This window comes from Phoca vitulina, unplaced genomic scaffold (genome assembly GCF_004348235.1).
Source record: "Phoca vitulina isolate PV1807 unplaced genomic scaffold, GSC_HSeal_1.0 scaffold2, whole genome shotgun sequence".
Taxonomy (NCBI): domain Eukaryota; kingdom Metazoa; phylum Chordata; class Mammalia; order Carnivora; family Phocidae; genus Phoca; species Phoca vitulina.
In genome coordinates this window covers 81,225,119-81,349,009 of record NW_022589705.1, presented here as the reverse complement: position 1 = coordinate 81,349,009, position 123,891 = coordinate 81,225,119, and the positions used below count along the sequence as shown (strand labels likewise).

At 46.0% G+C, this 123,891-nt stretch overlaps 3 protein-coding genes across 11 annotated transcripts in view; all 3 read left to right on the top strand.

The window, feature by feature from the left end:
- The first annotated feature begins 27,356 nt into the window (after nt 1-27,356).
- ARID1A (AT-rich interaction domain 1A) lies at nt 27,357-95,816 on the top strand. 2 transcript variants are annotated; one of them, XM_032390580.1, is made up of 20 exons: nt 27,357-28,541; nt 52,774-52,986; nt 54,325-54,777; nt 56,073-56,189; nt 78,477-78,717; nt 79,003-79,092; nt 79,624-79,791; nt 80,432-80,744; nt 81,898-82,043; nt 82,138-82,247; nt 83,472-83,681; nt 86,158-86,365; nt 87,698-87,830; nt 88,006-88,178; nt 88,523-88,673; nt 88,755-88,883; nt 88,968-89,064; nt 89,520-90,411; nt 90,759-90,889; nt 92,720-95,816. In XM_032390580.1, the coding sequence occupies exons 1-20, from the start codon at nt 27,402-27,404 to the stop codon at nt 94,448-94,450; spliced, it is 6,846 nt and encodes a 2,281-aa protein (XP_032246471.1). In that variant the 5' UTR covers nt 27,357-27,401; the 3' UTR covers nt 94,451-95,816. The 2 variants fall into 2 exon arrangements, with proteins under 2 accessions (XP_032246471.1, XP_032246461.1); XM_032390570.1 differs by having other exon boundaries at nt 27,402-28,541; nt 88,003-88,178.
- A 6,477-nt stretch (nt 95,817-102,293) lies between these two features.
- PIGV (phosphatidylinositol glycan anchor biosynthesis class V) lies at nt 102,294-111,488 on the top strand. 8 transcript variants are annotated; one of them, XM_032390520.1, is made up of 5 exons: nt 102,294-102,342; nt 103,352-103,446; nt 105,253-105,388; nt 108,240-109,361; nt 110,682-111,488. In XM_032390520.1, the coding sequence occupies exons 3-5, from the start codon at nt 105,311-105,313 to the stop codon at nt 110,961-110,963; spliced, it is 1,482 nt and encodes a 493-aa protein (XP_032246411.1). In that variant the 5' UTR covers nt 102,294-102,342; nt 103,352-103,446; nt 105,253-105,310; the 3' UTR covers nt 110,964-111,488. The 8 variants fall into 8 exon arrangements, with proteins under 8 accessions (XP_032246411.1, XP_032246384.1, XP_032246438.1 ...); XM_032390493.1 differs by having other exon boundaries at nt 102,313-102,883; XM_032390547.1 differs by adding an exon at nt 105,480-105,526 and having other exon boundaries at nt 102,313-103,446; nt 109,241-109,361.
- The window catches only part of ZDHHC18 (zinc finger DHHC-type palmitoyltransferase 18), a 41,621-nt gene continuing 23,051 nt past the window's right edge, over nt 105,322-123,891 (top strand). The window contains exon 1 of the mRNA XM_032390560.1: nt 105,322-105,388. The gene's annotated coding sequence lies outside the window, so the exon portion shown is untranslated. The remainder of the gene's footprint in view (nt 105,389-123,891) is intronic.

Sequence of the window (123,891 nt, the reverse complement as noted above, 5' to 3'; positions counted from 1 at the left end):
CGTCTGCCTTCGGCTCAGGTCATGATCCCAGGGTCCTGGGATCAAGTTCCAAGTGGGGCTCCCTGCTCTGCAGGGAGCCTGCTTCTCCTTCTGCCCCTCCCCGCATTCGTCCTCACTCTCTCTCTCTCTCAAATAAATAAATAAAATCTTTAAAAATTTTTATCTGAAAAATAATTAGATTATTTTAATACTTAAAGTAATCTCTACACCCAATGTGGGGCTCAAACTCACAACCTCAAGATCTAGAGCCTCAGGCTCCTGTGACTGAACCAGCCAGGTTCCCAGTCTTTTCATTCTCTTGATGGTATCTATCATTTGCAGTAAAATGTTTAAAATCTTGATAAAGTCCAATTTGTCTACTTTTTCTTTTGTTGCTTTTCTTTTTCTTTTTTTTTTTTTATTAAAGATTTTATTTATTTATTTGACAGAGAGACACAGCGAGAGAGGGAACACAAGCAGGGGGAGTGGGAGAGGGAGAAGGAGGCTTCCCGCGGAGCAGGGAGCCCGATGTGGGGCTCGATTCCAGGACCCTGGGATCATGACCTGAGCCGAAGGCAGACGCTTAACGACTGAGCCACCCAGGTGCCCCATCTTTTGTTGCTTTTCTACTCAATGTTTTAAATTCCTCTTCACTCAGTCTCTCTTGATTCTCCTCCAACCAGGCTTTTACCCATAACACTGCATCAAAATTGTTCCTGATCAAGTCACCAGTAACCTCCATGTTATTGATCTAATGGCCAGGACTCAGCCCTCATTTTTATTTGACATAGCTCTCACCCCTTCCTTCTTGAAATACTATGCTTTTTTCATTAGGCTTCCAGGATACTACACCCTCCTGGTTTTCAACTACCTCACTGGCTGCTCCATCTCAGTCTCCTTTGCTGCTTCTTCCTCATCTCTCTGACCTTTAAAGGTTGGAGTGCAGCAGGATGCAGACCTTGGATTTGTTATCTCTTCTCAACAGTCACTCTGTTGGCGATTTCATCTAGCCTGATGGCTTTATTTTTTTCTTCTAAGATTTTATTTATTTATTTGAGAGAGAGAGAAAGAGCACAAGTAGGGGGAGGGGCAGAGGCAGAGGGAGAAGCAGGCTCCCCATGGAGCAGGGAGCCTGATGTGGGGATCGATCCCAGGGCCTTGGGATCATGACCTGAGCCAAAGGCAGATGCTTAACCCACTGAGCCACCCAGTCGCCCCTAGCCTGATGGCTTTATTTTATTTATTTATTTTTTTAAAGATTTTATTTATTTATTTGACAGAGAGAGAGAGACAGCAAGAGAGGGAACACAAGCAGGGGGAGTGGGAAAGGGAGAAGCAGGCTTCCCGCGGAGCAGGGAGCCGGATGCGGGGCTTGATCCCAGGACCCTGAGCTCATGACCTGAGCCGAAGGCAGATGCTGAACGACTGAGCCACCCAGGTGCCCCTAGCCTGATGGCTTTAAATATCATCTGTATGGGATGCCTGGGTGGCTCAGTCAGTAACGCATCTGCCTTTGGGTCCTGGGATCAAGTCCCCACATTGAACTCCTTGCTCAGCGGGAAGCCTGCTTCTCCCTCTGCCTGCCATTCCCCCTGCTTGTGCGCTCTCTCTCTCTGACAAATAAATAAAATCTTAAAAAATATATATTATCTGTGTGCTAATAAATCCCTAACTTATATCTCTGGCCCAAACTCTCTGCCTAAAACATTCTTCCCCCAGATATGTGCACTGCTCACTCCCTACTATGGACTGAATTGTGTCCCCCACCCAAATTCATATGTTGAAGCCCTAACCCCCAGTGTAACTATTTGGAGATAGGGCCTTTATGAAGGTAATTAAGGTTGAATGAGGTCATGAGGGTGGTGTTCTGATCTAATAGGATCAGTGTCCATGTAAGAAGAGACGACAGAGAGCTCTCTCTCGCTCTCTCTCTCTCCATGTGCACTCACTCAGGAAAGGACATGTGAGAACACAACAAGAAGGCAACCGTCTGCAAGCCAGGGAGAGAGCTCTTATGAGAACCCAGCTATGCTGACACCCTGATCTCAGATTTCCAGCCTCCAGAACTGTTAGAAAATAAATGTCTGTTGTTTAAGCCCCACAATCTATAGTATTATGTTATGGCGGCCTGAGCCGATTTATAAAGTCCCACACTCACTTCAGATTTTTGCTTGATGTTTCCTTTTCACTGAGGTATTTCCTCATTGTCTTGTTTAAAGTTGCAACCTTGCCTAACCCTGGCATTCTCTTTCCCCCATTCCTGTTCTATTTTTCTTTTGAATCATCGGACACATATACTACCTAGATTTTAATTATTTTTTTAAAGATTTTTTATTTATTCATTTGAGAGAGAGAGAGAGAGAAAGCAAGAGCATGAGCGGGGGGAGGGGCAGAGGGAGAAGCAGGCTCCCTGCTCAGCAGGGAGCCCAATGCAGGACTCAATCGTAGGACCCTGGGATCATGACCTGAGCTGAAGGCAGACGCTTAACTGACTGAGCAACCCAGGTGCCCCTATTTTAATTATTTTTTAATTATCTGTCTTCCACCACTAAAATGTAAGTTTTTAAGGGTAGAGTCTTTCGTTCACTTTGTTTACCTCTGTAACCCCCCTAACACCTAAAACAGTACCAGGAAAATCATCGGCCTTTTTTTTTTAAGATTTATTTACTTATTTGAGGGAGAGAGAGTGCATGCACATAAGCAGCTGGAGGGGCAGAGGGAGAGGGAGACAGAATCTCAAGTAGACTCCCCACTGAGCATGGAGCCCGCTGTGGGGCTCAATCTCATAACCCTGAGATCATGACCTGAGACGAAATCAAGAGTTGGATGCTTAACTGACTGAGCCACCCAGTTGCCCCAATTGTAGGCCTTTAAAAAATATATGTTGAATGAATGATTGCCATTGTAGCTTGAGAATATATGATGAAATTCGATATATTAAATTGGAACATAATGAAGTTGGCTACTTCTGTGAAAATTATAATTCAGGCCTTCATGGTTACTTCTTAGGAATTGTTCATTAACAGCTTTGTCATCTTTATCTGTTAACAAAGCTCCTTCCCTCATGACCATTGCAATGAACAGCTCTTGGTGAGCAGGCCACAACTGGGGCTGAGATGCTCTTTATATCAACATCATATAAACAGAGCCCAGTCCTAAAGCATCATGCTTGAATGTTCCATTTGAACATCAGCTATACGTTGGTGGCTCCTTCGACACTGTTAGGAGGTCCTCTTCAAAGCTGTGTGGTCTGGGGCGCCTGATGGCTCAGTCGTTAAGCATCTGCCTTTGGCTCAGGTCATGATCCCAGGGTCCTGGCATCGAGCCCCGCATTGCATCAGGCTCCCTGCTTGGCGGGAAGCCTGCTTCTCCCTCTCCCACTCCCCCTGCTTGTGTTCCTTCTCTCGCTGTTTCTCTCTCTCTCAAATAAATAAATAAAATCTTTTAAAAAGAAAAAAAAAAAAGACCTAAAAAAAAAAAAAAGCTGTGGTCCTTCGCTGGCATTACTGTGCTCTCCCCTTTGTGGCAATCTAAATGAAAATGTTTCGGCACAGGAATACCCTCGAAGAATCAGCTTAAATGTCTTTGGTTCTTTACTAGGATCTCTGTTTCACGGTCATTATACTTTGGCCATTTAAGATAGATTTGTTTTTGTTATTGTTTTGTAGCAATTCTTTGTATATGGCATGAGAAGGCATCAACAGAAGGATCTCTAGTGAAAGATATGACTTCATTATTTTAATGATGGAACTCTATAGATACATTAATATAAATAAGTTATGTAGTAGCCACTGCAATAGGAACTGTAAGTAACAGGAGAAAGTTAACTGATTCAACTCTCAGTCATCCCTAAATCAACTGATACTCTTGCTAGTTTTAATTAGTGTGTATACTTATTATATAATTTGTATAAGCAGCTTAGTTGAAGTCAGGACAGATCATTGATATGTTCTGGTACAACATGTACTTTAGATGTACTTTTCCACTAAGAATGACTTTAATAGTTCTTTATAAATTTTCACAATAACATAAAATAAAAATTAATTTAATTTTAATTAAGTTTTTTTTTAAATAAGCTCTATGCTCCACATGGAGTTGAACTCACAACCCTGAGTAGCATGTTCTACTGACAGAGCCAGCCAGGTGCCCCAAAAGAAAAATTAATTTTAAAAGTATCTGCTAACTTGTTGACACCCATAATAATGGTATTTATACCCATGACCATTCGTAAGTATTACTGTAAATACTATACAGTCTCAAGACATTGTGCTCTGGGCTTTACTATTGCATGTATCATGAATTATCCAAGTCCTATTACCACTTGAACTTTCTAGTATTTTGAATGGCATTGTCTTTCAAGAGAGCCCTTCTAATTGCAGAATCTTGGTATCCTTGGATTTGCTGATTCAGCATAAACAGGGGTGGACTAGGCTGTAGATCCACATGTCTTATGAAATATCTATTTCCTGTGTTCTCCACCTGCTGAACTGGAACAGCATTTGAAATAAAAGATGCTACTATCTTTGCTCTGATTTACTGTCTGAGTAGGACCTCTTATTTAAATCTGGTTTGGTCAAGAGGAATTATTTACAGGGTTTTATTTTTTAATTCAATATAACTGGTAATACTACAACAAAGCAAAGAATTCCCCAAAGTGCAATACTGAGTGATATGGCACAATTTCAAGTCTTGTACAGTATCATGGGAAGTCCAGCTTTAGTCATTCCACAAACTGATCACTTAATTTATCACTCAGCAAGCATTTATTGAATACCTTTATAGGGGGCACTTGCAAATATTGGAAATATAATGTGATAACCTAAGGTCCTTGCCCTCCTGGAGCTCATAGACAGCCAACTCCTATTTGGTGTTAGAGGCATGTAAATGTTTTAATCCTATGTGAAGGATGATTTTTGGAAAGGCACCATAATAATATGTTTTAGGGACACAAAACATTGGGAGCAAATCACTCTTGGTTTTAAGATTCTTTATTTTGTTTGTTACTAGATATTTACAACAACAACAACAACAACAACAACAGCAACAAGCATATTTGAATGCCTCCTGAATGCTGGGAATTATACTTAATGAAAAATTAGATGTGGTCTCTGCCCCAAAGAAAGAGACAGACAGACATTAAACAAGTATAGAGTTAGATATTTTAAATGCTAGAAGAAATGCTAACAAGGTGTTCTGAAAGACTATAGGGATTTTAGATAGAATGAAAGCCACTTAGCATATTGTATGTTATCTATTGCTGTATAACAAATAATTTTCCAAAACTAGCAGCTTAAGACAATAATAAACATTATCTCATAGGATTTCAGGAGAGTCTAAGTAGTATAGCTCAGAATCTCTCATCAGTTTATAGTCAAAATGTCAATTGAAACAGCAGTCATCTGAGGCTTAACGGAGGAAGGAAAGATCCAATTTCAGGATGGCTCACTCACATGGCTGTTGGCAAGAAGCTTCATTTCTTTGTTCCATGGACCACTCCATACAGTTGCTTGTTCTCAAGACATAGTAGCTAGTTTCCTCCAGAGAGAGTGATCCAAGAGAGAGCAAGGCAGAAGCCGCATGTCTTTTATGACTTGCCCCAGAAGTCATACACCTTTATTTCCACAGTATTTTATTGGTTACTAGATCGTCATGGTTCAGCATGGGAGGAGGTATCAGTACCAGGATGTAAGGATTACTAAGGGCGATCTCGGAGGCTGGCTACCACATATATAAATCTCCAAATGCAAACTTGCTGAAGAGCCTAACACAGCCATTTTATAAACAACATCTGTTCGTGTTACTAGGAGAAGTTCATATTCAATTGCCTATATCAGTAGAGGATTTGCAGGATCCTGTTTCCTACTTAATTAAGAACCCCACCACTTCCTACCTTTCTGCCCCACTTTTCCCATAAATGTTTACAGAGTACCTGTAATCATTAGGAGTTCCATTTTGCTCAGTTCAGAGAGATGTAAAGACAGAATACTTGCTCTCAAGGTGCTCATAGTCTGATGGAGGTAAACTTACAGTACAAATGTGATAATGGAGGCGTGAACAATTAGGTTGGAAAAGAAATATCTAAGTAAAGTAGGGGGTCAATAAATCATAGATCATGGGCCAAATCTAGCTCACTGCCTGTTTTTATAAATAAAGTTTTATTGCTGTACAGCCACTCCCATTTGTCTATTGTCTATGACTGCTTTTGCACTACAATGGTAGAGCGAAATCATTAAGACTGAGGCATTAAGTGGCACTCTCATTGCTCTTGGCTTGTATAGCATAAAATATTTACTCTCTGATTCTTTACTGAAAATGTTTGCCAACCCCAGGCTAGAGGAATTAAAGACGGCTTCCCACACAGGTGACATTGGAGATGAGACTTGGAGGAGCCATAAAAGTACTTTTGCTGAAGGGAGCATCATGAGATAAAGTATGAAGAGATATACCATAATACACTGGAGAGGAGTCTTTAATGGAGTAAGACTATACTAGGTTAACCCTCAATCCCTGCAGCTTACAACTATAGGAACTGAAGGAACAAGATGCTAACAGGAAAACATGAGACATAACATTAACATGGCACCAGAGCTCCCAGCCCACATCCTTACTTTCCCCTCCTCCTCACACAAAGATCCAAAGCAAAGCTTTGAAGGCTGAATTATTGACCTTAGTTAACTTTTAGTTCAACTGAGTTTTGACCACAAATGCATTTTGGCCCCAACTTTGATGGGGTAGAGCATCTGCAGAAAGGAGAAACCCTAGAATCCCGACCCTGTTTACCACATCGAAGATGAGATGTTTCACATCTTCTAGGCAAAAAGTCGTAGGTGTATGGAAGACCAAGTAACAGACAAAACTATAAATGTGAAAATCTGAAGGAAAAAAAAAGTCAAGGAAAAGAAACAAAACCCAACCTAAGGATGGAGTTGGCTAAAGAATCACGGAATAGGGGCGCCTGGGTGGCTCAGTCATTAAGTGTCTGCCTTCAGCTCAGGTCATGATCCCAGGGTCCTGGTATCAAGCCCCGCATCGGGCTCCTTGCCCAGCGGGAAGCCTGCTTCTCCTTCTCCCACTCCCCCTGCTTGTGTTCCCTCTCTCGCTGTGTCTCTCTCTGTCAAATAAATAAATAAAAAATCTTTAAAAAATTAATAATAATATATATAGGGACACCAGGGTGGCTCAGTCGTTAAGCGTCTGCCTTCGGCTCAGGTCATGATCCCAGGGTCCTGGGATCGAGCCCCGCATCAGGCTTCCTGCTCCGCGGGAAGCCTGCCTGTCCCTCTCCCGCTCCTCCTGCTTGTGTTTGCTCTCTTGCTGCGTCTCTCTCTGTCAAATAAATAAATTAAAAAAATCTTTAAAAAAAGAAAGAATCATGGAATAGTATAGCTAACTGGGTAGAAGCAGTTTGCGTAGAAAATCTAATACAGTAATATATATGTCATATATTACATAGCATAAACTAACCTAAAGCAGAAGCAGAAAATGGGAGAAAACATGAATTAACTGAGGCAAACCGGAATTGGTGTTTGTCACAATTAATGGAATAAGGAAGAAAAACTAAAGAATTAAAAGCTTCAAAAAGCTGCTGTAAATATTAAATAAGAACTCAGAAAAGCACAATTCTTATTGTCATTTATTCATTAGAGGCCCAAGCCATCAGCTGATGGAACTTGTGAGCAGCTCCTATGATTTAAGTCATCTCATATATCTGCATGGAAGACCCTGTCCCCGTTAAGCCAGATTGACCCGTCTACATATCTTCCAGAAACAGGTATTTTAGAAAATTGCCCAAGATTTCTTCTTCTTCTTTTTTTAAGATTTACTTATTTATTTAAGTAATCTCCACACCCAAAGTGGGGCCTTGGACTCACAATCCTGAGATTGAGTCGTGTGTTCTTCCGACTGAACCAGCCAGGCACTCCGCCTAAGATTTCTTCTTATTGAACTACTTCTGTACTTATTCTCACCAAAATCTCCACTCTATATTCCATCAACCCAATATTTGCCTTTGCACTCTGGATGGGGTGTTCATATCCCTGATAGCCTAATATTCAACCATTTGGCTTTCCTCAGGTGGCTTTAGATCTGCTCTTATGAAACCCAATAATGGCCTTTAAAAGATACGGCCTTTGGGGGCACCTGGGTGGCTCGGTTGTTAAGCATCTGCCTTCGGCTCAGGTCATGATTCCAGGGTCCTGGGATCAAGCCCCACATTGGGCTCCCTGCTCAGCAGGAAGCCTGCTTCTCCCTCTCCCACTCCCTCTGCTTGTGTTCCCTCTCTCGCTGTCTCTCTCTCTGTCAAATAAGTAAATAAAATATTTTTTAAAAAAATAAAAAAGATACGGCCTTTGGCTCAAGCTGGGCTAGTCCAAGTCATCCCCAACCCCTCCTTCAGGGGGAGATTCTAGCGGCTGAAAAGAACCACTTCTACTTTATCTTCAAATAATTATTGCTGATTACAGACACAGCTGGTTGGTTACATTTATTACCAATAGGTCCGTGGTCAAGTTGACCACAATTACCAGAATATGTGCTGAATACCCTCTTACTACCTCACAAGCAATAGTATAAGGAAGGCAATTTGGCTTAATAGAAAAGATGCAGACTTTGAGACTAACTTTCTAGATCTGGGAATGAGGAGGGAGGTAGGTGAAGGTAGGGAGATGGGCATCCCTAGTCTTTTTTTTTTTTTTTTAAGATTTTATTTATTTATTTGAGAGAGAGAATGAGATAGAGAGAGAGAGCATGAGAAGAGGGAGGGTCAGAGGGAGAAGCAGACTCCCCGCTGAGCAGGGAGCCCGATGCGGGACTCGATCCCGGGACTCTAGGATCGTGACCTGAGCCGAAGGCAGTGGCTTAACCAATTGAGCCACCCAGGCGCCCGGGCGTCCCTAGTCTTTAACCCTCATTCATCCAGGGGCATCCAGATCCCCTATTTCTCTTTTCCCTCAACACATGGGCATTTGAAGTTTTACTTGCCTGCTCCTGTTTGGCCACTGCTGATCCGGAGCAAGTTGGAACAGATGTGCCTGAGACTGAGTTTTGACCATGCAATGGAGGTGAAATCCCCATAAGAGAGGGCAAAGCAACAATATGAAAAGAACCCAAGTCCTTGATTGACCAGGTGGAACAGAGCTGCCTGTAGTCCAGAATCTTCCAGACTGTTATTTGACAAATAAATTTCTATTTTCTGTTTTTAAAAAGAAAAAAAAAAGAGAATCCAGACTTTTGATTCAGGATTGGATTTGAATCTCAGCTCTTATACTTATTATTCCTATAACCCTGTTTAAGTTACTTAACGTCTATTAGCTTTAGCATCCCACAAATGTAAATTAGGGTTGTTAACATATTTTGCAGAGATGTTCTAAGTAGAGGGAAAAAAATATGTACACCTGGCATATATTGGACACTCAATGTAAAATGGTAGTTGTAGTATTTTTTAAATTGAGTATGTTGGTTTTATTTTTTTATTTTTAAAGATTTTATTTATTTATTTGAGAGAGAGAGAGAGTGCACAAGCAGGGGGAGCAGCAGAGGGAAAGGGAGAAGCAGGCTCTCTGCTGAGCAGTGAGCCCAATGTGCGGCTCGATCCCGGGACTCTGGGATCATGACCTGAGTCAAAGGCAGAGGCTTAACAACTGAGCCACCTGGTGCCTGAGGACATTGGTTTTAACTTAAAACTACAACTCAGACATTTTTCCTATCAGAAAAAAGTATTGCATTTCGAAATCTCTCTGTAATCTGTAAGAAGATCTTGAAATTTTACCAGGTTTCTAAGTTATTTAGGTTTTCTTTATCCCCGTATCAGAAGGACTAATGGTTTCTACATCAGAAATAAGGAGGAACTAAAAAGAACAGTTCAGAAACAAAAATAACTTTTTTTTTTAAAGATTTTATTTATTTATTATTTGAGAGAGCAGGAGCAGGGGGAGGGACAGAGGGAGGAGCAGACTCTCTGCTGAGCAGAGAGCCCAACATGGCACTCGATCCCAGGACTCTGGGATCGTGACCTGAGCTGAAGGCAGACGCCTAACCAACTGAGCCACCCAGGTGCCCCACAAAGAACTTTTGATGAAAAAAATCGTATTTGGCTGAATTGTGTTAGCAGAAAAGTATTGTGATAATACCTCAGTTTTCTACAGAAAGTAATTTATCTAACAATGTAGGGTATCTGTAGGGGAATTGAGAATATTGGAGCAAGTAAAAAGGAATATTGAACTGCCTTTGAAAAGCCAGTACTACTCACTTTTAGGAAAGACTCTCAGATTCAAAATCTATTTGCTCTCACTTTACACACAATGCTAATAAACTTGGTTATCTGGTTTCCTAGGACACAGATTAGGTAGAGGACTGTCAAAGCCAGGCACCCAGGAAGTAGTAAGAGGTACTATCTAATACCTTAACAAAATAGGGAGCAAAAAGCCAGAGAGAAAATTATTAGTATGGAAGGAGCCTAAGTGTCCATCGATAGATGAATGGATAAAGATAAAGAAGATGTGGGGTGTGTGTGTGTGTGTGTGTGTGTAATGGAATACTACTCAGCCATAAAAAGGAATGAAATCTTGCCATTTTCAACAATGGGTAGATCTACAGAGTATAATGCTAAGTGAAATAAGTCAGTCAGAGAAAGACAAAACCGTATGATTTCACTCGTATGTGGAATTTAAGAAACAAAACAAATGAACAAAGAAAAAGATAAACCAAAAGCAGACTCTTTTTTTTTTATTAAAGATTTTGTTTATTTGACAGAGAGAGACAACACAAGCAGAGAGAGTGGGAGAGGGAGAAGCAGGCTTCCCACTGAGCGGGGAGCCTGATGTAGGGCTTGATCCCAGGACCCTGGGACCATGATCTGAGCCGAAGGCAGACGCTTAATGACTGAGCCACCCAGGCATCCCCGAAAGCTGACTCTTAACTATAGAGGACAAACAGATGGTTACCAGAGGGGAGGGGTGGAGGATGGGTGAAACAGGTGAAGTGGATTAAGAGTACACTAATCATGATGAATGTATGGAATTGTTGAATCACTACGTTGTACACCTGAAACTAATATAACACTGTATGTTAACTACTGGAATTAAAATTTTATTTTATTTTATTTTATTTTTAATTTTATTTATTTATTTGAGAGAGAGAGTATGAGCAGGGGAGAGGGAGAGGCAGAGGGAGAAACAGATTCTCCACTGAGCAGGGAGCCTGATGAGGGACTCAATCCCAGCACCCCGGGATCATGATCCAAGCCAAAGGCAGACGCTCAACTGACTGAGCCACCCTGGAATTAAAATTCTTAAATAAATAAATAAAATAAAATGAAGATTAAGAATGCAAAAAAAAAAAAAAAGAAAATTATTAGAAGGACATAAAAGAACACAAAACACATCAACCTTGGATCATTTGGGGTAGAGCAAAAAGCCTAGAATATTTCTGCCTTGCTTGAAGATGCATCACTTTGCACTCTAGTTCTTTTTTTTTTTTAAGATTTTATTTATTTATTTGAGAGAGAGAGTTAGTGTGAGAGAGAGCATGAGAGAGAGAGAGAGAGAGAACAAGCAGAGGGGAGGGGCAGAGGGAGAAGCAAACTCCCTACTGAGCAGGGAGCCTGACATGGGGTTAGATCCCAGGACTCTGGGATCATGACCTGAGCTGAAGGCAGACGCTTAACCAACTGAGCCACCCAGGCACCCACACTCTAGTTCTGAATGCTAATAATGACCAAGAAAATAAGAAGTTAAATTACATTTGCTATATGTTTCAAGAATGCAGAAATCTATTTTATGTAAAATAATATTTCACTAAAGCCAGATTTTTAAGCATTTTATACTTAAAGGGATTACTTCCAATTATTTAGAAAATGGATTCACTTTTCACATTTTTCAAAAATGTAGATAAATGGAGCTTTTCTGGATTGTAATAGCAAGGACAGAGTAAACACACACCAGTTTATGTTGACAGGTCTTCTAAATGCGTCTTTAGATCTGGTTGGTTGCTTTGACCCCCAAGCAAGAGAAAATAAATAATGCATTCCACTACAAGCTGACTAACAGTAAAAGTTTAACAAGCTCCCATTGGCATGCCCAGCTCTGTGGAAGACAAAAAGTAGAAAATAGAAAAGGTATGCAACACCTTTTCTAAGTTCCCAAGAATTAAAGGATGATTATACAAACAAACCCACAATGTAAATTATTTATGCTGCTAAATAATATGAAACTATATAAATTAACAAAGATGATATATAAGAATAATTTCTAAGCAATGCCTAATACATATAAGCTATTATTTAAGAATTCAGTAATATCATGAAATCCATTAATACTATGGTTCTTAGGCTTGTGATACCTCTATGGCTCTCAGGGGGTTATTCAAGTGTCAGAGTAAGCTGAAGGCAGAAGGTTCTGCAAGGCTACCAGCCAGGACCACACGAGTCCATCTGCTTTTCTTCCTTGATGTCTAAGACAGCAAGGTCTTTCTTGCCTGCTTTCACTCAGAGAGAGCAGGATTCATTAAGACACACTGAGGGAATCCGCCAAACACATGACAGGTCTATTAGGGTTGCAGTGTACCATTATATATCCTCCTCCACATCCCCTTGCACAAAACGAGAGAGAGCTGGATCCTTGTCTGCCTTGTGCACAGCACAGGGCTGGTGTGGAGTAGTATCCAAAGATTTCTTGAACAACTATGATAGAGTGACAATGAGGGCTTGAGGTACCTGAAGCCTTAGTTTGGAAAGCCTTTCCCAGGACTAAGGGCATGACCTGGGGACATATGGGTTACTCAGGGAGTACAGGGTAGCGTACAACAATCTGCAGTCAAGCTACATACCCCAAAATGAACTCAGGCAAGGTTCCAAATCCAGCCACCAGCAACGAGGGGAAGAGTTTTTGTTATTATGCTGGTTTTCCTTTGGGACTGATAATTTTACCAAGAATTCATTTATTAAAGAAGAACATCTTGATTTTGGAGAACAAACAAAACAAAACAAAACAAAACCAACCTTTTCCTTGATCTGCTGTTCAGTAGGGCAGAATGTTGAGACCGACTCTCCTTTTTAAGAAGTAACTTAGCATACCCAAATGTCCAAGCACCCAAGCGTTGTGCTGCTGGAAGCACAAGAGAAAACGATCCAGGTAGGAAGGAAAGGGGAGAGATGTTTAGGTTCCCTATTCTGCGAAGAATAGCATAGGGAAATGAAAGTGAGCTGAAGAGAGGAAGAGAAATGGTAGCTGAAGAAACAGCCGAGAGGATCAGGAAGAGAGATTGCAAAATCATGTCCCCTTTAGCCCCAAGTGCGTTTGCACTTGTTTCTTTCTCTGCCTCTTGGCTGTTTGAAGGTACCAGGCACGTGTTCCCACACAGCACACCCTCGACCTCTCCTGGTCACACTCTGTCATGAGTCACAACCTTATTGCTGTAGAAACAGCAAAGAGCAGGGCTCTGGGGAGGAAGAGAGTGCCTGGCCCAGTGTCCACTACTGCAAGAAATGGGCATAAGGTGGCAGCACTTGTAGTGTCTGCAGGTGTTGGGGAGAGAGACTTGGCCAAGGGCCAGCTGTACTTGAGCTGCTAAATCCCAGGGAGAAGATGGGGAAAAGGGAACTCTGTTAAAGACCTCCTTATTAGGGTAGTTAGTAATGGGAAGAGCAAGGCTCCTCCTAGGGGAGCAGTGGCACTCAGGAGTGGCACAGGGAGGAGTGGCTGATGGGTCCCATTGCCTGGCACCGACACCTCTGTTGAAGGAATAACTACCACTTACGAGGAAGGATTAAGACGGATTGATGAACAACATGGATGAAGTCTGAGAACATGCTAAGTGAAAGAAGCCAATCACAAAAGACCATATATTGTTTTGTACTGTATTGTAGGAAAGGTCCAGAATAGGCAAATCTTTAGAGACAGAAAGATTAGTAATTGCCTAGGGTTGGCACTGGGGAGACTGGGGGTGACTGCTAACGAGTATGGGGTTTCATTTGGGGGCGATTGAATCATTCTAAAATTGATTGTGGTGACAGTTGCACAACTCTGAGTAAGCTAAAAACAATTGAATTGTGCACTTTAATGCGTGAGGTTTTTTTTTTTTTAAGATTTTATTTATTTATTTGACGGAGAGAGACACAGCGAGAGAAGGAACACAAGCAGGGGGAGCGGGAGAGGGAGAAGCAGGCTTTCCGTGGAGCAGGGAGCCTGATGCGGGGCTCGATCCCAGGACTCTGGGATCATGACCTGAGCCAAAGGCAGACACTTAATGACTGAGCCACCCAGGCGCCCCTAATGGGTGAGTTGTAATATATCTCAATAAAGTTGTTACTAAAAAAAAAAAAAAAAAAAAAAAAAAAGAATGACTGATGAACATTTAGTTAAAAAACAGAGAGGAAAGGTAATAATGTGAGTGCATTCTTACCATTCTCTCCCTCCCTGGTCTTAGGAATAAGAACAGCCTCAGTATGGGGGAGAGGCATCCCTTTTTCTGGAATCACCCATCTCTAAGACAGTGCCACTTAAACTTTAAGTTGCATACAAAGCACCTAAGGATCTTGTCAGAATGCAGATTATGTTTCAGAAGGTCTGAAATGGAACCTGACATTGCGCATTTCTAAGAAGCTCCTAGGTGATCCTGAAACTTCTAGTCTTAGAACCACATTTTGAATAGAGAGACTCTAAGACGCCCAATGAAATTATGTTTATTGTCTGATTGGGATCAATATTATGTCAGCTCTGAACTCAAAAGTTAGAGATCGGGGGCTCCTGGGTGGCGCAGCTGGTTAAAGTGTCTCACTCTTGGTTTCAGCTCAGGTCTAATCTCAGGGTTGTGAGATCGAGCCCCACGTCAGGCTCCACGCTCAGTGTGGAATCTGCTTGAGTTTCTCTCTCCCTCTCCCTCTGCCAGTTCTCCCCCCATCCCCCTCCCCTGCTAGCGCTCTCTCCCTTTGAAATAAGTAAATAAATCTTTAAAAATAATAATAAAGTTAAAGGACCAACTAAATAGTTTTATTTTGACCTCGTACTTGATAGTGGCATTTATATGTATATGCCACTATACATACACTATATATATACTATATATATATATAACTCAGGCATGATCCCAGGGTCCTGGGGTCAAGCCCCGCATTCAGCTACCATTTCTCTTCCTCTCTTCAGCTCACTTTCATTTCCCTATATATATACTATACACTATATATATATATGATGCTTCTAATAACAGTTAATACTAGTATCTTAAAAAAGCACATTACTAAAGTACACTATGGAATTTATTATCTATTTTTATTGAAAAGTTAGGATTTGGAATTTGTAAGAGAGCTAAATTTGAATCCTGACTCTGTCATTTACCAGTGTCATGGCCTTGGATTACTTTATCTGAGCTTCAGTATCTTCGTTTATAGATTGGAGATAATACTATCTATCTTAGTGGATTTTTTTTTTAAGATTTTATTTATTTATTTGACAGAGAGAGACACAGTGAGAGAGGGAACATGAGTAGGGGGAGTGGGAGAGGGAGAAGCATGCCTCCCGTGGAGCAGGGAGCCCGATGCGGGGCTCGACCCCAGGACCCTGGGATCATGACCTGAGCTGAAAAGGCAGACGCTTAATGACTGAGCCACCCAGGTGCCCCTCTTAGTGGATTTTTGTGAGTACTAGAGACTATATGGCATGCACATAGTGGTCATTCATAAGATTACTATTATTTTTCTTCAAGATTTTATTTATTTATTTATTTGAGAGAGAGAACTAGCAGGGGGAGGGGCAGAGGGAGAAGCTTAATCCCAGGACCCCAGGATCATGGCCTGAGCTGAAGGTGGACGCTTAACCAACTGAGCCACCCAGGCACCCCAGGAGATGCTTCTTTAAGTTTATTTTTCTTTATCCGTTTGAATAAGGCATTGTTGTGTAGAGCTCTAGTAAAATACATATGAAATAAAATTTTTCATACATAGAAGTTATGGGTTTTTTTGGATTGGTTCTGATATTAAGGAATTCAAAGTAAAAGTTCAGATAGTCAACAAGGAATTTTGGTCTCCTTGATTCTTTTTTTTTTTTTTTTAACATTTTATTTATTTAGATAATCTCTACACCCAACATGGGGCTTGAATTCATGACTCCAAGATCAAGAGTCACATGCTCTTCCAACTGAGCCAGCCAGGCGCCCCGGTCTCCTTGGTTCTTAAGTGTGAAGCTGAAATAATTCAACAACAATGATCTTTACTTTTGTTGAAAAAATTTTCAAACTGAGTTGCTTAATTTCATTTTAGGGCCTCTGTTATTTTCCTGTTCCTATACAGGTACAACAGGCAAGTTCTCCTAATGCCTGGCCCTCGGGGAAGCCTACAGAGAGAGGCAATTTGGAAAACCCTGTTTTGGAACAGAGCTGCTCCTTAATAGCTCCCCATGGAAGAGGGATTCCTGCTGCAAATGACATGACATCACAGGCACACGGCTTGGGCTGGAGCAAGGACTCCTGCTTCTTCTTTCTTGAGGCTCTCTGACCTAGGAGGTCCATGGCCTGCACCACTAGGTGAGTCCCCAGGTGCCTTGTTCCTCCATGTTACGGTTGGGCTATTCTCTTGAAGTTACAGAGATGCAGAGGCTGCCCAATGTGTCTGTTTACTTTTCATATGCTTTTGACTTTTAGGCTAACTTCATCTCCTTGGTTTTCCTGGTTTCTGGAAGAAAATGTGGCAGACATTATCACTGGCAAGTTCCTGCCATGCAGCATTAGTAAAATTTATTTCTTCCCATTTTTTACACTTTTATAAATTTAACCTCTTGCCAACACATATCTGTCACCATGTACTCTTCATTACCTATATGAAGGCCTAAGCAGTACGGAGACAAGAATTTGTTTTCTTCTCTATTTGATTTTTAAATTATAGAAGACTCTAATGCTGTCAACTGGTAAATGTTTAGAGTTTAAGGTAAACATCACTCCAACTTTTATAATGTTTAGAGTTTAAGGTAAATATCACTCCAACAGAAACTGGTTTTGAAGATGCCCTTTTTTAAAAACCTATTTTATAAAGAATTCTCTTGAACATTATTTTCAAATTTGAAAAAGAAAACAAGGGGTTCTACCTGTTCAATGCAGCATTGAATATTTAGGCTTTCTTTTGTTAACTGTTCTGCTTTGTGTCACTGCTGCATGAGGTGCTCAAAAAGACTGAACTGGAGACACCAGCCCCCTGAAAGGAGTAGCCACATGTTCATGGAGTGAGGAAGTGCTAGCTGCTGGCTGGGGACTTCCCAGGTCACTAATTTTGAAACCCTCCAAACACTGACCTAAAGATCAAATTCTTGTCCTCAATAGCAAGGATCAAAAGGTTGGAAGGCTCTATTCTGTTTCCTCATCTAGCACCAGGATTCTGTTGGAATTAAATGGACGCTAAGTCCTGCTTGTTCTTTTCTTCCTCATCTGTCCAATTCAGGACATTATTTGATTTGGTGCATCTTAGCCATTTGTTTTGGTGGACAGTTGTTTCTCTTGTTAAAAAGACCAAAGACCATTCTAAACTTGGAGCCAGCCAGGTAGGTAGAACAAGTATCTCATCATTCCACGTAGCTGCCTTAGGAGCACTGGGTTCCAATCTCTGCAGGAGTCCCTGTTACGAGCGTCATTATGTACAGGAGCCTGAACTTTGAGAGCAGCCATGTGGCAAAAATTGTACCTCGTGGACATTTTTGTACTGTTTAGTCCAAGTACAATTACCCAACGTGAGAGCCTATGTGACACTGAGACAAAAAAAGAGAGAAGAGAGAAAAGAGGGAGGAACAGGAGAAGTTATCTTAATTCACTTCTCTTAATTCTCACAAAGGGAAAAGAATGACTAAAATATAACCTGCATGTAAGAGCATTAGTATTATTAATAATACTACCTTTGATAACTAGGTCAGTGATCTCACAGCACTTTTATCATCCATTATTTTCCTGTACTCACCCAAATCTCAAGGACCTATAGAATGGGTATTGCCAAGTCTTTTTTTTTTTTTTAAAGATTTTGTTTATTTATTTGACAGAGAGAGACAGCGAGAGAGGGAACACAAGCAGGGGGAGTGGGAGAGGGAGAAGCAGGCTTCCCGCGGAGCAGGGAGCCCGATGCGGGGCTCGATCCCAGGACCCTGAGATCATGACCTGAGCCGAAGGCAGTCGCTTAACCAACTGAGCAACCCAGGCGCCCAGGGTATTGCCAAGTCTTAAGTTTTTCTTTGTTTCTCTTTTCTCTTTCTTCATCAACTTTCTTAGAAAATGAGGGACCTTGACCTGAGTGCTAAGACCTTATAAATTTTGAATGAAAAAAGCCTCTACTATTTTTGGAGGCATTGTCTTTCCTCTTAGGTAGACGTCAGCCTACAATGTACTTTATAGGAGGTACAAAGGTAGTGTATATACAATATTGTACATTACAGCAGAGTGATGTCAAAGGGCCTCCCATTTAAAAGTAAACTCAATGAGAGAATTTATATCCAAAATCAAAAAGTGGAAAATTCTAGACTGGTTTCAAAGCATCATAGTGCAGAGATAGTCAGTTGACTCATGGAGAGCCTCTGCTCTGATGCATCTGAGCATACATAGTTCATATGATTAGATTTTGTGAGTCTATTTAAAATCTTGGGGGCGCGTGGGTGGCTCAGTCGGTTGAGTGTCTGCATTGGACTCAGGTCATGATCCCAAGGTCCTGGGATTGAGGCCCCCGCATCAGGCTCCTTGCACAGAGGGAGCCTGCTTCTCCCTCTCCCTCTGCCCTTCCCCCTTCTCATGCTCTGTCTCAAATAAATAAATAAAATATTAAAAAAAAATCTTGATCGTTACAGTTTATAAACAAATACAGCCATTTGGAAATCTGACTTAAAATGAAAGTCTGGACATTTGTCTCAAATGTTGATATAGCTCTCAAATGGTAGACTCTTTGCCTTGAATATTAGGTAGGTCATCCTGTTTAAATCTTGTCTTTCCCTAACTAATCCCCACCCACCCTCATCTCCCAAAAGAAGACCTCTAAACAGAGTTTTCACATTTTTGTAGTACTCCATTCCTGTAAATTCCTCCTCCATGTTTTTGTTCTGTTTCACTTAGTTTGGAAAATGGCAGTATAGAATATGTTTGGTAATGTTTGGTATAACCCTAATCCTGGCTGGCATCTGTGATTCCTTAAAAAGATATATATATATATTTGAAGATGCCCTTTTTTAAAAACTTGTTTTGAATTCTTTATGTATGTATAATATGTATATTCATGTATATTTGTGTATATTCGTGTGTGTGTGTGTGTGTGTGTGTGTGTGTTCTGGGGTTTAAGTATAGAAGTAAAAACCTTAAAGTAGAAAACAAGCGTCCCTTATTATCCAGTTCCCTTCATATTTTTAGTTGTTTAGAAAATGTTTCTCCTGTTGTTCCTATTAAATATTTCTCATACACCAAAACGTGATGTCAGAGTGTGTGTGTGTATGTGTGCACATGTGGGGTAGAGGTAAGGGAGAGACTAGGTCCGATCCTATGATGTGCAATGGTGAAGAACCTACTAAATTAATTAATCTTCAATTAGCAGATCATTGAGAATATAAATCACTCACAGGCAATCAAAAGGTGATGTCAGTGAACGGTTATGGCTCTCCATGACTGTTCCTGTTTGTTATTGCATTTAGTCCTAGCACTCTTGTTATCACAAGGCCATCCTGTGAGTTTTACTGTGAGACTTTAGAAACGTCTATGCCAAAGGGGCACCTGGGTGGCATCCAACTCTTGGCTTCAGCTCTGGAAATCTCAGGGTGGTGAGATTGATCCCTGCATCGGCCTCCGCACTCAGCATGGAGTCAGCTTGAGATTCTCTTTCCCTTTCCCTCTTGCTCGTGCCCTCTCTCTAAAAATAAGTAAATAAGGGGCGCCTGGGTGGCTCAGTCAGTTAAGCGTCTGCCTTTGGCTCAGTCCATGATCCCAGTGTCCTGGGATCAAGCCCCGCATCAGGCTCCCTGTTCAGCAGGAAACCTGCTTCTCCCTCTCCTACTCCCCCTGCTTGTGTTCCCTCTCTCGCTGTGTCTCTCTCTGTCAAATAAATAAATAAAATATTTAAAAAATAAAAAAATAAAAAAAAATAATGTCTATGCCAAACATAGCATTAATAAGTATTCTAGGAGATAGTTAAAGCAAGGAACAAGAGGGATATCTGGGTGGATCAGTTAAGCATCTGCCTTCAGCTCAGGTCATGATCTCAGGGTCCTGGGATCAAGCCCTGCATCGGGCTCCTTGTTCAGCAAGGAGTCTGCTTCTCCCTCTGCCTCTGTGTCCCCCTCCCCAACTTGTGCTCTCTTTCTCAAATAAGTAAATAAAATCCTAAAAAAAAAAAAAAAAAAGGCAAGGAACAAGGTACTGAATGAAGTATATAAATATGGCTTTGGAATGATCTTGTTATTAGCAAATGTCATGCTATTAACTTCTAGTTGAAAGAATAATATGCTCACAAGATTTCTGAGCCCCAGAAGACCCATTTTGGTGTGAATTGGGTCAGAATAGCACACGCAACTCAAGGATTGCTGATGAAGGTCAGATGCATAGGGTAAAGCTGCCTCATCATGAAAGGGGAGTATTCAAGGGGGAAACTGAGTGCCCTTGATCTATAGTATTTGGTTAAGTTTATAAAAATGGTTTCTTTTTTTTTTTAAGATTTTATTTATTTATTTGACAGAGAGATAGTGAGAGCAGGAACACAAGCAGGGAGAGTGGGAGAAGGAGAAGTGGGCTTCCTGCCGAGCAGGGAGCCCCATGTGGGACTCAATCCCAGGACCCTGGGATCATGACCTGAGCCGAAGGCAGACGCTTAACGACTGAGCCACCCAGGCGCCCTATAAAAATGGTTTCTATCTAACCTCTCCACGATCAGTTACAAATTGTGCTAATGACGGATTACTAAAAATCCTCAGTAGCCAATCAGGGTTACCTCCTTACCTCTAAGTTTTTTCCTAGAGAAGATCTTTTTGAAGGCCATGTAGTACTCCAACTCTCCTATGATTCCATCTTAGAAACACTGGCTGCTAGTTCATAAAAAAACAGAGAGTAGGTGTGGAGTCAACTATAATACTCCTTTTCTAGAATACTTTGGACTTCTAACTCTAGCTGGGCTAAAGGGGAAACACAATATTAGCCATCCACTCTTTTTTGCTGGACAGAATATCCATATTTTTAGGTAGCTTTGGTTGGTTGGGGAAAAAAAATAAATGAGCTCTTGGACTGTTCTGAGTCAAAAGGGACCTCACATTTAAGAAATGTATAATCTACATCCTGGTCTTGGTGTTGGGGGCAAAAATAGTGCCTAATGTTGTATGGCATTGTGTATTCTTTTGTTTGAGTGTAGTGTGTGGATGGACTCTATTAATGAAAACACACTGTGGTAGAGAGGAGTATGTATATGTGTGTGTGGTGGGAGGTTCAGTGCTGTTTTTCAGTGGCCTGTCGGATAGGCTCGATGAAGTGTGGTGGGTTGTTTCTCCTTTGTCTCCTGTTTTCTCCCTCCGCAGCAAGACTGGCAGAACAACAACACATTTGTACACAGGTTTCCAGTAGCATCTTTGGAGGGGTAGGCCAATGAGCACTAACCTGCCGGTCCCTACCCTCTAGCCCCTCTGGTGGCTTCTGAATCCAATGTTGTTAAATATCCAGGCAGAAAGTGATAATTTGGAAAAGTGCCAAAACCCACTGTAGTTTTTCCTGGCAGCTTTCCTCTGGTGTCATCGGTAAGTTCTGCATTTCACTGGAGCGCCATAACACTACCACTACGGTAGCTCACAGCTCACTTTTTTGTTTGGTCCACTTTTCTTTTATCTTTGGAAGAAGCCCTTTTCTTTCTGTAGGGATAGTTGGGTTTCAATTCTATTAAAGCTAGTCAGAATGCTTTCCCTTAGGGGCCATTCACTTCCTGTCTTATGCCTAATAGGTTCCTTTGGATTTTCTTTGATTCTTACATAAAAAGCCCGGATGATCATGCTGGAGTATTCTCTTGAGGTAGCTGTGTTGCAGAGAACAGGAGGCACATTTGCTGTTTCAGCCTCCCATCCTGGTTTACAGGACTGCCTGCCTGCCTGCCTCCCTCCATTTTGTCAGTGCTCACACAATTTTTCCTTCTCTTTCCCACTCTCTTCTACAGAACTTGTGTTGGAGCAAAAGACTCCATTCCAGATCCATTCCAGAGTTGCTACGAGAAACTTCCCCACTCACTGACTCTTCTTCCTATCTCAGTAAAATGGCAGTGCAAGAAAGCTTTATGCAATCAGGGCTGAAATAAACACCCACTTAGAATATTTGATTTTCCTTCGGATTTTCTCCTCTACCCTCAACCTTCAAAAATTTCCCTTACAATCGTTTTACATGTGTGAAATTTTCCTAGATTGGTTTTAAAGTAAAGCAAAACAAAAGCAGCCTACATTGGCTTAATATGGGAAGTCAAAGATAACAGACTTTTCCTGTTCCTGAGCAATAGCCTTCAATATTAAGATTGCTGACCTTATCTTTCCTTGGTAATATTGGTGGTACTTAGCTCTCCAAATCTAAAAACAACTTAGTGTAGTAAGTCCCAAATACAAAATCATTCAGTTTCTCTTCTGGTGGACTGTAATGTGGCTTTCAAGCTTTTTGGCAAGTAGATTTTTCATATACTATTTTTGTATCAGTTGATGAATATAAACCTTCAGTGAGGCTCAGCAGAAATGTCCAAATTCCTGATCTGCCCAGTGGTTTTATAAAACTCCAGTTCAGGTATGTTTGTTTGTCTTTAAAATATTGTTAGTAGTTTTACTCTGTCTTCTCCAAAAGAATAGTCAGCAAGCTTGCCAATGAAATTGGTGGATAAGGAAAAGGTACATATTACAGTGTGAGACTTGGTACCTATTTCCTCATGTTAGATTGAACCTGGGTTGTTAGGTTTTGTTTGAAATCTGCCACAAACCGGACCAGCCTGGATCTTTATTTTATTTCTGATTTTAGTTTTTGGGGAGGTGATGGTGAGGGTAATTCTTATTTTATGTTGGTACCAAAAAAGCAAGTTGATTTACACCCTAAGGTATTTTTTGCAGAGCTACTCTTCTGGTAGGGGAAAAAAAGAAAGCCTCATTCAGAAATGAACATTTCTCAAAATGTGTTCCTTATTATTCTAAATGTAAACTCCTCCAAATTATTTTAAAACTTTGAGATGAGTGGAAGAAAGCATCTACACAAGCATCTGTTGAGCGCCCGCCAAGCTCGATGCCTCTGGAGTTGCTGCTTCAGGATTCTAGGTGCTGGGCAGGCACAATTTTACCGCTAAGAGCTGCTGAGCGCCATTTAGACTCCATTCCATTTTTCTCCGTGGCGATCCAGTTCGTATCTTACAGCTCCCGTCTGGGAGCCGATAATATAATGAATTGCCTTGACTCTCGCTTCAATCCACTTTCCTCGCTTAATATGCAGCCCAAAGTTTTGCTGCTTGCTGTCAGATGGCAGTGCTAGACTTTCACACTGCTCCCAAAGCCTCCGCTGGGGCTGTTTCTGAACACGGAGTTACAAACTTTAAGAAGCAGGCAGTTCCAGACGGAAATCCACGCCAGGATTTGAACTCTGCTTCTGGCTTCCGTCAACTGACATAGTTGCCCTTTTGCTCAAACTCGCAGCTCCGGTTCGCACTTGGGAGAGCTCCGCTGGGTGTCTGCTGCTTTGCCGCGGCGGGGACGCGTGTGGGGGCCAGAGCCCGGCGCTCCACCGGTTCCCCGCGCCTTATTCAGAACAGAGGCAAACCCTCACTAGGATCCCGGGGCTTAAAACGTCTTCCCCCAAAAGAAGTGGGGAAAGGAGGGAGCCGAGCCCGATCTTTTGTTTGTTTGTTGAGTTTTATATTTCGGACACTTTGGAGAAGCAAATTGCGAGAAAGGAAGGGCTGTCCTCCCAGCAAACGTTTCCCTCTCTTAGCAAGCCCTCCAGGCCTCGGTTCCACATTTTGCAGTTGACTGCGTGGATTTTAATAGGTTGTTCCCTTATTTTCGGGCCCAATCCATGCACACTGTACAAGCCGGATAAAATGAGAGCACATCCTCTGCCATTTTCAGTCGGTTTGTCCTGGCAGCCCTGCCCCCCTCCTTGGCTGCCGCAGCCGCTGGAGTTAAAGCTGAGCGCAGAAACTCCGCCTGATCCGCTGGGCGGGAGATCCAGTCCACGTTTGCCAAGTGCTGTGCGGTCGGGGATGGCGATAAGAACTCTCTTGTGAGGGAGCGAGCAAGACTTTAGTCCGGTTTCCATGTCAACGATTCAGTCCATATTTGCCATCAAGCTGTTGGTGGCTGAGGCGCTTTCGTGAGGGTAGCGCTGTCCTAGTCCTAGTTCTCCAGTCTGCGCCGGGATTCCTGAGCTGCCTGGGTGTGGGGTTAAAACAGTGGGGCTGTGGGGGAGAAAACTCCACGGGGAGAACCCGCAGCCCCAAACCTGGGTCTTGGAGCTCCGGCCAGCCACGTGCCCAGCTCCTCCCCTCCCCCCCCTTTCCCGCTGCCATTGCCCCTAGGGAAAGCTGTTGGGCCAGTTTCTAAGAAAGTTCCCTTCAACTCGGCAGTCCCTGGGCTAGTGGTATGGGGTTCTAAAGGTAGGGGTGGAAGAGGACCCTAAAGGATCTGAAATTTTTAAAATAATGGTAAAGGAGAAATCCCACATTACCTCCTCCAGCCCAAGTGGATAGATTTTTGTGCACTTTACCTTATTGCTAGATAAAAATGGTGGCTGTTTTCAAAACAGCGTGCCCACGTGTAGGAAAGGGATTTTGGCACTTTCTAAATTTCACAGCCATTGAAAAAAAGGGGATGAGGGCTTTCTCTGGAGACAAATCCATTCTGGCTTCCAGATTTTCACTGGGCTCCAGGTTTCCCATTACACTCCAGCTCTGAGGAAAATGGCAGGGTAATTGCATGTAAAAAGTCCTCATTTGTGTGCAGGACTCAGGACTGTTTGCCAGCTCAGAAGCAGTTGATTAAATAGCCAAGCTCCATTTATGAGGCAGCCTATAATTTTGTTTCTAGGACCTAATGCACTGGGAGAGTAGTTGCCCCTGAGGACTGTGAGTGAAATGAGGGCACTGGCCCATTCCAGTCAGTCAGAGCCTAGTAGTTTGGTTCTTGGCTTGAGGGGAAAAAAACCCCACCAGGCTTAGATTAACAGGAGGGTTTTGCCTTTTTAGTGTAAGATGATATTAAGTTTTCTTCAGAGTAGGAATGACTTCAGGTTTTTGGAATTATTCACGGTGACCAGTGGCATGACCAGAACTTGTCCAAAGGGCCTGCAGGATCTGGAAGTTCTAAGATAATGGATCTGTGGCTATGAAGTCTCCATTTATAAAATCTGAGGGGAAAAGAGGCCCTGGTGTCTAGTGACTACACTGGCCTGAACCTCTCCCAAGGCAGCCTTGTGCCTGGTGAGGAGCTGGAATCCCCTCTGGCTTTTGTAGCTTGTCACGTCAGAGCATTCCAAGTCAGCTTGAGGAGGAAAAGGCTGCTGGGATTTGGTAGGGCTGTAGATCTAGTGTTTTCTATGTATGCCTCTAGCTCAACTGGCATCTTTTGGAATATAATAGTAAACTTTGAAGAATCTTTACACTGGAGGATAGAAAACAAATTTGGTTACATCCGTTTTTTTAAGTGGCCTGTGAGACTGCCCTTTTTCTCTCTTTAAGTTAAGGAGAAAATGGTTTCTCTCCATGTGGCCATCCCTCTTCTGCACTGGTTCCTTTGAACACTCAGTTTCCTCCAGTCCCTGGAGCCTCTCCTGTCGACTATTCACAGTCTTACAGGTGTTGTCTTTGGAGACTGGGACTATATGATTATTGTGCTCTAAGTTCTCTTACGAGGAAAAGATTGGGCTTGGGTTCTCCTGCTAGAAGGCTGTCATACGCCCCCAAAGTAGCTTCAGTGGTGAACATTTTATGTTAGTGTCGAGATAGTCCAAGGCTGAGATGATCAGCTTTGATCTCAAACCCATTATTATATTCTGATCCCATTGTTGGATATGGCATGACTTGATCGCCTTTTTTTTTTTTTTTTTAAGGCTAAGTAGATGGGGAGGCAGGGTACTTTTTAAAATCACCCTCCTCTGCCCTCTGACAGGGCAGTCCCTTCCCCTCTGTCTTCCAATTCTATAAAATGGGGATAATCGGGCCTCATGCCCCCAGGGCCTTATGAGGTCCGGCTAATGAGGGAGAGGAGTGGGAAAACGGAAAGTCTGAACAATGACCCGTCATTCCGTTGGGCTTTGCAAAGGGGGGTAAAATGTAAGGCCCTGCTCGCTCACTCAGCTGGGTCTTTAAGAGCGGGTTTGTAAAAGGCTTTGAAAAAAAGTGCTGTAGAGGTGCTAAGTAGCAGCCAAGAGACCAGGCCCGCTGCCAGAGGGTCAGGCCTGGGCCGAGGCGGCCGCGGTCTCGGGCTCAGGCCAATTTTACAGCCGCGAGTAAAGTTCACGCTGCCCGCTCCCCTCGGTGCGGCCTGGAGGGGACCGACCCGGATAGGAACGCCAGGAGGGAGGCGGCGCAGGCTCCGGAGAGGCGCAGGCTCCGGGCCGGGTTTTCCCCGAAGCCTTCGGCGGCGGCGCTGCCGAGCGAAAGCGGCAGAGGGCCTGCCGCCGCCGCGGCTCGTTCTCTCCCCTCCTCCTTTGTGAGGGGAAGGGAGCGAGTCCGTTCCATGGCCTGCGCCCGCTCCGCGCTCCGTTCCGGGTTTGCTAGGCGGCCGCGACGGCGCTGGGTAAAATGGCAGTGCTGAGCCTCGTGTCGGAGTGAGGGGGACTCGGAGGAGAGTGGGGCGCTCTAGCCGCTCAGTCCGGCCGCCCGCCCGCTCGCCAGCCCGCTGCCGCGCAGCAGCCTCGGCCCGCGCCGCGGCCGGGGAGGGGAGGCAGGGCGCCCGGCCCGGTCCGCGCTCCGACTCTGCCTCCCGGCGCCCGGGCTGCTGCCGCGCGCCCTCCAGCCCGCCCGTCCCGGGTCCCCCTCCCCCCGCTCCCTCCCTCCCTCCCTCCCCGCCCCCTCCCCCTCGCCTCCCTCCCTCCCTCCCTCCTCCTTTCTCCGGCAGCAGAAAGCGGAGAGTCACAGCGGGGCCAGGCCCTGGGGAGCGGAGCCTCCACCGCCCCCCTCATTCCCAGGCAAGGGCTTGGGGGGAATGAGCCGGGAGAGCCGGGTCCCGAGCCTAGAGAGCCGGGAGCAGCTGAGCCGCCGGCGCCTCGGCCGCCGCCGCCTCCTCCTCCTCCGCCGCCGCCAGCCCGGAGCCTGAGCCGGCGGGGCGGGGGGGAGAGGAGCGAGCGAGCGAGCGCCGCGCAGCAGCGGAGCCCCGCGAGGCCCGCCCGGGCGGGTGGGGAGGGCAGCCCGGGGGACTCGGCCCCGGGGCGGGGTGGGAGGGGGGGAGAAGACGAAGACAGGGCCGGGTCTCTCCGCGGACGAGACAGCGGGGATCATGGCCGCGCAGGTCGCCCCCGCCGCCGCCAGCAGCCTGGGCAACCCGCCGCCGCCGCCCTCGGAGCTGAAGAAAGCGGAGCAGCAGCAGCGGGAGGAGGCGGGGGGCGAGGCGGCGGCGGCGGCAGCGGCCGAGCGCGGGGAAATGAAGGCAGCCGCCGGGCAGGAAAGCGAGGGCCCCGCCGTGGGGCCGCCGCAGCCGCTGGGAAAGGAGCTGCAGGACGGGGCCGAGAGCAATGGGGGTGGCGGCGGCGGTGGAGCCGGCGCCGGCGTCGGGCCCGGCGCGGAGCCGGACCTGAAGAACTCGAACGGGAACGCGGGCCCTAGGCCCGCCCTGAACAATAACCTCACGGAGCCGCCCGGCGGCGGCGGCGGCGGCAGCAGCGATGGGGTGGGGGCGCCTCCTCACTCAGCCGCGGCCGCCTTGCCGCCCCCAGCCTACGGCTTCGGGCAACCCTACGGCCGGAGCCCGTCTGCCGTCGCCGCCGCGGCGGCCGCCGTCTTCCACCAACAACATGGCGGACAACAAAGCCCTGGCCTGGCAGCGCTGCAGAGCGGCGGCGGCGGCGGGGGCCTGGAGCCCTACGCGGGGCCCCAGCAGAACTCGCACGACCACGGCTTCCCCAACCACCAGTACAACTCCTACTACCCCAACCGCAGCGCCTACCCCCCGCCCCCCCAGGCCTACGCGCTGAGCTCCCCGAGAGGTGGCACTCCGGGCTCCGGCGCGGCGGCGGCCGCCGGCTCCAAGCCGCCTCCCTCCTCCAGCGCCTCCGCCTCCTCGTCGTCTTCGTCCTTCGCTCAGCAGCGCTTCGGGGCCATGGGGGGAGGCGGCCCCTCAGCGGCCGGCGGGGGAACCCCCCAGCCCACCGCCACCCCCACCCTCAACCAACTGCTCACGTCGCCCAGCTCGGCCCGGGGCTACCAGGGCTACCCCGGGGGCGACTACGGCGGCGGGCCCCAGGACGGGGGCGCCGGCAAGGGCCCGGCGGACATGGCTTCGCAGTGCTGGGGGGCTGCTGCGGCGGCGGCGGCGGCGGCAGCAGCCGCCTCGGGAGGGGCCCAACAAAGGAGCCACCACGCGCCCATGAGCCCCGGGAGCAGCGGCGGCGGGGGGCAGCCGCTCGCCCGGACCCCGCAGGTACACAGCTGAGTGGGGAGGGGGCTGGGGCGAGCGGGGTCCTGGGAGTGGGTGGCGGCTGCGGGGAGCAGGCCACAGCCTTGGGCTACCCCCAGTCCGGGGCCCCCACTGCTGGGGAGCTGCCATTGTCTGGCTCTTCTCTTAAAATGGCTGCCTGTCTGCCTTCCTCTCCTTCCCTCCTTCAGCCTTTGTGTGGGGCTTTCCCTGAGGTGTATGCTCCCCTTCTCCCTCTCCCCTGGTCCCTTCGAACTCCTGGGGTCTTCAAGGGGGTGCGGGGCAGAATGTGCGGGGAAGGGCCTGGCCCGGGGTGTGGGGGGTGCTGGGGGCTCAGGTTAGGGGTGTGCAGTGCTAGGAGCTCGGGAGTTGAGTGAACAATTCTTTGCTCACCTGCCGCTCCTCTCTGCCCGCCCTCCTGCCTTCCTCTAGGCCGTTCCCCATTTGTGCTTTCAAGGAGGGGCCCCTCGGGCTCTGGGGTACCTCGGGGGAGGGCAGGGGCCTGCTTGGGGGCAGCTAGAGGCCGGCTGCGGTTCACCCAGGGCAGCCCGGGCCATCTCCTGTCTTAGTCTCCGTCGGCCCAGTGGCCTGGGCTTCTCCCTGGAAGTGCTGGTAAACAGCTGAGTGATTGGAGTAGTAAGTGCAGATTGCTTTGGTTTGGGATTTGAATTATGGAGGTAAAATCCTTCTGTCAAAGCCAGGAGACAGTTGGTCTTAGGTTGACATCCTATCTGTGATCTGATTGGCTCCCCATCTCCTGCTCTTGGCCATTTATAATTGCCTCTGATGTAATGGTACAACAATCCTGATGAGCTCATAAACTTTTACACTCTGCTTTTCTGCCAGTGATAACCCAAACCATCGCTGCCACTATCTGCCTTTTATTCCAGAGCTGAAATTGGCTGTGACCTTGAGGAGGGAGGTTTAAGCAGCAGTACTGTATCAGCAGGAGCAGAGCCCCAGACAGGCTGCCCTTGTTACATTGTGCCGAAACAAAAGAAGAGGCAGTGGCATTTTGCTTGTACCTTGGATTTATTTTGCTTGTTATGTTTTATGCAGCCTGAAATAGATTCTGTGTTGTCAGAACAGTAGCCGAGTTTTTCTCTACAATGGGTTTGCTGTTTGTTTTGGTTTTGTGACTTTCCTGATGGTATAAATGACTTCTTTGATGGCTCTGAAGATGCATTTGTCTTGAGTAATTTTGACCCTGTTCGCTTTGCAGAATTGAAATTATTTTACTGGGCTTTTTATTGAGTGACAAATGTGGGATCTTTATGGGAGGGGGTAAGAGAAAACTTTTTTTTTTTTTAAAGAACTGGAAGCTTTCTGAGAGAATTTCATATTAGGTTCAAGTATTCTGTTTTAAGGAAGACTGGCCTCATTTCTTTGTTTACATGTTGAATCTTGTTTACATTTTCTTTTGTTAATTGAACTTTGGGAGAGCAGCTCAATTTAAAGAGAAGCTGACATCTTTAATGATCTTGTGAGGGACTTTCTTCTAAAGGCCTGGTTTGGTGAAATTTATCATTTGTTCCCGGAATATCAGAAAGGCGAGTTTTCTGTTTTGTCATCAGTCATTTTAGAGCTTTGAAATAGAGGTCATCTAATTTTTTTCTTTGCATTTTAAGATATGTTCCACTTTTTTTTTTTCTATCTTCCAAGATAATAAAGATAGCACCTATAATGGTACTTGATATTTGCTTAGAAATGACACCTTTTAGGGACATTTTTATGCATTCTATTTTATTTTTATTTTGCTCTTAGTGCCTCTTCATGTTCTTTCTTAAGTGTTTTAGTCAGGAATATTGGGTATTCTGTGGAGTCATGTATCTTTTGAAAGAGGGGAAAAGCTCTTCATGCCCCCAGCCCCCAGCAGTACCCAGTTGTACCTTCCTGCTATGAGATTTTGTTCACTGATTAGCTGTGTTCCTTCCTCATCCTAGAACTGCTTTTCTCTTCTCTTGAGCTGGGAATTTTGAAAATAGCTGTGTTAAATGGCAGATTTAGAGCTCTGTGCCTTGACTCCACATTGCCTATAATGTTCTGTGTTTGGACAAGAAACGGGAATTTTAAATGGAACTTCTGGTGCAGGAGGATAAGTTTTGTCTTAGAAAAGAGAACATTCTCTTGTCTCTGGATAAGAGACATATTACATTTCTTTCCCCTTGCGGGGAGGGAGTCTGAGCCATTTACCTTTCTTAAATTATTAGAAGAAATAATTTGGGGTAAGTCAAGACTCATTTAAAAGCAAAAATTAATTTGAATTCTGCTGGTTTGGGGATATTCAGGCAAACACTTTGTTTTTTTTGGGGGGGGGGGGATAAAACCAACTTTTGCCATAGAGTGATTTCTGTTTTTCAGTCATTAAATATTTGAGCACTTTTATGTGCTAGGTGCTATGCTCTGTGCTGAGTAAATGGTAGAAAAATAGATGTAGTCCTGTCTGGAAGCTTGTGTGTGCTGCCTGTGGGTGAATTTTTTGGATTCACTTTTAACATCACCATACCTAACACTTACTACAACATAGGTTCCTGTTCAATTTCAGTTCAATTGCCTACTCCCCTATGCCCAGAGAATGGGGTAGTGAGCATTCACTTGTGGAAGAGACAGTACAACTTTCAGTTTTTGTGGTAGTCCACGAAGGTTGTAGGTGGATAGATTTTGATATGAATTCCTCTTTGCTACTTAAGGGTAAAGCTCTTGTCAGACCATGAAGCCTTATTCTTAAGCATTCTTAAATAACAGGGTCTTGCTGTGTCCCTTTCTCAGTCTTGGATTAAGACTGTTTTGCAGAGAATTGATTGACACAGCTAAGGTGGTAATGTTCTCATTTGACTCTGCCTTTATGAAATAAAGATTAGCTAAGTGTTTGTATTGTGGCTCTGTCTTTTTCACAGGAGCGGGAAGATCCTAGCAGGCAAACTCTTCCTTTATTGCTTTCCATAAGTAATACTGTGTCTCAAGGTGTTGAATCCTTCTACCGATGAAATACTTTTTGGTCACCTATGCACTTGAACCTCATGTAAAGTTTTTTATTTGGGATGCTTTTAGCTGTAGTACCTTGAGAGTAGTATCAGCTCATCAAAGTAAAAAATGAAATAGAATATGTAGTCCAGGATCAAGATGGATTTGATTGTAGAAGTTTGGCTGTTAGTTCTTGCTATGGAAATATCAAATGATATTTCCGACTCCTGGGAAACAAATACAGGAATCTTGGGCTTATTATGGGAATGCCTACTGGCAGAAATTCTAGCCTGGCTAAAATACAGGACTCTTGGAGCTCTCTCAAGTAGGAGGGACTGGGAAAACCACCCTGAGATGGCACTTAGTTTTGAGCCTTCATGTTTCTCTACTGTCCATGAGAGAGCTAAGGGTGATGGGGGTTGGGATGGTGGCAAGAGAAGAGAAAGCAGCAGAACCAAGGTCGGCTTCTTTGTATTGGGCCCTATAAGGACTTTGCAAGGTACCTTCCTTTGTGTGTGACACAGAGTAACTGTGACAAGTGGCACCTGCTGTAATAAGATGTCTTGGATTGCATTAAACATTCATCTGTTGGATTGATTCCTGTAGGGTGTGATGTCTACAGTAGGCTTTAGCAACCAGGTTAGTGACCTTTTTTTAAAATGTGGAAATAGGCTAACAAAGTATGGTTAGGGCCCTTTCCCAACCCCCCCCCTCCTCCAGGGTTGTATTGATTGGCTTCAAATCCCAAAATTCTAGAAGCCACTGAACCAAGCAGAATATATGTTAAAATATGGTATTCAAAATAAATTGGCACTGAATTGTTCTTTCCTGCCGGTGAGCTGGGATACCTCAGTCTCTAAAATGGAGTCCTGATTCCCATGGCTTTCTCCTTGTTTGGATTGGCCATTATCATTATTGATGCACACTGAGCTGTGTGTGACATAGTGGTGAGGGGTAAAGAGCACAAGACTCAGGAGCAAGAGGCTTTGGTTCCACATGCAGCTCTAGATTAAGCTGTGTGATTTGGGGCAAGCCACTGACCTTCTCGGTTTTATTTTCTCTTCATCAGTAAAGTGAAGTTGGTGGACTGCATGGTCTTCTTCCTCTCTGATGCTACACATTGGGCTGTGCTTCCATACCTGACTTATGAGGGCAACTTCTTCCTGTACATGTACCGGTAGGGGTCTTGAGACCATCTTTCTTCCCTTGGGCCTGAAGAACTCAAGGCTGTTTTCTTCTGAGGATTTACAGGAACAAGCTCTGAACAGTTGGGTACCACAATGATCTGTGGCCCTTTACAGAAAAAGCCCTACCAGACTATTTTGCTTTGAAACTGTTTATGTTTGTCATTAATCATTCCACCTGGCTGGTGGTTAAAACACTAAACATTAATTGAAAAATTGGGCAGACGTCATTAAAGCAAGACTTGAAAAATAGTTGCTTCAAAATCTCCAAGAGGGGGTTTGGGGAGTAGGGTCAGGGTGGGGTAGGGAGTAGATATTCATAACATTAACACTCTGCTTCTCTCAGGGGGGATAGGAAGGTGGGGAGAGGTAGCTTTAAGTTCTTCAGACTCTTTAGGTGTTTGGGCAGGTCTAGGTCTGGTTTGGGCAGTTGGTTGTAATCTGAGTGCCTGAACTTGCCCTGTAAGTTTTGCTGAGAGAGGAGCAAAAGTTCCTGAGACTGGAACAGGAAAAGCTAAGCATTACAGGGTCAATTTCATAGGCCTATTGCCTTTTCTCATACCTTTGGTTTTTTAAACTACGTGGTGTGATTTGCAAGTGCTCCTGGAAATGGCTATTCTTTCTCTTCTCCAGCACACTTGAATTTCCATTTTTTCTCCTCCTGGCTTAGTAGTTTAGAAGTGTAATTTAGGCATCTTAGAAGTATGCTAGAAGGAAGCTTCCCTTTATAAAAGAGAGGAAAAGGTGTTTGATAATTCTCTGCTTGACACAGCAGCTTCTTCCTCTGTGAAGGAACCAAATGTTTCAGAGCTTTGTGTAAATACTTGCTGAGCTGTCAATATGTACCCAGGAGGTTTCTGTAGTAAGATGTAAACGGCTCTTTAGAATGTTTGACAGGCAAATTAATAAACAGTTTTCAAGCAAAGATAATGCTAGTCTGTTCTCATGTGGTGGAATAAAATAACATTGGAGACAAAGAAATGTAGATAGAAAAGGGGGTAGTATGGGGGTGTGGAGACTTGGAGATAAGGAGAGATGATCTAAAAGAGATTGGAAGTGAAAAGATGGCAGCGAAGCCTCCATGGTCCTGGCTCCAGGCTAAGTTCAGGGCACATGGAGCCCCTGTTTAAAATGAATTGCAGTTTCAGAGTGAAAATAAACAGAAGTTTGGGAAGAAGATCCTAAGTTTCAGTAGTGAGGTAAGTGTGCGCCAAAAGCTTGGTTTATGAGACTTTGAGTTTTAAAGCCTTGTTCTTTTGGAAAGGTTTTGTAGTTTGGTGAGATGTTTTTAGGGTTGGGTTTGCATTTTTGGAATACCAGAAAGGAGGGGGAAAAAAAGATACTGCAACTTCAGCGTCGTCCTCAGCCTCTGTTTTGCTGTGGCTCTCAGGATTATAAGCCCACTTTATGGGCTGGGTTTATTTGTATAGTTTTTACTGGACTCCTTCTGTGCATCATACATATATATGTTAAAATTAATGCTCCCAGGTTCCTGGGTTAGTACAAAGTCCAAATGTTTTGGGGACTCACTAAATCCTGCCTGAAGGGTTATATGGGTAGATTCAGTCTTTGTTTTTGAAATTGCCATTTTAGGATTAAAAACATTTCTGGGTTCCTTCAGTGAAACATTCTTTTTATAGAGGAAGAAATATTTTAGAAGTATTTTAGCTGTGTGCCTGTGGTACTTGCTTTGGTAGCCTTGTGAGATAACCAGATTTATCTTCTCAAAGTTTCTTTTTAAAAACAAAATCCACTGACTCTGACACCAGTTTTCTTCACAAGAAGTGTTTTTATAGACCAGAGTCCTGGAAGTGCCTGTTTGACTCAGCATAGTAGTAGGGAATATGAATGTCATTATGGCCCTGACCGTAATTTTTTGGTTCCGCTAACTTACCAAAAGCTATCAGCTTGTTTTAAAACAAAATACAAAAACTTGGGTTGACACAGACATTGGTTGCCCAGGCCTTTCTCATTGTCATGGTGGTAAGAGTAGTAGAACATCAGGCTCATTGCTGAGAGTATGATTTCTAGCTCAGGGGGTTTGGAGATTCAGATGGGAGTAGGAAATAGCCGTATGTGAACACACCAGTTAGATACTAGGAAGGGACTTAAAAGAGACAGTATCTGCTTCAGAGGAATTTCGTTTTCTTGGCAAAGCATGCTTATGTGCACACATCTGGAAAACTTGCAAAGCTTATAAATGGGTATAGACCAAACTAAGAGGATGAGCTGAAGGAATTCAAGAATAAGGAGCAATCAGAGTTGGGCAGGGTTAACCTGGGACAGCTTTTCAGAGGCAGTGATTCGTGAAGCTTAATGTTCAAGAGGGGGAAAGTTAAAATATTAATTTGCTTTTTCATAATGCTACCCTGAGTGCTATGGGCTTTATAGGATCCACATTACACAACCATCTCCAGACCTGTAGTTGCTTCATTCTGGTGACTTTGAGAATTTGGACTGTAACCGTAAAATTCCATGAAAGAGAGTGGCTCCAGGGTCTTAGTGGTTCTTGTGGTTATGTGGGGCCTTTAGTACAACCTGCCAAGTTCTTGGCCAGTTTCAGGGGCTCTTTTGTAGTAATTTTGGGTTTGGAAGGTTGTGTCACCTTCAGAGTTGTGTGCCCTGGACAACTCTGCAGTGACGGTGGTTCAACTTTGGTTGGAGAGCTTAGGTTTTTTTCTTTTTTTGGCAGAGTTAATTGATTTTTCTTAAACAAAATAAGAGCCGTGAGGTACCTGTCCAGACACTTAGGCTGTTGCTATTTCTGAAGAGTTGGTAGCTGTGCTGAAGCTGAGTTGCTTGGATCAGACCTTATACTGAGGGTGGATGGGTGGGTAAGCCTGCACATACGCAGTTTGCCCATCTGTTCACAGAAATGGCCTTTCATATTGTTGTTGATAGGTTGGCTGTGGCCAAGAAGCTCATAAATGCTGCAAACACATGCTTATTCCTTACGGGAACCTTTGAAATGGCAGTGATTTTGGTTTCTCTTTACCCGCTGGTCCATGTGCAATGGGACCACACATGATTTCTGGCACTTTTCAAGGACTGTAAGTGGATGCTTAACAGCTGAAGATGCATGGAGAGTCCAGTGCCAGGCTACTAGAGTGCCTTCACCTGGAAGAGAAGGCTAGGTTACACTGTTCCAGTGTACAAGTATGGAGTCTTGAATACAGATTCTAGTTTAGAAATCTCTCTTCCAACTTCTTTAGCCTTGTCATTCTGGCATTTTGCAAAGCGAGTTTCCAGTAACTCAGAATTGAGGCACAATGGCTCATCTGCCATGGATAGCAGGTGAGTAGGGGCCCGAGATGAACTCCTTAGTCTGTCTAGGTTTTAGAGGAATCCAAGTTAGGGTGAATGTTGACTTAACTACCTTGAGTATTCCCCGAAATTGTTCCTCCCCTCATTCAAATGGGATAGAATTAGTTTTTATTGAATGTTAAAGGACATCTGAGTGAACTTTCATTTGTTTTTGTTAGTCATTTATGCATACCAGAAGACGGTCTTGGGACAGGTTGAGTCTTTGCAGTGGCTTCTGCATTTTCCAGGGGTGTACTGCAATGAGAGGTCTAATGCCAAGAATGCATTCCAACACGCTGCAGAGTAGGAAATTTGATCCCTAAAATGTTGACTTAGTGTTGGTTATGGTACATATTAGAAATCACCCAGTAATCCAGGACAGATTTTTGTCGCCCTCCAGGAAGCTAATGTTGATATGAAATACTAAGGGGCTTTGGGCACCGGGGCTATGTGCTCTGCAGGCCCAGAGTGCTGCTTAAATTGCCACCCATATGAAGAGGAAATGTGCCATGTGCTTTTTTTCCTCTTTTGCATTTGGGCTTCCTTATGGCTTCGTTGCTTCTGGGTTCCCAAGTCTGCAATGTTAGATATTAGACTTCCTCCTCCCTTGGCACAGGCACATTCATGATTTTCTGTGGCTCATCACCAGCAGCCAAGATTTTTGTATGCTTTTTCCCTCTTAAACTTGTTAGCTTTCAGCTTGCTTGTTTATAGACATCTCTGTTAAAAGGAACTCCCTGCTCAAGATCTCGCACCAGCATGACGGCAGCAGGGGAGTTTAGGGGTTGGTGTGATATCAGTCATTTAAAAACCCATTTGCTGTGTGCTTGGTGTTTTTTATTTTGCCTCCTGTTTTCCTTGAGGTCACAACTTGCTTGCCGGGCATGAGTGCATCTGGGTCCAGCTGTTTACTCTCAATGACTGATGCCTGGTATACTTTGACTTTAAGCGGAGTGTGAGTTCAGCCACGTGGTAGATGATAAAAGGCTACATATTGCTGGGCCCTTCCTTTTAGAGGAAGTGAATGTGTCTTTGGGCTCTTCTTACACAATGATTTCCCCCTTTCTCTGGGTGGACCTTATTATGGCTTTCGCTTGTCCTTAGTGAACAAGTCACCTGAGCAGAAATGCTGGGAATTAGTTGCTGTTTGTTACTGTGTCTGGTCTGCTGCGTACAGATTGCTTTCTCTCTTTTCTCATCATCAGGTGGTGGAGTTCTTGGGTTGGTCCAGCAGTAGTAGACATCTAACTTTTTACCTGTTGAGGAATCTGGCTGCCAAAGATAGCTCTATTATAAAGGATTTGGGGAACAGTTCTACAGGTAGTTGATCCATCACTTTGTCCTGGGCTGGGGATAGGCTTAGAATCTCATTGAGATCCCAATTTTCAAATGATGGCATACTGAGGGTGAATATTAATAGTAATAACCATGCATTTGCACACTTACAATGTGCCAATCTCTATGCTGGGTCTGTCCATGAATTTACTTATTTAATCTTCAAAACCATGAGAGGTGGGTTCTATTGTTACTCCTCCCACTTTACAGATGAGGAAGTAGAGTAAAAATGAGAAATTTGCCCTAGGGTAAAAAGCTAGTAAAAGGTAGAGTTCTGATATGAATCAAGGTTTGTCTGATTCTCTATAGAGCTGTAACATTATAAAATACTAAATTTGCTTCTTCAAAATAAATTATTTAAGCACTAAGGCTTATTGGGACATTATTTTTGCAATAGCCTGGAACTCTTAAATGGGGTGAAAGACTAAAAGCCTTTAGTTACAGTTTTACATTATGCCTAGATTTCTGTCCATCTAGAATTTTATTTAAGTTTCTGGTGAATGGCCATGTGATCCCAGTGGTAAGAATTGGCAGCATTTGGTCGTCAGGCCACTTTTCTTTTTGGGAGGGATTTTTGAGAAGAGTGAGGGGTAGGGGTGGATTGAGGCTCAAAGATAGACTCCTTCACTTTGATCTAAGTGAGAGTAACTTGTATTATGAGAGTATTTGCAGATTGAGTTTACTTTCTATGACTTGGAGCACTTGCAGGAGAGGCAAGGATTATTGTCTTAATTTCCACTTGGGGAGAGTGAACACATAAAGATTAAGTACCTCACACAAAGTTTCATAGTAGAGTCAGCTCTAAAACCAAGGTTTAAAGTTCCCTTAGGCTGTGTGACTTTAGGCAAGTCACTTCTCTGAATTTATATCCTCAACTATATAATGAGGAAAAATATCTACCTTGCAGGTTTCAATAAATATTAATAATGGGGTGCCTGGGTGGCTCAGTTGTTAAGGGTCTGCCTTCGGCTCAGGTCATGGTCTCAGGGTCCTGGGATCGAGCCCCGTGTCGGGCTCCCTGCTCAGTGGGGAGCCTGCCTCTCCCTCTGCTGCTCCCCCTGCTTGTGCTCTCTGTCTTTCCCTCTCTCTGTCAAATAAATAAAGAAAATGTTAAAATAAATAAATATTAATAATATATGTGAAAGTACTATTATCAAATAAAATTTGAACATGACTCCTAGTTGGTAGAGGCCCCTGCTTGAGAGGGGGATAGTACTGAGTGGTGTGGTTAAGGACAGTTGGTCTTCACTGAATTAAAAGCTATCCCATAGTTCTTAGCTACATGTAAGATATATTAATGCTTAAAAAAAACCAACAAATTTTATTAAGCACCTGTTGTTCTAGTTTGAGAGATAGATTAGTGCAGTGGTTCTCCGTGGGATCCCTAACCGTTAGGGATCAGCATTCCCTGGGCCCTGTTTAGAAACGTAAAGGGGCGCCTGGGTGGCTCAGTCGGTTGCAGCTCTTGATTTCAGCTCAGGTCTTGATCTCGGGGTCATGAGTTCAAGCCCCACGTTGGGCTCCATGCTGGGTGTGGAGCTACTTAAAAGAAAGAAAGAAAGAAATGCAAATACTCATCCAGACCTACTGAATCCAGAATTCTAGCAGGGTGTTTTAACAAGCCCTCCAGGCCATTGTGAGGCACACCCAAATTAGAACTACCAGATTTATGCATTTACAGAGTATATCTGAATTACCTGAGGGACTTCTTCCAGATTACACCATAGGCTAATATTTCAGATGTATCTGCTCTTCCCATGATGTGAGAGAGTTACTGGATAGAGAAAAGGTTAAAAATGCTTGGGGAGAAGAAAAGAAATACTTTTGAGATGGGATCTTCTACTATGCAATAATTGTAAACTCCAGTCACCAAACAGGTCTCTTTTTTTATAGGGCTTGGGGACTCCCTGCCTTCCATTTCTCTTTCTCTTAGCTCTTTGGTGACATGCAGCATGAAGATAATCTGAATCCGTGGTACTGGTTGTTCGGTGAAGGTGGAAAAGTTCATTTTAGGATTGTGACTGTGTGGTCAGCAGGTATGACCAGCCAAGTAAATTGCCTAAGAAAGTGATTCTTGAAAACGCTACTTAGGCCAGTTTGGGAGCTTCAGTTAAACGCCATGATTTCCCTTCTGCTCGTGATGACCAACTGATCTGTGAACAGGGCCTTTGGTGATCTGGTGGTCTCTTAGTAGGTCATCCTTAATGACTTCCCTCCCACTCTCACCCCTTAGCCCCTAGTGGCTAGCCAGAGTTTTGCTCTGATTCCTTTCCTTGTGTCCCTTGTTGTGAAGTCCTAGCTTCTCTAAGTCAGTTCCTGACAAGCTGCCCCTCTTTGAAGTGGATGAGGTCTCTCTGAGGAGTGGACATTTGAGCCAAGACCTGTCCCCAGTTGTATAAGTTAATAAATAATGATTGTGCTTGGCACAGAAATGGAAGTTTGAGAAATGTCTGGTAATAAACAGTAACAATGCAAAGACCTAGCAGAGAACCAGTGTTTTAGTACACCTGCGCTTTCTGAAAACCTGATATGGTTTCTGTATCGTTCCCATTAAAAACAAGTTTCCTTGTACCAGGCCTCTTTTCCCTCCTGCCTGAGGAGTGAAGCTGTGATGACTGTGACCCGGCTCTGATGAAGGCCAAGGCTTCTAGGAGGCCGTGTGCTGACAGTTTGATCTGTGATTTGACATTTGTAGATACAGACAAATAATTCTAGTAGGGAGTCATACGTTCTTTGTGTGTGCTTGTGTGTTTTAATCTCACTTTAGCATCCCTCTGCTTTCTAGCTTGATTTTCTCTGTTTCTTGTTTTTCCCTTTTTCATTCTCTCTTTTGATGTCTAACTCTGTTGGTAGAATGCAGAGCACATGGAGGCCTAGTAACTTCACCATACTAGAGCTGGTAAAATGTCTTTAAAGTACTGGAGATGCAACTTAACACCACTTGCAGATCAACTGGTATCTGTGTGCCTCTGTTGGAGGTACCTGCCCTAAGTAGAGGCAGGAAGTGCCTTTGTCTAATTAACTAATAAACAGAAGTTTTCCTAAATGATCTGTATCTCTTCTACTCTCTTTCCCACTTTATTGCCTTTGGCCTGGAGACTGTTTCTTAGCCCTCCTTAATCTGTTTTTGGGGTTGTGTTGGTACAGGACAGATTGTAACATTTTTGTTTTTCTTTCTAGTCTGTGATTTGAATCCTCTGCTCTCTCAATGCAGCTTTGAATCGGCTTCTTTAAAACCCCTACATAAAACCTCAAGTGACCAATATATGGTCTCATTATGGTATTTTGGGTTAAAATAAAATGACATTGAGATAGCTGGGTTCATCCACCCAGACGCATTTCACCAAAAAGAAATTCCGTGTGCCTTGAGTAAGACAATCTCCAACGAGTGTATGAGCTAAAACTAAAACAGACTCGGGGGTGGGGGGTGAGGAAAAGATAAATTTCAGCTCGATTTGCATAATTTAGCATGCCAGGTATCCATCTCAATTTGATTATACTGGCCACAGATAGGAAATAAAGAGGAGAGACAAACTTCAGAAAAGATAGCTAGTAACTTTGGTCTGGTCCAGGTATATTTCTGGTATAAATGATGAAGCCAGTCAGGGTCTCCTGTACACATTTGTGTAAACAGTGGTGTAGAGGAGGTTGGTACTAATGTACTTTTGGAGCTTTAAAAAGAACTGGAGAATTTATAGGACCGTATGGCTCTTCATTCAGCGAATTGCTGACCTTAAAAAGCCTGAGGATTTGGAGGCACCTATAATCTTAATAAGGTTGACTGTGCCCTGGGCCATTCTTTAACTTATTTGATTGTGCCTGTTATAGTTCAGAGTGGAGTTAGGGGGACCAGGTGAAAGACTGGCATTTTTGGAAAGTGGTCCAAGGCAGCCCTAGGAATTGAATAAACAACAGTGGCATTGCTGCTTCTCAGCGTCTTTACAGGACTTGATTGGATTGATGACAAACGGAATCTCCGACTGCATGTAAATCAAGTTCCTACAGCTCAGTGATGTGTCACAGATACCTTTTTTAGTACAGAAGGAGAAATTTTGGCAGGATGTAGAACTGTGCACTTAGAGAAATTTAGGATCTTTTTATATAACCCATGCAAGACCAGTCCAAGTTTGGAATTATAGATAAAAGGAGTGGGGGAAACGAGAGCTTTTTAAAGAGAAAGCAAATGAGGCCTTAAAGTTTTGCGACTAGGAGCAGTTTTTGCCTTTGCCTTTTTTGTTTGTTTTTGAGCAGTTATCTGCGAAGCAATTTAATATGGAAGAAGGAGGAGTATTTTAGAAACTAGGTCAGAAGAAGTAGGTGTGATTTAGAAGTGTTGTCTTTATTAAAAAGTTGCTATGTACCCTCCTGGGTGAAGCTCTGTTTATAAGGTTACATGACCCTTGGCTCTCTGTGTATTCCTTAAGTGTACCGTATCACTTAATGTTAAGGGACAAGTAAGCAGGGCAGAAAATGTCTAAAAAACTGTGCCACTCAGTTGGGCTTGTGGTCCATCCACACTAAGGTCCTTTCCCTAATAGAAACACCAAAGAATGGTTTGTGGGAGGAAGTACCTTTTCCTGGTGTCAACCCATACCACCTCATGTGGGTAGCAAGGTCTGTACATTGTTTTTAATTATTGAGCACTACTGGGATGCAGTATCCCAACCTATCTTTCTTGTATACCATCAAGATTTCCTAGACTTTGATCATATTCCCCATTTCTCAGGAATTTTTGGGATAATAACTTTTTAGCTCACTTAATTGCCCAATCCTGTTACTGACTTACTTGCCAATATAAGAAGTCTTATGGCAGAACTTTTTTTGGAAAACCTGTGAGTACCTACCTTCCATTTGCAGGTTGCTTACAGTAATGCAACAAATACTTACTGAACTTCTACAATGTATCAGTCACTGTGTTGGGAACATAGGATTCATAATTTCTGCTTCCATGGAGTACTTTCTAGTGGGGAAAGATGTAAGTAAATAATTACAAATAACCATAATTAAATTTTAATAAATGTGCTGGAGGAGAAGTACCACCTTCAGTAAATTATCTTCCAACTATTTTTTAAAGTAAATTTTTATTTGTGATTACCTTGGCTACTGGGGGGCTTTATAATGTTGGGCTCTTGGGATGGGTACTGGTCAGTTCTGATTCCCTTTCCCTTCACTGCTCCAGGGTCAAGTGTTACAGGAAATTCTCCATCTAAGATTGGACTTGTAATGGGCTAGAGTCCATTGTTTCTCACCGAGGCTCTTCTTTGTGTGGAGATGCATTGCAGGACATTTGGCATCCTGCTCCCCAGGTAATAAATGCCAGTAGCACCACAGAGTTGATGTGATAACCAAAAAAAAAAAAAAAAGGCACTTTCATACATTTATTTCCAAACACTTCTCAGGGGTTTAGTATTGTTCTGGTTGAAAACTATTGGGCTTTACTGTCAGGATTCTTGGGAGGAGATGCCTTGGGATTCCTTTGGGAGAACGGACTGAAAGTAGGTAGAGCTTGAAAACTGGACTGATCAACCCTTTTGATGTCCGACTTGTGTGTTCTTGATTTTTAAGCAGGTATTTTGAAACTGCTTTCAACCCATTTTGCTTTTTCTCTCATTGAGGGTAAAGGGAAGTAATGTCTGTTGTATGTGTAGTTTATGAACTGGTACGTTAACAAGCATTTCACATATTTAATCATTTCAACTATCTTTTATCTTTGTTAGACAGTTTTTAATCCCCATTTTACAGATGGTTCTGGTGCCAAGGGAAGTGACTTGCTCAGTATAGTATCAAAGCCTGTGCTTTTTTCTCTTTTTTAAAAAGCATAACTTCAATTTGTTAGCTAACCTCTAATTGACCACTTTGGGTTTCTGGTCTTGAGTATATGGGACCAGACCTTAAGTGTTCTGCTTTGCTTCTAGAAATTTGGGACTTGTGTAGGATGATAATAGCTAACATTTTGGGCGCTAGAGGATATAGCAGTCAGTTAAACACACATCCACCTCTAGTACCTCTAGACACATACCCACTAGCTTATATATTTTAGTCTAGGATATAGACATTAAACAAGATAAATAGTAAACCATAGAGTATTCTAGTGATACATGCTCGGGAGAAAGGTTAATCATGAACCAGGTCTAAGAGGTGTGCGGGATTGAAATTTTGGATGGGTTTACCAGGGAAGGCCAAGTGAAAGTGTTATTTGATGTGGAAGAGAGCTATACTAATACCTGAAGAAAGTGTATTCCTGGTGGAGAGATGGGTGAGGCCAGAGCATGTCCAGCTGGTTTGAAGAAGAGGGTTTTGTTTTAATGTATTAACTCATTCATTCAGCCCGGAGGGCGCTACTACTATTGTCTCTATTCTGTTGATGCAGAAACCGAGGGACAAGAGAAGTTGAAGGCCTTGCAAGGGCAGAGCTCTTAACCATTGTGTAGGACTGGCCACCCAGGGCCAAAGCATTTCCTCTGCATGAACGAGGTTAGGAATTGCAAGGCCTCTAGAATTTCACTTTCTCTTCCACAGTCCCCTTTCCTTTCCTACTTTTAAAGGAGGAAAGTTTGCTTTACACACACATCTTCACCGTCCTGGAGCTTATATTCTAGCCTAGGATACAGATCATGAGCAGGATAAGTAAAGTATATAATATGTTAGTGATACGTGTTTAGGTGAACAAGACAACGCAGGGACTCGGTATAGGAATTTGGGAAAGCTTGGCTTAAACTGAGAATGCTGCTTATTTAGGAATCTGGGAATCTGAGGTGCATTCCTGGTGGTTTCTCTGTTGTCCAGGCACTGCCCTCTTCAGACCATTGTTTGGCTAAGGAAACTGAACGTGCATCTGAATTCTAGAGTCACTTGGTACTGGAGATGGGAGGAGTTTTGGAAAGAGGGCACATGGCCCAAATGCTCCCAGACTGGACATGAGAATTGCCTAAGGAGATTCCTGGCCCTGTCCCAGAGTTGCTGATTCAAAATCTGGAGGGCAGGATTCCATTGTGTTGCTGAGGAGGTTAAGGTACAACCTGGCTAGTGCTTCGCTGCCACCCTTCCCCGCCCCCCCAGCCCACCCCAGGGAATTGGTCAGAGAACTGGGATGGGGACCCAGGTGTCCTCTCAGTCTAGTACTTTTCACCATGTTGTGCTGCTGCCTTACTCTTGAGATTAAAAAGTTGTAAAGAAGGGGATGTTTAATTTTATCAAATGGCATTTCAGTTCCTGTTTAATCATCTTCTTGGGGCCTTACTGTTTTTAAAACCTGGGATTGAAGCAGTACCTAAAGAGGAATTCTTTCTCAAGAAGTTGTGTGGTTTCCTCAGAGGCTTTTGTAAGTCATTGGAAATGGGAGAGATTGGTTAGCTAAATTTGGTCTTCCAAAAAAGTGATCTTCATCATTTCCAGAAGAGCATTTTCTCTATGAAAGTGCTCTGGATGAGAGGACTTTATCATTTGTTGAGTTCATTAGTTTGGTGCTGTTGCTGCACTATTTGAAGGGCTCTTTCTGGAACCAAAGAAGAAATAAAATACCAGCCACCTGGTTGTGGTTTTTCTGGCATGCCTCTTTTGGGTGGACAGCTGTGAGGTGGTTATTACAGTTGGCTCTCATAATCTGTTTGAGTTTTGCTAGATGATTTAATGACTGTTACCCCATTGGTCTCTTTTTTTCTACCCTTAGTAGGTTTTCTCTGATCATCTGATCTGGAAGGATGGAGCACAGTAGCCTAAATATCTCTGAGCCAGGGAGAGAAGCCCCTTGTTCTCTGTCAGTTTTAGAGACAGAGTATGGGTTGGAAGATCAAGTCTGATGTCTGGTTGCAGCCCCTCCTAAGGGTTTGGTCAGGCTGGTGCTTCAGGTGGTGGCTTTGAAATGAGTTCTTTGTCTGCAAAGAGGAACATGCCCTAATCTAGAATTATTTCTGTGGACAGAATAGGGTTGATAGAACTTTTCATTGAGTTTGGATTCTTTTTTAAGATTTTATGTATTTATTTATTTATTTCTTTGAGAGCACAAGTGGACAGAGAGGAGAAATAGACTCCCCGATGAGCAGGGAGCCCAATGGGGGATTCGATCCCAGGACCTCAGGATCATGACCCAAGCTGAAGGCAGACACTTAACTGACTGAGCCACCCAGGCGCCCCTGAATTTGGATTTTAAAATTTATATTCAATTTTGAAAGATTTTTTTTTAATCTCCAGGAGTGGTAGTTGTTAATTTCTCTCTCACCATAGGCAGATGACCAGTTTATTTAGAACTTGAATGAACTAGAACTAGAATGAATTGTTTTCCATCTCTTGTAAAGTAGAAAATGTGGGGTGTGATTCTCAGGTTAAGAAGGCTAAGAATCTTAGGCTGAGTGGGTTTGATTTCCTAGGTCAGGTGTTGGTATGTCTGAAGAGGTATTTTTCTTTTCCTGTCATCAACTTAGCTTCAGAAAATCTTAAATAATGTCTCGTGAGGCAAAATAGGAGGTTAAGGAATGTCTTATTGTCGTCCTAGGTCACAGACAGGGAAACCTGACTGTTTAAAATGCAAAACAAAATGAAGGAAGTCTCTTTATTTTAAGAGGCAGAGTCTGGGGATGGAACTAAACCAGCAGCTTTCTGGGCAGTTTCTCCTCAGTTCAGGTAGGGGTCCTTGACCAGTTTTCAAAAGCATGAAATACTGGAAGAGTAAGAAAAGGATGAGGAGGCTTTGGATACAGATGTCTGTGTGGCTAGGGAAGAGGGCACAATGAGAATGATTTATTCTGACTAGCTAATGTGTACCAGGGTATAAAGGGTGATTCCTTTTAGGGGAGTCTACTCTGTCCATCCTAGGATCCCAGTGGAGCCACGTGGAGCTTGGGGGAAGCTGAAAGCGTTGATTGGGAGAGGCCTTACCTTTTATATTTGTCCCTGCCTGGACTGCCCCTCCACAGGGGAGGGTCCCAAACGGGAACTGGATCAACAGCTGCCGCCTGTCCCTGTAATCACAGGAAGCTGAGGCCGGGTGCCTTTGTATGGGAGCTCCGCAGCCAGACAATAGTTTGTGCTGGCGGGGCCATGTGGCGAGTCACGTGACCCGGGGCTGTTTTCTGCCGGGGTCCTTACCCATCTGTTCTCTCGGCTCTTTCTGGGTTATCAGGCGCCAGTCCAAGTCCTCCCAGGCAGCCAGCTTCATGGCCAGAGATTACGAGCACTAACCTTCCTGGCAGGGGCGGTGTGGCTTCGCGTTTATGCAGATTAGCCATGTGTTTCTCACTTCAAGGCGTTCCACAGGAAAAGCCTTTTCCTGTGTTTGGCTCTCAGTGGGCGGTTCCCAGCTTACTGTACTGGGACTCAGCAAGCAGCAGGCGTGCACGAGAGGGATCACAGTACACTGGCCCCCTCCCATTCCACCTCCAGTGCTACGTCACCACAACACAACCGCTCGCGCTCTCATACTGTTGGTGTCATTCATTCGGTGCCAAGATTGCTTTAAAAAATTCCCTTGGCCCCAGTTCAAACAGGAGTACAGCTGGGATGTGTTAGATTTTAGGCAGTCTGCCCTCAATTTGAGATGAGTTATAAATAGCAGTGCCGACTTCCTTAACTACCGCTCTCTGAGGTAAAATGCAGGTTAATTACTGTGGGAATCAATTAGGGGGTTCTTTCAGTTAAAGAGCCAGGGATGCTTTTTTTTATTGTTATTATTAAAAGTCATACAACAAATCTGGCCAGGAATGAATTGAAAGCACAATGAGTAAGAAATAATATTTAGATGTCCAAATTCCAGGTTATGGCACTAAGTTTATTCTGGCCCCAACTAGTTGGCATTTAGGATGACAGAAAAGTGGTAGTCAAGGCTTCTGCTTTCTGATGGACAACTTTTCCTCAGCCCTGGCCCATCCCTCTCTACTCCTGTTCTTGCCAGTCTTTGGGTACCAAATCTGGCTCCTTAGGTTTGCTGCCTGGGCACTTCCTTTCTGTATCTTTGGATTGAGACTGAAGCCTGGAGCTTTCCTCAGTTGGACTTTTTTTTTCAAGAAAATTAAGCTGATCTTTCTTGGTGCCACAGGAACATGGTGTGATACATTTTGGTGAATAGTATCTTTCTGCTTGGAAGTTTGAAGGAGGGGGCATTGGGGGCGGTGTTCTCTGCTCTCTTCACAATCAGTCATGGTCAGAAGTTGGAGAATTTGAAGTCCAGTTTGTTATATCTCAACAACCCTGAGAGTTGTTATGGCTTTCCTTGGTGCAATAAGAAGTTGTCAGGGATTCCGTTAGCCCACTGGTCTGGAGGGGCGTGTAATTCCTTCTGCTTGGAATAGGGGGACTCTGTGCAAATGGTTAGTCTACAAGCTGTTCTGAATATATTCAGAGGGTCCAGCCCACTAGGCATCCCTGCCTTTGATGCCCCTAAACTGCATCTTTTGATGCATTTTACTTGGCAGGCGGTTTGTAACATGGCCAGTGATCTGGAAAGAGATAATTGGTGGATGGAGATGGATTTTTTTTTCCCTTATGGCTCCTCCCCCGCTTTTAAAAATTTTTTTATGAATTCAGGAGAGTATATAGCAAGGGGCCCAACTTCCCTGATCAAGGGGGCATCATTTTCCTCTCATTTATGTGTCTTTGTGGCAGAGCCTTTGCTTTTGAAGTATAATCACAGTAATCTACTCCTGTGGTTTCCCATTGAAAGAATTTCCTCTCCATCATTCCCAGAGTGGAATCTCTGGCTCTTTGCAGCCAGAGTTTGGTGTTTCCCATTCCCTGCCTCTTCCTTGGTGCCTGCAGACTGCTGATACTGGCTTTTCTGTCTTGCATGTAGTAGGGATTTTTCTGGCTTGAAATTGCTATTTTCCAATAAAACTGATTAGCGATGATTTAAGTCCCCTTCTCTGTTATGAGAGATTGTAAGATGGCATTTCATCTATAACTGCAAATCACAAATCTTTCACAATGGTTTTAAATGTCAGAAGTGTGAGTTAGGTCTCTGCTTACCTCCCCTTCTAATATGAGCAGATGTTTAACTTTGACATGAGACCAGAGTAGTCAGATTATTTGACTTGAATATGTTTTAGTTTGCAAAGCTGCATACTCTGTTGATTATAAACCTTTGGTGAAGGGAGGGGGTCAGAAATCTGATGTCCAGGAAGGGGAAATGTCTTAATTTTATTTTTAGAATTAGAATTTCTTTGACTTGCATTTATTTTTTGGTCTGCAAAGATTTCCTGAAGTTGATGAAGGAATCCTTGAAACCTTTATTAACTAGCCCCCCTAAGTAACTGTCCTCCCCTGGTAGTACAGGACCCTGGATATGACGGAGGAAAAGGTAACTTGCTTTTAGCCTTTTGTTTCTAAGCTGTGTTTGGGGATGCCTTTGCAGTTTGAAGACCTCTCTGGAATAGCATGGCACATAAGATTCTTCTCAAAAGTGTGCTTGTTCTCCCTCGGCTGTTTGTTCTACCCTGCCCTCTTTTTTTCTTTCAGTTCAGTCCACACTTTTTTTCTTCCCTCAAAGTCATAACCTGGTTTAGGGTATGCCCCTGACCCTATGGCTAGATGGTTTGATCTGGGCTTTCTCCCCATAGTATCCCCTACCTACTTCTTACAGTAGGGCAGCCTAGCACATTGACATTACTAAGCCCTAGCTCTGCACTTGGGGTCTGTGGCGGGGCTGGAGGGGGTGATTTTGAAGGTAAAACACCCGATCTCTGGCTTCCTAGAACATAATCTTGAGAGATGCACTCAGTTAACTAGACAACTAAATGCCAATCTTACAATTCTGACTGAATTTACTATAGGAGATTTAGAAATGTGAGAGATCAGTGTGCTGAAGAATGGCAAGTGCCTTCATGTTGAAGGGTTGGGTTTCTGCTAGTGGAAGCCATTGTGGACAGGAGGGCAGGGCAGGATACCATTGTATAGAGCTGAGCACTGACAAATGTGTAGAACTGGAGCACACTGGAGGGCTCTAGAGCCAGGCAGAAGCGCTATTTATCATTATCGGTAATAGCTACTATTTATTGGGCATTTATTTTTATTTTTATTTTTATTTTTTTTAAAGATTTTATTTATTTATTCATGAGAGACAGAGAGAGAGAGAGACAGAGGCAGAGGGAGAAGCAGGCTCCCTGCGGAGCAGGGAGCCCGATGCGGGACTCGATCCCAGGACCCTGGGATCACGACCCGAGCCGAAGGCAGACGCCTAACCGACTGAGCCACCCAGGCGTCCCTTTATTGGGCATTTAAATGGCACTGTGTGTAGTGTGTTATGTGCATTTTATTTTTTAAAATATTTATTTATTGAGAGAGAGAGAGAGATTGCGGCGGAGGGGCAGAAGGAGAGGGAGAGAATCCCAGACTCCCCGCTGAGCGCAGAACCCAATGCTGGGCTGGATCTCACAACCCTGAGATCATGACCTGAGCTGAAACCAAGAGTCGGATGCCTAACCAGCTGAGCCACCCAGGCGCTCCAAGTTATGTGTATTTTAGGTGAAAAACTTTTCACTGTTTAGATGGACTTATGCTCAAGATCAGACAGTGATAGAGTTAGGATTTGAACCCAAATCTATAGATTTACTACATTCTTTGTGCTTTCTATGCAATACTGTACAGGATGTAGACAGGAATTTTGGAGCTATTGGTGAACAGGGAAAGATGAAAATGATCTGTGAGCACTGCTCTAGAACTGTGCAGTCCAGTATGATAGTCACTAGCTACATGTGGTTATTTGAATTTAATTAAAAGTAAATAAAAATAATTCAGGTCCGGGGCGCCTGGGTGGCTCAGTCGGTTAAGTGTCTGCCTTTGGCTCAGGTCTTAATCCCGGGGCCCTGGGATCCAGCCCAGCGTTGGGCTCCCTGCTCAGCTGGAGTCTGCTTCTGCCTCTGTACTGCGCCCCGCCCCCCCCCCTTGTGCTCCAGCTGGCTCTCTCTCTCACTCTCAAATGAATAAATAAAAAACCTTAAAAAAAATAATAATTCAGTTCCTCAGTCACACTAGCCATATTTCAAGTACCTAATAGTCACATGTCACAGAAAATTTTATTGGACAGTGTGTCTCTAGATCTCACTTAGTAGTATACGTTAGAATCATTCAAGGATCTTAAGGGGTGAGGGGGTCAGGGAGCCCAAGCCCTTCCAGACTCACTAAATTGGAATCTATGGGGAGACACCCAGGCATTTGTGCAGCCTCACAGAAAATTCTGATCTGTAGCCCTGGTTGATAGCTACTGCTCTGGAAGCTCCACAGTAACCACGGTAATGACTGCCCCTCTTGTGTTGTGGGGAGACCTGGATTGACAGAGATACCTAGAGTGGGCTGGTCTTTCTGTTGAGCAAATGTAGTCTCTTCACCTGGGGGCCATGTGGACAGCAGCTGCCCTTGGGGATGAGCTGAGGATCTGGTGTTGTAATGTGGCTGTGTAAGCCCCTGAGCTCTTCATGGGAGAGACTGGTGATGTTTTGGCTTCATTGCCAGGTGTATCTGGGGAAGATCACATGCTGTTCATTACTTAGTAGTCCAGTTGTTAAATTTGAATTTCCTAAAGAGTCCCAAAAGAATTCATGTAGCTCCAAAATTAATGACTGAGATTTTATTGGAGCTTCTGATACAGAGGCAGGACTTGGGCCAAAATTTGTAGGTATGATTGTTGGAAACAGCACTTTTTTTTTTTTTTTTTTTTTTTTTAAGATTTTATTTATTTATTTGAGACAGAGAGAATGAGAGAGAGAGAGCACATGAGAGGGGGGAGGGTCAGAGGGAGAAGCAGGCTCCCTGCTGAGCAGGGAGCCCGATGCGGGACTCGATCCAGGGACTCCAGGATCATGACCTGAGCCGAAGGCAGTCGCTTAACCAACTGAGCCACCCAGGCGCCCTGGAAACAGCACTTTAATAATATTGACATGTAGTAGTGATTTGGGATACAGTTTTACTGTGGTTCACTATAGTTTAGAAACTTAAAGGGTGCTTCCATCCTCACTGTTACCTCTTTAGCTGACTTTGCTGCAGCCCAAGAATTTTGCCTCTGCTTTTTTTCCTTTTGGTGTTTAAAAGGATAGTTTCTGTGGCTTTTTGTCTTATCTATTTTCCTCATGACAGCTCAACTTTCCCTCTATTATAAAACACTTAGGTAGTACTCTGCCCCCCAAAAAAGACATGTACAGAGAACCAGTTATCTGAATGTGCCTCCCTCCCCTTGTCTTTGAGGGCTTTTGTTGTTTTTTAAGATCTTATCCACCTTAAATTATAGAATATTAATTACAGAAAAGCAGAACAGGAAGGGACCCTAGGTATAATCTAGACCAGTGGTTCTTAAAAGTGTGGCCCCTGGACCAGCAGCATCAACCTCACTGGGGAACTATTACAAGTGCGTAGCCTAGGCCCGACCCTGAACCTATAGAATCAGACACCCTGGGGGTGGGTCTTATCAGTCTGTGTTTTACAAAGCCCTCTAGGTGATTTTGATGCATGCTAAAGTTCAAGAACCACTGAACTCATTAATTTGAGAGCTAATGATATTCAGGCCCAGAGTGTTAATATCTATTCCCCATTCCCAATTTAAGGTTCAGTTTTCAAGTTTTGTGTCAAGTCCAGGCCTACTCTTCAACTCGGGTGTATCTGTTTAAGGTTTTTAGAGGACCCCCCCCCCAATCAATATAGGTAGGCATCTCTGACTGGAAAACATGCTGGGCTCTGTCATATATAGCTCCAATAGGATAGAGTTATGTCAAAGTGAATGAGCTGATTGAACCTGTTGTCCCACAAAGAGCTGAAAGAAAGCTATGTTTGTAGCCAAATACTTGTGAATTATACTTTGAGTTTCCATTACTGGTGTACCTCTATATCTTGTCCTTTAAGGAGACAAAAGTTCTATCCTCCTTACACATTCAAACTCTTAGGAGATGAACTTTGCAGTTGAGATGCCCAAGGCTCTAAATTCAGAGTCAACAACTATAACTTAGCCATGTTACCCATTTAAAAGAAAGCATAAATTTAAGTGCTTGTGCCATAGTGTAAACAAGCTACAGATACGCAAGAAAAAAGATTCCACTTTTGAAAGAATGGAAGCATCTGGATGCTTATGTATTTGAATCCCCAACCACGGTATTGAAGTATTACTAGTTTTGGTGGTGTTGAACAAGATCATGACAGCACCGTCCTTTCCCAACTGAAGGGCCTTTGTTCTGATTTTCTGCACCAGAGAGTACATATATTCATTATTCCACACCTGGCCTGTCCCTTGGATCTCAAATAGTACCACACTTACAAAGTAGTACATAGCTTTCATAGTGGTATTTTCATTTCACATATGGTAAAATCAAGGTTATGAGGAAGGTTAAATGACTTGCCCAAGGATTACTGGGTCTGTACCACTACTTTTTCACAGTAACTGTTTTCCTATGTGGCATACAGACCTGTACGCTTGGGTTTATGTTCATACTGGCCAGAGGCTATCAAAGCTTCAGGTTAATGAAATGCTTTTTATTTTGTAGCCATCCAGTCCAATGGATCAGATGGGCAAGATGAGACCTCAGCCATATGGCGGGACTAACCCATACTCGCAACAACAGGGACCTTCATCAGGACCGCAGCAAGGACATGGGTACCCAGGGCAGCCATATGGGTCCCAGACCCCGCAGCGGTACCCGATGGCCATGCAGGGCCGGGCGCAGAGTGCCATGGGCAGCCTCTCTTATGCACAGCAGGTAGATGGTGACTCCAATTACCTTAACCCTTGTTGCTGTCCATGATCTGGTCTTGAGCTATAGAATCAGAATGAGTCTTTGGCATCTAAACCTCTCGAAAGGAGCACAGGCCAATGGGCTCAGTTGTCTACAGTATGCTGCTTACAAGGCCGAGGTTGTGGGCATCATCCCATGTGTGCTCGAAGAAAAACTGTTCCCTGGCCTTAGGCTGTACATATCTGTGTCCTTTGACCTGGCTGGCCTGCTTGTACCTACTGAGTAGTGATCTCCAAAGGAGGTGGGGGAAAAAAGGCAGGGGCCGGGCACCTATCCACTGCAATCAAGAAAAGCCCTTCGTGCCATGTGCCCTGGGGATGGAAAAGGCCCTTCATGTTTCCCAAGGCCTTCGACATATAGCTGTCTGATTTAAAATGAAAGATTAGGAGGGACTGGGAATAGAAGAAAAGGGGAAGATTGAACGGTAGCGATGCTAACAGTGCTGTTATAAATGTTAAGATTTCTCTCATCTCCTTTTGTCTGGCCATCTGCACCATTATCTTTTTATTGTCATTTTTTGTTTTGACAGCACTTTCTATCATTTATATTTGAGTAATACTCATACTGAAAATGGTGATGGACAGAATATAAAACCTAACTTTACTTCTAAGACTTTAAAACAAAGTATGCCCTTAAATATGGAAAATAGGATACTGTCATTCTGGGGGGTTTTTTTGGGCTTGTTTGTTTGTTTATTTTTCCAGTGAGCAGATGGAGGAGAGATGGGTGGATATTACTGGGTTGGTTGTTTTTTGTTTTTGCCTACTTACCAGATATACCCCCAGTGTCTAGAATTGAGCCTGGTACAAGTAAGCAAGTAGGCTCTTAGATATTTTTTGAATGAAAACTGAATGAAAAAGAGAACCAGAGTAGCTTAGTGATTTGCACACTGTCTGGGTTGCTAAACCCAACGTTTTTAGTCGGCTAAGCCAGGCTGCTGTTGACCATTCGTTGTGGCTAGGATACAGATTCCTAGCACTTACAAAAACAGTCTAGGCCATGATAAAGAGGAGGTTCACTGATGGAAACGGCTGCTCTCGAACTCTTGTAAATTGCCCAAATATTAAACAGTGTAAATTTTCTGTGGATGAATGCAGTCCACTTGTAAACAAACCAACTAGTAACCCAGCTGCGCTGTCCTTCCTGGCTCAGTGTAGAGAGGGATGGTAGGAAAGACTATGGGCCTTCTAATTAGGAGGCTTGGCTTGCCTGCTTCCTATACCCATCCTCAGGCTGTAGCTTCTGACAGAATACCTTCGTCCAGAAGAGTCTGTGCTAAAAGTATCCTTTCCTTCCCTACAGATTCCTCCTTACGGACAACAAGGCCCCAGTGGGTATGGTCAGCAGGGCCAGACTCCATATTACAACCAGCAAAGTCCTCACCCCCAGCAGCAGCAGCCGCCCTACTCCCAGCAGCCGCCGTCCCAGAACCCTCACGCCCAGCCTTCCTATCAGCAGCAGCCGCAGTCTCAGCCCCCACAGCTCCAGGCTTCTCAGCCTCCCTATTCCCAGCAGCCATCCCAGCCTCCACATCAGCAGTCCCCAACTCCATACCCCTCCCAGCAGTCCACCCCCCAACAGCACCCCCAGAGCCAGCCCCCTTACTCACAGCCGCAGGCACAGTCTCCCTACCAGCAGCAGCAACCTCAGCAGCCAGCCTCCTCGACGCTTTCCCAGCAGGCTGCGTACCCTCAGCCCCAGTCTCAGCAGCCACAGCAAACTGCCTATTCCCAGCAGCGCTTCCCTCCACCACAGGTAAGGTGCCTCCTGCCTCCCGCCCTTCCCTGCTTGTGACCACAGACAGCTTGGGGCATGGTGTCAGGAGAACTTTGCCATACAAATTGGGTCTCTAATGTGCACTTAAAAACCAATTAAATAAACTCTGGGTAAACATGCTAACTGGATTGATTGAACTAATAAAGCCATAACCTTCTTAACGGCATAAAAACCTGTGGCTCTTCTTACTGATGAAGAAATAGGGCAGTGGAAGGTTGCATAGACTGGTAAGAAATTAAAGATAATGGGACTGGTTTTGTTTTTGTTTTTGTTTTTGTTTTTATAAACTAGCATTCAGAACTAGAGCATCCAAGTGAGTTTGGTTTTTTTAAAAAGTTACTTTGGGAGGCTATACTATACATTCATTCCAACTGCCATTACGTTCTGCTATTGTTCAAAATATTTTGGACCCCTTCATTTGAAATTGCCATCAGAGCTGACGTCACATTCTTTAGAATATTCTCAGTGGTGGCAAGTCCCTTCATTTGTTGAAGGTGGATTTGATTTTAGGAAATAGCTAAAATTCATTTGTAGTCATGTCTGTGAACAAGGTCAGTGATAAAGCCTAAAAATAACAATTTGGGCTTTATTCTTTAAAGAACAAAAAAGGAGAAATGGCCAAGTGATGACAGGTCCACTAAAGATTCTGTGCATTGGTGGCATTATTAGAATAAATATCTCATCCCAAGGCAATGTCTTTGAAGGAAGCAATACTCATTTTAATGCATAGGTTCTAACATGAGGTTTTTTTTTTAATTAATTGGTTTCATTCCTTGATAAGCCAATGGGCTCAGTTGTGTACTGAGCCCCAGTGGGTATGGTCAGCAGGGCCAGACTCCATATTACAACCAGCAAACTTGTCATACTTTAGCATTTAACCCCAAGGAATAGCTGTCTGTGGCGATAAATGCTCAGCAGTGCTGTTCAGGGTCTTAAATCCACTACTGACATTCTTTTTTTTTCTTTTAATTAAACCAACAACTTTATTTTTAAGTTTTTATTTTAATTCCAGTTAGTTAACGTACAGTGTCATATTAGTTTCAGGTGTACAATATAGTGATTCAACCCTTTATGTCACCTGGTGCTCATTGACCTTCTTGTCTTAAGAGCCACACCTTGTGTTTTTCTGCCTTCGGATTATATTGTGCACAATTGGGCAGTTTCTTGCTCCCACCTGCCCTCTGTGAGATAGTCCTGTAGCCCTTTCACCATGAAGCAAACTTGCCTGGTTTATCAATACCAGGCCTTCACAGCATTTGTTTTTCTTATTTTAGGAGTTATCTCAAGATTCATTTGGGTCTCAGGCATCCTCAGCCCCCTCAATGACCTCCAGTAAGGGAGGGCAAGAAGATATGAACCTGAGTCTTCAGTCAAGACCCTCAAGCTTGCCTGTGAGTATTCTTGCCAACCTCTAAAAGATGATGGGGCAGAGAGGAAAGCAAAGAAAACTGGTTTCTGGTTGGATGTTTTGGTGATATGACCTAAATAAACAATGAGCTATTCCTTGAATTCAGGTTGAAAATTCTAAATATGAATTTATGGACTGACCTTGTGGAATGTCTGTTTTGGCTGGCTGCCTGGGGAATAGGTTTGGTGATCTCTATTTAGAGTTTTTTGGTTTTGTGTTTTGTTTTATTTTTTACATCTTGGGCTCGGAGGCGTGGACCCAGGTAAGGGACAGAGAAGATGAAGATATTGTAAGCACTGTCTGCTCTCCATCAAAGTTGAGAGAAGTTTCAGGGTTGTTTTGACCTTACTTTCGAGGGTTTAATTTCTAGGTTTTTGTCTTAGTATTTAGCTAGGAGGTACGATGTGGGGTGCATTCAGCATGGATTTTCCCATTGGGCATGGGCTGAGTAAAAGCAGTTTTTCTGGTCATTTTGTGTGAATAGGAGCTTTTGTCTAGTAGAGTGCTTGGTGCCCAGATGCTTGATTGCTGTTTATGGATGGACTGTATCCTGAGAAAGGCAGTACAGTCTGCTGATGAAGAGCTAGGGCTCTAGAGCCAGAGTTCCTGGGTCTGCATTTTGACTCAGCCACTAACTCTGTAGCCTTGGGCAAGTCACTTAACCTTCCCCTGCCTTCGTTTTTGCATCCGTAAAATGAACCTAAAAGTACCCACTTCACTGAGTGGTTATTAACATGAGATAGGTTAAAATAGATTGCTCATGCATTGTGGGCACTCCATAAATGTCAGAGATTCTCATCATCATCTCAGAGGGCATAGGGACTCTACTTGATACCTGAGAGACAGCACCAACTAGTTAATAGACTGGTTCTGGGAACATTTACCCCTAGTCTTAGCTCTGGTTATATGTGAGCAAGTCAGGCTCTGAAAATTAATCTGCTGGGCACAGGAATAAAATGGGCTGCTCTAAAATCTAGTAAGACCGTTGGTAGCAAACCCTCCATTACAAATCCTGCTTCAGTTAGTAAATAGAAATAGAAATTCAGCCATACATGTCTAGATAAAAAAGTCTTTTGAAAAAAAAAAATTTTTTTTTTAAATTTAATTTATTTATTTGACAGAGAGAGACACAGCGAGAGAGGGAACACAAGCAGGGGGAGTGGGAGTGGGAGGGGGAGAAGCAGGCTGCTTGCGGAGCAGGGAGCCCAGTACGGGGCTTGATCCCAGGACCCTGGGATCATGACCTGAGCTGAAGGCAGACGCTTAATGACTGACCCACCCAGGGACCCCTCTTTTGAAATTTTTATTCTCTGATTTGAAGGCTATCTCTTCAGTTATTTTGACTTGGGAGAAAATCGTCTCTGGATCTTTAAGGAATAGGTAGGAGGCAGGAACTCTCTTCATCACGAAGCCTCTCCTGGCTTCCCCTGAAGATCTCTGAGCCATGACCTGCGTAGGGCAAGGTTTCCAGAGTCCCTCAGTACCATTGTGCAGGCATCCCAGGCCAGAATGAATAGCCACTGTCAGATAGGACCCCCGAGACTGTTGACTTTCTCAGTTGAGGAACTGGGTGAGGATGTGTCTGAATAAGGCAATCCTTCTTTGTTCCCTTTTCATTAATGACTGTTGCAATCCTTTTCTGCATCCCAAACTTCACTGGGATGTGGTTTTTTTTTTAAGATTTTATTTATTTATTTGACAGAGAGAGACACAGTGAGAGAGGCAACACAAGCAGGGGGAGTGGGAGAGGGAGAAGCAGGCTCCCCGCGGAGCAGGGAGCCCGATGCGGGGCTCGATCCCAGGACCCTGGGATCATGACCTGAGCCGAAGGCAGACGCTTAACCGACTGAGCCACCCAGGCGCCCCTGGGATGTGTTTTTTAACTTGATTCAGCCAGAGATGTAGAACTACTCCCTCGTCATCTGTGGTCTGTCGCTAAATCTGGGTGAGGTGCTGCCGTGGCAAGAAACCAGATTAGCGGATTTGTGCCGGTGCTTTAAGTTGCTCCCCATCACAAAGTGTCTGCTTGCTCCTGGTAGTCTTCCAGCAGAACTGTATTTGTTATTTTTCAGTCCTGAGAAGCCTAGCATACAAACACATTGCATGTCTTCTAAGGGTTGAGAGCCTTGTGCTGTCAAATCCAGAGCTTCTGACTTGACCCGCCGAAGTGAAGGGCCTGGCACCCTCGTGGGCCCAGGGCGGGATTGTTCCTGGGCAGCCTGTCACAGGGAGCGTCCCCAAGCTCAGGCTTCTACTATAGATTCGTCCAAATGGGGCATTTGCTCTGTGGTAGAAGCTCTATGTGGGAGGTAAGCTGGCTGGGTTACTGGCATCTTGTTTGTTGAATTGCTTTTTATCCCTCTGCTATTTGGACTAAGAAACAAAAAGTGGTTATTCTTTGAAATTTTGGTTTGATGCCAGATTTGCCTAGCCAGGCTGGGAAATGGTCACATTTGAAGAAAGGAAAAGTCGGGATTCCCTAGGAGGGGCCCACTCTTCTGAAGCAGTTGTGTCAAGGGATCCTAGGTTTGCTGGTGTATTCCTTCACTCAGCAGATGTTTATGGGGCACCTCTTCGTGTTTGGCTCCAGAACAGAAGCTAGGCTGACTGGAGGACAGCCTCCAGTTTTCCACATCCTCCTCTTCGCTCATTCACCTTACCCACTTAGCCCTAAGGGCTTTATGATTGTGACCCTTGATTTATTTATTTATTTATTTATTTTTTTTTTTTTTTTTTAAAGATTTTATTTATTTATTTGAGAGAGAGAGAACACATGAGAGGGGATAGGGTCAGAGGACGAAGCAGACTCCCTGCCGAGCAGGGAGCCCGATGCGGGACTCGATCCAGGGACTCCAGGGTCATGACCTGAGCTGAAGGCAGCCGCTTAACCAACTGAGCCACCCAGGCGCCCGTGACCCTTGATTTAAAGACTTATTATGGTTTCTGATCCTGATCATTACAAAAATTAGATTTTGAGGAGTTTTTGCTCAGCTATTAATGCCAAACCATTTAGTTGCTATTATCCTGATTATGTTATCCCTCTACTTAAAACCTCTCAACTATTTTTCATTAATCTTAGAATAAAATCCAAAATCCTTAATATTATGTAGGCTGCCCCCCATTTCTGAATGGTCTGGAATGAGGCCTGAGACTTTGCATTTCTAACAAATTTCTCGGTGCTGCTGGTGCTGCTGGGCCAGGATGGCACTGTGAGAACCTCTACTTCATCCTTTTTTGCCCTTTGCCTTGTTATTACAACTTTGTCTCAGTTTTTTAAGGCCCCATGCTTTTTTCTGCTTCTAGGCCTCTGCACAGACCCTTCCCTTTGCCTAATACACGTTTCCTCCTAACTCCTCTTGTTCGTATTTCAGACTACATCTTCAAGATTATTTCCTCAGAAAACTTCTTCTTAATCAAAGGTCAAAACTCAGCTTAAGTAATGTCTATGATGCCCTCACTGACTAAAGTCAGTTTTTATTTCAACAACAACAACAACAAAAAACCCTGCAGTATTTAAGACATATTAAAAGGTATAAAGAATGATTCAGTGCCTGAGGACCCATCTTTAGAAAGCAAACCTTGGTAACATAGGTAAAAGCACCTTATATAGCCCTCGGGGATCACTTCCCCATCCTTATACCAGGAGAAACACTATCCTATATCTGAGGTTTCTTTGCTTCACATCACCAGAGCAATTTGCTGATACCTCTACGCTTGGGTCTCTTCCACTTGATGGTAAGCTTCTGGAGGGCAGGCACTGTGTTGCTGACCTTTTTGCCCCTAACATCTATTACATGATGCCCCAGACCAGTGGTTTTCTACCTTGGCTGCATGTTAGAATTACCTGGGGAGCAAATATTCTTTAAAAACCAATGGCTGAGGTTCACAGAGTTCTGAATTGTTTGGGGTTGATGAGGCTTGGTCTTTGCTATGGTTAGAAGCTGCCCCTGGTGATTCTGATTTGGAGCCCTGGTAGAGATCCACTAATCCAAACATGCACCCATGTGTTTTGTCAGTATTTATCTCAAATGTAATTTCAATTACTTATTTAACACAAGCTCAGTGAGGACTGACTGACTGTGTCTTGCTCATGGCCATCATAGTGCCTGGCATAAGGTAGGCTCCAATTCAGTGAACGAATGAACCTGAGCAGTATTTATTACATTGTTCATTCAGAAAGTGTATGTCTGACAGGGGACAGCTTGACCATATTGTAAGATTGTTGTTTTCCACTTCGAGGGCAAGGCAGGTATCACAGCCTGTTATGGGAAGGCCTAAACTCCATTTTAGAAGATGGATTAATTTATTTGTGCTTCCTGACAGTGGCCTTAAGAAGAAGTGAGGTTAGGGTTTGTCATCTATCTTGTAGAATAGCTACTACTTCACCTTATGGTAAGAAGGTTCTTGTAAGGGATGGGTAAGCAGATCTCTAGGTGTTTCATTAAGTCTTTAATTTCCTTTAGTTTGGAGTGAAATCTTTAAGGGTCTCATCTGAAAATTGGTATCTGACTTTTGATTATAATCATTTCTGGGAATGACTTGGAGTTACATCTTTAAAAGCTTCTGTTTAAGTGATTCATTCAAGTGTATGTGGTTTCCCTAGAATAATGAATGCTTCCCAATTTTTTTCTTACTGAGGCACATTTGTAAATTTATGTTATAATCTGAAAGTGTACTTGGGATAGAGTTTCCATTCAGTGGTGGAAAATAGATACAGGATTGAAAGCTCAGCTCTGGAAAGGTTAAGTAGATCAGTGCTTCTCAAACTTTAGCATGCACTGAGAATCATCTGGAGATTAATTAAAACAAAGATTACTGGGGCGCCTGGGTGGCTCAGTCGGTTAAGCGGCTGCCTTTGGCTCGGGTCATGATCTCAGGGTCCTGGGATTGAGCCCTCCATCGTTGTCAGGTTCCCCGCTCCGTGGGGAGTCTGCTTATGTTTCTCTCTCTTTCTCTGACTCTCAAATAAATAAATAGGTCTTTTTAAAAAAATCTGGCAAGTTAACATTACTGCTTTAAAAACCTGGCTACCTGTTGCCAGTGGGTTTAAGCCCAAGTGTGACACAAGTTCTTTTGTGATCTGGAGGATAAGGATATTAAAAAAAAAAAAGGTGGATAAGTTTCCTGTCCCTCGAGTAAAAGCTAGTACACTGTTTGCTGTGGGTATTCTATAGAAGGCAGACAGGCATTAGACAAGGGTTAGACTTTGATGACTTCTGAGGTAGCCTGTGATTTGAATATGACATGGTTGCTGCCCTCAAGTATTCTTCTTTGTTTCATTAGTAAAACAGGTAGAAGAATGTATGCCTGATTGTTACAATGGGTGCTTTCCTAGTTTGGTGAAGTCGGTGATTATTTATGTCTAAATAGTTGAGGGAAAACATGGCAGAAGTTTAGAATGACCTAGATATGGACATACTTGGGTGGTTGGAAAGGAAAAGTATAGCCAGGGGTGGGGTATAGTATAGATGCTGCTGGGGGACTGGTCAGGATCAGGCTTCTAGGGCGTGGGGAGTAACAGGAAGGAAAGCTAGATTACAGGGGTTAGGGCCCTGGTGGGCCAAGTAAGCCATTTGAATTTGATCTTAGAGGCCTGCAAATATGCTATTAGAGCAGTAACGTGATAAAACTAATGTTTAAAAAATAATCCATTCGTGTATAGTGTGGTTTGAAAAGGGGAGAGTCTGGAAGCAAGGGGAGAAGTTAAACTGTTGAAATAATTCTGGCGAGAGGTGTGGAGTTGTACTCCTCTGTGTCATTTGCATAGCCAACTAGGCCCAGTTCTGAGCTGTGCAAGAAAGATTCTGTAGAACTGAGAGAAAGTGGGTAGAAAATTTAATGATCTTGAAGGGGGGTGGGGAGAAAGAGAGATCTCATTGACAGAAATAGAAAGGCTAATAGGAAAACTCATTTTTGGGGAAAAGTTAAGTTCCATGTAGTGAAATGTTTAAAAACAAATGCTTAGCTCCTAGTTGGAGACAGGAGCTGCAACTTGAGTAAGAGCTGAGTCTGGGTTGAGTCGGAGAGTGGTCTGTGGAGTGATTCATAGTTAAACCGCGGAATGAAGGAGGCCTCCCAGGCCGTGGCTTATGGAGGGAGGAGCCAGTGGGAGCCCTTGACAGCCTGTAGGCGTCAGGTGGAAGTGCCCAGCAGATAGCTGGTGAGCTTGGAGGAGGACCAGGATTGTGTCCTGTTTGTGGAAGCCCAGTGTGTTGGGGTGATGGTCCACATCACATTTATATTTCAAAGAATATAAAGTTGGATTTGTCAGAAAGCAGGTTATGGCGTTCCTTTTTACGTGTGGAGAGGACCTGATTTCTGAGGGCTGGAGCAAAGGAAATGAGCAAGGGAAAGGTGTAAAGGTAAAGAACATTCTTGAAAGGCATTGAAGGGAGGGGGCAGCTGAATCAGCCCAAATTCCTCCGCTTCATCTGAAGACCCGCATGTGTATAAGGCAGGTAGATAGAAGAGTGAAGATGCTGGCAGAATGTTAGGAGGGTATAAACAGACTTATCTTTCAGGAGTTGTGAAAGAAAGGAATCAAGGGCACTCACTGGGTTAGCTCACAAAGGACACTGTACCCTTGACTGGAAAAGTCAGAGAGGCTGCTGTTGAAGAGCTGCATCATACTTGTTTCTTCTGGTTAGTGTAAGAGTGGAGGTCGTTGATGCTGGGAATGAGGTAGAGAATAGGATTAGGATTCTTCATGTCTATTGAATTATCTACAGATTTTTTTTTATTATTGTTAAAGATTTTATTTATTTATTTGACAGAGAGACACAGCGAGAGAGGGAACACAAGCAGGGGGAGTAGAAGAGGGAGAAGCAGGCTTCCTTCAGAGCAGGGAGCCTGATGCGGGGCTCGATCCCAGGACACCTGAGCCGAAAGCAGACGCTTAACGACTGAGCCACCAGGCGCCCCGGATTTTTTTTTTTAATCACTTGGGTTTCCAAGCCCTTCTTTAGATTTCACTTAATAACAATGTAGCTAATTATTAGCACTCATGTTTTACTACTGTGATGTTCTCAGACCCTGAGAACTTGGGTTCCAGTGATCTGGAAAGAGGAAATGGGAGGGAACTATGTTGTTCCTGTAGAATCCAAATCTTAAGAGGGCAGGAGAGTGAGGCCAGGAACAGAGCTTACAGGCAACACCAATCCTCCTAGAAGAGCAGGAATTGAAATATACTAAGTGACCACTCCTTTTTTATATTAGAAGAAACTAAGGGTCAGAATCAGGATTTGAATCCAGCTCTCTCTCATATTTCAGACGAAATACTTCCTCTAGCATCCCACCCAGCAGAAGAAAGACAATCTGATCCTCTCTTCAAGTTCAGCCAAAAGCCTCAACCCCTTTGCCATTTAATATTTACCAGACTTGGGCGCCTGGGTGGCTCAGTCGTTAAGCATCTGCCTTCGGCTCAGGTCATGATTCCAGGGTCCTGGGATGGAGCCCCACATCGGGCTCCCTTGCTCAGCGGGAAGCCTGCTTCTCCCTCTACCACCCCCTCTGCTTGTGTTCCTGCTCTCGCTCTCTCTCTGTCAAATAAATAAATAAAATCTTAAAAAAAAAAAAATTTACCAGACTTGTCCTGAAAGGATTTCCATTTCACTTTTGTCTTCCCAGGCCTTCTCGTCATGGAGGCACAGATGAGTTGTGAAAAGGACAGCTGCAGTACAGGGAAGGGTGGGAGAGGGAATGTGTCCAAATGATAGGTCAGGTCTGCTGGAAGAACTGACCAACTAGGGAATCCCCTCAAAAAGTGGAAAGTTGACTAGAGTTTGGTTCTTTGGTTCCCCTTGAGTTGGACAGGAGCAAGTCCTGTTCTGTGCCTTTCTTCTTAAAGCACAGTGTCCTGATTAATGCCAATGTTAATCAAGTAGAGCCTTGCTACTGAAAAAATGTGGTCTGTTATCTAGCAGCATGGACATCACCTGGGAATTGTCTTAGAAATGCAGGTTCTTGGGTCCCACCCAGCTTTATTGAATCCAACACTGTTAACAAGATCCCCAGGTGATTCATTTGCCTAATGGTTTAGAAGCAAGGAGTTAGGGGCGCCTGGGTGGCTCAGTCGTTAAGCGTCTGCCTTCGGCTCGGGTCATGATCCCCGGGTCCTGGGATCGAGCCCCACATCAGGCTCCCTGCTCTGCGGGAAGCCTGCTTCTCCCTCTCCCACTCCCCCTGCTTGTGTTCCCTCTCTCTCTGTGTCTCTCTCTGTCAAATAAATAAAATCTTAAAAAAAAAAGAAGCAAGGAGTTAGACCCTGAGAATGGAGAGTAAAATTTTCAAATGAAATATCAAGCTGGGGACTTTGGAATACAATGAGTTTTACTGTGTCTGGTAATGTTTAAATAATCTCTGAGTGTGGGGGATGGGAGTCGGAGACCACCACCACTTGTTTTGTGGTGCTTTAGGGGCCCTGGTTCCCCATGCGTACAGGCCAGACCCCACTGTGGGGCCATCTGCAGCTCCCAGCAGACCTGTGCAGCCTCATCTCCAGCTGCCTGGGTGTGCCTCAAGCTCCTCACAACCCCCAGTCCTTCCTGCCATTGTCTTCGTGCCAAAGATGTCTGCCCATCTACCTTCCCGCTCTCTTAATGCCCAGCAAACTCCTACTTTGGCTTCAAAACCTAGCTGAAATACTTTCTCTGGGACTTCCCCAGTTTCTTCATGTTGGCCTGGCATTATGCAGGCGCCTCTGCTTGCGCATGAGGTCTGCATCTAGCACCTGGGCCAGGCAGCTGGCTACTCAGTAAACTTGTGCTGAGCAGCCCCAGGTTCTTGCTGCCCACCTGAGCTTGGAGGCCAGCTTTTTGTTGTGTAGGTTTACTGGGGGGAGTGATAGAAATCCTCTGAAGGCTTAAAAAATTGGAATGCTTGAAGGATTTAAATTTTACACTGTGTTGCCTTTTGTCACATTTCATGGTAAAAGGAAACAGGCCAACAGTTTTTGCCTAGGCTTTTGATGGCTTATTTTCAAGGGGCTAACAAAAATGCCACTAGCAATTTTGGTACTCAGAGAAGCTGGGCCTTTCTGAGCTTGGTGACCTGTTTTCTTTATATCTGACTGTGTATCTGTGCTTGCTCCCCTTGAATGTAGCCCAGGTGCTCTCAAAAAGTCTCAGAAAGGAAATCCCCACCCCCTCTGTCATATCTGCCCAGACTGTACTTTGTGCAAGTAGCCGTCCCTTCTCGAGAACGCTGGTTCTCTGGCGGGGCTAGCCAATCCGCTTCTCCGTCTTAGTCACGCTGCTCCGGCCCTGATACCGCCTGGTGCCTGCTGGGGCCCGTGCTGCTAGCGCGCAGTACTGTATGCTTGTTCCTGGGCCCATTTCCTGTTTCTATTCTAGTCACTGGTGGCTCAGCTCTGCTTCCTGCCTGTGTGTCTCACACAGATTCCTCTTGCTAGAACCTTTTGTTTTCTTCAGAACAACTTCAGTCTGAAAACGAACAGAGCCTTACTTCTGGTGTGATGGCTCCTGGGGTCAGTTAGCTCTTCTGAGGACTGGCAGGAAGTACCTCCTTCCCACCAAGCAAACCATACACCCCTTGGATTTGACCTTGTTCTTCAGTTTGTCCCCAGCCCTGCTACAGGAAGCTGGTGGCTCGTTGCTCAGACCAGAGATTGCCATAAGACGAAGAGCTGGGATCTTTTGCAGCCAAACCTGTCCTCACTCCTCAGCTGCGCAGGGTTGTCAGGACTGGTTCTTTTTCACCTGGAACTTATAAACATATTTCTTGCTGCTGCGGAAGATACTTGGTACCCTTTCTAGCCCAAACCTCCCTAAAGTCCAGAGAATACATATATGGGGTTGGGCAGGTAATGCTATCCTCAGCAGAGTAAAAGCTTGCAGAGAGTATAGAGATGGAAAGAAAGCATGTGCTGACTCAGCCTTCTGTCCTGTGTGAGCAGTTCAGCCCCCCCACCCCCACTCTGGGGTTAGAGTGGGAGGGAGAAAGTACAGAGAGGTGTAAAAAAGCGAAGAAGTAAAGAAGCTTGTTCTGGACAAATGTATTTTTTTTTTTTTTTTTTTAAGATTTTATTTATTTATTTGAGAGAGAGAATGAGATAGAGAGAGAGAGCATGAGGGGGGAGGGTCAGAGGGAGAAGCAGACTCCCTGCTGATAGCAGGGAGCCCGATGCGGGACTCGATCCTGGGACTCCAGGATCATGACCTGAGCCGAAGGCAGTCGCTTAACCAACTGAGCCACCCAGGTGCCCCTGGACGAATGTATTTTAAAGTTCTAAGACTCCTCCATCTTGCCCATTTTCCCCAGAAGATGCTATCTTGGCAGAGAATATGCCTTGTAAATAACTGTTCTCGTCTCTCCTTCACAACCATTCTTTTGGGATCATCTGATAATCCTGTGTCAGATGGAGTGGTTTCTACAGGTATGTTTAATAGAGAGGGATTTAATATAGGGATTTGGGCTTAACAAATTTGCTAGAAAGGTTGAGGAAGCATGCTCTAGGCTTGTCCTTCAGGAGCAGGACCTAAAACTAGATTTGACCCACCAGGGAAACTCCTACCTTTGAGCCACTATCATATTAATTGCTCTAAATCTGCTATCCAGGGATCAGTAAGCTAGACTCAAGAAGGAGCGGCTGCTGCCACCAGAACCAGCGCCCAGTTTACTGGAAGAGGAAGCCAGAATGCTGTTGCAGGAACAAGTGAAGGAGACAGAAATATGGTCTCTGCCATACTTTGATCTAATCTTGAGTTTGCTTCTAATTAGTAGAACCTGAATTGTATCTAAACCCATTCACAAGGGATTCTGGGAAACGTGGTTTTTAGCTTTTTAACCTCTACAATTAAGAAAAGAGCAGAATGGAGACAGCATGAGCTGGTCCATAGAATGTTCACTACACTAACAAAAACATTACACCCCTCCCCCTTACCCCCCAACCCCCTAACCTTACATATGAGGAACCTAAGACCCAGAAAGGGTAAAGGAGGACTTGCCCAAGTCATTAGGTAAACGAGAACATTTGGTTCCCTGACTTCCAGTCCAGTGCTTTTACTATTAGGACCAACTCCTATAAAGGATCAGTAAAAAGCTCCTTTAAGAGAAAGAAGAATGCCATATTCTCTTCTGGAGAGAAGGAAGAGTTATATAGAGATGTGGGGCTGAGATTTCTAGGCAAAGGTAGTGATACTGTAGTTTCTGGATTTAGGTCTACTCTCCAGGAAGATGTAGAAAATACTCTGGAAGGAAGAAACCTCAAAAACTAGAATTTCTTGAAATTCCTGAGTCAACGTATGGATGAACTCAGTTGCCTTGGTGACCATGGCTTTCTTCCACCACCACGCTCCACCCCACTTCCCTTTCTCTCCTATTGGTGCTTTTTTTTTTTTTTTTAAGATTTTATTCGAGAGAGAGAGAGAGAGAGCAAGCGAGCATGAGCAGAAGAAGGGGCGGAGGGAGAGGGAGAAGCAGACTCCCTGCTGAGCAGGGAGCCCAATGTGGGGCTCAATCCCAGGACCCCGGGATCACGACCTGAGCTGAAGGCAGATGCTTAACTGACTGAGCTACCCAGGTGCCCCCCTGTTGGTGCTTTTATAACCTGCAAAGCTGTTTGGGAGATTACCTCAGTGAAGTACATGCCCTGGCTTCTGCCATTGTCCTTCTCCAAAAAGACCCAACAAAATCAGAAAGCCAGGCCCCAGATGTGTGATGGCCAAGCTGTGTCTCATCTGTCCTAGGGGGCTAGAGGGGTGTTGGGCTTTTTGAACAAGAAATAAACCAAGCCCTCCTAGAAATACTATCCTTCAGAAACCACTAGGGCCGCCCTACACAAGAGTGAGAATCTGTTCCACCAAACTTGGTCCAGAGGGGAGGACCCCTGGGTATGGAGCTATGTTAACATACCTGATAAATCAAGCATAGAATTAGTTCTGTTGTCTTTTTTCCATGTTTCTAAGATATTTGGCATTCAATCTTTGGGGACCAGTGCTTGCTCTCTTGCGCCATCCACTTCCACAGCCTGACCCTTTTCCATCTTCCCCACTTGGTGTCAGCATGGAATTGGCTGGTATTGTGACATAGTCTCTGATTGCCATAGGGTGGAGCTCACCTGCAAGCGGCTTGCTTGCTTCCCATTTGACCTTTCCCAAGGAAGCTAAGAAGCCATGCCTTGTTGAAAGTGGAAACTGAGAGTTGAAGGCTCAAAATGAGAGTCGGCAAACCTGTCCCTTAAGGCCAGCTTTGATGTGGGAGGAATACTGAATATTGTTTACAGAGATAAGTGAAGGTAATTTCCTTACATTCTGGGGAAGGTAGGAGAAAGATCAAGTTCCAAATAAACGGAATCAGTGTTCAGAGGAACTGTTATTAAAAATATTTGGTCATTTTCCCCTCATCTTCTACTTTCAGAACTTGACTATGTCTTCCCTGTGTTCAGAGTTGTTCTTCTGGTTTTAAGGCCTTTGGGGTTGATGGCTGTCTATTCTGGTTTAAGATGCTATTCAGTCCAGGGGCGCCTGGGTGGCTCATTCGTTAAGTGTCTGCCTTCAGCTCAGGTCATGATCCCGGGGTCCTGGGATCAAGCCCCGCATCGGGCTCCCTGCTCAGCGGGAAGCCTGCTTCTCCCTCTCCCACTCCCCCTGCTTGTGTTCCCTCTCTCACTGTGTGTCTCTCTCTCTGTCAAATAAATAATAAATAAAATCTTAAAAAAAAAAAAAAAAAAGATGCTGTTCAGTCCCTACTGTCAGATCTGTTTGTTGTATACCTTCCCCAAATCTTTGGATTTTATCTAGACCAGTAGGCCATGGTAGGGAAGACCACTGGCAAATAACATATTTAGGGGTTTAAATACCAACCCAAGGAGGCCATTGAGCTCCCTAGACCTTGGTCTAAGCTGTGTTCAGCACAGTGCCAACCTTTCCTTCCCCAGTTGTGCATGTTGTATCCTTGCTTGCTTTCTGGTTGCCTATAATTCTGAGGGACAGCTAGATGAGGTGGAAGCCTAAGGCCACACTCCCTCTCCCTTACACTTCTCATATCTAGAACTCTGCCGCCTTTTCTGTGTTTCTTTCCTCTCCCCTTTTTCCCCGTCCTCTTTGCTCAAGTTCTAGGATTTCAGCTGATGATCATGGTGGAACAAGGTCTATGTGGTTGGCTTTCCTAACAGGAAATGCTTAACTTGGGGAAAAGTAGGGAGTTCCTAACTTCTTTGCTTTCTCAAGCTTTACAGTGCTTGTTTCCTGCTGGGATTAGAACAGCCCTTTTCCATAAATATGCACTGTTCTTGACTGCTCTAACTCAGGCCCAGCTCTGACCCAGTTTCATTTTTTTCAGATTTGAGTCTGTTAGCTAGTGACCCTTAAAACACTGTACATTTTTGGCCAAGAGGTGGTTTCTGACTAGATAAGACATTTCTCTCCTGGCCCAAGTGAGAAGCCTTTGCAGGGGAGGGGTGTGTGTCCAAGGCTGGTCAGGTAGGTAACATGGTATTTTTACAGGCCTGGTGGGGACTGTGGCAAACTGAAAAACAAGGTTTCAACTGATTGCTACACTGTGGGGAGTTCTAGGATCTATTTTTTTCACGAATTGGGAAATTGGAGTTTTTAATGTAAAATCTCAGAATTATTAGAAGGGTCTGTATGGGAGTGTTGTTCAGTGGGTTAAAAGGTTCTCTGGCACTTGTGGGTCTGTCTCTGCAGCTTCGTGTGGACTGCCCATGTAGCTTGGGCTCCCTTGGAGCTGGTATTTAGAATTTTCTGAGGGTGGGGGCCAGCTGTGGGGAGAGACATCTACCCATTGTCGACTCTGCTTGTGTTTGGTGTTTGTTTTATTGGTTTGGGGAGGGGGAAGTGCAGGGGAGATGTTGAGCAGAAGCACTCAATGTGATTAAACCTCTAGCCGAGCAGATCTGTGGGAGCAGAATATCGACCCCTGGAAAATCAATGGTGCTGCAGTGGCCAAGCTGCTGTTTGCAGGGGCTCCCACCGCAGGAGTGCAGGCAGCCCCACAGTCTTTCTTCTCCCCTTTCTCACCTCAGAAACGCCCTCGGCCCCCACCCAAAGGGGCAGACCTACCTCAAGAGATTTTGCTGAGGTGGATTAGAACAGCGGGTTCTTATATTTTTGTAATTAGATTGAAATTTCTCCAGTGACACAGAGCCCCGCCTCCCAACAGCCTCCTTTCCAGACGTTCCTTCCCTGCACTGCAGTTCCATCAAGTGCTCTTACCCAAGTGGCCGGGGCCTATTCGGGGTTGTACTTTGCAGTTTTAGACAGGAGAGTTCATTCCCTTGATGCCAGCACTCAAGAGTCCCTCCCTCCATGTGGAGGTCTAGAGCTCAGGTATGGGATTATGGTGGGGGATCAAGGTTAAAGGAAAGAGAGAAAACTAACAGAGATTGGGTCTACAGAGGATGCTTTTGAGTAGATTATTCACTGAGTAGCTTCTCAAACATGTTGTCTTTTGTGTCCCTGGCATTTTTCTGGTCACTAATAAAGTAGGAGGATCTAGCCTGGTCCTGCTGTGGTCCCACAGGCAGATTCAGCACAGTGCCATCAGTCCTGCCACAGCCGGTCCAAGCATTGCCTCTGGGGTGAGGGTGAAGGGCCAGGGAAGTTGTGCTGACTGTTGAGGCTTTGCCCCTCCAAAGCTGTTCTGGTCTTTGAAGTCTCCAAGGCAAAAAATGATTTTAGTCTATAGCACCTATAGCTCGACTTCAGGTAATTGGCCTTCCTACCCAGTTCTCTTCAGTGACTGGGAAATGGGCCACGCTGCTGTGTTAGAGGAGGGCTCTGGTGCCTTTCCCCCATCCCCACCCCGGGTGGGTCACACCTGTGGGCAGGGGGTTGAAGCTTGTTTGGCCTCTGCCCCCCAGAAGGGAGCTTCCCCACCTTAGAGTTTGGGGAATGGGGCCCCTAAACAAAGCCTAATTGTCCTGCAGTTAGGAGGGTGACTGCAGGGCTGGGTGAGGGTTTGAAATCGCCTGAGATGAGGCCATCTAGAGGCCACGGGTGTTTTGACTTCTCTCTCTGGGCCACACCCCTGTGCCTGATAATAGGGGTAGAGTACATTCAGTATGAATACCAGCAGAGATCAGATACCAGCCTACATGGGACTTAGCTTCCTGAGGGTCTCCCTAGATTCTGAGTCACTCTCTACTTCCCCCCCGCACAACTCCCTGCACATTAAGTACCCTTCTAAAGACCCAGAGGTGAGAAAAAGTACTATACCATTTAGTGTAACAAAAGTAAGTTTAAATTGAGAATTATAGATGAAAGGGCTGATTTGAAATAAACCACGAGAGAAGGTTTAGAAAGGAAGAATGGTTTATAGGAAAAGCGACTAGGCAAGAGGGGAGTGTGTAGCATTTGTAGACTTGTAGTTAAATTATCTAGTTTTAGTCTTTCCTCTACAGAGCCAAGCAAGGCCTAGTGAGGTTAACTTGTTAGAGCCATGGAAGTAGTCCCTCAACATGTCCAGAGGCAGGTTGTGGCCGGGCTTCCAGGCTTTGTTTGGAGCATGGAACCTAGCTTCTGATAGTGGCAAACTTCCACCTTACAGTAGAAAGAGCGCAAGCTCTGGAATCAGAGGAATGTGGGTTTGAACTCAAGTTCTTCTATGTAATAGCTCTCTGTCCTTGGGCACGTCATTCAACTTCTGAGCTCTTGCTTTGGTAAAACGGGGAAGATAACTGCATCTAAAAGATGGTTGTGAGAATTAAATGTAAGCCAGCCATGTACCTGAGGGCTAAGCACATGAGAGTCACATATTTGTGTTTGTTCTGCTTCCCTTCAAGAGGGAGGTACAAAGAGACTTCTTTTATTCTGCTTTCCAGCATCCTTTGAATTTGGAGATTTGGTCTCCCTGTGTTTTATTTATGAATTCTGACATGTATATATAAGAGATTTCCTCTTGGAGGTGGGCCTCTGAAAAGCATTCTGGAGACCAGAAGAGTCCTGACCCTTCTTTACTGTGCATCCCCCATCAAGCAACCAGAAAGTACCAGGAAGAAATGACCCATTATCCCCAGAACAATAACCTATTGTTGAAAAAGAGAAGAGGGAGTTTGGTTAGGGGTTTTTGGAAACTTGGGGTAGGGGTTAGGAAATCAAGTTCTCTTGCCTTTCCCAGAGCAGTTTCTGCTATTCCAAACAGTGGGTGTAGTTCAAGCAGGAGATGGTGTTTGGTCCTAAGCTAGAAAGATGGTGCCGTCTTCTGTGTCTTTCCTTTTCCCTTCTCAGCCACCTGCTTAGCCCCTGACTCGAAAGTACCACCAGTAGTAAGAGGCAGCCTGTTCTGTGTATTGATTTGTTCTTGGCATTTCAGCCAGCACGAGCTAGCCTGCTCTCTGGGCAGAGATGGCAGCTCATCTGTTGGGCTGTGACCACTCATCAGAGTTCTGTAACTCCGGAGTCAGATCACCCTTTCTTCCATTTAGCAAAGATTGTGGAAAAGAGAACCTACGAATGAAACTTTATTGTACTGAATATTTTTTAGAAGTATTTGGTAGAGGTAGCCTCTTCTCCCCTGATCCTTGACAAATAAGTTGCTTAAGGAAGTCTTTATGAAAAACCAGGTCTCCCCAAAACTTATTTGCCTTAAGTAGTTCCTATGTAATACTCCTTTTTCCTTGAAGTTTCTCTCCTTTCCAGACAGAAGTGCTGTCTACCTTTCTTCAAGGGTCAAGTCTGCCAATCTTTTCTGTGTTCTTCAGGATTTCCTCCCATTCTCCAGCATGGGAGCAGCCTCCTGCCGTGGCCATGAATCTGTTCGGTACGCTGCTGGAGAAACACTTGAGAAGTGCCGGTGCAGATCTGGTCATTTCGGGCTGTGTATTTGGGCTTTTTTTCATTCAAGGAAGTCATTTAAGTGAGTGTGGCTGAATTGCAAGGTTCCCAACACACCCACACACACACCCCACCCACCCATAAGTATATATATAGGATTTACCTGGTTCTCTTGGTGGGTGGTTTCCCCGCCAGTAGTCAGCACAACTTGGCAAAAGCTCTTCTCAACTGAAAGAGGACGAGAACTCCATCTGGGGGTTAACAAAAGCTCCATTTCTCAAGGACTCATCCAAATTTATGAGAAAACCCTGAATTGAGCATTTCCATGAGCCTGTTCTTTAGACTTGCCTGTTGATGTTATTTAATCTGCTTGGCAGAACGAACTGATGTCATCCTCAGGCTCTGTCAGGAGACCGTTTAAACCCCCTTCCTCTAACCCTGATCTGGTATCTTCTGCTTGAAAATGTACTTCATCAGGCAGGCAATTCATGTTAAAACTTGTAGCCCTTCCTGTGAGAGCACTAGCAGGCCTCCCCCAACCTCCTGCCCCCCTCCAACGAGGTATGGACTGTGTGATTTCAGGCATGGTTTTGTTGTGGTGTGAAGAGAAGGTGTTAGCTGCCGAGTTCTGTTTGTCAGCAGAGCCTGACAAACCCATGCTGGCACTTGCTGGGGCTGGGCAACCAATCACAGCTGGAACAGTTATCGTCATGGAGTCCCTATGGGCTTCCTCTATCAGGTCACATCCCAAAATAACATTGGGCAGTATTTCAAGTGAAGAAACGAAGGCTTTCGGGGCTGTAGCCAGCCTGGAGTGTGAGATTCTGTGTGAAATAGTTGGACCTGCTCCAGCGCTTTTGATCTGCATGGTAGATGAGCAATAAAATGCATGAAACACGTTGGAAACACGTGAGGAAATTCTCCCTGGCCCTGCTGCTTCCTCGGAACTGGCAGGGCACTGAGTGGGCTGATCCTCACCTCCCATCTCTCAGCAGGATTATGCTTGGAAGAGAACAAACCTGGGAAAAGATATCTTTCCACTTAAGGGACATTGTTACAATTCTTTCAATAGACCTCTTGGAAGATACCTGTTAGGTGGGCCCTTTTGGAAGAACCAAGACACCCTGAGTTTTGAAATGCTAAAAGTAGCCCCTGCCAGGGAGAGTAGGGGCTTGGGTTGATTGAACTTTGTGTGATAGGTGTGTTGTGGAAAGCCAGACTTGTTCGGCACATTGAGGTCTGACTCAACAACCAGACATCCGCTTTTTGTGGAACAAAAGACCTGAAAAACTGGCTTTTTGTGGGGTAGAAAGCAGAGGTGTGTCCCATGTAATAAAAGGATGTGGAGGGGTGCCTGGGTGGCTCAGTCGGTTAAGCGTCTGCCTTCAGCTCAGGTCATGATCCCAGGGTCCTGGGATCGAGCCCCGCATCAGGCTCCCTGCTCAGCGGGAAGCCTGCTTCTCCCTCTCCCACTCCCCCTGCTTGTGTTCCCTCTCTCGCTCGCTCTGTCAAAAAATAAATAAAACTTTAAAAAAATAAAAATAAAAAGGACATGGAATTCAGAGCAATATCTGTTCATGTAGATAGAGGGGAGACACTTCTTTTGGAGTCTTCCTCCCCACCAGGCCCTCCCATTTCCCAATGAAGACATTTACTGTGATTAAGCTACTGGGACTGATCGATATGTCTTATATCTTACACTGCTTGTGTGTTGTCATATCTCTCATTCCAGGCTGTTACTGCTGGTACTGCATATTCCATATGGCCCCAACCATATGGTGCCAGTGGAGTTTCATGCATATGGCCCAGGGTTACCACAAACTCAGATTTGTCCAGTCCCCCTATTGTATAACTGAGAAAACCAGGCCCAGCTTGTTGCCGGCTTGTCCAAGGCCACAAGTGATAAGTACCAAGAACTCAGCTTTGGTCTCCTAACTCAAAGGTGTAGTACTTTTTCTCAGTCTATATAGTATCACAGCATAATGGAGAGAGAAAGAACATAGACTTTGGGGTTCAGCAGACCTGGGTTCAAAATCTAGTTTCTGCTACTTACTTGCTGGATGACTTGGGCATGTAACCCAATCTCTCTGAGCATCAGCATGCACATATTCAACATGTTAATGGTAATAGTACCTGTTTCCGAGAATAGTAGAAAAGTAAGGAACTCCATAAAGTGCCTGGCACATTATACATGCTCAGATGGTAAATGGCAAATGATTTGTCCCTTCCTATGCTAACATTCTGGTTCTTTAAAGAAACAAACAAACAAACAAACAAAAACACAGAAAAACAGGGGGGCCTAGGTGGCTCAGTTGGTTAAGTACCTGCCTTCGGCTCAAGTCATGGTCCCAGGGTCCTGGGATCGAGTCCCACTCGGGCTCCCTGCTCAGCAAGGAGTCTGCTTCTCCCTCTTCCCTTGCCCCTCCCCCACTGCTTGTGTTCTCTCTAGCTATTTCTAGCTCTCTCTCTCCCCAACCCCCAAATAAATAAAATCTTTAAAAAGAAAAACAAATTTTTCTTTTAAATCAGCTACCCCCATGCTGACCAGTTGCCATCTGCTGAAAATGACAGTTTGAGAGATTGGCCTCAAACCAACCAAATCAGAGAGATAAGAAGATTAATGCTATTTCCTTCCCCACTATTATTCTGTGCCCAGGCATCCCAGCCCACGTGGGGCTGCTGTTGACAGTGGTTTATTTAGCACTTTTTCTCCAAGGAGCTCAGGGCACTTTACCAAAACTGACAGCCCTCCTCAGAGTGTCTCTGTGCAGAAAGCCACCCCGCTGCCACCACAGATACCTCCAGGGTCCTGAGAGCCCAGTCCCAGGGGTTGCCGGAGTTTTCTTCAGGCTCCTGGGATCTCTCAGCTGGACTAACACATTCACTTATGGATCTGTGGAGAACCTGGTTTTTAACAGAAGTGTGGCTGAAAAAAAAAAAAAAAAAAAAGAAGTGTGACTGAAGGAGCCATCCGTAGGCCCCATTCCGACTCATAGCAGTGGTTGGTGGGCTGTTGTTGGGTTTTTTCCTTCCCTTCCCCCCCACCTCAGTTCCTCAGATTTCCAAGGGTATATACCCAGTTGAGCAGGGATTCCTCAGTTGAAGGCAGCAGAAATAGAGCAAAGGGGAACTTTGGCTTTACCTCTACTATCTGAACTGTTTTTACCATGAGAGTATTCATATTTTGTTTAATTAAAACCAAAAATATTCAGGGGCACCTGGGTGGCTCAGTCGGTTAAGCATCTGATTCTTGGTTTCGGCTCAGGTCTGATCTCAGGGTCCTGGGATTGAGCCCTGCATCGGGCTCTGCCCTCAGCGGGTAGTCTACTTGAGGATTCTCTTTCCCTCTCCCTCAACGGCCCCCCCCCAATGAATAAATACATACATACATACATACCGAAGATACTCAAAACACTTAATTTTCCAAAGCCATTTGAATAGGGCCACGTTCTTATGGATGGACCTTTGATTCCTATTCTTTTTCAGAATACACTGATTTCTTTTTTCTGTAAGCAAGTAGTTGTATTACCGGAAGCTGGCAGATCAATAAGGAATGGGTCCTGAAGGAAGGAATGCTGAGGGAACCTACTGGTCCCTAAAAGAAAGCTTTGAGCTGTGGTTTCTGTTACAGGTCAGGGCCTAACAAGTGGCTTTCAGGGTCTACACAGTTGGCTTCTCTTGTCTTCTTGCTGCTGCCTCTTTGGGTTTATTCTCCTTGGCTCAGAAGCCAGGTGTCCCTGGTATAGCTTAGCCCTCAACATGGGGGTGGAATTCTCCTTTCTTGGGATGATACTTTAGTCCTTTGAAAGGGAAGACACCTTCTGGTGTTATCTACAGGAGAGTCTTCTTGAGTTCTTGTCCATGCTGGAACTAATTCTTACTTCATATTTAAAGCATGCTATGGTATGCTAGCATTTTCTGACTTCTGAGCTAACAGTGGAGAGCTGGACACAGGCACAAATGCATACCTACCTGCCTGCCTTGCCTTCAGGGCAAGCTTTATTCCCATAGAACTCCGCGGAAATGTTCCCAGCTTAGTGAAGTAACCAGCTGATTTGCAGAAGGTCCAACCAACCTAATACTTTGGGGAGAGCCTAAGAGGTGCCCTCTGGCCTTCAGTGTTATTGTCAGACTCCAGGGTCAGTGTTATCTTGAGCTAATCTTTTTAGGGTGAGCTTGTTGTAGGAATAGGAATAGACTTAGGCCATTTCGGATCTCCTTTCTCTTCAGATGTCTCTTTAAGAGAACTTCTTTTTTAAACATTTGAGCATTAGGTGTTTCCCGATCTGAGCCCCTACCCAAAGCTCTCATCCTTTAGTTAGTTCCCAGCCTGAAGTTAATGTGTGGTGTTGAACCAGTGATACTGCTAGAGAATGAGGTTGGGGCTGGGTGTGCATTTCCTGTGGTGAATATTTTTCATATTGAGCTCCTGGTTGCTAATCTCAGGAGATTACTGACCTCGAGTGAACGCTATACTGATGAATTCAAGGTAAGCAAAGCCCCCCAATAAACATCAAGTTTTCACCGAAAAAACAAAGCTAGGAGGAAAACTGATTTGCTCAGTTGGTAAACATTTGTTCATCCCTGTTGTGGGCCAGTTGTTAGGAATGTAGTCCCAGATCTTCTTGGCAGTTAAGGAATTGTCTCATACAATCTGTCCCTTTCCCACGTCCTACCCTTTATGTTTACTGTGTGGTAACTTGGAGCAAGTACATCCTTGGTAAACGTAGGTTATAATAATCTGATGGAGAGGGGGTCTGTGAATGTTGCCCAAACTTGTTTAACGTTCTCCTGTAGCTAGCTCCTGGTGCCATCCTGGCAGTATTTTGTCAAGTTTCCCCATCAGAAAAGAACTAAAGTCTCACTGAAAGAGCAGCTTTCTTGTGACTATAGAAGTTGGGGACAGGAGGGGCGCCTGGGTGGCTCAGTCGTTAAGCATCTGCCTTTGGCTCAGGTCATGATCCCAGGGTCCTGGGATCGAGCCCCGCATTGGGCTCCCTGCTCAGCAGAAAGCCTGCTTATCCCTCTCCCACTCCCCCTGCTTGTGTTCCCCCTCTCTCTCTGTCTCTCTCTGTCAAAAAAAAAATAAAATCTTAAAAAAAGAAAAAAGAAGAAGTTGGGGACGGGAAAGAAGATGAAAGTGCTAGATGATCTGCTCTGATAGATAGACCATGGGTCAGCAAACTACAGCTTATGGGCTAGTTACTTGTTTTTATAAATAAAGTTTTATTAGAACACAGTCTACCCATTTGTTGATGTATTATCTGTAACTGCTTTAGCACTATGGTGGCAGAGTTGAGTAATTGTGACAAAGACTAATGGCCCACAGAGTCTAAAATATTTTCTATCTGACTCTGAATAGAGTTTGCCATCTGTAAGCTTTAGTATCATGACTACATAACTTGTGCAGTGTGTTTGCTCTTGGTTGGCTAGGTAAAATATTAATTGTGTAGTACAACTGTTGAAAGAAGTCTTTCTGCCTAACATTGCTAATCCATATGCTTATGTGTATGTTTCAGGATCTATCTGGTTCAATAGACGATCTCCCCATGGGGACAGAAGGAGCTCTGAGCCCTGGAGTGAGCACATCAGGGATTTCCAGCAGCCAAGGAGAGCAGAGTAATCCAGCTCAGTCTCCTTTCTCTCCTCATACCTCCCCTCACCTGCCTGGCATCCGAGGCCCCTCCCCGTCCCCTGTTGGCTCTCCCGCCAGTGTTGCTCAGTCTCGCTCAGGACCACTCTCGCCTGCTGCAGTGCCAGGTACCTTCAAGTGCTGGACTTTAGGGAGAGGGAAAAGGGACTGGCCCCCGGTGATATCAGGGAGCCCCAGCCTTCCACTGTCACAGAGAACATCTCTGGTTCATGTCTGCGAAGTTTCCATTCAGCATTTGAAGAAGAGAGATGGGAGCCCCTTGGTGGGGTCCCTCTGTGTATGTGTTACTGGGAGGTTTGGCCTTGGCAGGAGCCATTTCCAGCTCTGAAATGACCTCCTAGCTAGAATTTCCAGGCTTAGCCATGACTGGCTTCTTTCTCTGTTTGGAGCAGGCAACCAGATGCCACCTCGGCCACCCAGTGGCCAGTCGGACAGCATCATGCATCCTTCCATGAACCAATCGAGCATTGCCCAAGATCGAGGTGAGACCCTGGGCTTTCAGGGAGGTGCAGAAGTCTAAGGGAGCCATTTGATTATCCTGTACAATAGCTTTTGGAGAATTGTATGACCAGGAAGCTTAGGACAATCCCAGCAATGAATTGTGAAGTTAGAGTGGGTTTAACCATGTTGGTGGCTCCAGTATTGTGTTGCCCCCCAGTGTTGTTTCTCAATGTTTGTGCTCTAATGGATTCCTTCCTACATTGTGTCTAATTTGGTCAGCAGATACTGAAGACTTGGCATCAAATCTTTACCCTTTAAATCCTGTCCCATTTTGTTGTCATTGCTGTTTGTCTTTTCAGACCCCCATTTAGTAGAAACAGTTGGCATGCCCTGGTTGGTGGCAATGTCACTTTGGAGGGTGCCTAAAAGAGCACATAATTATATAGCAAATAAGATAAGAGACTTCGTAGGTAGTTGCTAAAGAAAATGTAGATGATGAGGTCTTATGATAAGGGAGAACATCTGTTCTCATTGTACTGAGGTAATAATATATGGACACTACCCACAAATAGGTTACATGCAGAGGAACCCCCAGATGCCCCAGTACAGTTCCCCCCAGCCCGGCTCGGCCTTATCTCCGCGTCAGCCTTCGGGTGGACAGATGCACACAGGCATGGGCTCCTACCAGCAGAACTCCATGGGGAGCTATGGTCCCCAGGGGAGTCAGTACGGCCCACAGGGTGAGTATGCTACCCAGTTAGGAGTACATAGAGGTGTATACATATGCTGTTCCCTGGGTTGTAAGAGTAGGACTGCCCTTTGCTTTAAATCCACCAAAGCCAGGCCCTAAAAATAGGGCAGGACTGTCACCATGGGAAAGTCCCTGAATATCCCTGAGTCTCTCTTTCATCCGTAAAATGGGGAGAAGGTGTTTAGCTCAAGACTGGGCAAACACTTAATGGTAATTAAAGTAAATTAGTCCTAATAGAATGTATCTTTCCTCAAAATGAGCCCTGGGTGGATCTAAAGCTGAATGTCTTACACGGAACATGGAAGAGACGGCAGATTGCCTATGTCGAAAGGAAGGAGTTCTGGGAGTTGAGGGGCCTGGGTAGCAGCAGAGCCTGCCAGCAAGTCTTGCTCTGTGCTGTACTGGCTTTAGGATGAGAGGACAACTGAGGCCTGCCTTTCTGTGTTCCTGGCCTCCTCCCCCTTTTTTTTAATGGGGTGAAGGCTGCCATGAAGTTGGTCTCTTATCAGACCAAATAGTGAGTGATTCCTATGATTTATTATCTTTGGAGTTTTAGAGCTGAGCGAGATTAAGAAGTTGCTAGTGAGTCACTAACCAAGTCTCTGCGTCTTCTCTTCTTTCCTTCCCAGGAGGCTACCCCAGGCAGCCAAACTATAATGCCTTGCCCAATGCTAACTACCCCAGTGCAGGCATGGCCGGAAGTATGAACCCTATGGGTGCTGGAGGTCAGATGCATGGGCAGCCTGGCATCCCACCTTATGGCACACTCCCTCCAGGGAGAATGAGTCATGCCTCCATGGGCAACCGGCCTTATGGCCCTAACATGGCCAATATGCCACCTCAGGTTGGGTCAGGGATGTGTCCCCCACCAGGGGGCATGAATCGGAAAACTCAAGAAACTGCTGTCGCCATGCATGTTGCTGCCAACTCTATCCAAAACAGGTAAGGCCTGGGAAGTGAAGAGGGTGTCAGCAGAAGGAAATAAATTGTAAAGTGATTTGGGTTGTTGAGATGCTTCTGGATCTGAACCATGCCATCTTGGTAAATATGTGTTTTATCGAGAGCTCTTTAGAAAACTGGGTTTCCTTACAGTGGGAAAGAAAACCAACAAAAGTGCTGATTCTTAAGCATCTTCAGTTGGTATCAAATTTCACATGTCCAGATATTGTATGTAAAGAACTTTAGAAAGCATAGGTTATTTTGATGAGTAAAATAAGTTTTCAGAGTTTCTCTGTTTCTTCTGTCAATCTAGTTTTTTGGTTTCCAAAAGGATTTTAATGATACATATGACTTGGATCTGTAGTGTGAGAAATAGAGGATGGTAAGGTTGTGGTTTGCCATTTCTCTACTGTTCTGTGTGGTTCTTCATGTTTGAATCTGGCACTAAAGTGCAGAGAGCTCATGTGATTTGGTTTAATGACTTTGAAGATTCATCCATTCTTCCTTGGACACTCACTTTGGTGGCCGTTCACTTCAGTGAATATGATTCTACTGGCTTTTAAGGGCTCTGTCTGTGTACCCCTCTGTTGGTGGCTACAGTTCTTACAGTGACTCTTGTATACTGGAATGCTTATGAACTAAGGTAGAATAGGGGGGGTTAATGGTAAAGAGATGGGTTTGGTAGTGTTTCAGAATGATGGAAGCATAGAGTTTGCGGTAGGTCCATCAAGAAAGCACCTCCAGGTGCTGTGCCATGAGGGGTCCAGTTTGGTTGGGTTTTGACATGACAGAGTGGTAAAATGTAGGCCTTTTGCCATAGAGAAGCCCTTAAATGGAAACACATTTTGACACTTAGAGGGAGGCAGTACTTAAGAGACATGGTAGGGGTCCCTTCTCCAAGGATTGTATCCTTTAAAATTGAGCTATGGTTTCCTGTTTGGAGCCTGAACCATCGTAGAACCTTTCGTGGGAGGTAGTAGATAGGAATGTCTGGGTCAGGTGGTACATGGTTGTGGTTTGGGAAACCCATAAACTTTTTCCTTGTAAGCCTCACTAGATGATCTTGGCTCACAAACTCTATTTAGCTCAGTTCCAAATATGAAAGCTCAATGTGTCCAACTCTTATCTCTCTCTCACTTTCCATCTTCTTCCTCAGGCCACCAGGCTACCCCAATATGAATCAGGGGGGCATGATGGGAACTGGACCTCCCTACGGACAAGGGATTAATAGTATGGCTGGCATGATCAACCCTCAGGGACCCCCGTATCCCATGGGTGGGACCATGGCCAACAATTCAGCAGGTAAGTCCAAGTCCTTGCTCATCCCAGGAATTTCTTCCAGAATGATCTTCATGTCACAAACTTATTGGACTTGAGATTTTTTTCTCTTTTATAGGGATGGCAGCCAGCCCAGAGATGATGGGCCTTGGGGACGTCAAGTTAACTCCAGCCACCAAAATGAACAACAAGGCAGACGGGACACCCAAGACAGAGTCCAAATCCAAGGTAATGATTTATATCCTGACTCCTCTCAACTCTCTGTCCCATCCTCTCCAGGGATAGGAAGGAAAAAGAAAAGAGGGTGACTAGACTCTAGCCTTTCATGACATGGACTAGATCATCTCAGAAAAGGCTGATCTTCTGATCATGAAGGGTCCCAGGCTAGTAGCTCATTGAATTAGATTTCGTTTAGCCTGAGGGGTCCTGATGTAAATAACACAATGTTCTCACAGCTGTCTGTGATAGAGGAAATGCCAGGCCTGCAGTGTAGAATTCTCTGTAATGCCCTTTGTGAAACTGTGCACCCTGTCCTCATGCATTGATAGGTGGTGTGTGCCATGGGCAACTAGTTGCTCTTCTCTTCCTGGACCTTACTCAGAGCAGCAGGAATGGTTGGTGCCCTGTGTTCTATAGAGAGGAAGATGAGGCAGTTGGGGGTTTGGGTCCTTGCTTGGCCTCCCTGTAGGATGGCCCCGAGTGTGCTATCTGTTGGGTTGTGTGGCAGTCTGGGGACCTGTTCAGTGTTTGAATCATTTGAAACATTTCTGCCCTTTGTCATAGCCCATTTTCCCTATCTTATAAAGTAGGGGAAATAAAAATGTACAGCTGCCACGTCCTGTGGACCTTCACCTCTGACTCTCAGACCCTTTTAGCCATCCTCCTGTCTGGGACAGGATATTTAACATCCAAAGCCTTTCAGGCAGGTAGGAGACCCTTCCTTTCTTGAGAGGAGGAAGTTTCTTTTCATTTTAGTCCATCCCATTGTCTCAAAATCAACGTTTTGAGTTTCTTGAGTTCTCTGAAACAGTCTATAAAATCATGCCCAGCCTCCTGGGTAATAGCATGGAAGTAGTATAGTGACATTGTTGTCAGGTGGATAAGGGTTTGACACTTAGCTCTGCTACTTAAAAACAATGAGATTTTAGGAATGGCCTCCTGTGCCTGCTTCCTTATCTTTGAAGAGGAGGATAATTAATAATGCCTGATATATAAAGGCGTCTAGCATGGCACCCAATGCATAACATACGGGCAGTGTTAGCTTCCTTCCTTTACAGGAAGAATTTCTAGCTCCCATTTGGTCTTCTGACCTTGCGAAGGCAGGGTACATGTTACTGACTACCCCAGAATAAGAAGCTTTACCAATGCCCTAATCAAGGGACTTCTGAGACCACCCTTAGCATAGGCTTTGAATCTGACCGGTTCCTATGAATCTTGACCTGCCCCTTCCAGAAATCCAGTTCTTCTACTACAACCAATGAGAAGATCACCAAGTTGTATGAGCTGGGTGGTGAGCCTGAGAGGAAGATGTGGGTGGACCGTTATCTGGCCTTCACGGAGGAGAAGGCCATGGGCATGACAAATCTGCCTGCTGTGGGTAGGAAACCTCTGGACCTCTATCGCCTCTATGTGTCTGTGAAGGAGATTGGTGGATTGACTCAGGTGAGTGCCTAGCACTTGGCTTCCTCTGTGGTTTCAACAAGCCTCTCTCTAGGTACTCAGTGGCTTCACCTGGTGCCAAGCATCCCACAGGGGCATCACCGTCTCCTGCTCTCTGAGGCACATACTGACAGACTGGAAGCACAGGGCTTCCAGAAGATAAGACAAAGACAGGAGGCTGAGACCTCCCTGGGTAGTAGGAAGTATTAGCAATGAGTTTACCATGTGTCTAGGGTCTCACTGGGGTACAAAGATAGGGAGAATGCGGGAGGCAGTTTGGCATAGTGAGCAAGGGCATGGTTTGGAGAGATGAGTCTGGTTTTGAATTCTTTCTTAGCCACTTAACAACACATGTGACCGTAATCAAGGTGAATGACCACTCTGAGCCCTAACTTATTTGTAAAGTAGGGGTAGTGTGTATCCTGCTAGACTGTCAAAAGCTAGAAATAACCTGCACAGCTTGCAGCAAGATTCCTGCCACGTGAATCGGTCTGCAGGGTGGTGCGGGTGTGGCCAGAGTAGCTGCTGAGCCTTTCCGTCCAGTCCCCGTGAAGATGGGATTTCAGGAGCTGTTTAATAGAAGTAGCTTATGCAGGATGAAGTAGGTGGGAAGTTGTGTTTAGTTATTCCATATGGCATACTGAAGTGAATGCAGTAATCTGTGCTAAAAACCTCTGAACTGAATACCACCCTGAGCCTCGCCCCTGCTCTGATATCTTACAGCATTGCTTTACACTCAGCCCAGGAGGCAAATAGTTGAGGCAGTGCTGTGCTTTGGGAACTTTCCTCCTATGCGTGTTCTGTAGTCATCAGATCAGGAGCCTGCTGTTGGATCTGAGTTTGTGGCTGAGCTCAGGGGGAGGCGTGGCGGGGAGAGACGTGTTCCAAACCTTCTAAATCAGAAGAGGAAAACAGCTGTCACCAGCAGAAAAGAAAGTGATTGGAATGAAGCCAACCAACAGTCAGTTATGAATTCCTTCTCCCTTCAGGCTTTATTCCCCTCCCCCACAAAGGAAAACAAAACAAAACAAGACACGTGCACACCGCCACATAACTGGCGTGGGAAGCAAAGCCGCAGCAGGCTTCTGAGGTGACCCTGGGCTTATTCTTGCCCTTCTCCCTGGTACTGAGTTCTCCTAGTCAGGCTTCTCCTGCCTGCAGGGAAAGGGAGGGGGCGTGGGGTTAGGTTCGCCATACTTTTGATTGGATAGGCTTCTGGATTCACCGAACCTAGGATGCGGTACGGAGGGAATCCCGAAGCCTGCGCCTGTCTTCCAGTTTGCGAAAGGACGCCAGCCTTTTAGGTGCTGTGATGTAATTGAATGCTAAAGTCAGTGGGAGTTCAGAGGAGAAAGAGTGCCGTTATAAGTTTGTGAAGCTTCCAAGAAGGCAGAATATGAGTCCTGAGCTTCTGTGAAGGATTAGTAGGGTGTAGGTAGAGGAAGGGGTCATCCAGTTGACCGGCCTACGTGGCATGGAGATATAGGAGAGAGTCCGGAATATACCCAACCAGCTCCATCCGCAACCTTCAGGCTTCAGCTCAGATGTTAGCGTGCCCTGGAAAGTGTTCCTGGTCACCTCCCCGCCATCTAGGTTGTCCCTCTCTTTGCTTCCTTATCACTCTTCTCTCTGGTATCACAGGTACCAGGTCAGTTGAGCTTCCTTTGTGTGTTGGGACTGGAAAGCTGGTATTCCCAGCCTTTGGGGTGGATGAGTAAGCATAAGAATACATGAAGAAGGACACCTGCCTGGCTAGAGCAGAGAGATCATCTAACTGTAGGGATTGGGGAATGGTCTTGGTCAGTGTGTCCTGAAGCTTAGGAAAGGAGACAAGTATAGGCTGGCCGCTGGGAGGGCACAGAGAAGTTAGAGGGCCTGAAGCGTCTCCTGGACAATCAGGACAGTGACTGGTGAGGGAAGGGGGCTTGTAGTTGGTGACATGTCACTGAGAAGCAGGGCAGCAGTGGCACAAGAATGTAAAATTTGCAAAGAGCCCCACAACGAGAAAACAGCCCAGATATGGAAACCTCCAGTTTGACAAAGTAAGTGTAGCAGAGTGGTAGCTGATATTGCCACGTCTCCATTTTGGAAAATGTTGATTTTTATTGTTGCCTTTGAAGGGGTTTGGATCTGATGGTGATTTGCACACCATTTTTCAGTAGTATACTCGTGTAAAGCATCATACCTTCCGAATTCTGTTCTCTCCCATTAATAATGATGTGAAATTTGCCCTCTTTTGAATAAGCACTGTCTGCTAGTTGCAGTGATCTATGGATAGAGCCTGTTGAGGGTAGAGGGCAGCTAGCCATGGATTTAACATTTGTTGTGGACTCTGCACTGAGGGGGGTTAACTTTGGTGGTTAACTGAGAACTGCGATTCCGTAAGAGATGAGTGCCTGGTAGCCTGATGGGGTTTGGGGCTTGTGAGCAGGAAGACCAGGTGGAAGATGTACCTCGACTCTTCTGGTTGGTTGTACAGGTCAACAAGAACAAAAAATGGCGGGAACTTGCGACCAACCTCAATGTGGGCACCTCAAGCAGTGCTGCCAGCTCCTTGAAAAAGCAGTATATCCAGTGTCTCTATGCCTTTGAGTGCAAGATTGAACGGGGAGAAGACCCTCCCCCAGACATCTTTGCAGCTGCTGATTCCAAGAAGTCCCAGCCCAAGATCCAACCTCCCTCTCCTGGTAAGGATCGGGTGAGCAGCCCCACTAAGGCTCACCCTTCACGGGGAGCATTCAGGGGTCCAGGCTCCTTATTCAGCGGTGCGTGGCCCCAGGGACATGTGCGCTGCCCTGCCCTACCCCAGGGCTTACCACGCTGACAGAACTAAAGAGCGGACAGTGGCGACTCCCTTGAGAGGTAGTCTGCAGCAGCCCTTAAGTTTTAATTTTCATTGTGCACCTGGCATCTTGCCAAATGTTTGTAAACTAGCGAGTAGGAGGGACACCAGAGGAGTAGGGAAATCTGACAAATCGCAGTGAGGCAGGGCCATCTGGGAGCTTTGGCCCACTGATGTCAGCGCCTTAGAATGCAGCTCAGACTAGAGCCCTGAATTCCCCAGGGAGCTGAGATGCTAATGAATGGGAAGGAGGGGGTGGGGAGGGGATATGAATGGAACTCTGATGGGAGTGCCTCTGCCCACCCTCCTTTCTGAGAGGAGGCTGGGGCCTGGGCAAGCATGGGGAGGGAAGAAGGCCAGGGCTCCTAGAAGGTGGGTGTGAACACATGTGCCCTGGTGTTGACCTCTGAGGGTGTAATGAGTGCCTGAGATGACTCATTGGCTGGGGAGGCCTAAGCAGTGGGATATCTGCTGCTGGGAATGGTAACTAATGGAAACATTAATTACTGGTAGTTCTGCTCGCATCAGCTTAGAAGAACATTGGAACCTGAGAGGTGACACTGTGCTAGATGCTTGTGAGTAGGAGCTCCTAGGTTCTTAAAGTACACTGAAGGTTTGGGGCAAGGTAGAGCCTTCCTACCTAGGATTCCAGGGGCTCTGACTGGGAACTTGTGCACCAGCATTACAGGGTTTAGTAGGTTAGACAGGGTCCTTGGGGAAGTAAAGACAAGTAGTCAGGGAAGCTGGCAGAGACACAAGGGAACACTAGCATGGTGGTGGCATTGCCACACTACTCCTGTTCTCCAAATGCGAAACAGTATCAGGGAGCAATGGAAACCTCAAATTCCCCAGGGCACCTGGGCGGCTCAGTCAGTTAAGCGTCCGACTCTTGATCTCAGCTCAGGTCTTGATCTCAGGGTCGTGAGTTCAAGCCCCACGTCAGGCTCCACACTGGGCATGGAGCCTATATTAAAAAAGAAGAAGAAGAAGAAGAAGAACCCTCAAATTCCCTTTTTATTACCTGGCCTTACATATTCCCTGCTGAGAGGGGTGATTTAGGCTTTAAAGAACCCCAGCTTTAGCCTTATAACAGTCCTTTCCAAAGAAACCCCAGGGCATATGTATATTTCTCTGAGAGTTAAACACCTGCCAGCTCACCCCACATCTCTGTCCACAGCGGGATCTGGGTCTATGCAGGGGCCACAGACACCTCAGTCAACCAGCAGTTCCATGGCAGAAGGAGGAGACCTGAAGCCACCAACTCCAGCATCCACACCACACAGTCAGATCCCCCCCTTGCCAGGCATGAGGTAAGGCCAGGAGCAGGGGCAGGTTGCTTGGAGGACCTGGGCAGAAGTGCATGAGCTTCTGTGCAGCCCAGGGTGGTCCCTGCTCTGCCCACCCAGCCAGGGACTCTCACGTGCCCTGCTTACTGAAGGAATTGCTTTATTTGAGGTTTAATTGGCTTTCCTCACTCTGGAGCAGGAGCAATTCGGTTGGGATCCAGGATGCCTTTCCTGATGGAAGTGACCCCACATTCCAGAAGCGGAATTCCATGACTCCAAACCCTGGGTACCAGCCCAGTATGAATACCTCTGACATGATGGGGCGCATGTCCTACGAGCCAAATAAGGATCCTTATGGCGGCATGAGGAAAGGTGACCAACTGCTTGAGGACAGGGCCAGGGAAATGGGGGGATATCTTGAGAGTGGTTCACGGTTCTTGTCAAGCCATTCTCGGAGATAAGGCCTTTCCAGACCCAACCACCACTCTTCATCCCTACCTCCTTTCTTGTTTCCCTCTCCCTGGCCTCACCTTGTCACACCTTAACAAGTACGTGCTCTTTGCTGGTTGGAGCCTCTTTAGATCTCTTCTGAACCCGTCAAGGAAACTAGGAACAAACCCGAGCCCTGAAGAGGGCTTGGTCTTTGGGGCAGGCAAGGTGTAGGCTGCGAGGCCTGCTGGCTTACCGGTTTGCTCACACCTTCTTTCTGCGCACAGCTCCAGGGAGCGATCCTTTCATGTCCTCGGGGCAGGGCCCCAACGGCGGGATGGGAGACCCCTATAGCCGAGCTGCCGGCCCTGGGCTGGGAAATGTGGCGATGGGACCGCGACAGCACTATCCCTATGGAGGGCCTTATGACAGAGTGAGGTGAGCGTGGCCCCTGCTCCTGTCCCACCCCAGCCCCCCACAGCTATTGTGGACTCAATCCACTGCTCCACCTGTGTACAGGACGGAGCCTGGAATAGGACCCGAGGGAAACATGGGCACCGGAGCCCCACAGCCGACTCTCATGCCTTCCAACCCAGACTCGGGGATGTACTCTCCCAGCCGCTACCCCCCGCAGCAGCAGCAGCAGCGGTGAGTGAAGGCTGCGGTCGGCGTCGCCGTGGCTCAGGCTTTGCCACTTCCCGCCCTGATCCTCTGATTCTCTCCCTCCTGCAGACATGATTCCTATGGCAATCAGTTCTCCACTCAAGGCACCCCTTCCGGCAGCCCCTTCCCCAGCCAGCAGACCACAATGTATCAGCAGCAGCAGCAGGTGAGGAGGGCAGCTGGGTTCCCCCCAGGAGCCGGTTAGAAGGCTGAGTTGGAGAGTTTAAGGAGGGCTTGCTCTAGATCCTTTGGTATGCTCCCACCCACATAGTTCTGCTGAAGAGCCGAGCCCTCAATCTCATCCCTGTTTAGATTCCAGCCCGGTCTCGCTAGTTCTCCAAAACGGCTAGAAACCGATCTTATTTTGATTTTTGAACTTTTCTACATTTTTCTACCTAGAGCAAGGGAGACCAGGGGAAATAGGGACTGATTCTTGCTTTCAGAAACAACTTCAAAAGATCATTTGTAAAGGTGATTCCTTTCTTCCCTTGGAGTCCCTGTCCTCCCCTGGAGGCACAGAAGGAAGCCCGGCGAGTGTCTGGTGTAGCCATCTCGGCAGCTGTGCGTCTTGTGTCCCTGCGTGCAGAATATTAACTGCCCCTCTGCTTGTCCCTGTCTTAGAATTACAAACGGCCGATGGACGGCACATACGGCCCTCCCGCCAAGCGGCACGAAGGGGAGATGTACAGCGTGCCATACAGCACGGGGCAGGGGCAGCCCCAACAGCAGCAGTTGCCCCCCGCCCAGCCCCAGCCTGCCAGCCAGCAGCAAGCCGCCCAGCCTTCCCCTCAGCAAGATGTGTACAACCAGTATGGCAACGCCTATCCTGCCACGGCCGCCGCTGCTACTGAGCGCCGACCAGCGGGCGGCCCCCAGAACCAGTTTCCATTCCAGTTTGGCCGAGACCGTGTCTCTGCGCCCCCCGGCTCCAATGCCCAGCAGAACATGCCACCGCAGATGATGGGCGGCCCCATACAAGCATCGGCTGAGGTCGCTCAGCAAGGCACCATGTGGCAGGGGCGTAATGACATGACCTACAATTACACCAACAGGCAGAGCACTGGCTCTGCCCCCCAGGGCCCCGCCTACCATGGCGTGAACCGAACAGATGAAATGCTGCATACGGATCAGAGGGCCAACCATGAAGGCCCGTGGCCTTCCCATGGCACACGGCAGCCCCCATATGGTCCCTCTGCCCCCGTGCCCCCCATGACAAGGCCCCCTCCTTCCAACTACCAGCCCCCGCCAAGCATGCAGAATCACATTCCTCAGGTATCCAGCCCCGCTCCCCTGCCCCGGCCAATGGAGAACCGCACCTCTCCTAGCAAGTCTCCATTCCTACACTCTGGGATGAAGATGCAAAAGGCAGGTCCCCCGGTACCTGCCTCGCACATAGCACCTGCCCCCGTGCAGCCGCCCATGATTCGGCGGGACATCACCTTCCCACCTGGCTCCGTGGAAGCAACACAGCCCGTGTTGAAGCAGAGGAGGCGGCTCACGATGAAAGACATCGGTAAGGAGACCTCCCTCGTCAGGTTGCTTCATCTGCCCCTTAAAATCTTGTCCATTTTTCTTTCTCCATCCTAATATTCCGGATGGGATAAGATCTTGGTCCAGTGTTGTCTAAAATAGAGCCAAAGAACTTTGGATAAGGAAAACAGCTGATTTCAGGCTTTACCAAAAGAAGCGCCGTGCAGTGATGTCCTAAGGGAGCCTAGAAGCAGATGTGTGTCCTCTCCTAGATAGGAACTGCCTCCCGCCATGTGTTATCTTCAGAGTAGCCTGACTGATGGGCCAGCCCTGGGGGAGCATCTGGCCAACCTGGGCTTGGTAGATGGGCGACATGGAGGTTTATTTCAGGAACCCCGGAGGCATGGCGGGTAATGATGTCCCTCAAGTCTGGGCTGCTGGCAGAGAGCACATGGGCATTAGACACCATTAACATCCTGCTGTATGATGACAACAGCATCATGACCTTCAACCTCAGTCAGGTGAGTACAGGTGCCTGGGAAAGATTGGAAGAATGGGAGGGCCTGGGATCTTGAAGTAGACCGCACTAAGTGACACAGGGCATTAAGCCATCCCCGGCCAACATGGTCTCCCCTCTCTCGCTCACTCTCTGGTATCTTCTGTGCCAGTGCTTTGATCCCATGCCAGTACTTTGCCACTGGCCATGGGCCCAGAACACTGAGAACAATAATAATTTGTGTAAGGTATCAGGATTGACTTCAAAGGGAATTTGGGAGAAACTTTTTGGTATTGGTAAGAAATGCAAAAAAAAAAAAAAAAAAAAAAAGGAATGCAGATTCTGTTGGTGTGAGTGAAGACACCCAACTTTCAAGACTACCAAGAAAAACCTGTGGTCTTTATTAGTGAGCACGGCAGTTTCTTCTTCTCTGTCTTCATGCACTGTGAATATAGGAGGTCTTTATTGATCCCGTTTTCCTAAGGTATAGAAGGGGAAGTGAAGTCTGCTTGTGGGTGGTGGTGGTGGTGGTGGTATTTTAATTATGTTCTTGCAGAGGTGATTCTCCAGATCCTCTCTCCACAAGACGTGCACCTTGAGTCTTCCCAATAGCTAGGAAGAGTTTCTGCTGCACCATCCCACTCTTTCTTTTGATCATCCTTAGGGTACCTACCAACCTATCTATCAAGGAGCTGACTAGAGGGAATTGTTAAGAGTTAACCATTTCGTGTGCCATCACTTTGTGCTAGGTCCTTCATGTGTTCTTTCATATCATCTTCACAACAGCCTTCTGAGACACATGTGGCCTCCTAGAGAAGAGTAAATAGGCTCAGAGTCTTATCTTTGCCCAAGTTCACACAGCTGTCAGCAGTCTTTCTGATTCCAGAGCCCAACTTTATGTCCATTACATAAAATTGCCCCCCATGAGAAGGAAAAGGAACAGATATTGATTGAGCAATTTCCATATGCCAGGCATTTGGTATATTCCATTTAGACCTCAGAACAGTCGTGTCAAGTGTAGGAATTTCCATTGCGTTCAGTGGAAAGATAGAAGTAGTATAGGTTAGAGAGTTGAAATCACATGGCTAGTTCCTAGAAAAGCTAGAATGCAAACCTAGGTCTTTCTAATTCTAAAGCCCTTATTTTTTCCATTCTGCTTTATTCTCTTTGGCCAGAGATTAATCTGACTGGAGATTAGTGTTTTCTTCTAGAGGTAAATGACCTATACAGGATCCAAGCTGGAACTTGGGTCTACCTAGCACCAGCTTGGACCAATGTTTGGAGGACTGAAGCCTCATCCCACTCATTATGTTGCATGATTGATTCATGGAGGTCCAGCCTCCTGGAATGTTGGGGAGCTAGGAGAAGAGAGCAGGTCAACATCTGTCCACAGCTCGTGTTGAAGGGATCATCCCACCATGCCTAGCCTTGGGCTGTGCTTGGCAGTGGAATATAGAGAGTGTCTTAGGAGGGACAGTATCAATGACCAGCAGGTAGGAAACTGGGCCTGGTGAAGAAAAGCAGGAATTGGTTGGGAAGAGGAGGCCGAGAGGTGAGGTGCAGAGCTGTCGGTCAGCATGTCCGTCCTGCTGGAGGCAGGTTCCGTGAAGGTAGGCTGAGCAGAAGGAAGAACTGTGTGCCGGGCGTAGGAAAGATTGAATGACTTACTCTGGGGAGAGCCTTTGGTAAAAGAGCAGCTCTGTCTCTCCTGCGGATGCAGATGTCTGACCTACAAGGAAAGGAGGTAGAAGATGAGGGGATTAGCTAGAAGACTGTGGGAGGCCTCTCAGATCAAGGACTCTCTCCTTTGGCCCACTTTTCTTCCTTCATTTATTTCCTGTTTTTCTCTCTTCAGCTCCCAGGTTTGCTAGAGCTCCTTGTGGAATATTTCCGACGTTGCCTGATCGAGATCTTTGGCATTTTAAAGGAGTATGAGGTGGGTGACCCAGGACAGAGAACACTACTGGACCCTGGGAGATTCAGCAAGGCGTCTAGTCCAGCCCCCATGGAGGGGGAGGAAGAGGAAGACCTTCTAGGTCCTAAACTAGAGGAGGAAGAAGAAGAGGAAGTAGTGGAAAATGACGAGGAGATGGCCTTCTCGGGCAAGGACAAGGCAGCCTCAGAGAGTAGTGAGGAGAAACTGATTAGTAAGTTTGACAAGCTTCCAGTAAAGATTGTGCAGAAGAATGACCCGTTTGTGGTGGACTGCTCAGATAAGCTTGGGCGCGTGCAGGAGTTTGACAGTGGCCTGCTGCACTGGCGGATTGGTGGGGGGGACACCACTGAGCATATCCAGACCCACTTCGAGAGCAAGACAGAGCTGCTGCCGACCCGGCCTCATGTGCCCTGCCCACCAGTCACCCGGAAACATGTCACAGCAGCAGAGGGTACGCCAGGGACAACAGAACAGGAGGGCCCCCCACCTGATGGCCCTCCAGAGAAACGGATCACAGCCACAATGGATGACATGTTGTCCACCCGGTCTAGCACGTTGACCGAGGAGGGAGCTAAGAATGCAGAGGCCACCAAGGAGAGCAGCAAGTTTCCATTCGGCATCAGCCCGGCACAGAGCCACCGGAACATCAAGATCCTAGAGGACGAACCCCACAGTAAAGATGAGACCCCACTGTGTACCCTTCTGGACTGGCAGGATTCCCTGGCTAAGCGCTGCGTCTGTGTCTCCAATACCATCCGAAGCCTGTCGTTTGTGCCCGGCAACGACTTTGAGATGTCCAAACACCCGGGGCTGCTGCTGATCCTGGGCAAGCTGATCCTCCTGCACCACAAGCACCCAGAGCGGAAGCAGGCACCACTGACTTACGAGAAGGAGGAGGAGCAGGACCAAGGGGTGAGCTGCAACAAAGTGGAGTGGTGGTGGGACTGCTTGGAGATGCTCCGGGAAAACACCTTGGTCACGCTCGCCAACATCTCGGGGCAGTTGGACCTCTCCCCGTACCCTGAGAGCATTTGCCTGCCTGTCCTGGACGGACTCCTACACTGGGCAGTCTGCCCTTCCGCTGAAGCCCAGGACCCCTTCTCCACCCTGGGCCCCAACGCCGTCCTCTCCCCCCAGAGACTGGTCTTGGAAACCCTCAGCAAACTCAGCATCCAGGACAACAATGTGGACCTGATCCTGGCCACGCCCCCCTTCAGCCGCCTGGAGAAGTTGTATAGCACCATGGTGCGCTTCCTCAGTGACCGAAAGAACCCGGTGTGCCGGGAGATGGCCGTGGTTCTGCTGGCCAACCTGGCGCAGGGCGACAGCCTGGCAGCCCGCGCCATCGCCGTGCAGAAGGGCAGCATCGGCAACCTCCTCGGCTTCCTGGAGGACAGCCTTGCTGCCACCCAGTTCCAGCAGAGCCAGGCCAGCCTGCTCCACATGCAGAACCCGCCCTTCGAGCCAACTAGCGTGGACATGATGCGGCGGGCTGCCCGCGCGCTGCTGGCCCTGGCCAAGGTGGACGAGAACCACTCGGAGTTCACGCTGTACGAGTCACGGCTGTTGGACATCTCGGTATCACCGTTGATGAACTCATTGGTTTCACAAGTCATTTGTGATGTACTGTTTTTGATTGGCCAGTCATGACAGCCGTGGGACACCTCCCTCCCTGTGTGTGTGTGCGTGTGTGGAGAACTTAGAAACTGACTGTTGCCCTTTATTTATGCAAAACCACCTCAGAATCCAGTTTACCCTGTGCTGTCCAGCTTCTCCCTTGGGTAAAAAGTCTCTCCTGTTTCTCTTTCCTCCTTCTCTCCCGCCCCCCCCGCCCCCCCACTCACACCTTTCTGTTCCTTGTCCTCACCTTACCCCCCTCAGGACCCCACCCTATTTGAAAAGACAAAGCTCTGCCTACATAGAAGACTTTTTTATTTTAACCAAAGTTACTGTCGTTTACAGTGAGTTTGGGGAAAAAAAAATAAAATAAAATAAAATAAAAATGGCTTTCCCGGCCCTTGCATCAACGGGATGCCACATTTCATAACTGTTTTTAATGGTAAAAAAAAAAAAGGAAAAAAATACAAAAAAAAAAACCTCTGAAGGACAAAAAAGGTGACTGCTGAACTGTGTGTGGTTTATTGTTGTACATTCACAATCTTGCAGGAGCCGAGAAGTTCGCAGTTGTGGACAGACCCTGTTCACTGGAGAGGCCTGTGCAGTAGAGTGTAGACCCTTTCATGTACTGTACTGTACACCTGATACTGTAAACATACTGTAATAATAATGTCTCACATGGAAACAAGAGAAAACGCTGGGTCAGCAGCAAGCTGTAGTTTTTAAAAATGTTTTTAGTTAAATGTTGAGGAGAAAAAAAAAAAAGGCTTTTCCCCCAAAGTATCATGTGTGAACCTACAACACCCTGACCTCTTTCTCTCCTCCTTGATTGTATGAATAACCCTGAGATCACCTCTTAGAACTGGTTTTAACCTTTAGCTGCAGCGGCTCCGCTGCCACGTGTGTATATATATGACGTTGTACATTGCACATACCCTTGGATCCCCACAGTTTGGTCCCCCTCCCAGCCGCCCCTTTATAGTATGACGAGTTAACAAGTTGGTGACCTGCACAAAGCGAGACACAGCTATTTAATCTCTTGCCAGACGTCGCCCCTCTTGGCGCGACGCTGTACAGGTCTCTGTAAAAAGTCCTTGCTGTCTCAGCAGCCAATCAACTTATAGTTTATTTTTTTCTGGGTTTTTGTTTTGTTTTGTTTTCTTTCTAATCGAGGTGTGAAAAAGTTCTAGGTTCAGTTGAAGTTCCTGATGAAGAAACACAATTGAGATTTTTTCAGTGATAAAATCTGCATATTTGTATTTCAAACAATGTAGCTAAAACTTGATGTAAATTCCTCCTTTTTTCCTTTTTTGGCTTAATGAATATCATTTATTCAGTATGAAATCTTTATACTATATGTTCCACGTGTTAAGAATAAATGTACATTAAATCTTGGTAAGACGTTTGTGAGGCTTTTTACTGTTTTCAGACGATTTAACAACCTGACCTTTTGTGGGGGCGGGGGTTGCTGGTCCTGTTCTTGGAAATCTCCCTTGGTGTGCCCTCTTCCCTGAATGGTGGCATCCTGGGCCCTGTCATTTCTGTACCATATTCCGCTCTACCTTCCACAGTGTAAGTAAATTCAAGAAAGCATCTGCGATGATTTCACCTGCAAGAGGAAGTTCTCGGCATAAAAGGCTGTTAGCCTCTTGAAATAAAATGGGTGTAAATAGCCAAAGAAATTTTGATGATAGTCTAGAAAAAAAAATTTTTTTTGAAATAGTTGGCTTAAGGGAGGATATCTGCTTTTCTAAGAAAAGAAATTTTTTAAAGATTTATTTATTTGACAGAGACACAGCAAGAGAGGGAACACAAGCAGGGAGAGGGGGAGAGGGAGAAGCAGGCTTCCCGCTGAGCAGGGTGCCCGATGCGGGGTTCCATCCCAGGACCCCGGAACCATGACCTAAGCCGAAGGCAGACACTTAACGACTGAGCCGCCCAGGTGCCCCTTTTCTAAGAAATTTTTAACAGTAAGACAAGCATTTATCTCAAGGCAGCCTCCAACTTAACTGTGTGGAAGATTAATTTGAACACTCCCGAGCTAAAATGCCCTATCTTCCCCTAGAAACCTGCTTCTCCCATACTCAACAACTCCATTGCTTGGCAAAACAAAACAAAACAAAAAACTACTTTCGTTTCCACATCCAGTCTGTTCGCCCTCTCCAAAAAAGAACCCTCAGCCGGGCCACTACCACTGTAGTTCAAGACACTATCCTATCATTCTTAAATTCTTGAAATATCCTCCTTGTTTCTGCTTTGCCTGGTTGAACCTATTCTTGACATTAGCAACCAGAACACTCCCTTTAAAACCTAAGATCAAAATCCTTCAGTCTTCTCACTCGGGAGTAAAGTCCAGATCCTTATAAATGACCTGCGAGACCCTTGGTCGTCTGGCTTGCTGTTAGATTTCTGGGCCCCCTTTCTCTTCCCCATTGCTCACTCCCCCACAAAGGAATGTTTCCACCTTAGGGATTTTGCATCTACCATCCCCTCTGTCCAGAATACTCTTCGACCAGATAACTGTGACTGAAGTCCTCTTCTTCGGGTCTTCGCTCAAATACTGTGTCGGTGAACCTTCCCTAGCCACCTTATTTAAAATAGCAATCTCTGCCCCCCTGCCTTATTTCCCTCTCTGCCTTATTCTTCTTTGTAGCCCTTGTTACGTCCGGCCTGTTGTACGGTTGCCCCTTGAACGGTGTGGAGGCCAGGGCTGCCAGCACCCTGCCCGGGCAAAAATACTTTTTTTTTTTTCAAATTTTACAAATGTTGCTTTTATTTATTTTTACTTTTTGTTTTTTAAGTAATCTTTACCCCCAACGTGGGGTGTGAAGTCATGACCCTGAGATCAAGAGTCACATCCTCTACTGACTGAGCCAGCCAGGCACCCCCCAGAAATACACGTATAAATTTTGACTCCCCCAAAACCTACACTAATAGCCTGCTGTTGACCGGAAGCCTTACTGATACATAAACAGTAGATCAACACCTATTTTGTATGTTATCTGTATTATATGCAGTATGCCTACAATCAAGTAAGGAAGAGGGAAAGAATGTTAGGAAGATCATAAGGAAGAGAGAATACATTTATAGTACTGCACTGTGTCAAAAAAAATCTGTTTAAGTGGACCCGTGCAGTTCAAACCCTCTGTTGTTCAAGGGTCAACCGTATATTTTACTCACCTGTCGTCTCCCACTAGAATGTAAGCTCTCTGAGGGCATTATTATTTTGGTCACTGCTACTACATCCGGGTCCTACGCGACACGGGGTGACCACTTAAGGAGTTGTTGAATGGAACTGTAGATGTTGGCCAGATGCAGTTACTTTTATGAGGCGAATGTTGCCATATACAGCGTCTCTGTTCATCTCCTTCCTTGGGGAAACAGCGGAGAGACCAGAAGCAGTAGCAGAGAAAATGCCATTGTTGTGGACACTTAGAAGTGAAACTCGAAACATCAGTTTTCTAGTGCGTACCTACTTGTGGACCAGACGTAGCCCATCGAGTAATCCTGCAAGGATTGTGCCTGCGAGTCAGGATTCTGGCTCCCATTTTACAGCTGAGGAAAGTGGTTTGAGCGCACCCACCGAGCGGGGTCCCGCAGCTGCGGCCCTCCTCCCCGGGGCAGAGGACCCCAGGAGTAACTGAAGCTAGCTGCGGAGCTCAGCAGGCAAGATTTGTTTTTGTCGTATTCAGCATGAGGTAAAAATTGTCCCAAGAATTTCAATCAAGTGTTCATCGAGCTGAGTGTGCTTGTTAATATTTGGGTCAGGGACAGGAATGAATAATCAGTATTCCTCTATTGATCGAGGGGGAGGGAGGTAGAGACAATGGCTCACCTTCGTCAACTGAGATGCCTTCCTAGGACTCTTCTGGAAAAAAAACTACACGGGAAACTTTTCATATCTATATTTTGGTGAGCTGTGTTGCTAATGGCTATGTTTTGTACCGGGCCTCTTGAACTCCATTTTCTAGTGTAGAAAGTGCATTTCTGGGCTATGTGTGGAGCATTACCTAGGAGTTTGGTTTCCTGGGTTCCTTTCATCTGCTCCCCTGCAATGCAGGGGGAGCCTAGCCTGGTCTCCAGTTTCGGACTGGAGTTACCACAGGCTGAGAGAACTGCTAGCCACTGAGCTGTGAGTAATTTGCTTTTGAGAAGTAAATAGAACCTCGCCAGTAGAGAACCCAGGGGTGTGGCCAGTAGTTCTTTTCCCAGGCTCCTCCCCCCCGCCCCCTCCCCCCCAAATGACCTTAACCTTCTTTCATAGCTGGAGAGCTGCCAAGTCTGGCCTAAACAATACTCTCAACCTCATTGGCTCTTTTGCCTTGCAGCCACAGCCACCCCCAAGTGGCTAAGGCCCTTCCCACTAGGCCACAGTCGGGTCAAGGTTTTCTAAGTACTGAAAGGCAAACACCGAAGGAAGGGTGAAAAATATTTAGTGTCTGCGGCCTCTAAAGGATCAGTGTTTGGCTCCTGCAGTTGAGAGGCAGGGTGGGGTGTCCCACGGTGGATGGACACCTTCAAATGATACAACAGAGGCCAAACGGAATGTCCAAAACCTGACTGGTGCCACCCCCGATTTCAGGATGGATGTGAATGTCACCCAACACCCTTGGAAACTGCCAGTGAGTGCCCACAGAGAAAAGATGGAGCGTGAAGTTCTGCCTGTCATCACAGGCACTAGCCCCTGCCTGCTAGGTTGGCAGTAACAGAATCAGAAGCCAATGTGGTCACTTTTGTCCCATAACGGTGTGGCCTCAAAGCCAAGATGAGGGTCAGCTATTCCATCATTCCCATAGGGCTGGGGCCATGGAAAGTCTCGTGTCTGAAACTGAATTACCGAGAATGGACACACTGGTCTGTTCCTCCGCCTGGTCTGCAGCCAAAGCCATCTTTGGATACGGTACCTGGAGCCAGGCAAGGTGCTACAGAAAGAAACGAGTTGTCAGGTTGCTCCAGCATGGTGAGTGCTCCATGAGAACCACCGAACTTCCTTCTTCACACCTCCAGTGGGAACATCGCTCTTCCCCCTTTTTGTTCAGGGAATTACAACAGCCCGTCTTCAGTGAGCACTTTGGGCCAAGCGCTATAGAATCCATGAGGTAGATATTACTGTCATCTCCATGAGGACAAGGACTGTGTCCGTCTTGTTCAGTGCTACATCCTCATCCCCTGTCACATGGTAGGCACTCCTATTTTGTGGAGTAAGATGGGAATTTAGTAGAGGAAAGAGTAGATAGGAGCTGTTAAGACGCGGTGTGCACTCTGCAGGGTTCTTGGCGTAGCCTGTGCACGTTCTTGGTTGTATGGAACCAAAGGAAGAGAGGGAAAGAGGTAAACCTGAGAAAGTTTAAAATAGTGTGGAGTGGCAGGAAAGAAAAAGCAGCCTGGAGATCTGAATTCAAGTCTCGCCTTAGCCACCAGCTATGTAACTTCGGGCTAGCCACTTCCCTTTTCTCAGCCTCGTTCCCACACCCATAAAATAGAGGTATCAGGGCAAACAAACTGATTTATCAACCAAATCTTTACTGAGTACACACAATGTGCAAAGCACTGTTCTAAGTACTGGTAATACTTCGGTGAACGTGGCCCCTGCTCTCACAAGCTTATAATCCATAAGAGGGGAACAGACAATGAAAGCAGTAAAATTCATAGACAGGACAATCAGGTGGTGATAGGTGCTATGGAGATAACAGAACAGGGTGATGGGATAGTACAGCGTGCTGGATGTGGCTGGGTAGTGGGAAAAAGCCTCTCTGAGGAGGCCACCTTTCAGCTGAGACCTGAAGGTAGTGGGCTGGCCAAAGGGTGGTCCGGCAGTGAGGCATTTCAAGCAGGGGAAGCAGCAAGAGCAGAGCCAGGCAAGTTCAAGGAACAGAAATGCTGTAACTCTCTTACCTTCTAGGATTCTAGAAACAGTGATGCATTGCTTGTATTGTTTAGGTCAGAAATTTGTATTATGAAATCATTTGTTGGTGGTATGGGATATTTGCTTCTTAATGGAAGTGACCGGGTGGTATAGAGTCGTTCTGGAGCCCTTGGATACGTCTGTCTGCCTGGCTCTCCCACCGTGCTGGTTGCTCAGCTGGCTCCCTGTGTAGATGCAGGCTCCATTTTAGCTGCAGACTCTAAAAGCAGACTGGAGAGAGCTGCCTCCTCAATTACTTGCCCGCAGTCTTGGAGGCCCTTCTAGAACCCCCTCCCATCCCACCTAGTCTTCCTCCATTCTGACAAGCCAGGGCTTTGAGAGCACAAGGTTCAGCTTTCTTGTTTTCCTGTCAGAGCAGGAGCCAGAAAATGAAACAGGAAACAGAGCGGAAGAGGAGGGGGGTGGGTAGCAGAGAAGGAAAGGAAGGAGAAATTGCTGGAAAGTAGAGCTGAAGATCTGGACAAAGTTCTACCTCTAACGGGTGACAGTTGAGCTGTTAGGAAACATTCCGACTTGTCACAAGAGACCCCTGTCCTTTTTACAAACGGATTTTTGAGGGAATTTGGTGTGGACGGAGGAAACCTTAAGAATGCATGTCTTTTTCCCTTGTGAATTCACAAAGCAAGTACAGTTCATTGCTCGGTTTTGTCTTTGCAAACAGAGTGCTGCTGGGAGGCTCATGGACTTCTAGAGATTCAAGCCACAACTTCAGGCCCCAGTCACGAGTGTGCACCACAGCTTTGCCAATTCACTGACAGGCTTCTGGAGCTGAGAACAAGTGTGTGTCACTGAAAAAACTGGGGAAGAGTCTTCTCCATTTTTGTTCCCTTCTCCAACTCAGGACTAACATGTGATTTCTACTTTATCCACCTTACACACAACAGTATCTTAGGGCAGCTTAGGTGTCAGAGGCTGAAATGAGTTAGAATTTAACAGTGCAGTGCCTGGCCCCCACAGAACTGAGGTAGGCTAGTTTTCTTTGCCTGGAGAGATAGCAACCATCCCTTTGTTCCCACCCACACTAGTAGCTGTGGCAGAAGATAAACCCCTCCCTGTCCAGGTCTGTGGCCAGAGGCTAACCCAGACCCCAGCTCCGTTTAGAGGGCCGATAACTGAAACCGCAGAAGGCTTTGGAATCCTGAGAAACAAGAAATCCACCAACGGAGAAGGATTTATTATCTATTTCCTTGAAGGAGGGTGCAAAGTTGTTCTAACAGTTTCCGTTACAGGGGTACCCACTGGCCGCTCCTCCCCAACAGCCGGTTTTGTTGAGTTAGCTGCTGCTGCTGCTTCTTTTTTGGCCCCACTTCCCACGAGAGCAACTGCTTGAATGAGGAAGAAGAGTCCTGGGGGGCCTTCTCGGCACCGTCCTCATCAGCCACCTGAGGTGGAGCTGAGGATCGAAGTCGGACACGAGGTCCCCGGTATCTGGAGGAGGGGAAAGGCAGGGGGATCCCCCACTTTCCTCACACCCAGGACGCTGGGTGCCACTGCTGGCCACAGAAACCCCAAGGCTCCTCTTTCTATTCAGAGACCATCTATTGTGTGCCAGGCCCTGTGCTGAGCGGTTGATGCCTCAGAGCAGGGAAAGTGCGGCTCTGGCTTCTGCGAAGAGGCCGCGGGGCGACTCCCAACTCCGAGAGCCTCCTCCGCATACACACATCGGGAACTCAGTGGACGTTTGCGGGATGCAACCCGGGCGAGAGCGCCAACTCTGCCATAGCAGCACGGATGGGCTAACTGAAGGCAGGGAGGGGACCTGAGGCGCGCGAAGCGCCAAAGGGAACTCTTCAGGTGTCACCACGGCGGGAAGGTGCCAAGGCGGAGGGCACGGAGTCTTGGGGCTACGCCGTCCCCGCCCCGCGCGCCCGGAGTCAACATGGCCGCCGCGGAGGGGGGCGGGGCACCTCCGAGTCCGGGCAGGAGGGGGGCGGGGCCGCCTCGGCGGAGCTGGTGCGCAGGCGCGGGCCGCTCGGGGTCCCCGGATGGAGGAGCTGAGGTTCGGGCCCCGCCTGGGAGGTCGAGACGGGCCGGCGCTGTGGACCCGGCGCCAGCTCCGGAGCCTTGGAGTTTTCCGGGGGAGGGAGGTCGTCAAACGGAGGCCGAGGGAAATGAGGCGGAGGCCGCCGAGAACCGGGGAGCCCCGCCCCTCCGCCATAGCGGCCTCCCGGTGCCGCCACTTCCTTTACAGCCTCCGGCCCTCCCCTGCCTTCCGGCCGTAGGCCCGGTCGGGCCGGGCCCCGCCGGGCGCCTCGGGAGTAACCCCTACGCCGTGGCCCCTTTGGGGAGAGGAGGTGCCCACGGCGCGTTTGGGACTGTGTCCGAAAGGAAAGGGTTAGAATGGGCTTCGGACTCGGCTGGGGTGGCAGAAGGCGGTCCCTGGCTCGCGACAGCCAGCAGCGCCTCTGGCCCCGAGGACCCTGGGTCACGGAGACTTCCCCACTCTACAGAGGACGCTGTCTTAACTCCAAGGGTCCAGGGCTCCAATTCAGGCTTCCCCAGAGTCTCAGCTAGGGCACTCCCTTTCCTAAGCATACCCAGTAAGAGCATGCGCTGTCTTTGGACAAGTACTGGGCTAGGAGTTGGGAGTCCTGGGTTGTTACCCTGGCTCTGAAAGAGCACATCCCCTTTGGCCCTGTTGAGGGCCGGTGGGAAGACCATGAGGTTCCAGAAGGGGAAAAGATGACATTCTCTTTAAATATAGCCTAGGGTGTGTCACTTGACCCCAATGAGCCTCAGTTTCCACATCCATAAAATGGCGATGGTAATTATACTGGCCTCACAGGGTCTAATGAGATCTCGGATGTAAAAACCATGGAGATTTTTATTAACTCACCACGCCGGGCATATTTATCTCACGGGAAAATAGAGTAAAACTAGTTGCTCTAAGTGTCCTGCCATTTCAAGAGTCTGATTTCGCAAAGGTGTTGTTGGGAAGTGAGGTCTTCAACTAGCCGAGAGGGACAACTCACTGGCTTTATTTTATTTTTACTTGGTTTACCTGTAAGCTAAGTGTAGGTTACAAGTCTCCTGTGGTCGCTGGGGCTAGAGCTTGACTCTGGAGAGAGGAAAGGAAGAATGGAAGCCCGGTGAAGAGGCAGAGGTGGGTTAAGTGCTTTTCTGTCCCCAACATTTCTTCTGCATGTGGGTGGGAAGTGAAGGGAAAAAGTGAATTCACCCTAGGCTAGAGAATCAGCGGCCGTGTGAGGTTGGCCATACTTGTTTCTGCAATCCCTCTCGATTCCGCGAGTCAGATGCTGGAAATGTTGGGTGGATTCACAAACTACCGCGGCTCTCTGGGGTTTTCAAAAGCTTGCCTTTGAACTGAATTTTGATGAGCAAACCGGTGTGGCGTTGACGGCCCCTCCCTTCCTCCGGGCCTCCTGGTGATGGAGTGAGCAGCAGGCGCCCCCTTGTGCTGAGGAAGGTGTACTGTTGCTATTGGGCAATCTTGCTCCCTTGCTGGAGAAACTGTATTTTCCTGGGGCTTCTGTGACTTAGGTCTTGATCTTAACATGAGATATGGTGGGAGGAATACTTATAGCAGTGATTTTATATCCCGAGCCAGTGAACTGGTGATGCCATATCTTTTTCTTGCACTTCTGCTCAGTGAGAACACGGGCTTGAAATGCCTGTCTGTAATGCCAGGCCCTGCAGGGGTAGTTGGGAGCAAGATAGACAAAGCCCCTGCCCTCAAAAGCAACTTAAATAAACAATAGCCGTAAAGACGACGAAGCAGAGGGCGATGAGAGCATATCAAATAGTCTAGTGAGCATCAGAGAAGAATTCCAGAAACAAATGATACCTAAAGGTTTGGTAGATATTAGATAAGAAAGGAAAGTCTTCCAGCCCTCCCTCTTAATTTCTCAGTTGAAATGTTTTTTCCTTTAGGGATAGTTCACCCCAAATCAGTGAACTGCCTCTGGTGCTCTTGCCCCCACTTCTGATTTCCCAGACTGGTATTTGAATGTTCTTTAGGAGCCATTGCTACTTCTTTTAGCCCAAGAGTTGTGTTAAAAAAAAAAAAAAAAAAAAAAAAAGCCTTAAAGTTCATTCCTTGCCTCAGAATGGCTTTGCAGTTGTTTATACATTGCTGCCATTCCAACAAAGAGATGGGGAAATAAGTTTTCTCCATCCCTAGTAGTCAACTCTGTCTTCCCCCTCAGTTTGTTTTAGCAATGTGAGCTGGCTGAAGTCCTGCTGAGTGGTGGTTTTCTTTTCCTTCTCCACTTAATTTAACAGACCAGCTGAACACACATCAGAGAGCTAGGCTAGAGTGTGTAGTCATTATGGTCTTCCAGTTGAGTTCTGTGCCCCACTTTTGGGACTCTGGTTTGGGATCTAGTTTATTATTCTGGGCAAGAGGAAAAGGGCACACACCAAATAATAGCAACCACAACATGGATTTGGTGGTACTTCTTCACACTTCGGTCTGCTTCACCATCATGACAATTTTGTGAGAGAAAATAGTCTTAAAAAAAAAAAACAACAACAGTCTGATCCCATTTTATACCTAAAGAACTGAGGCTCAGAAGGACTGAATGAGAACTTGTGAGTGACAGAGTCAGGACTTGAACCCAGGTCTTTAGTTCCTGCACAGGGGTACCCAGCAGGGTTTTGAAGATTTTCTGTGAGCCTAGCTTCCAACTTCATGCCTATCCGTGTAGAATAGTGCTTCAGTACAGTGCTTCAAAGTGACACCAAGTGGTTCCATCTGCCTTCAAGATGCTTTTCTCTCATCTGGGCAGTTAGGCAGTTAAGTTTGCCATGTAATGCTGAAGGGGGAGTCTCCTGTGAAGAATGCTTTCAAGAATTTACTTTTGTGAAGAAAAAAAATAATAATAATAATAATAACAATATTTACTTTTGGCCCATGTGTGATGTTTCCTCCTTGGGTTTTGGAGTTTAGAAGCCTGAGGGAGCTCAGTCCAGGCAGCAACACACCCTGAATTCCCGGTGGTGAGAGGATGTGGCCCCTGGACCCGTCCAGGAAAGAGGTGCTGAGATTTGCAGTCAGCTGCCGTGTCCTGACTCTGGTGCTGCAGGTCAGTCTCTGATCTTTTGTCCTAAACATGCTGTTGCCACATGACTGGGCTAGGCACTAAGAATCGTCCCCATATTCTTTCTGCCTCCCAGGTGTGCCCTTCCATGTGGTTGGAACACCTACACCTGATAACCAAAAGGTGGGCAGCACTCTTAGAAATGGTCTGTGGTTTTTTTTTTAGTAAACTCCATGCCCATCGTGGAGCTCGAACTTCACGACCCCAAGATCAAGAGTCGCATGCTCTACCAACTGAGCCAGCCAGGGGCCCCAGAAATGGTCTATTAATCCCTTGTTTTACACATGAAGCAGCAGAGGCCCAGAAAGGTTCAGTGGCTTCCCTAAAGTCACACAGCAAGTTAGAGAAGGGCCAGAATCAGACCCCAGCCTTCCTAACTCTTGAGCTAGTGGTCTTTCCAATGGACCATGAGGTTCTGTAACCAGAGATGCCTTTAGGGCGCGACAGCCCAAGGCATTGCCCTGGGTCCCCTTACCGGCGACGGAGCACGGAGTCAGTCACTTGAGTGTATTTGGTTAGTCAGCAGTGTCCCCAGCTCTTCCCCCAGGTGTCTCCCCTTGCTGCCTCAGCCACCACAACCCTCAGAATGCATTTGCACTTTTGCAGCTTCCTTTCCCCTCCAAGCCTCCTCTTGATACATATTTTAATCAAATTTCCCATACATATGAATTCTGTCTGATGCCTAGCACAGTGCCCAGTGCTTAGTATGTTCTCAGTATGTGTTGTTGTTGAATGTGTGTCAACAGTCTAGTGGTGTTATATTAGCATAATTACGTGTGCTCTTTTTTCCACAAATGCCATTTTCTCAGGGTTCTCTTTTTCCTTTCTGGAAACCTCCTTTCTCCCTTCCTGCACGATGAGGCATAGCAGCCTCTGCTGGGCCCCAGGTTTAGTTAAAAGTAGCTTCAGCTTGGAGACTAGGGCTGTTATCTGTGACTGTCATTCCTGTCCCATTCATTTTCACTGTTTAAAGTGGCCTGATAAAGAAACTGACCAAAAAGAGAAAGAGCCTTAAGAATGGGCTTATACCCTGGTTGTGGGGCTGGGGAAACTGACCCAATGATGGCTTAGAACAGTATCAGATGAGTGATTGGTAGGCCCCTGGGGGCAGGATTGTGAACTGGCATCTGGGATAGGGAAGCAAGACTAATTCAGATAGTGATTTGGAAATGAGTATGTCTCCTCTCCTCACACCCAGGATTGTGTTAAGTGCCTGCTCTGTTCCAAGAACTGTGCTAGGTGGTGAGAAGGAAAAGTCACGGTCTCTTTTCCTTTGAGTAGCTGACAATCTAACGATACAAAAAGACATTTAATGATAATGCTATTTCATTATCCCTCTCTCTCCCCCACCCTCCTTCCAACTTTAAAGCTCATGCCATCAGATGATCTCCCCAGTTACCCTTCACTGTTGCTGTCATCTCTGTTAGTGACAGCTCATTCCTCTTCATTCCTTAAAGGTTTTAGCTCCTGATTCACTGTTGCGCTTTCCAGCACTCCTGTTGATCTCTTGGTGGTTTCAGTATTAATAAAGCTGATACAACTAACCACTATCTCCTATCTTTCCAGCTCACTCCCTCTAGTACCCCAGTTCTAACGGCTCTTCCACCCCCTCAGGACCTATAATCCACCGATCCTCCCACCGTTTCGCTGTGCCTCACCCACCTTCTGGCTTCCGCATCCCTTCTTACCCAGCTAGATTCCATGATCCACCAGGCTCACACGCACAACTTGCTTGCTCCCTGCTCCCCGACTTGGTCACAGGACGGAAGCCCAGCCACGGTTCAGTTTCGTTCTCTCTCTACTTCTGCATCGTGCCCAGAGAGAAACACACAGCTGTATTGACTGGTCTCTTTCTCTTCAAGATCTTTGGCCCAAGTGAGTCTTTAGTGCTACCTGGTGATCTTACTGCCCTGGCCCATTCACCCTGCCATTCTCTGAAATTGTTCTGCACATCAGAATCACCTGGGGGAGCTTAAAAAAAAAAAAGAAATCTCAATGCCCAGGCTGTATCCCATACCAGTGAAATCATTAATCCTGGGGGAGGGACCCAGACATCTAGACATCAGTATTTTTGAAACTCCCTGGATGATTCCAGTGCACAGCCTATTTTGAGAACTAGGGGTCATGGATGACTTATTTTACATGTTTATCTTTTTATTCAGGCCCCTAACACCTTTTCCCCAACTTGCTTCCCTGAGCGAAAACTCAGAAAAATAGGTCCAATCAGAAGTGCCCTTGTGCATGCTCCCCCCACATCCATCCCATGCCTACGTCTGCACCTCTGTGCCTTCACTACTGAGGCAGTGAAGTAACCTATACATTTCTAAATCCAGCGGTCACTTTTCGGTCCCCATCTTCCTTGACCTAGTAGCAGAATTGACCACTCCCTTGCTTCACCTGGTTCTAAGACACCCTGCTCTCCTGGTTTTCCTCATACCTCAATGACTGTTCCCTCTTTATCTTCATTCTGGATCCTCACTCTCCTTCAAGCCTCTAAATGTTGACACATCCAGGGCCAAATCCTCAGATCTCTTTTCTCTAGCCCTGCTTCATCCCTCCCCAGGTGATCTCATTCAGTCTCATGCCTTTAAATACCTTCTGTGCACTTATGACATCTGAATTTATGTCTCCAGCCCTGATCACTCTCCCGACCCTCAGACTCCTATGTCTCACTGCCTTGTTGACCTCTGCCCTGGAATATGTAACTCAAACTTAACTAGTCTAGAACTGAACTCCTAATTGTCCTCCAACAAGTCTGTTCTTCCTCATTTTATTAAATGGTAATTCTTTCCTTCCAGTTGCTCAACCGAAATCCTAGTTCTCCTTCATCCCACAGGCTCTCTTCAATGCCATCATCCCTGATCATCGTGCAGAAGCCTTCTCTCCTCCTCGCCTCGCCCCCTCAGGCTCTGTGGACCAACTTGTGGAAGGTCTCCTGGGTGGCCTGTCTCACTGGGATGCCGAACACTTCCTGTTCATTGCCGAGCATGGCTATCTGTATGAGCACAACTTTGCCTTCTTCCCTGGCTTCCCCCTGGCTCTCTTGGTGGGAGCTGAACTGCTGAGGCCCCTGCAGGCATTACTGAACCTACGGAGTCGCCTGTTAATCTCAGTAGCGTTGCTCAATTCCTTGTTCTCCATGCTGGCCGCTGTCGCACTTCACGACCTGGGCTGTCTGGTTTTGCGCTGTCCCCGCCAGGCCTTTTATGGAGCCCTACTCTTCTGCCTCAGCCCCGCCAATGTCTTTCTGGCAGCTGGTTACTCAGAAGCTTTGTTTGCCCTCCTGACATTCAGCGCCATGGGGCAGCTGGAAAGGGGCCGAAGCTGGACTAGTGGGCTCCTCTTTGCCCTTGCCACTGGCGTACGCTCCAATGGGCTGGTCAACATTGGCTTTCTCGTGTATTCTCAGTGCCAAGGCTTTCTGTCCTCTCTCATGGTGCTGAATCCTCTGAGACCGCTCTTGAAGCTGATGGGCTCTGTGTTCCTGTCTGTGTTCACGCTTGGCCTTCCCTTTGCCCTCTTTCAGTATTATGCCTATACCCAGTTCTGTCTGTCAGGCTCAGTGCGCCCCATCCCTGAGCCCTTGCTGAAGTTAGCTGTGGACAAGGGCTACCGGATTGTGGAGGGAAATGAGCCACCTTGGTGCTCCTGGGAACTTCCCCTAATATATAGCTATATCCAGGATATCTACTGGAATGTTGGCTTTTTGAGATACTATGAGCTCAAGCAGGTGCCCAATTTCTTACTGGCTGCGCCAGTGGCTATACTGGTTGCCTGGGCAACATGGACCTATGTGACCACCCACCCTTGGCTCTGCCTTACACTTGGGATGCACAGGAGCAAGAAGAGCAAGACCCTAGAGAAAGCTGACCCTGGATTCCTCGGCCCTCGCGTGTTTGTGTACCTGGTCCACGCTGCGGTGCTGTTGCTGTTTGGCAGTCTATGCATGCATGTTCAGGTGAGGTGGGTTCCTGACTGCGGTAAGGGTGTGAATACAGGCAAAACCCCTTGGCCAGGGTCGAGGAACACTGGTAGCTTCTCCCGTTTGAGTGACCTCTACCTAATTTATTCATTCACCAACTATTTGGGGGCTTTCTTTGTCCAGACCCTGGGTCAGACCACTGGAATGGAACATGAGTGAGGCAAGATTGCTGCCCTGGTGGGTCTCTTGGTAGAAATGGGGAGACAGACACTTAAGAGATAAACTTCTAGTACAGTGGGATGGAAGAGGAATTGCTGTTTTGAGATAAAGTATTGTGGAAACCCGGAGGAAAAAGTAGCTAATGGACTGAAGGATTTGAGGAGGGTGTCCTATTAAGGCTGGGTCCTAAAGAGTAAGAAGGAATTGCATTTAAGAAGCAGAGGAAGAGTATTCTGGGCAAATGAAGGGTGCGTGCAGAGACATGAGAGTCGTGGAAGGACCTGAAGTAACTGAGATGAAGGAGTTAAAGCACAGAGGAGAGCGTGGGTCCTTCCCGACTGTACGGTTACCCTGAGGGTCTGCTTGGATGGTGACTTGAGGCACTCTCAGCTCTGGCAGGTGCCCAGTCTTTAGAGGAGATCCCTTGTGTAATGTTTGGGGTGGGAAGCCTTTGATAGTTTCCATTTTTTTTATTCCTGGCTACGACCCTAGTTCCCACATAACCCCGAGGAAGTCGTTTCCTCCACGCCGGCCACTCCTTAACAGCTTCTGCCTCTGGGAGGCGCATACTGGCTGTTTGTAAAGTTCTCTGGGCTGTGTGAATAAGAGGCCCAGGGGAAACAGAAAGTAGCATTCTGTGTTTGTAGCTGGATTAACTAGTAGAGCGAGTGCCAGCACAGCTTCAAAAGGGAGGGAGGCCATGTGGAGGCTTGGCTCTGAATTCCCCTAGGAGGGAAAATGTTGAACCACAGGATCCCCTGCCCCGTTTCCCTCTGTTTTGCTATCCCCAGGGGATGAGGGAACCCCTTCAGGTTCCCAAAGCCCCGTATCACAGCCTAACGGTTAGAGTCCAGGCCCTGGGCTCAAATTGGACCCCGTAGTTTTTAGTATTGATTGGCCCATTACTGTGGTAATTAGTCTGTAGCTCTGCCTATTTGTAACATTGAGGTCACCTGGCTGGTGTCACAGCTCTTTATAAGGCAGATCCTAAGTTCTGTTGAATCTCTTATCCAGAACAACACATTTCTAGTCATGGGGTGGTAGTTGACCCGGCAGCAGGGAAGCCCCGGGCTGGTCCACTGTGAAGCAGTGATATTCCAATAAATGTGTGGGTTTTCCCCCTCTTATGATTTCCAGGTTCTCACCAGGTTTCTGGGTTCCTCCACTCCTATTGTGTACTGGTTTCCAGCTTACTTGCTTCAGAATCAAGAGCCACTGCTGAGATCCCTAGAGACTGTGCCTTGGAAGCCCCTTGCAGGGGACTCCCTCCCAGGACAAAAGATCCCCAGAAATTCTATCATGGGACTTGTATACAACTGGAAAACCTATTCTCTAGTCACACGATGCATTCTGGGCTACTTCCTGTCTTACTGGCTCCTGGGACTGCTCCTACATTGCAACTTCCTACCTTGGACATGACCTGGAGTCTCAGGGGTCTGGAAGTACAGATAGACACTGGGACTGTCTGTGCTGCCCTCGGACCCTTGCTCTGTCCTTTAGGAACCTCCAGTCTCTCTGAAGGTTGGTCAGGAATGGGAGAAGCATGAACCACTGGAAAGCCCCATCTGGTCCTGGCTATGGCAAATTTTAGAGTAGTACCTATTTTCTCTGTAAGTGAGGAAATCTTCCTCTCCAAGTCTAAAGTACAGTTGCATTTGTCTCGTCAACCAAGCATAGCAGAGATAGTTGTAAACTTAAATATAAAGTATTTAAATGTCAATGTAAATGTAAGTATTTCAATGGCAGTTTCATCAAAGGCTCTAGCTGACAGGCTGGTAATAGTCCACACATGACGGTGGAGGCCTGAACAGTGTACTGGCAGTAAGTAAAGGAGGACCATCTTTTTTAAATGGGACATTGTTTCTGATTATTTTCATAATTTGTTCATTTATTTATATGAAAAATCTTACAAAGATACACACAAATTAAACAACTTTTGGTTATGCATGCAATGAATTATTTATTTATTTATTTATTTATTTATTAGTAGGCTTCACGGTGGGCGGGACTTGAACTCAGGACCCTGAGATCAAGACCTGAACTGAGATCAAGAGCCAGACACTTAACTGGCAGAGCTACCCAGGTGCCCCTGAATTACATTTTTTAAAATAATACAAAATACTTAGGGAAAAAGTCATGGTAAAAAGAACATTGCACAAAGAACCAGGAGACCCAGATTCTAGTCCTCTCAGTAAAACCCCACTTACCAGCTGTGTGACCTTGGGAGTGTTTTCATAGCCTTAGTGACCTCTTCTGAAACTGGGGGAAATGATATTCCTGGGAGAGGCGAGGGGGGCAGGCCATATAATCTAGTAGGTCCCTTTCTGCTCGAAGATCTTAAGAGCTGCCATAAGCAATGGCATCATCCCAATCTAAACACTTATGTAGAGGCTCAAACATGATTTTAGGAGAAGATATCCAGTTTTCCTGCTTTCAGTACTCAGAAGAAAATCTCCCTCTTCAGGTGCAACTCTGAGGAGTAACTTAAGTGACCTTTCCTTTGAATGAGGGAAAGCAGTGACACGTGGCAAATCAGGCTCCCTGTCCTGTGTAAGTAAATCTGTGCCAGGCAAGTAAACGGTCAAAGTGGTGACTGGTTTTCCTGCCGTGCCCAGGTGCCTGTGCTTGCTTGATTGGTAGACATGGGTCAGAGGAGCCAACAAGGCAGCATGAATTGATAAATTGTAGCTAAGTCCAAGGTTGAATGAAATGGTATCTTCCAGGCCCCCATTTGGTTATGAGCCCATCACTGTACTTGTAGTAAGAACATTGACTCCTGCTCAGCTATTTGTGCTCATTCTTTGACAGAGGTAAGAGGCTCTGCAGCCTCACCACTCATTCCCTATTTGAGCCAAAAATTCCAACAAGCAGAAACTTCAAAATAGAGGGGTAATCGTAGCTTCTGGAGAGCACTGAGAATTGGAATTTTGACACACTCCCTCTGACCATGACAGAAAGCTGAACTTGCCAGCTGAAGGGAAGCTCCTGGCTGAGCCCCAGCACCCTCTGTTGGAGCTTCTAGTCAGCCTGGCCAATAAGCTTTTCCCATCCATCGCCCTAGCTTTAGCACAGCTGAGAGCATTTGGTCCAGAGTCAAATGCTTCTGAAAATGTACACACAGATCGGGGCAGCCCTCTGCCTTCTGCCAAGACACCCGAGTGCCCTTCTTGGCAAAAGAGGATAACCCCTGCCCTAGTGTCCCTCCAGTTGGCAGAAACTGTTCCCTCCCTCCTCACCAACAGCTGCAAATCCAGGGACTTCTACCCTGTGTGCAGGAAGACTGAAGGTCCTGTTTCAGCCCTGCATCACAGAGGTAGGAGCACTAGATCCTTCGCTCTCATGGATTCTCCTCTTTACCTCTTTTTGGGGGATGATCAGGATGGATCGCTCCCAGAAACAAATAGTTTCAAGGACCAGAAACCTTATAAATGGAAATCCCACCTTCTCAACTAATGCCAAGGAACCAAACTCTGGTATTCTGCAAAGGCCATTATGGTTACAGCTAATCATAGAGGAGATAACTGATGACCCCAGCTAGGTGGATGCACCTGGTGTGTGACCTGGAGACAGACATAGTTTTCTCTCTGAACTTGGAGGGATCTAGTTGCAACTCTCCAAGGATCTAAGGAATGGGCTGATTTTATGGCCAGCAGCTGTCCTTTTACCATCCTATTAACAGTCTTTAATAGTCTGGGAGAGGGACATGAAGGGCCCAAGGCAGGAAGCTTCCTGTTTACCCTGAGGCCTAACAATGCTGCAGCTGGGTTGGGCGTCTACAATTTCAGAGAAAAGTCATTTCCTTCTGAGACCCAGCTAAAACAGAAACCAGACGCTTCATACACCTAAGAAGTAGATGCTTTTTTGTTCTTTAATGAAGGTGGGAGGAGAGGGAGTGTTTGACATGTCTTTACCAGTCCTCTTGAGGAAAAAATCACTTCTTTTCCTGAACAGACCTTCTCACCTTCATCTAAAAATGTAGTGTGTGCGGGCTCAGAGGATTTGAAATCGATCAATTCTTTCAACAATTGTTTATGAATGCCTATTTTAGGGACTAAAGATGACTCGCTACATGTTCTGTACTCAAATAGTTGTCTAATAGAGTTGGTAGCAGATACACAGAAACTTTAATCAAGATAGAAACTGGTAGGGGCGGCTGGGTGGCTCAGTCAGTTAAGCGTCTGCCTTCGGCTCAGGTCATGATCTCAGGGTCCTGGGATCGAGCCCCGCATCCAGCTCCCCACTCAGCGGGAAGTCTGTCCCTCTCCCTCTGCTCCTCCCCCAACTCGTGCTCTCTCTCTTTCTCTCTCAAATAAAATCTTAAAAAAAAAAAAAAGAAACTGGTAAATTCTGGGGACCGAAGGGCCATAAAAACTTCTTGCTCTGTACCTCTCTCCTTGAACTTTTTAAAAAGATTTTATTTATTTATTTGACAGAGAGAGACACAGCGAGAGAGGGAACACAAGCAGGGGGAGTGGGAGAGGGAGAAGCAGGCTTTCTGCCAAGCAGCGAGCCCGACGTGGGGCTCGATCCCAGGACCCCGGGATCATGACCTGAGCCGAAGGCAGACGCTTAACGACTGAGCCACCCAGGCGCCCATCTCCCTGAACTTTTTATGATGAGGAGGGATTAAAGTTTTGCTTGTATGCTTACAAAAAAAAAAGTAAGGTACAGAGTAAGTTCTCTGTAAATTCACGGAAGGTGGAGATCCCTTCCAGCTTGGAATACCCAAACAGACATGGTGGGGAAATAGCCTTTGAACTGGACTCTGTAGGATGGGGAGGATTTGAAAGTTAAGGGCAGAGAATGAGTATAGGAAGCAGGCAGCAGAACAGGACAGGGAGAGCTCAGTTTGAGTAGAACTGAGGTATTGTCATTGAGAGCTGCTGTGTACTCATGTATGAACGTGAGCCAGTACGGAATCTCTGAGCCACAGTTCACTCGTCTGTGAAATGTGGGTAACGCTGGCTACCTTGTAGATATGAATAACATCTATCTCAGGATTGTCGTGGAAATTAAAAGTATTTAGAACAGCATGACACAGGAGTAGCTGCACAAGTTTGCAGTGCCATCAGTACATTCCTATGCCAGAAAATGTGCACGTGGAGACAAGGAGAGAGGTCAGGGAGCTGTCCACACAACACATGGTCAATAGGGCAGCCGTGATTAGATGGGACTGTTGAAAGGAAAAGTGTAGAGAGAGAAGGAGGGCCCGTAAGACCTTGGGCAAGTGATTGAACTTCTCTACACCTGTTTTCTCACCCTGAAAATGGGGCTGATTGCACCTACCACACAGAGTAGTTAGGAGGATTACATGAGATACTAGATAAAGCACTTAGCACAGCACCTGGCCCATAGTAAGAACTTTGTGAATGGTGGTTAGTCCTCCTCCTCCTCCTCCTCCTCATCATCATTAAAGCACTAGAAAAAAATAGTATCTGGGGCGCCTGGGTGGCTCAGTCGTTAAGCGTCTGCCTTCGGCTCAGGTCATGATCCCAGGGTTCTGGGATTGAGCCCCGCATAGGGCTCCTTGCTCCGCGGGAAGCCTGCTTCTCCTTCTCCCACTCCCCCTGCTTGTGTTCCCTCTCTCGCTGTGTCTCTCTCTGTCAAATAAATAAATAAATAATCTTTAAAAAAAAAAAATAGTATCAGAGAAGGGAGAGTTTCAAAAAGAAAGAAATGGCTACCGGGGCGCCTGGGTGGCTCAGTCGTTAAGTGTCTGCCTTCGGCTCAGGTCATGATCCCAGGGTCCTGGGATCGAGCCCCTCATCGGGCTCCCTGCTCAGCGGGAAGCCTGCTTCTCTCCCTCTCCCACTCCCCCTGCTTGTGTTCCCTCTCTCGCTGTGTCTCTCTCTGTCAAAAAAATAAATAAATCTTAAAAAAAAAAAAAGAAAGAAAGAAATGGCTACCAAGGTCAAAGGCTGTTAAGGAAAGGATGAGAAGAGCTATTGAATTTAGGGATTAGGGCTATTATTCAAAATAGACTAACTGCTGTAATCAACAACTTCGAAAACTCAGTGGCTTCATCATACAAGTTCTTTCTTGTTTACATCGTGGTCTAGTGCAGGTTTGAGGAGGGAGGCCTGTTCTACCCAGTCATTTGGGACCCAGGCTCCTTCCATTTTGTGACTCTCCCCTCCTCTAGATGCTCAAAGTCCTCTGCTTTCGGAGAGGTTTTGAGAGGCCAGGCCTGGGAGAGATGCACATCACTTCCATTTCATGCCACTGGCCAGACCTCAGTCACACACCGCATCTAACTGCAAGAGAGGCTGGGAAGTAGGGTTGCCAGGTGAGATACAGGATGCTCAGTGAAATTTAAATTTGGGGTAAACAAATATTTTTTTCAGTATAATTATGTCCCAAATGTTGCACAGGACATACTACACTAAGAAATCCTTTGTTGTTTGTCTGAAATTCAAATTTCACTGGGCATCCTGTGTTTTTATTTGCTAAATCTGGCAATCCTACTGGGACATGAAGCCTGAATATAGGTTTAGGAAGAAGAAAACACAGATTTTTGTGTGTCCCAGTCTGCCTCAGTCTGTCTTCCTGAGCCAAATACCTGTTTTTTTGCTCTTCTCACAGAACACATCCCTTCCCAAGGGAGATAACCCCAAATCCCATCCAGTGACTATATTCAGCTCCAAGTCTCTCAGTCAGCTTCTGATAACATTCCTTATGAACTAAAAAAACAAAATATACAATGGTAGAGCAAGAATAATCTCAATACAAACATCTATCTAAGAAAGGGAAGAATTGAAGACGAATAGCAGTCTCTGGTCCAAAGCAGTTCTGAATCCCCACTGGTCAAACTGACAAAGCCCTCTTCCCTGGGGCTGGAGAACATTCCTTGATTAGACAACCTGATTAGTTCTAGGAGGGACTCCTTTCGTCCAATGTTCTCCATGCCTCCTGGCTGTGCCCTCTGGCCCCTTGACTGTCCTTCATGGCCACATCTGAGATGGGCTTTGGGGAGTATGACCTCCTTGGAGAATGTGCAGCTTTCACAGTTTACTTCCTGCTGGTGCAAGCATGGGGGCCTAAATCTCAGCCAGCCAGAGGCACCCATGCACGTGTGTGTGTGTCGGGGGGGGGGGGGTGTTAAAATAAATATTTTATAATATAACATAAAATTTACCATTTTGATCACTTTTAAGTGTAAAGTTCAGTGGCATTAATATATTCACATTGTCATGCAACAGTCACCGTCATCCATCTCTGGAACTTCTTCATCTTCCCAAACTAAAACTTGATACCCATTCAGCAGTAACTCCCCATTCCCCCTACCCTCCCAGACTCTGGTAGTCATCATTCTGCTTTCTGTCTCTGTGAATATGACTACTCTATCACAATCTTTGTCCTTTTGTGATGAGCTTATCTCACTTCACATAATGTCTTCAAGGTTCATCCATATTGTAGCATGTGTCAGATTGTCCATTCCTTTTATGGCTGAATAACATTCCATTGTAGGAATACACCACATTTTGTTTATCCATTCATCTGTCAATGGATATTTTGGTTGCTTCCACCTTTTGGCTATTATGAATAATGCTGCTATGAACATTGGTAGACAAATATCTGTTCAAGTCCCTGCTCAATTGTTTTGGGTATATACCCAGAATTGGAATTTCTGGATCATATGGTAATTCTATGTTTAATTTTTTGAGGAACTGTCGTGCTGTTTTCCACAGCAGCTGCACCATTTTATATTCCCACTAGCAATGCACAAGGGTTCACATTTCTCCACATCCTCACCAACACTTGTTTTATTTTTTTAAATAGGCTGCACACCCAACATGGGACTTGAACTCACGACCCTGAGATTAAGAGTGGCATGCTCTGTGACTGAGCCAGCCAGGCACCCCTGTTTTGTTTTGTTTTAAATAGTAGCCATCCTAGTGAGGGTGAGGTGGTGTCTCATTGTCATTTTGATTTGTATTCCCTAACGATAAGTGATGTTGAGCATCTTTTCATGTGCTTACTGGCACATGAAATATGTATCTTTGGAGAAATGTTTATTCAGATCCTTTGCCCATTTTTAAATCAGGTCACTTGTTTTTTGTTGTTTGAATTGCTGAAGTTCTTTATATATTTTGGATATTAATCAGATATATGATTTGCAAATATTTTCTCCCATTCCGTAGGTTGCCTGGTTGCCTTATCACTCTGGTCATAGTGTCATTTGATGCATAAAAGGTTTTAATTTTGATGAAATCCAATTTATCTATTTTTCTCTTGTTGCCCGTACTTTCAGTGTCATATGCAAGAAATCATCACCAAATCCAGTGTCATGAAGTTTTGCTGTTTGTTTTCCTCTAAGAGTTTTATGGTTTTAGCTCTTATGTTTAGGTCTTTTATCCATCGGGGGTTAGTTTTTGTATGTGGTGTGAGATAAAAATCTAACTTCATTCTTTCGCACATGGATCTCCAGTTTTCCCAGCACCATTTGTTGAAAAGACTGTCTTTTCCCCATTGACTGGTCTTGGAGCCCTTGTCAAAATTATTTGACCATCCATGCAAGGGTTTATTTCTAGGCTCTTTTATTTTATTCCATTGGCCTATATGTCTGTCTTTATGCCTGTACCATACTGTTTTGTTTCCTGTAGCTTTGTAGTACATTTTGAAATCAGGAAGTATGAGACCTCCAATTTTATTCTTCTTGTTCAAAATTGTTTTGCCTATTCAAGCATCCCTTGAGATTTCATATGAATTTTAGGCAGACAAAGGCTTTTTAAAATTTGGGCTCATGGTTTCTCTGGCAATACAGTTACCTCAAAACCTTTTTGATGTATAAGTCAGAGTTCTCCAGAGAAACATAACTAACGGGTTGTATATGTATGTGTGTGTGTGCAGATATGAGTGCAGGGGAGATAACTGGCTCATGATTGTAGAGGCTGGCAAGGCCAAAATCTGCAGGGTAGGCCAGAAGCCAGAGACCATGGAGGAGCTGATGTTGCTATTCAAGTCTGCTGGCAGAATCCCCTCTTTCTTAGGGGAAGTCAATCTTTTTTTCTATTAAGGCCTTCGACTGATTGGACGAGGCTCACCTACTTTATGGAGAACAATCTGCTTCACTAAAGTCTACTGATTTAAGTGTTAATCTCACCTTATGGGGTGCCTGGCTGGTTCAGTTGGTGGAGCATGTGACTCTTGACCTTGGGGTCATGAATTCGAGCCCCCCACTGGGTGTGGAGATTACTTAAAAAAATATTTTAAAAAATGTTAATCTCACCTTACAAATACCTTCGCAAAAACATCTAGAATAGTACTTGACCACATATCTGTGGACTGTGTGGCTTAGCCAGACTGACCGAAAAATTAATACAACAGGTTTCTATTTGCTTCCAGTCAGATCCATGTGACACTAACCACCCTCAAGCTCTTCGCTAGACAGAATTCTCAAGCTTCTATATTTGCTTTGACACCCTTGCCTCTTCTTTTAAAGATTTTATTTATTTATTTATTAACATTTTATTTATTTATTTGACAGAGAGAGACACAGCGAGAGAGGGAACACAAGCAGGAGGAGTGGGAGTGGGAGAAGCAGGCTTCCCGCCGAGCAGAGAGTCCGATGCGGGACTTGATCCCAGGACCCTGGGATCATGACGTGAGCCGAAGGCAGACGCTTAATGACTGAGCCACCCAGGTGCCCCTATTTATTTATTGAGAGAAAGAGAAAGAGCACAGGTGTATGTGAGTGGGGGAGGGGCAGAGGGAGAAGGAGAGAATCTCAAGCAGACTCTGCGCTGAGCACAGAGCCTGACAGAGAGCTGGATCTCACAACTCTGAGATCACAGCCTGAGCTGAAATCAAGAGTTGGGTGCTTAACCTACTGAGCCATCCATGGTGCCCCACCCCTTGCCTCACTCTTTTTTAAAGATTTTATTTATTTAAGAGAGAAAGAGAGAGCACGAGCGGGGGGGGGGGGTGGCGGCACAGAGGGAGAGGGAGAAGCAGGCTCCCCGCTGAGCAGGGCACCTGATGTGGGGCTCGATCCTAGGACCCCGGTGTCATGACCTGAACGGAAGGCAGATGCTTCACCAACTGAGCCACCCAGGCGCTCCCCCTTGCCTCACTCTTAATGTAATGATGGCTACACCAAAGTCATGTGAAATAATAAGCTGATATTTGCCTTACAGGTGTTCACATCTTTCAAGACCTTTTTCAATCTTAGACTACTTGTTGTCTATAAGCAGTCAGCTTTTCTGACTCTGAAAGGCCCATTATGTCTGGACTTTATTTCCCTTCCATCTCTGCTTGAAAACCAGCTAATTCTCACCTAAGTTCACCTCTTTCTTCTAATGCTTTATAAAAGCGCCCATGCTAGTTAGTAGGTTATTGTCTCTCAGCTCTAAGCCCACCCTTCTGCTTTCTACTATGAGATACTGGAGCTGGGACTCAGCAAATCCATTTCTGCTTTGTCAGCGGGCTCTGTGTGTGGCTCTGCCAGTAAGGGCCACCAGAGGGAGATAGTGAGTCCAGAGGAGGAAGAGAAGCTCCCTCCCTCCGTTTGCTTCCTTTTCCTGTGAGGTCACTCTAGCAAAGCTCCTTCACCTGGGCAGCAGCCGGGCCTTCCTGTAGCAGCAGCTGAATCCACTTTGCAGAGTTTTTCAGCAGCTGGTTTTGCAGAACCAGCTGCATGGTGTCGCAGTCAGAGACACCAGCATCAGCCAGGTGGCACTCTCCTCAGCGGTGTTGGTCCTTCCTCCCTCTCAGACACCAGACACCAGCACCAGACTTAGAGGTCTGAGTTTCAGCTCTGTGGAGCCCCTCTTCTAAGTTTCTAAGTTTTCATAATTCCAGATGCTTCCCTTTGTTCTCCTAGCTCTCTGAGGTGTAGATGCCTCCTGCTGTTGCTGCTCCGTGGTATCTCAGAGTTGTCTTTTTACCTTTTCAGTTAGTTAACAGCTTTGTACCTAGTTAACTCTTCCAACTATTCTTTATATTAAACTCCCTCTGTCCAATGACTGGTATAGCTTCTGACTCATTGGCTGGACCCTGACTGATACAGAAATTGGTACTAGGAGGGGGGTCCCAGGAAATAGACCTCAAAAGATGGGAATAGGGATCTGGTTTGGTTGTGTCATTGGGTTTCAATGTGCTGAGCTCCTTGCCAATGAGAAATGCAATGCAACTAATCCACGGCATGCTGTGGCATCATGATTAATCAAATTATCACTTGTGGTTATTTGGGATGACTTGCCAACTCAAGCAAGTGCCTTGGGGGCCCAAGTGTTGCACTAGACTATTATGGCAGTGATGATGACTATGGGGACTTGGTATGGCAGGAATGCTTGTGAATGCATCAGAGTCCTTGCATGAAGAAGATGACAAGCTTGGGTCTTTAAACTCTCAACCTAAGTCATGGTCAGAGAGTCATAGAGCTTCCAGGATAACCATAAGAGAATCTCTTATTTCTCCTAGCCCCAGATTTATTTGCTACAAATAAAATATTGCACATGTTGCAGATTTAGAACAGTTGAATTCAGTCTTATTTTTTTAAAGACTTTATTTATTTGACAGAGAGAGAGCACAAGCCGGGGGGGGGGGGGGGTCAGGCAGAGGGAGAGGGAGAAGCACACTCCCCACTGAGCAGTGAGCCCGACATTAGACTTGATCCCAGGACCCTGGGATCATGACCTGAGCCAAAGGCAGATGCTTAAACGACTGAGCCACCCAGGTGCCCCTTGAATGCAGTCTTATTAAGTCTTTCAGGTGATGGAGGAGGAGTGGGACCCTGAAATTTGGAATGGGCACATCTGGTTTGACTCAGTCTCCTTCATTTGGCTAGCAGGTGGGAACGGGAGCAAAGATCAGCACCGGGGAGTTTTATGAGCCAGCTTGTCACTTTCACTTGCCTTCCATTAGCCAGAATTCAGTCACTTGGTCACACCCATCTGTAAGAGAGGCTGGGAACTGTGAGTGTTGGTGAGAATGAGTAGTTTATGTCACACTAAATGGGCCACTGGTGACATTTAAGATAGAAGGTGGGTTTTTTTAAAGATTTTATTTTTAAGTAATCTCTACACCCAATGTGGGGCCTTAAGTTACAACCCTGAGACCAAGAGTTGCATGCTCTACCCACTGAGCCAGCCAGGTGCCCCAAGATAGAAGTTTTAGGGGAGTGATGTAGACAGAGGCTAAATTTAAAAAGTAATAAGTGAATAGGTGACATGGAAGTGAGAGCTACTCTTTAAATGAGAGAGAAAAAGATAAACCTGACACTAGAGTGAGGAGGCAGCCAACATGGAATGCTGTTTCTGTTGTTGGTATTTTAGTTTAGTTTTGCTCTTTATTTATTTGTTTGTTTGTTTATTTTTAAAGATTTATTTATTTGAGAGAGAGAGAGCGTGCGTGTCCATGCACAAGTAGGGGGAGGAGCAGAGGGAGAGGAAGAGAGAATTTTAGGCAGGCTCCATTCCCAGCGTTGAGCCTAACATGGGGCTCGATCTCAGGATCCTGAGATCATGACGTGAGCCGAAATCAAGAGTCTGAGGCTTAACCAACTGAGCCACTCAGGTGCCCCCTGCTTTTTAACAGATAGAGAATGGAGCGTGTGTTTGCAGTCTCTATGAACAGAGAGAGAAGTAGGACATGAATGGAGCGCTGGCCATGGGCAGAAAGAGGCCCACATCTTTAAGATGAGAGGCAAAGATCAATGCAAATAGGGAAAAATTATGAGGTAGAGAGGAGCGAAGCTGAAATCAAGCAAGATAGTTTGAGTTTCTGTAGTGACAAGGAGCAAGCAAAGGTTTAGGGTTGCAAAAGAACCCAGTTGGGTGGGACAACAGGAATCTATACTGAAACCAGTATGTCCAGTTTTTAACTTTGTTCTACAGCCAAGGAACAAGAGGGGAGGAAGCCCACAACGTGGTTCACTCCAAGGTGGGGCTCATCAAACCCAGAATCTTTGGCACCAAGGGCATGGCTGGGCAGCCTCTGGCATGTGTAACAATTAGTGATCCTTGAGGTCACTGTTGTTACCTTTCTATCCCTCTGCATTGTGTATTTTTTTTTTTTTAAGATTGATTTATCTTAGAGTGAGAGGGTGCGGGGGGGAGGGGCAGAGGGAGAGGGAAAGACAGAATCACAAGCAGACTCCATGCCAAGCGTGGAACCCAACCTGGGACTTGATATCACAACCCTGAGGTCATGACCTGAGCTGAAACCAAGAGTCGGATGCTCAACCAACTGAGTCACCCAGGTGCCCCTGCATCATGTGTTTTGATTTTGTTTCTTACTCTCTCCTATACTAGTCTCCAGCTCTCTTTTCTTATACTTTTCCTTGGGTTTTCCAGTAATCCCAATGTGGTGGACAGGACCTGAGGTAACCCCCAGTGATTCCTGCCTCCTGGTATTCACACAAAGGTGTGATCCTCTTTTTGAGTTCAAGTGGCAGAAGTGATGGGAAAGTAGTCACTCCCACTACATACATAATAAGTTTCATTACGTGAAACCCTGTCTTAGCAGACTGGAACTAGAGACTCTCCTTGTGGGCCTGATAAAGTAAGCAGCCATGTTGGAGAAGCCCACATGGCAAGGAACTGCGGTAACCCCCGGGGACTGCAGATGGCCTCTGGAACTGTTTTGCTGTTTTGCTGACAGCCAGCAAAAACCCCAGGCCCTGAGTCATACAGTTGAAAGGAAATAAGTTCTGCCAACAAAACCTGAATGGGCTTGCAGGTGGATTCTTCCCCAGTTGAGTCTCCAGATGAGGCTGCAGCCTTGCTGATACCTTGATTACAGCCTTCTGAGACTCAGAGCAAAGGATTCAGCTGACCAGGCTGGCACTCCTGAGCTGGAACCTATGAAACAATAATGTGTGTTGTTTTAAGCCACTAAATTTGTGATAATTTGTTACACAGCAATTTGGAAAATGAATACACCCCAAATTCTTGAAAAATACTGTGGCATCAACCCTACATCAACCCGGATAGCTAGAAAATCCTTGGTCTGGGTCCAGATCACAGAGCTGGGTGAGGGAGGCCAGAGGATGTGCCGCACATACCCCCTAGGCACTTTGAACTTCAAGATAGTAGTTAACAGGCCCCTGGTTTTGTTTCACAGCAGACTGTCCCCCCACCCCTACCCCTGCCTGCCTGCCCCCCCCTCCCCCACCGCCCGAAATACCTACCCGGTCAGTCCTCAGAGATGGGTAAGCCTGGCCCTGGAATTACAGATCGTCAGAAGTAGATCAAGAAGTCCACCACTCGAATCTCGGCCCTTGGCAAGGTGCCTGGCACCCAGGAGACGCCCAACAAATGCTTTCATTGCAAAACAACAGAAAGCTCCCGGGAGCGCGCATCTGCAGCCCCGTCGTTGTGCAGAGGGGACCGCCGCGGCTCAGGGT

Bases quoted from the DNA above. Each gene is read 5' to 3' on its own strand.
- PIGV (XM_032390520.1), top strand. From the start codon at position 105,311: ATGTGGCCCCTGGACCCGTCCAGGAAAGAGGTGCTGAGATTTGCAGTC. The intron at 105,389-108,239 runs GTCAGTCTCTGA...TTCATCCCACAG, and splicing joins TCCTGACTCTGGTGCTGCAG to GCTCTCTTCAATGCCATCAT. The intron at 109,362-110,681 runs GTGAGGTGGGTT...TATGATTTCCAG, and splicing joins GTCTATGCATGCATGTTCAG to GTTCTCACCAGGTTTCTGGG.
- ARID1A (XM_032390570.1), top strand. From the start codon at position 27,402: ATGGCCGCGCAGGTCGCCCCCGCCGCCGCCAGCAGCCTGGGCAACCCG. The intron at 79,792-80,431 runs GTGAGTATGCTA...TTTCCTTCCCAG, and splicing joins GAGTCAGTACGGCCCACAGG to GAGGCTACCCCAGGCAGCCA. The intron at 86,366-87,697 runs GTAAGGATCGGG...CTCTGTCCACAG, and splicing joins GATCCAACCTCCCTCTCCTG to CGGGATCTGGGTCTATGCAG.